General features: G+C 38.7%; 1 protein-coding gene across 2 annotated transcripts; it reads right to left on the bottom strand.

The window, feature by feature from the left end:
• Nucleotides 1–45,187: 45,187 nt before the first annotated feature.
• Nucleotides 45,188–139,497, bottom strand: LOC110470685 (TLE family member 4, transcriptional corepressor). 2 transcript variants are annotated; one of them, XM_021530538.3, is made up of 20 exons: nucleotides 139,346–139,497; nucleotides 138,820–138,917; nucleotides 137,639–137,702; nucleotides 136,205–136,249; nucleotides 112,125–112,187; nucleotides 103,476–103,550; nucleotides 88,311–88,515; nucleotides 87,854–87,870; nucleotides 59,096–59,215; nucleotides 58,492–58,545; nucleotides 57,321–57,473; nucleotides 55,995–56,127; nucleotides 55,532–55,725; nucleotides 55,266–55,342; nucleotides 51,963–52,212; nucleotides 50,640–50,887; nucleotides 49,610–49,757; nucleotides 48,825–48,975; nucleotides 48,425–48,501; nucleotides 45,188–46,918 (listed from the first exon to the last, which is right to left on the bottom strand). In XM_021530538.3, exons 1-20 carry the CDS (start codon nucleotides 139,388–139,390, stop codon nucleotides 46,811–46,813), a joined length of 2,325 nt encoding a protein of 774 aa, XP_021386213.1. In that variant the 5' UTR covers nucleotides 139,391–139,497; the 3' UTR covers nucleotides 45,188–46,810. The 2 variants fall into 2 exon arrangements, with proteins under 2 accessions (XP_021386213.1, XP_021386214.1); XM_021530539.3 differs by having other exon boundaries at nucleotides 88,311–88,512.
• Between the last annotated feature and the right edge of the window lie 4,682 nt (nucleotides 139,498–144,179).

Here is a 144,179-nt window from a genome sequence, read left to right as displayed (position 1 = left end):
GTACATTATACAAGCATGCAAGTCTCTAGTGTGAAAATGTAAAATTAGTGCAAAGGTAAAGTAACATAAGAAAACATTTTAAGTCCTGCAGCTTCAGTCCTTACAAGAGCATTAATTTAGCCATCTTGCACAGACTGGGATCTGTATTTTCAGTGCATGTACAATACTTGCCAATCTTTATCACAAGACAGAGAGCGTACAGTATGATCAAAATAATATTGTCAAGAAGAACCTCAGTCACATAATTTCTTAACTTTTATTTCACCCGTGTAAGTTGCTATGCACATAAAAGTGCAGCATCAGTGTGGCAGTTGGTATATGGCTGAGAAAATAGGGTCAAGTGGAGAAAAAAAAAGATGTTTCTGGGTAATTTCTGAGAACTGTCCCTTCTTCCATGTAAACATCTCTTAGCTGTAAGAGATAGAGGTGGTTTAGCTGAGCATAGGGGGTCAGACTATCCTTTCACATTAGGGGCAGCTCTGTTCCAACACATCAAATTCAGGACAGCAACATGGGATTTCACACACTCACACAGGTGTCACTTTCTAGAGACTATTCCCAAATAGTGGGACAAATGTCAGAAGAATGAGAAGCAGAGAATAAAAGTGAAGATGTAACAGCTGAACAGAGGGCAGTTATATACAGGTTGGGTGTCAAAGAAGATTGACCTTGAGCTCTCTAAGTGGAGTGATGTTGGCTATCACCTCCTAAAAAGAATAAAAAATATGAGAAACTGGTACCTATGCGCAGATACAGCTGCACCAAGTATCCAGCACTCATATCAAACAAGTATCTCATCAGGTTAAGTTTTGCCTTTCCACCTGCATGTGTCCAGGAGCAGTCTTATGCACTCTACTGCAGGCTCCCTGGAGTCATAAGCTACACAGAAACTATTTTTTGTCTTTGAAGTGACCATTTCACAACTTTTCAGACTTTACAAGAATTGAGCAAATCCTGCCAGGAGACGCACAGAAAGTTTCAGAAGATTCCTTAATAGCTTTCTACCAGAAGAAGGATACATTTGTTGCAGATTTTTTCATCTGTGAAGGTGAGTCACAGTGTGTTTCAGCCTTCAGTCAGATACTCTATTGATCTTTCCCATCCAGCCAGAGTTAAGTATTTAGCAGTAAATTCGAGTTTTAAGGCAGGGAACAGTAATTGGACACATATGTCATGATCTTTGGAGAATGAGATAAAATGGAGAGGTCTTTTAATGAACTTGGAGAAGGAAAGGGGAATTCAGAGAAAATAAGGGTATTATTACAGTTAAAGTGTAAACCCTATTCATGCTCAGAATCCTAATAAAATCTGCATGACATTTATCCAAAAGCAAGACAAAGAAACACATAAGCTGTGGAAAGAGAAAAGCCAAACCAACAAAACAGTTTCTAGCCTTCTATGTACATTTATCCATAAGTCAGCATTCAAAAACTAGCACAGAAGAAAAGTCAGGAAATTCTCTCATTCCGAGATGGGAAATTCTAAGAGAATATTCTCATGAAATTATATTTGAGAAAAAGTGGAAATTCTGCCTAGTATTAGTGTACTTAGAACTACCAGGAAGTCTTACGTAGTAATCTGCTTTGATATATGCATTTGTGTGCATATATGTTTGTCTATATTCACATAAATATAAGCATATACACATGCATTTAACTTGCCAGGCAGAATTTTTATTAATTTTGAATTATACCTAAATCTAATAATTTTATTTTTTTTTTTACATGGGGCAATTTCTGATGCCTGTTAAATCTTGAAATTATATAATTACTTTCCCCTTTCTGGAAGTTGTGACTAGGATATTGTTTGGCCTGCATTCCTTGAATTACAATCATTAACAGACAGGAGTTTTATGCAAAGCTACATCTATTTTTTTTCAGGAACAATTAATAAAGAAAGATCCTTGAGTAATGCAAGACAGACCCTCCTAAAGAAGCTTAAACAAGGGTCAGTGGAAAATTACTTTATTTAGCATTGAAAGCATGTTTCAGTGCAACCAACACATATTGTATTTTCCTGCTTTATGGCTAACTAATTCCATAAATAATGAATTTAAATTAAACAATCAATTAACAAGGTCAAGGATTTAATGTGAGATCAATAACAACCTTTCCTCTGTAATGTTTTAGGTTAGGATCCTCAAATAAACATTCAATATAAATTTTCATAAGGGATTTATTGTGTATATTCCAAATTATTAAATGCTTTTACAAAACAAGAGATAAGCTATATAATAGGTGAAACACTTGATAAGAGATCCTAATTCTACTACCATTTCAAGGTACTATACTTGTTTTACATGAGTTGTACTAATATATTTTAGTTTGTATGTAATTTTAAAAATTTTTAGTTTTAATATGCATTGTGGATCAACAGAAATGTTTTTCTGGATTTCTTCCCCTTTTGCTGAAGCATCTGTTACCCACTGTCCAATGTAAAATACAGAGTAGAATGGAGACAATATTCTTGTTACATATGGGCATTTTTTCTCTGCTAATTGAAATTATCTTTTTAATTAAAATTCTTTTCAATCCTTTACCCCTGTCTGCACACAAATTTTTCTCAGCTTTACTGAAAACCTTGGTAAATGCTAGTATTAGATATAGAAATCTTTGTAGCATTTTGGGTAAAAGAAATTACAAATATGAGTATTTCTAACAATCTAGACTGTTAGATAATTGTATGGTAGGGAAATGTATCTCATTCTTAATGTAAGAATGCATTAATTCTTAAAGGATTTTTGTGACATAAAATCTTGATCTAGCTGAATGTAGTGTATTTCACCACTTACTTCATCACAAGATAAATTTAAAATTTACTCAGGGAAAACAAACATGTCCTTAGGACACAATAGTAAGGCCATGATGGACACACAAATGGTGCACAGTCATACAAAATTCTAGTGCAATGCCTGAATGGCAGGGATGTATTCACTAGGGCAGTTGCTCCCTGGCTCTGGGTGAAGTCCTTGTGCTCTAGGTTTTCTCTTCTTTAACCTGAATCATCAGGATGCACCTACCTCTCAAAAGCTTGATGGATTTAATTAATGGATGTTCATAAAACACTTCAAATCTTTGAAGGAAGATATTGGATTAGTGTGAAGAATACTGTTTTGCACATGTATTGTGGATGAATCAAAATGCTTTTGTAGAAAGTTACATTTTCACACACATACTGAAAAAAAACTTAGACAACCCAATTTCATCGTATTAAATATTTAGCAGGGATTCCCTTTCACACCTCATGGAAATTCAGTAGACACATGAAAATATCAGCTTCTACAGAATCATTTCTATTGATTTCTGACAGATGTTTAAATCATAATATAATAATAAAAGACAATGGAAAGGGTCCAAGTTCAATAAAAAAATCTTTCTCTAAGGTGAGTTCATCTCTAGGATGAGCTCTGTTATCTACAATATTCTAATACTAAAAGGAGTTCCAATATTTGGTGAGGCTCATGAGTTCATCTCTGTGTTACATACTGACAGGGTTTTATGAAAATCATGTATCAAATCTAAATTTAGCCACCCAAATTCTATGGGAATAAGGACTTGCAATTGTTGCAACTTCAAACCTGTTTATATCTGTTTTCCAGTATAACAATAAAGGCATATAAATGGTCTATAAGTTACCTCATAATATGCATGTACTCTCAAGACCTTTGTCTGTACTGAGATATATTTTTACTGGTTTTTTATGAGAAATTCTCTCTTCGCCTATGGTTAGGGTTCCCTATATTTAAAATTTTACTTAAGTAAAAAGTAACTGGGAAAGATAATTTGTTTGTACATTTTCCTTCCCTGTAAGGTTTTACTTTTTGTCAATGTTCTTTGTCAGATATAGAGTATATACTCTGAAGACATCTAAAAGCTATAAGCTGGCACAAATTCTACACTGTAGGTTGTGGGTGTTTCTTTTTCCTGTTCAGGGAGCAGTGCATTTTAAGTTGTCTTCAGCTTTAGCATGTTTTGAGGGTTTTACTTTGGGGATACATCTGTATCATGAGATTACCTAAGGTAAATCCCACAATATTAAAATATATTTTACAAAATACGGAGTAGGTAAAAAATACAGGTTAAAATCCCTTATCCCCCATCAAATTTACATGCCCAAAATAACATACATTGAAAGGGCAGTAGGCATCAGAAATATCCCTGGTGACATGGCTCCTTTTGCATCAAATTCAAGATGGGGAGCAGAAATATTTGTGACTCAGTGGATGCTTGCTTTCTTCAGGCATCCGGATGTTTGAGTTGCTGTGGATATACCATATTTTAGATGAAGGTACATAAGCCAAATTAGATCATCCAGACCAACAAGTTAAAAATTGAGTTAGGGCAGTGTCTTGGGAAAAGGTAGATAGCCAAAATATGTTCTTCTTGTTGGCTCAGAAGTTGCTGTCATTTTTTCTTTCTTATTTAAATGTCCAACTTAATCTGTTTGCTAATAATCAGGGGACATTTAAGCCACCTTCATTTTTCTTTCCACTTGGCATATATAAAAAAGGGCTCTGCTAACTTTGTCATACCTACAGAGCCCTTCCTTATCTATCCTCACAGTGGTTATCAAGTGTGGCTGAGAAGTTAGATATAATTGTAAAGGATCTGACACCCAAAAAGAGACATGAATAGGTGATTGTGGGCCGCCAAGAAAATAAACCACCATTACAGCTTTCTATACTTCTGTATTCTATGGTACTTTTACTGACTGCCTTGACAAGCTGGCATGTAAAAAGTAAGATATATAAATTTATTTCTGAAATTGCATAGAAATTGCATTCACCTAACATTTTCTTATCCAGAATGTTTTGAAACTTCTCTTTTCAAGAAAGTGAAGCTCCCCAGGCTGAGCTAGGGTAAAACATATTGCTGTGGCTTATCCAGAACACCTCCATTTTTGTATGTGGAGAAAGATAACTTGACATAAAAAAAGAAAATCAGTAAAATGTATGAAGCTTTAGAAAGTATATTTGTGCAGAAGAGGAATAAGAAAGTTGATACCAAGAAATGAAGACATGTAAATTTTTTAACATGATGGGACAGATGTGGAGATGGGGAAAAGGTGCATGGAAGAGAATTCAAGCTTTTCTCACATGGTCACTTTAAAAATATTTAAGGTACTTTAAAATATTTTAATAGAGGACCCAAGAGGTCACACAATGAAGACAAGATCTCAGGAGAAGTTTAAGAATAATTTTTAAAAATTCTAAGAAACGTCCATGGTATTTTAAACCATTAGATTCACCACAGGTAAGAGTCTGAAATCTTTAATCCAGACAAATTACAAAAGCCACCAAATGAACCCATAATGTCCAGCAAAGATGAATAAAGCAAAAGTAAAGTTCTACTCACTATATGTAAGGAAAATAATTTGAAAGATACACTGTATTCCTATTATATTATTTTCTCTCATCAAAATACTTCAACCCTCATTATGGCTCTTTTCATGCTAAAATAATAACAATAAACAAAAAGCATGATCAGCTACAGTGGCATTTCACAGCATCCATCACTTACAGAGCTTGAAACAGGAAGCACCATTTTCCAAATTGAAAATGTTTGAATGGGCTGTCAAAAAGCCTCTCTGTAAATGTGTTCCATCCAACAGAAACAAGCCCTCTGCAAACAAATCAAGTGGTGCAGAAATCCTTTGCACAAGATGATAGGCGAGGCCTCCGTGCTGACACTCTATGCAAGCCAAGTTTTCATGTACTTTGATGGCTGACCTCCAACTCCTGACATATTCATTATATTCCAGCATGTTGGGCACAGATTGCATTGAAGTGATGACAGCTACAAGACAGCCAACAAGGAATATGGGCATTCTGGCAACAGGTGGCCTTTCATTTGTACTGGGAAAGTTAATCTAGTTTATCATCAAAGTATATTATGTTCAAGGAGTGTCATGTTTTGAGAAATATAGTGACAGATTAAACAGAGGAAGCAGTCTTCCATAGACTGTGACATTTTTTGTAGACCAAACCTTTCAAGCTTCTCTATTGTTTATGCTTGATTTAGGTTAGTTAAAAATAATTCCATTGTCTCAGGGTTTACACTGCTGGCTCCAAATTATAGTTTCTGCCCTATGTCAAAGTCTGATGGAGGTATGCCAGGAAGTTTGCAGCCCTGGGACAACCATCAGCCACATGCTGGGGAATACTTGATTACCTTGAAAAAAGGTGAATTTAGAAAGATGATACTTCTTAAGGAAAAATACCAGATAGAAATACTTCTGGGAATGTGCGTGCTTTTAGCTCTGAAAACCACATTAGCTGCAAATTCAGTCCTGAAAATTCTTACTCTCTTGCCCACTTTGCTTATCTTTTTCAACAGACTGAGGAAAAATTGTGTAAAACTGAAATCATGTCAGAGTCTCATAACTCAAGCGGTTGATGTGAACTCTTGGTTTAATTTCACTCCAGCTTTTGAAGATAGGACAGATAAATACTGTGCCACATGTAAAGTAAACCATTGATTTTTACATGTGAGAATGTAGTCACAGAGCAAAGACACCAAAGTTTTTGTTGAAACTGTTTTGTGATAACTATTTTTTTAACTAAATAGATCTTTTAAAATAAATCCTCTTGCTGTGGAAATTACAAATAAATATACTCAAGACATATAAATGAGCAGAAAATACCCAAACCTAAAATACTAAAACTGGAAATGGACATCTGGAAATCCTAATGTAGTCAACAAATATTGCAGCTTTAATAACATAAATCATTTTTTCTTCTTTATTGACCACTCTCTGAAACACACAGACTTAGCTGATGATGTTGGAAATAAAACTAGACACTTCAAGAAAAATTTGATCTAACCAGGGAAATTAAGTCACCAACAAAACCAGCAGAATAGCAGGGCTCATACTACAGGCTGTATAGGATACCATGATAACATCTCCAAATCAAAATATCAGGAGTTCAGATTACATACATTTTTATTAATTTCTATCAAAAATAGATAAATGGAAAATGTATACAAGTGGCTTCACTTCATAAAATAAAACTTGCCAGATAAAGGGGAAAACAACCCCCCATCTTTTTCTAGCATTTGTTACTTATGATATAGTTAATACTAAACTTTTACTGAATGAGAAGCCAAATATATTTTGAGAGAAGAGCGGTCTGAAAACCCTGAATATGTACATCAATATAGTTTTTGTAGAGGTAAATATTGATAAGGAATATTTTGCTTTTGTATCAATTGAACCTATAATTTTTAAAATGTTGAGCTATACAGATGCACTGATACTTTAGCAAGTGAAGAATGCATTTCCTGAAATCATCACCACCTCTTGCACCATGTCATTCATCATAGAGTTGCCTTTGAGCACACAAACCAAGTTAATTCAAGATGCAAGATAATGAAAAAAATGTCTTCCAGAAGAACACAAATCAATTACATTCTTTAGTTCTTGCAACCAGACCAGATTTAATCCAAAGATATTTGCAAACAGTTTCTAGCTTTCCAACCAAAGCATTTACTCCTTTTTTTTGTTTGTTTGTTTTTTGTTTTTTTTTATTGAAAGATGTTATGGAGGTAATTTCTCAGGTAACAGTACATTTAGACATCTCAGAAACCTCTAGAAACTGTGGCATAAGTATATAATGTTTCTGGCATGACCAGTAAAAAATCTGAATCATCTTCTCATGCAGCCTTCATACATGTATTTGTTAAGAAGGTTAAATATCTTAGGATGAGAACATTTTGGAGTTTGATGAACGGAGTCCTCTTTCAATTTGTGAAAAGCGGAAACACAACATCATGAAAAATGAAGCAAGATAGGATATAAAATGGAGTGAGGAAAAAAAGTTGCACAAGTTTTCAAAATGTGACAGATGAAACAGAGCTCTCAGCATTGTCTAATAAGGAAAAGAAGATGAGAAACAACAAGTGTGCTGCTTTGCATGGATGAACACACCCATATCACCACCTCTCACTGCGACAAAGGCCATTGACTCCTGTTAATTGACAGCTGTGAGTACCTTCACTTCTCTAGGTCCTTTCCTGAAGAGTTGTTCCTGGTTCATCAGTTGTTTGCCCTAACATGTCCAGTGAATTTATAGCTTCTGATTATGATCTTCCTTACAATGTTGTGCAGTTAATTAAGATATATGTGCATTCTACTTCTTGTGTGATGGAGAGTAAAATTATACCCACAGGCTCTTATTTCTTTCACATGTTTCTATTGTTTTTCAGCAGAGATGCCTATGTTTGCCTCATGTTCTCTGTCTATTTCTTATGTTGGCCTAACTGCCTACAACTGATTTTACAAATGTCTTTTAATTAAAAATTATATTATGCAGTACCTTACAATGTGCTCTTATCTTTCTCCTATGATCTTAGCTGTCAGAGGCAGAATGTTTTGGAGTTTTAATTTAATTTTACTGCAAAGTTCTTCCCAATGTTGTCCTTAATTCCTTCAGCCTTAATTCCTTGAGTAGCTGGAAGCTGAAAAATGCGTTATTTGGATAAACAGGAAATTTTGCAAGTTTTCTGCAAAAAAAGTTCTGCAGTAGAATTATGCCATGTAGTGTTGACCAAGATAGAAGTTAAATAATAACCATTTGAAATAATTTTTACCTGCTGCTTTATGAAGAAACTTTCTCTTTTCTGCTTTTAGGGTGTTGCAGTTAGCCTGTGAAATCATATCTATGAAAGATAGGTTTTGCAATGGCATCCTCACTCCAGGAAAGGGGAAAAGAGTGGGCTCAGCTAGCAACATTTAATGTCTCAAGCCAAGAGTGACACTTTTCTGCTCAAGGAAAAAGATAGAAATAAACTTAATTTGAATCATTCCTTCAGATGAAATGGACATTTGAGTCTTGACCCAAAGTATTTTAACAAAAAACTTAAATGCCACATTTCCTTGTTTCCTCATAGCCCCTATTCATCTGAATCTATGTATGCTATATGCAAGGTAAGAAAAAATTACACCAAGAAATTTTAAAGCCTTATAAAAACTAGGAGCAGTGCTGCATGGCTTTCAGTGTTGCATACAAGCATGTTAGCTTCCTGTGCACACCTTAGCTCTGCAGAATACTTATTTCTGCAGGGTGTTCCACAAGCAGAAACAAGGCTGATAAGAGTATATTTTTTATATGCATCACACGATTTTTTGATTTCTAATGCTTTTATACGTGGTCTATCAGTACAGGGTTCTGACCCACAGAGGAAGTTTGTTGACATTATTCTAATAAAACTGATAAGCAATAGCATTAAAAGGCAGATAGACAAAATAATTGTGAGAAGAGAGAGCCAGTATTGTTAATGTTTCTGGCACATTTGAGTGAAAACCTCTGATTCTCACCCTAGTTTAGGCTTAGCTTAGTTCATCATTAAAATCTTTTTTTCCTTAATTATAATATCTAATAATAATGGTTAAACATGCAATAGATCAGTGCTGCTCACTCAGAATGCCTAGAGACTTAGATATCCTTGTTAACAGGACAGAGAGGTGTCATGGTCTTTATTATGGCAAGTTACACTTAGACATGGATTTCTAGTAAAACCTCTGCTGGAAATTAGAACTTGGAATTAGGTTTTGCAGTGCTTTTTTTTATTTCTTTATTTTAACAACAATTCTTGCATTTGTTTAAAAATCACTTTTGCAGCAAACATTTCAACAAGAAAATTCTTCAGAGAGAGAATTTGCAGAAGAAAACACTAAGTAAACACTAAGGCTTTCTCTGTACTGACTAAAAGCTATTGTTTTTCTCCAACAAGGTTTTAAAAACCCACAGTATCATTTATTTTGCTCAAAAATCCTAGCAGCAGACAAAGTATGTTCACTGTTTCCTGTGAAGTATCCAGGTAAGGTCAAATGTGTACCATACCCCTGTAACTGACTTGACTTGATTGACCTTGTGCTAACTCTGGAAGTGCTCTGTTTATACTATAGTTTTGCCTCAGTTATCAGCATGTAAAACACTTCCTTGCCATGTAAGAAAAACAGAGAAAAAAGAACTTATACAACTCTTCCACTTATGGGTGCTATCAGATTGCTCTAAAAGCAAATACTGTTAGACAATTCTACTTGTCTGTCCCATTTTGCTGTTGCCATACAGAAGGTGTCAACAGAAATGTAACTATTGTTGCAAGATTGTACACTGGCACAAGTAAATGCAAACGTCTCTGACTACACTGTGGGGAAAGAGTCCAAACTTAATTGTCTTTCCCAGTCACCCAGAGAAGCAGAATGTGAATTATGAAAAAATGCTACCTTTCCCCTGCAGAAATTTGTGACATTTGGCTGACAGCCCCACTGATTTACATACTCATACTGCTAAACTTCCTGTCCTCCATTTGGCCTGGTAGATATTCATTCTGTAGAACTGTGTTTCATACCTTTTTGTATCTGTAGCACACATCCTGAAAACTTACATGGCAGACTTCTGCTGATAATCATCACCCATTGAAATAGTCAAGATGTTGAAGACATTAACAAAAGATAACCCAGAAGATTAAGTAATTAAAGTGCATTATCAATATTGTATTTTGTAGAAAAAATGGTTCAGAAAAAGATGACCAATGCATTTTCACCCCTAGGTCTATGTAGATACTGTTTATAAAAGCAATGAATGTATCAAAATGCATGCTAATATGTCAAACATCTGCAGTAATTTCATGGCATGAGCTTCCAGTGACCTTCTGAGACATTGCCACTAATTTTTCTTATTAAGAAAAATTATTTCCACATTCCATCACGCCAGTTTCTGGAGGTATGCAAGGAACTAGTGTACAGTAACTCAAATTAGATACAGCATGTCTCTGCTTAATTTGCTTCATGCTGGTAATTATCCATCTACAGAGATTTTAATGACACCACATTTAATAACCCAGATCTGTCTATGTATATGTTTAAACTGAGTGGAATTTATTTTATTTTGGTGTACGGCTGGCAACCTGGAAATATATATAAAAGGATGTTGAGTAAGATGGTTTTTACTAGTCCTCCTGACAATTACAGGTTGATAGTCTAGAAGGCTTCCCTAAAAGGCAATTTTTCCTGATGAGACACTTCTGTGGAGAGCAAAGTAATTTAATCCCTCCCTCCTTTTTGTTTGCATTCAAAACAAAGGACCCAGCCACATACTGGGTCATAGATCTAATATGTATTCTGCAAAGAGCTGTGCTGAGGAGGCAAATCCTCCAATTTTCTCATAGCCCACCCTTGACTGTAGCAGTCATAGTTGTCCTTTCCTGGAAAATAATATTGATTGATCAGAATAAAATGTACCTCCTAGCAAAGAAGTACTTCTAAATTACAAGGTGTTTGGCTGTGGTCTGAATCTCCTCTCTAAACACCAGAGCTGAGATAGGGCAGATGCTAACATTCTTAAATTTCATTTTGATGGGAATGCAATTATAAGCTCCTTTGAATTAAGTTAAATACATACTCTGGTACTTGCTGAATTTGAGAAATGAGCCTAAACTGTCTATAAGCTATCTCATAAGTTCCCATTTTTGAAAATTCAATTCATTTTTTATTACATTTACCTCTGGTGTTCTATTGCCAATAATATGGTTGCAACAAGGATTCCTGCTTCAGTCTATGCTCTCCATGCCCAAGTACTGTAGCCCATGGCCTGTGGCACTCCATAATTGTCCTGTAAAGCAGGGACACTTGGTTAAGTAATCATTCCTGCTTCTTTCTGTCAAATTGCAAAATTTCAGCTTTTAGGGCTATTTTTAAAAAATAAAGTCATACATTTAAAAAGAGATAAACTATATTTAAATTAAGAAAATATGCACTTGTGCTTTTAGAGGTTTAGCCTAACCAAGGCAGAAAACTTGACTTCTGTTAGAACATATCTCATAAGTTATAAAGATGAAGTTGAAGATTATGCAGAGAGTAGTATTTTAACTACTGTATGAGGAAATGTGCTTAGTTTTTTATTTAAATGTAAATAAGCAAGAAGTATGCAGTAAATAAACAAGTTTGCAAATGATTTTACAAATTTCACAAATAATTAATACTATTAATTTATCCCATTTCCCTCTTATAATAACCTTTACTTCTTTTGAATGTTTTGAAACTCATAAGGTTAATGAAGTGCTTAAGAAGGAAAAAAGGAAAATAAAAGGTTAGAATTTTAATCTGAAATGATGTCAATATAAAAGAAGGTTGTGCAAAATACCAAGAAATCATTGACATTTTTATCCAGAGTACTGACATTGTAAACTTCTCATAGTACAAAACACATGCTTTTATTGGAACTTACTTTCAAGCTCTTATTAATCTTTATAATCTGACCACAGAAATGATGTGTCAAAAGTAACCCAACCATTTGCTTAATAATGCCTCACAATACTTGAAATATAGGATCACAATCTTCCAAGTCATATGATCAATTAGGTTTCTCCAATCCTTTACATATATACTAAGGAAAACTGCTCCTAATGTATTATTAAGTAATATTCAACAGCTTTGATTTCTATTTCTAAGGTAACAATTTTACTTACATCAGTTTTGATGCTTTCAATTTTTCCTTTTACATGACTCCTTTCCAGTTATTCTAACTTTTTTGTCACATGACTGTCTTCATGTTTCTTATCTATGAACACTCTAACATTTTTTAGCAACTTTTCTCAGTCTCACATGCACCATCTTGCACTATGCAATAGTCTATTGCTTTGCTCTTGACCTTGCCTACTGAAATGTCCCTCAAAGGTGCAAATGCTTAAAGGTGCTGTTCTGTCTTTCTTTTTTTTTTTTTTTTTCATTTAGGTTTAAATTTGGTACTCATTCCAGGACCCCTTCAGTCAGCACTTTCACAAATTCTGCTTTTTTCTTTGTTAAATTGAATTTGATCAATAAAGAGAAGTTCTCTTATATATTCTACTACTCATAGTCAAGTGGTCTTCTGGAGGTTAGTCATTGTCTCTCACTGGTGTTCAAATGATCTTTTTTTTTTTTGAAAACCAAACCTAGACAAAAAGCCCAAACCACTATTTAGGAAATTATGTGACAATTTTTAGACTTGGAAAAGATTAAACTGTGGGTCTGGATATTTTGGCTTTTGCAGAGTAATGATAGAAAGTGAAGTTCTTGGAATGACTGAAATACACCCAAACATTTCCATAATTTAATTTAACAAACAAAAGATGTTAAATTGTGTTTCTAATCCTTGCAGTAGCTTGCTGCTATGATTTCTTCATAAGTTCAAAGATAGAACTCAGGGATATTACAGAGTTGTAAAAATAGTGAACAGATCAAAAGTTTATTGACACGACAGAGATGGATTCATCACTTCTCTTAAATTCATCACATTTCATTATACAACCAGAACCACTTTTGTACCATTATTACAGCTGAGAAACTTACTCCAGACTCTCTTTCTCTGATAAACAGTTCAGATGGAGCAATCAGGAAGGGAGGGATATTTGGTTAAAATATTTCTTCAGGAGTATCTTACAGATTATTATTTTCAATATTTTTAAGCACAGCTTAGTCAAAGCTTCCTTTAAACTAGGTATGGGCATATTTTCACATAAAAGGACCACCTAGCAAAAATCCTAATTCTTGCAGTTGTTTGTTTTATGTGCAGACTACACTTATCTAATGGGAGCAGGCTTTCACTATGTCTCTGAAATTGTCAGATTTTTAATCTCTAATACTTCACCATGCAAAGGACTTGATTTGACCAAGGTATAAATGTTCTAGACATCATGCAAAAAAAACGTTTAAAGAGTCTCTGTCAGAAAGAACTTAGCCTTACACTTTGTATATGCAACTTTGTATATTCTGGGATTTGTACAACCTTCAGCTAAACATTTCTGATTCTGTTTGGATTACAGTCCCAAGGAATTGAAGATGTCTTTGTTAAGATGTCAGGAAATTATTAACTTCGATAAATGCAGAAATGTTTTCTTTATAAGTCTTCAAGGCTATACCACCATCTGGACATTTGCCTTTAATCCAATATAAATGAAGATACTTGTTCTGAGGAGTAGCATAATTTTATTATTAATTCTATTCTTCCTCTTCCCCACTAAAGGACAGTTAACAAAATATGGGATTAAAAATGCATTAAATAAAATATGTCTTTTTGAAAAAGGGCTTACTTATTTTGAATATAGCAAAACATTGTTCATGGTTCTTCTGAAATCATTCAGCCTATGAGAGAGAGGCTGTTGAGAATGAGAACCACATCAGTAAAAATGGATAGAGTACCCTGAATGATGGGAGATTCTTGACATCTGGCAGTTTCAGGACATATAGGAAACGCTTCAGAAAAGTATCTGTGCCTAATGAAGTTGTTTGTCACAGCAGGAGGTAGAAAGGTGAACTAGTTCCAGCTGTCAGAATATGAGAAAGATCACTTCCACTTTCCTGTACCTCCTTTCACATTCTGTTCAGCTGGCAGATACCACTGAATTGAGTGGTACCAATATAAAGACTAACAAAGTACAAAGACCAATATTTTCTAAACTGTAAGTGCTTAAGAGTGAAGTTTTCTGCTTCCTCATGTAACACCTTCTATTGCATGAATCAGGGTTAGAATCCAAGTCCAAGAGTCATCAAACAACAATTTCATCACAAGAAAACTTCCCTGTACAGAAATTTCTCTTCTAGGTGTTTGTAGCATCTTTCTGCCAATATAGTGAGAGATTTTGACCTACTTGGTTTCTTTAACCCTTACAAAACAAAAAATCTCCCACAAAAACAAAGGTGCATTATCAGAAGATGGAACTTTTCTGTTTCTGTTTCTTACCATGCCAGGTGGGGGTGAAGTTGAGTGTGAAGAACAGTATACAAAAAGAAGCTTAAAAAGACTGGTTCAAAGCACACAGAAAAAAAAATTACTGGATTTACAGCTTATTGCAAGCTCCCCAGTTGTTTTATAAACAAGAGCATCTAAGCTGACCCATCATTTCATGCTGACATCATAGAGGTATAACAGCTTTCAGTGAATGAGAGAACAGATAAAATGCAGCACTGGCAGATCTAGCATTCAACACTGAAAAATCAAAGACAATGTTTGCACCAATTTTTGGGTCACAAAGCTTCTGACTTATGCCCAGTCTGATTTAAAGTCCATTACTTCTTTCATGTCAACCCCACTTACAGCTTTGATTCACCACTGCTGTCACACAGAATATGCCATTCACACATCTTTCCTTTACAGTCAGATATTTGAAACAGCATGCAAAATGGATTTTGAAAATTGATGTTATCTCTCAGTTCCAGCAGCAATCTCAGGCCAGGTCACTGGTTTTTACAAAATAAACAAACAAAACCCAATCAGCTTTCTGGTAGTAGTTGGGAATGGACATCTCAATTGCATAAGTAAAGCAGGCTGAACTGTTTGGGAGAACATAAAGAAGGATGCTTTCCTCCCTGACTTCAAGATCACCTACCCCATTGTGTTGCTTTCATATAGCCTGATTTTTGGTGAGGATGGAAGAGGCCAGCCATGAAAGTTATTTTCTGTGAGGAGCTGCTAGCAGCTTTCTCTGTCCCTGGTAAAATCAATCACTGGTTGGCTCTGAGAATAGGCTTAGCATGCTGCCAAGCCAATTAGAGACGTTGGTAATGCCTCTATGATTACATACTTCAGAACAAAAAAACCCATGAGAAGCTCTCTTTCATTCTGCTCTCTGAGTGGTGTGGGGAGATGATGCCAGGGCCATCCCGGCGCTGCGAGCAGCCGCACGGCCAGGACCATGCAGCCTGTGCTAGTGCCAGGAGTGCTCATGCAGCCAGGAGCAGCCTCATGGCCGAGGCTGGCATGGCTGGGGCAGTGCCACGCAGCTGTTGCTATCTCGGCATGGCCCATAATGGACTTTATTTGTTTAGCTGCTTTTAGCCAGCCATGCTGCGAACAGAAGGACAGGAGCGGCAGCAGCAGTTGCTCCTTTTCAGCACCCCTCGTCAGCGAGGCGCTGAGTGAAACCAGCGTCTGCTGTGGCATGCACAGCGACAGCTGGGACCACATGACCAGCAGCAAGAGGCATGGCAAGAAATTCACCAACACAGAGCTCAGACAGAGTCAACTTCTCAGTGCTGCAGAACTCTATAAAAACTTTTCAGTAGATATAACTTGAAAGCAAACAAACATATGATTATCAATTCTCTCCCGAGTCAGAGGAAAAGGGAAAGGTGAAGACGTGAAGAGAGCATGCTGACACTAAGGTCTGTACAAATAAGGGAGGGGAAGGAGGAGGTGCTCCGAGCATCAGAGCTGAGATTCTTCTGCAAGTCATGGTGAGGACTATAATGCAACAAACTAATTCCCTGTAACTGATGAAGTGTGTGGGAGAATGCAGAATGCATCTGCAGCCTGTGAAAAAATGGTGTTCACACTTGAGCGTGTGGATGCTGAGAAGCCATGGTCTGGTAAGAGGCTTGAACAAGGAGAGCAAGAACCCTTGCTTCCAGAGATAGAGGAAGAAGACCCTTCTTCTACCAGCTGTTTCTACCAGAACAGCTCATCTTTTACCCCATGAACTAATGGCCCATGAAAAAGCAGTTGTGTGAAGACTGTTTTTCCTTTGGAAGGGACTCATGTTGTAGAAGGTTTGGGTAGGAGTGCTGCATTGAAGACTGAAGCAAAAATGTTGTTGAGTACCTCAGCCTTTTCCTCATCCATATTTGCAAGTTTTCCAGTTTATCAAAGTGGTACAATTTCTTTGACCTTCCTCTTCTGGTTAGAAGCCTGTAGAAGCCCTTCCTCTTATTCTTTGCATTGTTAGACTGACTTCAGTTTGAAACACTCTTTCTTATGATGAATTTATAGACTTCTTAAACACTTAGGAATGATAACAAATAGGTTGTAATTTCTTTTAAGTGCTCTTTAATACAATTTCTTGAATTATTTTCTGCAGTTACAAAAGGGTCATGTTTATCAAAAATCAACTGAATGTTTTGTTACTCCCAATATACACTGGAAAAAAACTCTATTGTTAATTTTTTTGGTCAAGCACATATTGTTAAACCTTTATTTCGGTATAGTATTTAAAGAGCAATGTATTTAAGATATTTGTCATTCTTGCCCTTTTATTTATCACTTCTTTTAAATGCTTTGAAAAAAAAGGATATATGATTTTTGCAGACAGACACTTAACCGATGTCCTTAGGTCTAAAACTATCATAAATTTAGAATAGGGAATTTTATGCAATTGCAAATCAAATCAGCAGTTTGATGAATGGGTAGGATTGTGTGATTTAAATTAACATCCCGCTCTGGAATCTCTAAAAATCATGCTGCATCAATATGCAGTGTAAAGAAATTCAACCCCTCACTCACCATATTTAATTATAAGGAATAACTGTTTTTCTGCAATATGTTGGAAGATCTTGTAATGAAATGTGACCTTGCTCTCAATTCAGTCATCTATTCCTTTGTATTTTGGATCACTCTCTTTAACTCTACACCCTTGGAAGCAGAATTTTCTGAAACAAAATGAAGGATGTTGTTTCCTTGCATCATGGGAGAGGTTCTTCACAGCTGTGATTTGACAGATTTTTTTTTCCTTGATGAATTCTTAGACCTGGCGGTAAGTGTTAAGACTGAATATTACCATTTCTATCTGCTCTGATGCCTTCTATGTCAAGACATGGACCTGCTGCAGTAATATCAGAGAAGGGCCACAAAGATGACCAGAGGGATGAGGAACCTTTCCTTTGAGGATAGGCTGAGGACTGGGACTGATCAGCCTAGAGAAGGGAAGGCTTTGGCATGACCTAATTGCAGCCTTCCAGTACCTGAAGGGAGCCTCCAAGAGAGATGGAAGAAAACAATTTATAAGAGCATGTGCTGACAGGACAAGGGGGGATGGCTTCCAACTGAAAGGGAGAAAATTTAGGTTGGATGCTGTAAGAGGCCATCGGAAGTCCCTCACTCATTTGCCTGCTGATTGCCATGAGCAGGAACTCCCTTCCCCCTCTGCAGTTCCAGCTTGGAGAAGGCAACAGTGCAGGCGCAGCCGCTGCACCGTTACGTTGCTGCTCCCAACGAGGCCCGGCAAGAACTTGGCAAGGAGTTGGCAAGGACTTGGCGAAGACACAGCGTGGACCCAGCACGGAGCGGCCTGCTGCAGTTCCTGTTTCAGTCTCCACCTTTAAGCTGAATGAACTGTTGGGGTGACTCTGGTGGTCCCTCACTGCAGACCCCTCATCTGCCTCGCTACCACCGTGACAGACGGAGATCAAGAACCCTCTCCTCAAGGACTGAGACTGAGACCCCTACCACAAAGAGTGGGGGCGGGAGAATGACCTGACCTGTTCTTCTCCAGTAACTTCAATTGACTTATTCTTCACTGTGTTTGTTCAGCCTGGATGATTTTCTGTAGATACACCTGTTCCCCCCATAGCAATTTCAATAGACTCTCATTGTTCTGCCTGTTCCCCCCTTTTCCCTCTGTGGACTATAACTGGACCCCTGGGTTAGGTAGGACTTTGGAGACTCTCCCCAACACAACAAGATGGATCCCCATCGTCTGGACCAGTGAGGACCCCGCCTGTGTTGGTAGCTATTCCCATCCCCCCTTCTCTCTCTCTCTCTCTCTCTATCCTTTTTATTTCTTTTCTGACCACACTTTTGCATTTATTGTTTTGGCCCCTAATAAAGGTGCATTTGTTGTGATTAAACTTAATAGTCCTCTGTTTGTCTTTTGCACTTTGGGATCGGCTAACGAACCATCACGACACCCCGCTACAAGCGGATCGTGACAGATGCCAGGAAAAATTCTATGGTATGAGGGTGCTGAGGCAATGGGGCAAGTTGCCCGGAGAAGCTGTGGATGCCCTGCCCCTGGAGGTTCTTTAGGCCAGCCTGCATGGAGCTCTGAACAGCCTGGTCTAGTGAAAGATGTTGTTGCCCACAACAGGTGGGTTGGAACTACATGATCTTTAAGGTTCCTTTCAACCTAAATCATTCTATGATTCTATGATTCTGTGACTCTGAAACATTTTAAATTAATGTCTGATAATATACAATCTTCATTATTGTTAATGTTTTCCTTTATTTTATGTATGTAACATAAAAATATTTTTTATTTATAGGTGTATATTACAAACATGCACACTGATGTTTCAAGATGGTTTTACACTTTTCAGTAACAAATATTTACCTCCTAAAATGAAATGGCACTTTTCAGTATCAATTAATAAAAAGGAAATTATTTTTTTAATTGGAAAGTATTATTCCAATCAGGAAAACTAGATCTTATTCTCATTTTCCTGGAAATATGGTTTTTATTTTATTTTGTGGGAAGCAATTATAATATATATTTTTTTCTAAATTGATAGATGAATACAATGTTTTCCCTGTATAGTATTACTATTTACAGCAAAATTACACAAGCCTGTCTTTTTTATTTTATCTACTTACAGCATGGAAGAGATTATCTGAAAGCTTAGAAATAAAATAACTTCCTCACAAACACATAGAAATGTTAATGAAAGTCTAGGAGGCATATACAAGTAGTTTATTCAAAACTGAATTAAACCTGAATTAATATTTTGATCTGATGTATAGTAATAAACCAATTTACTAAAAGATCCTAAGTTTTTGCTACAGAAATGGCAAATGCAACCTTTGGAAGTCATGCAGGAGGTGGATAATATTGCCTGTTTGAGAGCTTTGGGGGATGTATCAACAGTAGTGGAATAAGAAAGGAGGAACAGCAAAAAGGGTTCCTCCCCTTTTTGCAGAGTGTACTGCTCCAGGCACACGGTGGCATCCTCAGCTGGCTCCATTAGCTGTGCTCATCTCTGGTGCCTCTTTCTTGCCCACTTCCATGCAGCCCTGATGGGATCAGTGCCTTTGGACAGCAGAGTCATGTCCACATCTGGATGGATAGAAATGGTTGGATAGAAATGGAGAGACCACGGTCAGCCCCAGGCAGTGCACAGCTAGCTCTCTTTGCAGTCACAGACTGTAGCTCTGACCTGATTCTACAGCAACTCCTAACCTACCTCCAGTGCACAGGACCAGAAAGGGGACTTGGTTCATATACCCTATGGAGTCTGTTCAATACTACTTTTAGGAGGGACTCTAAGGATTTGTGTGTAATGAGAATTTCTGCACAAATAGTACCATATAGATGAAATATTGCATATTCCCATGGCTGATAGAGTATTGACAAACTGACAGAAAATTGTATACATGGGTGTTATTTATTCCTGTTTAAAATTAGGATTTTTAATTCCAAAACAGATTAATATTTATCTTGCAGCAGTTTGCCTATTGAGTACAAAGTCATGCAAACTGTTGTGATGTTTATAATTATGATTTATCTTTTGCTTCAGGATCATTTTTATACCAAATTTATTTATAAAGTCAGCTTTTACTGGATATAAGTTAAAATGAAAAGATTGAAAATCTGGCAACTAACATTGCAAATGCTCAAAAATCTGCTGAGACAGAAACCAAATTCTTATAATTACAAAGTCATAGTATGAGAAAAGGCTCTAACCTTCCTTAAACAGAGGGGAAAACACAGGTGTCTAATAGAAGGATCCAAAATGAAGGAGGCTTGGTGAGCTACAGAAATGGGAAACATATATTAAAAAGATTATTCATTAAATAAATGTAGTCATGGGTGTGTATCATGAACCAGATTCAATAAACACTAGGGCATATGTTCAAATTTAAGCACTGACTGCAAAGTGTGGATGCTTAGGTGCTATGCTGAACAGAGATTTTGCAAGAAAAATTATGTTTGTCTGCTTCACTGACATAAACCTGCCATGTTTTCTGTAAAGAACGTCTTACTAATGGTTTACACTGAAATAGCTTTCCCATTGAAGTAATTCCTTTTAACAGTAAAAATGAATTATTATAAAGAAAACATTCTTGAGATATTTATAATACTGGGCCCATGCATTCCTTAAAATCATCCTGTCATGCTGTTTGGAAAAAAAAAAATGGTGACGGCAAGAGTAGCCCTTTACAGCTCTTCAATGATTAACAAGGCTAAAAGGATTAATATTGAATATTTATTTTATGATGGACACAATGGTATTTTGAAAGATCACACAGAGAAATCACTTGCAAAAAATCTGGATTTTTATGAATTAAGATTTCTGTTAGAACTGTTTGTAATTGCAGAACATATGGCTGCTGGCAACCATAGAAAAATGACATCATCTTTGACCCCAGAAATACAAGTGATAAGAGGATTATAAACCTTTTTCCATAGTGCTTTAATGCTACTTCCTAGCATGTCAGAAATTATTGCCTTAGAAGTAATGTAGTTAATATTTAAAAAGTCTTCATTGTTGGCAGATTTGGCTTGTTAACTGTGAAGGCAACATTAGTATAAATAACTTCTAAATAGTACCATTATCTCTCTCTGGCTGTTCATAGGACCAGAGCAGAGTTGAACCCACCACTGTCAAAGGGCTTGCTACATCTTTTGGAAACAACTTCTGTTCTCTGGCCACGGCTTACCCTTTTCTTTTCTAGGATTCCATTCCCAGCCTGCGTGTACCAAGTTCCACAGCTGTGATGCAGTCATGCTGCATGGCAACAAGCAGAGGCTCCCTTTCCTTGGCGGGCCATGCCCTGCCCCTGCAGGCAGGACTCGTCACAGAGCTGCCCCTTGCACCATCAGCTTGCTGATGCACAGGGTTTTAACTCCACAGTCAACAAGTGTTAAGGAATGCTGCATATCTCCATGGTCTGTGTCAGAGCATTTTAAGGGGGTAGATGTTGAGCTTTATACACTGTCCAGAATTACTTTTTGTCCATTTCCTACAAGAGAGAAAACACCGAGAGCACTGGAAGACAGCAGTTGCCTTTCACAGTTTGATTTATAAGTGTATGGCAATAATATCATCACATGAACGATTCTGCCAAACTATCTGCCAGATAGAAACACCAAAACCATGATTAAAAAAGCAGATCACTTAACAATAGATTTTATATAATATATTTCTCATATATATATATATATATACATTATATATGTATAAAGTACATATGTATAAGTAAAGTGTATATATATAGGTATAAAATTAATATTAATAATATACAATTTTAATTATATTAAATAATATAATTAACTATTGATAATATACAATTAATAAATAATAATATTTATTAGTTGTAACCATTAATAGTATTAATAACAATATACAATTTTGTAATTTTCTTTTTCATAGAGAAGTAGAACTAAATTCAGAGATACTTTAGAAATTTAGCAGCAGGGTATTTACATTCAGGCACATTTTCTGCTGGAGAAAAGGAAAAATATTCTAATACTTTATTTTTCTCCTGTGTAAACCGACTTGTTTATCTATTATTATATCTTGTTTATTTTACATATCTGATAAAGAAAGCTAGTTTCTGGTATCACAGAGTGTTGAGAACTTAAAATTTCAAGTACACAACATTTTGTGCTGCAGTCCTACATGTAATAGAAGGGCTGTAGAATGAAACCTTGGGCTTCCTTACTGTGCTTGGCTACTGTATATTTCATGAGATATGTGGCTGCACTTAGACAGAGATAGGGAATTTGACTGAAACAAGGTTATCTGTTACACACTCCAAGTATGGAGACAGGAAAATAGTTTTACAAGGAGCCCTTACTCATTTTTAAGGGGGCTTATAACAAAGATGAAGACAAACATTTTAAAAGCAGGGCCTGTTGCAATAGGAAAAGGAATATTGGTTTTCAACAGAAGGAGGGCCAATTTAAATTAGATGTAGGAAGAACTCATTCAGCAATGAGGATGGTGAATTACTGGCACAGGTTGTCTCAAGGGATGGTGGAAGCGCCTTGAAAGATTGCAGGTCAGGTTGGATGAGGCTCTGAACAACCTGGTCTAGTTGAAATTGTCATTGCCCATTGTAGAGTGGCTGGTCACGATAGTTTTTAAAGGACCTTCTAACCCAAACTATTTTGTGATTCTATAATGTTCTGATTTGGAGCTTGTAAAGAGCCCTAAGACACTGCACTTCTCATATGAAAGTCAAAACAGGATCAAGCTTCATATTAGATGTGCACCTGCTCAGGCAAGCGCACAGTGCCCCTCAATTCAAAACCAATATATGACGTATAAAACCGCTTTGTATAGCTGGAGTTGCATACAGTGAACTCTTTACAAACTAGAAACCTCTCTACTGTGTCTGTTCCTGTTTAAAAATAACTTGCAGAAGTTAAGTTTGCACAAGGCTGAAGAGTTAAAAATCCAGGAAAAATAGTACTTACCTGCACTCTGCAAGAGAAGTTGAGGACCAATGGCTAATACCTGCACTCCTACTAAAAACTTACTAGCAGTAAAGGCAACTTGCCTCTACAAAGATTATTTTAAAATAGAAAACATACTGCTCAAAATTCAATTTAAGGTGAATGCAATTTGAAAGAATTAATTTTCTTCCATTTCCTGTTTGAAATTGATAAGGTATTGCAGTTTTTCAGACTTACGTTAAATAGCTGATGATTGTTTACTATCATCAGCTTACCCTTTGATGTTTGTCATATTATTTCTCTTTTAGAAAGCACTTATAGCTGCACAGTAGGATTATTTCTTCATCAGTCAACTGATGTATCATAGATTATCGTTCCAATCATTCTTGAGATATTACAGAGCTCCAATCCTGATTTTACCAGATGAACAGGAAATATCACATTAAATTTAATAACATCATGATGGATATTTTCATCTTTTTTCAACATCCAGCTACAAAGCATCCCCATATCTACATGTGCACAGCTCTGGAAAATCAAACACTGCATTCTGGCTTGTACAATTAAAAATATGTCCTTCTGCATGTTAAAGGGAAGACAACTCTCACAGGGAGGAAATCACCATTGATATTATATTATTTATACCTATAGCAAAATAGGTATAAATAATATACCTATAATATACCTACCTTTTCTAACAATATGGGAGACTAGAAGTCCCCCAGATAGAGGGTAAAGGAAGATGCCAGCCTAAGTGCAGGCAGAAGGACTCTGTGTCTCTTACTCTTAGAACTGCTTATAAAGGCCTCACATTTGTTCTTATCTGTATTTCATTCTTATTGCACAATATGCACAATTTCTCAGAGAAATAAAATTCCTTTTTTTTTTTTATTTGGAGTAACCATTTCTATAAATAATAAATATAGTAAAACAATAAAGTAAATTATAACTATTTTGTTTAAAGGATCTGAAAAAAATATGTGGGGTAAAAATAACTTGCAATAGTACCTTTCAAGTTAGTTAATGATCAAGAAAATATATACAGATACAATCCTTTAGATAAGTGAAAATGATTCATTACTATTGATTTGATTAATTGAACTGGAGCAGATCCACCTCCAGATCTGTCTGTGATGTACACAGTTCAAGACTGCACACTTGAGTACGTCTGCATCTCCATGATCAGCCGCTGTGATATGGAGAGACTGCTCTAGAGTAGATGGGAACCAGCCAGATGGAGAGAAATAGCTAAGAGACCTGAAATTTGTATGTTGTACTTCACATAAAGGTTTGGAACCTTCACAGAGAACAACAAATGATGCAAAATAATACACACTGTTGAAGAAAAGTGTTCCTTCAAAGTTAAAAAAGGCAGTGTGCAAGTTTGTACATCATTCTTGGGTCTAAAGAAAGCAAAAAATTTTGAAAGACAGTAAGATACTAGCAAGATCAATTGACAAAATAATCTAAGCAAAACTCTAAACAGCAAAGAGCATATCAAGATAAGTGAGAAAGATCTGATGCAGCTGCCTGACCTAAACCGAAAAGCTTAACTGAAAATGCACAGCAGCAATTGCCTTGTCAACATTAAAACAAAATATGGAGTAAAATTAAAGACTTTCAATACCTGTTGCCTAAAGTTGGTTTTAAGTTGTCAATACCAAAAATGCTATGTTGATAGCCAACCAGGCCTATGTATAGATCACCATCTGGAATGCTAAGGCTGGTGGAAAACTAGAGAGCAGATGACTAAGCTCAGACCTTGCATAGCAACTTTATAAGCAGGAAGCAAGAACATTATGGACTTTGTCTATTATAAGCAATTCTCAAAGCAGTTCCTGCAAAGGTTCCTTTGAGATGAGGAGGTCTGCCTCAGAGGAGACAGAATGAATGAAAGAAGCCAAGAGCATCATATTTGTTGCCCACACCTTCTAGAAATCTATCACTTTGTTAAATTTCCTGTTTCACAGGCTAATGATGCAAGAATGTAAATTGAGATCTGCATGAAAAAGAAATCCTAAATATTAGCATAACTAAACAAGAACTGTTTTTATATTTGTGTCCCACATGCTGCATTCAGTTTTCTTGACTTTTGCAAATGTAATCATGCAACCTTATACTGCTCCCAAATATTTTTTCAGTATTAATTACATATTTTAAATTGTAAAATAGACATTTACTAAGACTGAAAATGCAGTACTCTGATTTGGAAAACAGTTTGGCAGCTTCAGTGGTGAAAATAAAATTGTACCATTTCTGACTTTTTGGGGGTTTCTGTTTGTTTTGATTGACTGACAAATAAATTTTTATTACTTTTAAGCAGAAAACTATATGTATGCATTTGAGCCACAAAAGATTCTTGTAAATGTTCAAAAATGGCAGGCATTCAACTCTGCTGAAATCTCAGTTGTCCAAGTATAATGTGTACCTTAAACAAATAAACAAACAAACCTCATCTAAATGTAAGAGGTAAATAAAAATTTCATAAATACAAAAAAAAAAAAAAAGTAATACTGGTTCACTCACCTAATGACAGATCAAGGATTAGAAAAGAAAGCATGACAGACTTTCTTGTAGTTGTACTATTTGCAGATCTCTTTACAAAGAACTGCACTTTGTGTGCCAAGAAATCTCAGGGAGAAGTCACGACTGCTAGAGAGCTGGTTATGAGAGTTGAGAGCTTGAACCAATTCACCTGGCAGAAATGAGCTACAAAGATGATGTATTTCTACAGAAAAAAAAAACCAAAAACTTATTTTGAAAGTTGACAATGCAAGTGCACAATGTACAAAGAGAGGGACCCAAAAGGGTTGGCATTTTTCCTCAGTTTTTTAGATGAGAAGTTAAGTAGCAGTAGAATTTTTCTCTATTCTATGAAACACGTCTTGCAATCAGTGGGACATAAATCTGTGCTCCAATCTTTTGCCAAAATGTGACCTGAAAAATCTGGTTGAGGTCATTCCTGGCATCAATAAGAGTAGATGCTGTGTCCCAAATTTCAGACAAGAGTCTTACTAGAAACACAGATTTCTTCTCACCAAAGTAGCAGGTGAGCATGATGCAAAATGTATCTTAATTTGACTATACATATTCAAACTCCTCTTACCTACTAACAAGTCCAATACTGAACTTCATAATTCTTTAGAAATGTTGACATCCTTTAGACATACTTTTAACTGATCTGCACATGGGAAAAACTAGAGGTCAATTTATTTTGGGAAAAGCAGCACAGTATTTATTGCAAGATACCTCTCTCACTGACGTTCCCCACCTCGCACAGCCCCCTGAATATCAGGCTAGCCCAGAGGTCCGAGGCTGTGAGGGGAGGAATATCAGGAGATGGCAAAGATTTCCAAAAGAGGCTCCTACCCCGATATACATTGGTTCAGCTCTCTTTATTCTGTGGTGTCCATGTGGAGAGCGGGGCAAAAGAGGACAAACAGGAGATGTCAGGGGTCTATATAGACTTTGGACAGGGAGGGCTTCCCTGGCTCTCCACCAACCCCGTTGGGGCAGGAAAGAGGGGTCCAGGGTTATCTGATCAGAGTCACAGAGTCCTGGGGAAGGGGGCACAGAGTGCCCATGAGCTCACTGTAACACCTCCACTCTTCCTCAGCACTGAGTTCTGGAATGTCAAAGGTTTATTTATCCTTATTCTGGAAATACTACCATTTTCACAAAACCGTGATATACTGTCCAGAGGGAGAACTGTTTTCCAAAAGCTACTCTACTATTCAGTATTTTGAGGGCATGTTAACTGACAAGGAATATGACTATCTGAATCTGTACTAAAAATTGCAAAGTTCATTTATTCATCTATATATTTAAAAGTATTTCATCAAGATTCAATCCACAACTCTCCATTCAGAAATATTACATTATGTATGGGAATGAGGTAGAGGTATATACTCAGTTCTTCGTCTGGTAGGTTAAAGTGATACCTGCTTCATGCCCAGATTTTTTATTCTTGTTTTAACTGTTGTGAACTCTTATGAAACTGAAAATGAACAGAACTGCACTTCCAATAAATTAAGATTTCTGATTGCTGAAAACTGCACTTAGAATTATTCACCAAATCAGATGAGAATTGGTTTTGTTCACAGAATGTCACACTCTGTACAAGCATATACAAAGTTTTCAGCAGTTGTGCTCATTCAGTTCCTTTTGAAATTTTCAGTCTCAAAAAATACCAGTGATGACAAGCATTCGGGACCACAAAGTTTAATCACCTCAGCTATCTGTGCTCCATAAATACTCCAAAAAATGTTGAAAACCAAGAAGTCTTCATAGTAAGAAAACCAGCAATAGTAATTTGATGATATCTTGAGAGTAGAGCACCTTTGGGAAATTAATCAACTCCTGAATACATCTTTACTTCATACTCAGACTGTGGAATATCATAAATTAATACATTTCCAAATACAAAAGAATCTAATAAAAACTTATTTTTTTAGTTTCAGGGAATTATTTATATCTCATGTTCTCCCACTCTGAAAAAGAAATTCTGTAAATATTTACATGGAGTATGCATGTATGTCCTAGGCTGTAAGATATCTGTGTATTCTATTTCCCATCTGTTATAGGTGGGGCAGTTATCTTCTGTTAATTGGGCAGTTTTCTTTATCTCTTCCACAACCACTCCTCCCTCTGGGGAGACATTTGCTGTTAATGGGCCACTGAGTCTATCTGCATGACTGAAAAAATTACGCAATTCCATTGTGAGATGCTCTGCCCAGGGGGAGTAGCCAAGCATTCCTACCTGGATATAACCTGAGACTTGGAACAGCAGAGCAGCCTTTTCCCACTGGATTCCCAGAGGAACACCAGGCCTATCTACACCACCACTGAACCTTCAGAGGAAAGTTCCACCCTTCTACAAGATCACTGCTCCAACAGAGCCACATCTGTCACTCCAAAAGGACTGCAGCCACCATTGACTAAGAGGGCATCGGGCTGTATTCTCATTCTGTCAGTGTTGTTTGTTTGTTTGTACTATTGCATTTGTATATTAATTTTCCTAGTAAAGAACTGTTATTGCTATTCCCATATCCTTGCCTGAGAGCATCTTAGTTTCAAAATCATAATAATTCAGAGGGAGGGGGTTAAACATTTTCCATTTCGCAGGAGGCTCCTGCCTTCCTTAACAGACACCTGTCTTTTCAAACCAAGACAAAGTACTAAAAGACACTAACAAGGAACAAATATAAATGCCAGGCAAATAAAGTGTTACATAAAAGTATGTGTTCTATAGACAATATAAAACCATTCTTCTCATATAAGTAGAGATTTTTCCTGGACAGAAAAAAAAAATAAAAAGAAAAAACAAAAAAGATAAATTGAAAAGAAAAAATTTAAAAAGAAAAATAAAAAAAAAAAGAGAGACAGACTCTCTCCTATTAAAACAGATAAAACTCTAAAATTTTTCAATGTAAATAAATTTCCTCTGCCCTTTATTCAAGACAATATAAAAGTTATGATACTTGAAAATTCTCTTTAAGATCAGACTTTTGTTTTAAGAGCTGTAATCACTTCTGACTCACCCTTAAGTGCCACTGTATTTCAGAATTTAATATATCTAAGAAACAATGCTTTGAAATAGGTGGTGCAGGAAAAGTGCACCAGAGAATCAGGCAAAAGTCCTAGGAAGTCTACAACTGTTTAAAGACACAAACAAATACACAGGCATGCATGCACAAGGGCAAACACACAATTTCACTCAACAACACCATAGCTAAACTGCCTCATACAAATAATATCAAGGAAAACAATAGTAACATGAAAACAGAAAGCAATAAATTTTCCTGAATAAAACTGATATAGACAAGATATCAGCCAGTCTAGAATGCATTTTGTAGTGGACCATTTTCAGCAGCTAAAGGTTGCCTGTGGTAGTTAGATTGGAAACTGCAGTCTGAGTGAGAGAGACAAATAGAAATACATCCCAGATCCATCTCCACCTCCACAAGGCTCCAGCTTACCTGCTATAGTAAAGACTAACCTAAGTTTCCAACTTGAATCAGACTTCTTCTAATATAGTGCTTACAAAATAAATCTACCATCATAATTCCTATTTCTATCTAATTAACCAATTGGAATATGAGATGTTCTGAGGCATTAAAAACATTCATCAAGAAGTCAGGAGTAATCTGAAGTTATTTCACTGATTAATCAGACTCATAAAATGATTTGGGTTGAAAGAAACCTTAAAGATCATGTAGTTCCAACCCACCTGTTGTGGGCAACAACATCTTTCACTAGACCAGGTTGTTCAGAGCTCCATGCAGTCTGGCCTTAAGAACGTCCAGAGGCAGGGCATCCACAGCTTCTCTGGGCAACTTGTCCCATTGCCTATCATACCATAGATTTTTGTCTAGCATCTATCTAAACCTGCTCTCTTTTGGTTTGAAGCCATTGCATCTTGTCTTGTCACTGCTGTTCTCTTGAAAATTGCTCCTTCTATCCCTCTGGATAGCATCCTGCCCTTCTGGTGTGGCAACTGCATCACTCAGCTTGGTGTCATCAGCAAATTCAATGAAGGAGCACTTGGTTCCTTTACCTATGTCATTAATGAAGATATTAATAACACTGGTTTGAATGCAGACCCCTGAGCATCACAATTTGTCACTGATGTCCTTCAGGACTCAGCCATTGACCACTGTCCTCTGGATGTGACTGTCTAAACATTTCCTTATGCATTTAAGTGTTCCACCCATCAGTTCTGTCATTTTCCAATCTAAAGAGAAGGATCTTCTAGGGGACTGTTTTAAAGACTTTACAGAAGTCCAGATATACCCTACTCAGCCATGCCTTCCTTCCTTCTCTTGCCTTCCTTGCATGATTTCTTGCTTCTGGGTATTGATAGCTCTTTTCCAATCTGTCAGGTCTATTCCACTCTCTTGACCTTCAGGGCAGTCTGGCAGGGGATCCCACTGACTATCTCCCTGAAGAGCTGAAAGCTTGCTTTTCAAAAGTTCAGGGGCCTAATTTTAGGCCCTTCTTACTTGACCCATATCCCTCAGGAGTGCGAACTGCAGGGTCACTGCAGCCTGGGCTGCCTCAAATATTTATGTCTCCAATGAGCTCACCAGTGTTGATGACCAACACATACAGTAGCAAATTACTCTGATAGGCCTGTCTATTACCTGGATCATGAATCATCAAACCATAGAATCTTCAAGGTTGGAAGAGACCTTCAAGATCATTTAATCCTACCATCCACCCAGCATTACCACAACAACCCCTTAACCAGTAAACTACATTACCTAGCAACAGATCCAGACTTCTTGTGGACAGCTCCAAGGATGGTGACTCCACCAACTCCTTGGGCAACTGATTCAATGTCTGACCATCCTATCAATAAAATATATTTTCTAATACCTAATCTGAATCTCCCCTGCCTCATTTTAAGGCCATTTCCTCTCATCCTCTCACTGCTGGGACAGTAGAGGAGACTGACCCCCACCTCACTACACCCTACATTGTGGAGAGCAATAAGGTCCCCCCTGCACTTCCTCCAACCTTTTCCTCTTATCCCAGAGCTTGCCAGGGACAAACTTGATATTGTCCCTTTTCCTCACCACATCTAATTTAGCTCTGCTAGTGAGCTTTGCTAGTTCCCAAGCACACTCTCCTCCTTTGATGAGAAAGTTGGGTCCCATCTAATGCCAGCACATCTAGTGCTCTGTAGGCCTTTCCCTTGTGAAAACACCACAGATTCTGGCAGTGACACTAGCCACAGAGCCTGGAAGTTTCAGAAGATTCAAAGGAGAAATGAGATGGAGGGAGATAAATTGACGATTGTTTCACAAACATAGTATATGACTTGAATGGTCTAGAGAACTCTCAAGGCAACAGAAGTATACCAATTGCATACATAAGCTGGATGAACAAGATCAAGGTGGTAGACATGACTCTTATCATCAAATTCGTATCTTAGAAAACTTTTGATGACTTTTACAAGTGGACAAAAAAACTACAAAATAGCCAATAGAAAGACTATGAGAAAAACATATATAAAATATAGAAAAACAGATGTAATCTGAAAGAAAAAAAAAAATCAAATTCTTTTACTCAATTACAGCAGATTGGGGACATGCCTGGAATAAAGTACCCCCAAAACACCCTCATACTTCCATGGTGTGAGAAGTCCATGCTATCTAAACTGGAGCATCACAGCCATCAAGAATAGAAGACAGCTATATTACCTACATACAGCCCATATCTGTAATACATTCACTTTTACAGCCCTGCTAAATATTTAAAAACACTTAAATACTTTCAATGAAAACATATTTTCAGATTACATAATTGGACTAGTGCAGTTCAGCTTTCCAAAGAAAGGTCTATGTCTCTCAACTTTATGCAGATGTCTAATAATTCTCTTCTAGACTGCAGGAAAATTTCAACAATGTGAAACAGCAATGCAGCAGTGAAGCATGCAGCTCTGGGAAAAACAAACAAACCCCTCCAAACAACCACCAAAACAAACCCCAACCATACTAAATACAAAAATCTATTCCTTCAAAGAAATGAACCCCTTAAGGCAAAATGGAAGTCTGTCCAGTCAAGGTTGTTTCAGTTCTTTAAGTCCCAAAAAGTCTGAAATGTTCAAGCTGAGCCATCCACTCTTTCACTTTTACTCTGGTATGGAAAAGGAGCAAAACAGAGAATCTCACAGTATAATTTAGCAAGCTAAAATCTAGCTGCCAAATTTTCCATTTTAAGCAGATGGAAGGTCTGAGTGCCTTTGAAAGTATCCCCTATAATTTTTTTCTTTTGATTTAATCTTATAGTGAGTAATCCATTTTATATCTTATAAATTATTACTACTCATCATTAAACTCCATATTATCTTAGCTCAGGTAAAGGCCTGCTTTCTTTATTTCACTTCCAGAGAATTTTGTAAATAATTTTACACAATGTGAAGTGCATAAAATAGTATGCAACATACACTAAGTCTGAAGTCTCATTCTTTCATACCAGCAAAAATAAAGTTTCTACACTTTGAAATGCTGTCAATGTAATCCATGCAAATAAAATAAAATAAAATAAAATAAAATAGTAAAAGGATTCAATGACTGTATTCAATTGGTTTTCCACAAACCAGGATATATTTTCAGAGGCAAGTATTTATTGTGGTAACAGACTTTCTTTTGTGGATCCTTTTCCAGAGCTACCAAAAGTATTTGCCCCTTGGCAGGCAGCCAAATGATTTTAAGCCCATAGCAGGAGCTATTCTCTAACATGGTTGCTTTCACTGAGAGGAGCTTTCTCAGCGTTATTCTGGTGGTTTCTGCAACAGTCAGCGCATTCTTGGAAACATGCTCTAGCTCTAAATTAGGGATGAAATGCAGTAATACATTGCTCTAAATTTTGCACACCTGTCAGCAGCAGTGTTTGAAGCTTGAAAGTGCTGCAAGATGATCCTCCTTCTCCAATGCCTCACCACAATTCAAGGTCTCCTTGAAATCAGCAGCAAATGGCATGAGTTTTAAGTACTGACTCACCCAGTCCATCTTCTTGGTGGAATGCCTCTTTCTGCTCTCGTATTGCATTTTCCCTAAAAGTCTCTACAGGCAGGAATACTGGGAGAGATTTTCACAACCACATGAAGAAACAGACTTCAGTTTTTAATTATTTTTTTTGTGGAGAAAAACATGTGAGGGAGTAGCAGTTGAGCTGGTAGAAGATTTTTTTTGCTGGTAATTAAAACCAAATTGGTGTAAAAAATACATTTTGTTCATTTTTATTGCTCTTACAATGGGCAGATTACTGCCACGACACATAATCCAGTGCTTGGTAGAGAGATCCAGTGCTTGTGAGAGTCACATACTCATAACTCTTGAGGTTTTGAGAAGAGAGGATTACCAGGTAACCAGGATTCCAATATGATATCTTAAGTATATCTCCATCTTTTGGAAAGACTTCTCAGGATGACCTCTAATGCTCATCTAATCACACATCCCAAATGATCACTAGGTCTTTGTTATGTCAATACATGGAAAAGACAATAAATTTTACAAAATACAATTGGTTAATTAGTGTAGCAGCAGCCAAATTCAATTCCCTTAAGTTCTATACACTTGTACAACAGTTGTGGTTTTGCATGGCTTAGCTCTTAATCTTCTACTGTTTCTGCGAGTTACTTGATTTGAGCTAAAAGCATTTCAAGTTCCCCAGTAAGTGCACAAAACACTTTATTATAATCAATAAGTAGATGTTGGAACACTAAGAAAAATATCAAATTACTCTCTTTAAGGCTTTTGGCAGGAATTTTCAGGGAACAAAACCAGATAAGTGGCATTTATCAATTCTTCTGTTGAAGAAAATAACAAATCTGCAAAACCTGCTAGAGAAGAGTTGTTCATGTTTCCCTTTTTCTTCCTCTACTTCCATAATCATAAAAAACCCTCAACATTAAAATATCCTACTAAAAATATGTTTATAATACTGCAAGAAGAAACAATGGAATGAGGCCTTCATTTACTTACGTTCATCTGTAATACTTATTTTTAAAAAATGAATGTTTAACAAAGGAGTGCAATTTCAAATCCACATCCATCTGACAGTTTTCTTTGGACATTAGAAAGAGAAGAGCTGATAAACAGAATAATCCTATTCCATTCTTGCTTGGCTTAAAGAAAGAGCTCCATCTTTAGCTGTAAGTGTCCCTCTGTGGCCTGTATTTCAGGTACTTCATGGCAAGCTGTCATACACAGTGAACTACCTTTAAGATTCTTTGTTGCCTTACAAATTGCTCAATTATAATAACAATTACTTGTAAAATTACAGATCTATCCTTCTTTTTGACTGCAACTAAACATTCACCAACTTCTGGAGAGTGGAGACTTAAATTTTTGCATACAGGTATTATCTTCAAGTTTGCATCTTTGGATATCCAGATGTATATTTGCATAATGTATAGCTTGTATTTTTCAGTACTCCTTTCAGCAATGTATTTATAAGAGAAAAAGAATTTTTTGTTATCAACTTTCTCACAGGAGCTGTACATCACATTTGCCCTGTTTCTAATCAAACCAAAGCTGATAGTCAGCTGTCGACCACTTTTTTTTTTTTCTGGGAAGATTAAAACATGTCAGGCTATGTGTTTATTTTGTTTAGTTTAGGTTTTTTTTTACCAAAGCTGATAGTCAGCTTTCTACCATTTTTTCTTCTTGGAAGATTAAAACATGTTGGGCTACATATTTATTTTGTTTAGTTTGGGTTTTTTGATGGTTCACATTGGAATTCAAGGAAGGCACTTTTCAAAAGCATTCTCCTACCTGAGGTATTAGTTGCAAAGACATATAAACAAAGTTTTTAAAAGGTGCAATGAAAAAGCCTCACTGTATACCCTACTCTTAGCTCTAAACATGAGGCTTTTTCCCAATGAAAATCTACATAGAAGTAAAAGGTGATTTTCCCTAGTGAGATTAGATGAAAATCAAAGGACTGTCCCTTCAAGAAAAGTATATCATCCCTTATCACTCAGAATATTTGTATTACATCTGCTGCTTTTTTGCTTCAGTTGAGCTAGTTAAGACATTAAACAGAATTGTACATCACAATAGGATATCAAATGAATTTTATCATGAGTGAACACATCTTCTGTATTGTTATATATAGACACCTTTTTTATGTTATATAAAAGAATCCAACTTGAGAGATACAGTTCATTTTTAATTTCAAAAGTGTTTTGTAGAGAACAGTTATAGTGTCAGTTACTTTAGTATTAAATATCAGATTTTTTGAAAACTGAGAGGAAGGCCAAGTACTTATAAATACATCACCAGTCACTAGGGCAGCACTGATCTTACTGTACAGCAATGAAAAGCAGCAAGAACAAATTTCAACCCCATTTTGCTATTCAGCAGCATAACTGCTCTGCTTGGGATAAATCCTAGGTACATGGTGTGACTCTTGGGGATGGTGCTGTGCAGGGCCAAGAGCTGGACTCAATGATCCTTATGGGTCCCTTCTAAGTCAGCTTATTCTGTGATTCTGTGATTCTGTAAAATGAGAGTGCAGTGTCAGGACTCTGACAGGCTACACAGAGGGCGTACCTGTTTCTTGGGCAGACCTTCACAGTTATGCTCAGCATCTTATTTTACAGGTATCTGGCTACACTGCTGTGTGATTTTATTCAGTAAAACTGATGCCCTGTGGAAAATTAAGAAAAGCAAAGTGGAACAAAAATATTCCTTTCCAGGAGGAAATACCATTCCCAGAAGTAGATTGCAAAAATAATGTTCCCTGCAGCAAAGAGAAAGGCAGGTTAAAATTTATTGCATCTTTAAAAAGGTATGACAATTTCAGGGTTTTATTGCTTCTTCTCAGAACAAATGCGCATGAGCTCTTTGGCTGTTGGACACATGCTCAAGCTAATGACTAAGCTACCCATATATATATTCTTGTACCAGCTTGAGTCCAAAATTTGATATTTATCAAAATTTAAAGATGCTTATATAGAAGAAAACATTTTACATTATTTGCTTGAATGGTTATGTCTTATGACCTAATGATGCTTCAGTTATTTAAAAAAAAATAATTTAAAAAATCAGAAAAATATAACAAAAAATGGGACCTGCATACTATATGTGATGTCTTGAAGTGAAACTGATAGCCCTTTTCTTGCTTTAGATAAAATATTTGGCTTATGCATACCCTTCTCTTGTAGCTTTCTTGCATGCAACCAAAAGGACCACTGGATAAGTGAAACACTTAAACAGACTAACCACTTTTATACAGCATATAGTGGTTTAGCAACTGCAAGAAATATAGTTCTCTTCAGAGGAATAATATTTTATCTACTGAGAGCTAAATACATTCTTTAAAAAACTATAAATATTTCTTTAATTTTACCATAATGAAGAGGTTTACTGCAAACATTAACATACTTACTCACCACACATTATTTATAACAGAGGAAAAGTTTGAAATGCTTTTATGTAAACAATCTCAGATTTACCCTGATGACACCATTTTTGTCTCAAATCCTTGTATAAACAATGTCTGTAATAAAAGCAAATATATTTTTATCAGCAAATATATTTTTATCATATAAAGAAGGTCTGGAAATAAAAATGCAAAGATACTGGTGTACAGTAATGGAAGCATCTTATCAAATACCTTCAACAATCTCTACTCACATAAAGTTCCACATTTCTCATAACTTACAGAACAAAAAATACACAGAATTCCACATAGTAAACAACCGGCCTCCCATAACTACTACCACCTGTTGCTATAACTGATGAGCAAGGATACACTCAAAAGACAGAGACAGTTACACAATTCCTCCCTGCCCCGTATTTACATAACAATGTCTAGAGAAGGCTTTCAACTGCAATGCAGTCTTTGGTCAAAGTTTGCCCATCCAGAACCTGGGTTCATAAAAGGAGAAATGAGACTTCAGTTGTGATGATCTATTCATTAGCAAGATGTTTACAGGGTCAGAGTAAGCTTACTATTTTAAAATTCTTGTCTGTCTGGGAAAATACTACAAATCCCCCTACATAACATAAAGTCCTCGTGAAGGACTCATGTGTCCAAGACCTACATCACCAAGCTCAGCAAATACCAACTGTCAGTCATTACAATATCCCACAGTAGGTACCTCATTTTATACATCATTCTGCATAATGAGGCACAACATGCAAGCATTCTGGGCTTTGGAATATCTACAGGTGTGTCAGGTTTTCACACTAGGCTGTGTTTTGATCTCAAATTTCCTGAAGCAGCATGCTAAAAATTTGTTTCTGTCCTCTAAGTAATCTTTCATGGAATAAATATTAAGTAGGTTATAAATTAATTCCTAAGTAAAACATTCTAGTTACACTCCCACTTCTAATCCACAGATATCAAAATATCTCCCAGAGAAGCATGCTTATCAACTATGTTTTAACAAATAATAAAAGCTAAGCTAGAGCAGCATCATACAATAATTTCCATAGATATCAATGGAGTACATTATCAAAATATTGGACTAGGAGCCACTGTGGAAAAACAGATCTGCTATTCATTACAGAAAAGAAGAAATATGATTCACATCTGAGTCTAATATCCAGTATTCAAAATGAAGTCAGTGTTGCAGGCATACATAATGTAGCAGAAAACAACAAACAGGCCCTTAAAATCTTCTATCTTAGTCAGAATATAATTTTAGGAATTGATATTATACCTCCTAACCCCAAAGACAGCAAAAAAGAATCCCAGACTCACAATGAATTGATGTTTATTAAAAATATTGACTGTAAAACAGATTGAAAATTGGCAATTTGTTCAGAGGAACCTTTGGGCCCACAGTTCAGTCTATATCTCTAGAACCAGCAGCAAGGACACAACTTTGTGTTCCAGAAGAGCACAAATATCTCAGAGAGGGTCAGTCACTGTACGCATGGAAAAGGAGGCAATTCTGTATCCAAATAGGCTGCAACCAAGGAAACAAGATAGGACACACAGATATACAGCTGTGTACCCAATGGCTAGGGGGACAGCCGGCAATGTTGGCAACAGCCAACACACAAACATTTGCTCTGAGTCCAGAAGAGCAGCAGACTGAACATGAGCTGCCCACTTCACCTGTAGCTATGCTTAGGGTGTTGCCATGAAGTAAAGGAGCTCATAATTTAACAGAATCAGAGTTCTGAGTCATGAGAGAGCTTCCAGATAAAAAAGTAATCTCAAATGTAAATCTCAATTTGAAAAGTTAATTAGTATCAATTATCTTAGATTTTCCATAAAAGAAATATTTTTGATGAAATTTTGGGCTGTTTGGAGGCTTTCTTTTTTTATTTGACTCTTCTATTTTTTTTTTTTAATTTCATTTTTTTTTTTTTTTAGATTTTTAACTGCCTGTAATTAATAATCAAAGAATCTCATGGGTTGGAAGGGGCCCATGAGGTTCTTCAAGTTCAGCTCTTGACTGTTAAATCTTATATCTACGAGTGTTGTCCAAAAACTTCATGCAAACTCACAGGACTGGGGCCATGGCAACTTCCCTGGGGAACTTGCTGTCAGTGCTCATCCACTCTCTCAGTGAAAAACTGTTTCCTAATATCCAGTCTGAATTTCCCTTGATAAAATTTAAGCCATCCCCTTGCATCTTGTCATCAAACAACAGGGAGGAGATCAGTCCCTACCATTCTACTTCCCAAGCAGAAGGAGAAGTTGTGAGAGCATTGAGGTGATTCTTCTAGGATCCTCAGCTACTCCTCCTAAGTCATGCCCTTTCACCCTCTTTGATACAATCTTTTGCACACAAAACCTTCTATTAATCAAAGAAGTGGTGCAAAATGAAGCAAAAGACCAATAACAGAAAAACAATGATTCATCCAGTGAGGCTAGTAAATAGGACTGCGCAGCATACACACTGGGACTGAGCAACTCAAACAGCTAATCTAGAACACTAACACTTTTTTTTTTTTTTTTTTCACAAGAAATATCTTGCCACAACACCAATCACCAAGCAGAGACGCTGGGTAAAAGGCAGACATATTAAATATTTTCCTTAAGCTTCAAACCTGTATTTTTAGAAAAAATTCAGTAACATTCTTAAGGAAATTAACTGTCTTATATTTTGTTGTTCAATTATGTCACAGAACGAAAAAGCAATAATGAAGGATTTCTACTTTTTGCTGAGCTGCAACTACAGGACAACCAGAAACTGCCAATCTGCTAATTTGAACGCAATGGAGAGCTGTCCTAAGAAGATGAAAGGCCTATATCACACATTTTCGTGATTTTTAATAGAAGAAAGATTGTCAAGAAGCACTATAAAAGACAAGATTATTTTCTGAAAGATTCATTGAGACTGAGTCATTGACTCATAAAATCATAGAAAGCTTTGATTTGGAATAGATCTCCCGTTCAAACCCCTTTTCCTGCATACCTTTCCCTAGATACCTTCCCCTAGAGTTGCTCCATCCAGCTTGGGCTGAGACTGAAATGTTAATGACTCAAAAAAACAGCCATTTGCAAAAGCAGCAGGTGCTCTGTTGAGGCCACGTTTGCATCCCCAGCTGAAGGGGAGAAGGAGTTTCTGGGTGTGTGGTGGTGAAATCTCTGGAAATCTCTGGAAACAAAACAGCAGCAGTGCAGAGAGGTGCAGAGAGGTGCACACCCACCAACAGAGGATGAGCAACACAAACTGACCTATGTTTAACAAGCTGGGTTTTGAACCAGATAGGGAGGAAAGTCAGCAGCAAGCAAATCCTGCAAGGTGTGACAATACTTTTTTTATCATGTTAATTTCTTTCTTTACATAATTGCCTCAGGTGTAAAAATCCCCAAGGTGTTGGGTCATTCACATTCACATGCAGGCCTGAGGGTATTCATTCCTTCTGAGGGGCACAACTGACTCAACTATGAGGCAAAGGCAGCAATCATATCTTAGGAGGGGGTCATAGGCCGTCAAAGACCCCAGAAGCATTCCCAGAGTAATTTCTGGGGCCTTTGACCAGAGGACTGCTCATGATGTACAGTGTAGCATCAGAGAGTGTACCTGTCTCCCCCGAGGCATGTTTGACAGCCCTTCTCTCCCATTCTTTTCACCCACCAAACTTCTTTCCAAAATAAACACCCCTTCATTCAGTTATGATAATACTTTTTTTTTATATGTAGATCAAGCATGTAAGAAGGACTGGGAGAGACCCATGAGCTATGGATGCCAATATCCTGCAACCACACACATATCTTCATAAACTGATCATTCTCTGTCTTAAAAAGCAGACTGCTTTTTCCTGGCCACCTCTGTATTGGAAAGCCATTGCAGGGTGGCCCACTCTTAACAAACCATCTTTTAATTCCAGGTTACACTGTTTCCTTTACTTGGTTTTATGTTTGTTTGTTTGTTTGGGGGTTTTTTGGTGCTAGATTTGTCTTTCAGCTGTAATACCATCACCCTTGATGAATAGACATTAGATGTATTTTTATATGCCATTTGTATCTGCTCTTGGTCTGCCAGCCTGAAAGATTAAAAGGACATAGGCTTTCCTTACATGACACATTTTCCATCCTCTTGTTTTTCCAGTCTGCCTGGTAGGGTACACTCTTTTCCCTATCAGTTCCATTTTCAATTAAGATTTTTGAACATGGGTGACCAAGTTTGTACTCACTATTCTAGGCAAGGTCTCACCAATGCCTTGTATAATGGCAGCAATACTTCCCTATTTCTGCATCAAATGCCTCTCAAGACACATCCTATATCACATTTGTCCTTTTCATGGCTGTCTCCCACTGGCACGTTGAGCCTACCTAGAACTCCTAGCTGCTTCTCCTCCTCAGTCATTTCCAGATGATGAGGACCTGTGAAGCTTGGTAAAGCAGAAGGGTCAGCTGCACAGAGGACTGCTCCTACTGCATCTCTTTATTTAAGACTGCTCAGAGAAAGGAGGAGGCATAAGTGAGTCTGTAACAGCTGTCACAGCAGTTGTTACAGCCAGCAAAAATCCTGTGAATGCTTCCCATTCCCATTCACTGAGCAACCCCTGAGAGCAAGACCAAACCACAAGCAAGAGCATCTTTGGAGCACTGAACACGAGCATCAGGAAGGTTCTCAGCGTGGGAGGAAAAAGTGAGAAAATATCATTGGAGTCATACACAACCTGCAAGAAACTCTAAAACTGATATGACATAGAGAAGCTATTCTAATTATTTCTAAAAGCTTGGATGAAAAAAGCAAATTTGCAGTGGAGGTGGGAATTTTTTTATTCAGGCAAAAGACGTGTGCATAGGTAAATGGGAGGATAACATTAACATTTCTTTAGAAAAAATATTTTCATTGAAATATTAACATTGCTGCTCATAGAAGGCTATAAAATTAGCAGATTTTTTTTTAAATATTTCTTTATGTTTTGGAGACGAGAAAGCCTGGTAACTATCCTCATTCTTTCAGCTGCTATTTTTTTTTGTTAGGTGGCCAGACACACCATCATTAAAAAAAACCCACAAGTATTAAAACACATTAATACCACCAGTATTAGGTATCATTTTATTTATTCTAAAATGAGTGAAAATCAGACTTCATACCTAATACATTAAAGCAATGCTGAAACACAAGACAGTCTATTATCTTTGTATCATATATTTTTTCTTTCCACTTTAGCAGAAGACTGACAGTTTATAACACAGCAGTGTGACTGCCTCATTTGCACATTTGCAGTGCTTGATAAAGAGTTGAAATGCTTGATTCCCCAGAGATTCTCCTTATTCTTTTCTCAACAGAAAATGCCTCCCTATATTTCAATACAGCTGTGACAAAATTTTCAAAATAATGGATAGCTAGCCTTTAGATAATGCCTTTCATGAGGAAGAACATAAAAACATTTTACACGGGGTTCATGCAAATCATTTCACCAAGGTGTCAGGCAGCACAGAGCACAGGCGGGAATCAGAAGCAGAGTAATCCATTTCACATTCCACATCTTGCCCATGGTCCTGGGACCAGAGTTGTCCTTAATTACCGTTTTTTTCATCAAACATACCCTAAATTACAGAAAAAAGAAAATATCAAAACAATTGCTGAAACCCCTTGAAGATGAACCCCTAAGTCATACTGGATAGACAGTGGATTAAAACATGCAGCTAAAATTCCATATTGCTTTTGCTCAGGAAATGAGGTAACACCTTTGACCACCAAATCAAACTGTATTCCCCCAATGTTAATAGCATTCTCTAAACCCTAGCTTTTAATAGCAGCTCTATCACCTATTCTCATTTATGGCATTACTGTAGATTGTGCTACAGCACATTTGTTATAAAATTCTTCAAGTATAATGACAATAACCCAAGAAAAGTACTTCTTGAAGCACTAGAATTGGGGTATTTTTTAAAGACAGATTTGATTGAAAGTTAAAGATTAGCTTAAAATTCCTCCACCTCTTTCTTCATTTGAATATGAAAAGAGAGTGTAATACAGATGCTTACCTTGATATGACTTTAAAAGACAGTTTGGGTCAATATAATTACTGTAGAACAGCAGAATTGTTTTTTAAATCCTTAAATATTTGTACTTACTGATTTTACCCTTCAATGCATTTTAACATTCTGGGGTAATCAGCTAAATCCAAACCATAGATGCAGAAGTAACCACTAGACAGTCCTTCCCCTAAATTTGTACACTGTGCATATGACATCACAGGTTAATCTCTCCCAAAAGAAGAAAAGATTTATTTCTGCAGTGTTTTAGAACATAACCACGTGAGTCAAAGTGACCCCACAGAAGAGCTTCTTTGCACTCCATGGCAAGTTTATGGACATGTTGTAAATGTCAGACTACACCATTTTTAATAATAAAAAAAAATACACTGTAACACTGTTTCCTTGTAACTGGGACAGAAAATCATTTGGTAAGAGTAAGAACATTTATTGGTTTTGACATAAAAATTTCTTGCTGTGCAGTGGAAACACTGTAGTCCAAATACTGGAAGAAACATGAAATCTCAAGGGCTATGTTCAGTAACTCTTGGTTCAAAAGCAGACGTGGCAGGTGAATTATTTAAGAGCTTGTCAGAGATGATCTTCTACAGCACACCACTCCAGGATTAATCTCCTGCTACGTCTGGGATGGGGATTCTCATGTAAATATATGGCAGAACTGGCTAGCTGCACATCAAGCCCAAACTGCTAAACCCTCTTCAACACCACTGTGGTAACTTCAAAACGTTAGCATCAGAAAAGCTCTCCAGTACTAAAGGCAACTACACTCCTACATACCATGTGAGAGCAGCTCTTTGGATGAGCTGTTCAGAGTGCATTTGCTTTGAAAAATCCGAAGTGGCATTCTTCCCAGTAGCCATACTTGATGTTCTAAAGTGTTCTTGTATTGCTGTATGCAGTGTTAATTTGGTGCCATAAAGATGTAGTATATTCATCATGAGAAAGTGCAGACTAAGTTTTTTTAATTTTCTTTCACAACACAAAACATTGAGAAGCTTGTCACATCAGGATTTCAGTTGGAATGATCAGAAATAAATAGGGCAGTAACAGGAGAAGCATTTAATTGTGCAATAACCTAGCATATTTTTGTAGATTATTGTCCAGGCATATGTAGACCTGCATAGATATCTTCCTGTTTCTCCCACACACCTATCAACACTTCAGGAAGAAGGAATTTTATATGTGCTTCAGGTGCCAGAATTCAATGCAATACACAAAATCCAATATGAACTATTCCAGCATGGATTTAAAATTCCACATACATGAAAAACATGGCTGGTAATTTTTTTTTTTTTTTTTTTTTTTTTAATGTAAAGGAGAAATAGGAGAGAGAAATCTCTTTTGGCTAAAAACAGAGAAATGTAATTTAAAACTGCATATCTTTAAAAAAGACTGGTTTGATAGGAAGTGTTCCCTCTAAGTGTACCTATACTGGCCAATCAGAAAAGATATAAAAATTAAAAAGAAATATCTTTCTTAATCAATCAATCACCATATTAAGTAAGGTTTAAGAAGGGAAGAATACAGAGAAAGAGATGGTTGTACCTTGGGAGTGTGTTTGCTACAAGTTTGTGGTATGAAACACATGTGCATCAAATCACTTTACACAAAATTGCTGTGCAGTTGCAAACAAAACAAAAGGAAAGTGACCCTACGTATGCATAACAGAAAACCAGAAAGTAGCTGTGTAACACCTCTCACTTGTGCTCAGCCCTAAAAGGGAAAAAAATTAGGATGACTACACATTTAACTGCAGTAATCCTGGATTAACGTATTTGATTCCTACACTGTTTACAAGCCATCAATGCAAACATTAATAAGCAGATATATAGCAGGTTGCTTCAAAAGTATAGTACTTTGCTGTCAAAACTTACAAATTCAGGTGTATGCAATGTTTCATTCTTTTTAAAAGAATACTTTATCTTAGATGTTTTAAGTAATCTCGTCCCTGAACTACTACATAAAAATACTACAACCTCTCCAAACATTATGCAGGTGGCTTCTCTTTTTTTAGTAAACACTGTACACCCTAGCCTTTTATATTTTTGAATTGCTTTGAAAAGACAAGGTGTCTCCAATATGCTTACAAGCAGTAAATTCTATTTCTTCAGACAAGAGTAAATATTAACAGAAGGTATCTGTACCATGTTTATTTTTATGGAGCATTATTGTATTAAGTAGCACAGAACCTTATTATAAGTAAAACCTTACATTTTTCTGGGGGAAACCTGAAAAACTCTTCACCATTAACTGTAAGGACCTGATAGCTCTCAGAGAAAACTCTACACTCTCCTCCATCAACAAGTATTATCTAATCAACTCACAGTACAAATAAATGACTTTGTCAACTTACGTCTTGTTTTGACATTTCACGAAAACCAAAATATTTCTATGCTTGGGTTCATGTGCCAGCAGTCACCACAGGCTGGCATGACAGGCTTGCATGCTTTGGGATGTCTACCATGCACAGCATAATTTCAGAAATGATGCTAGAACAACAAAAAAACCAGATGACAGAACAGCAAAATTCAAATTTTCCTCTGGCTTTTTTTCCTGTTACAGACAGTATAACTCCTCCCTCTGTTACCCTTCCCAGCAGTGCATTGATTAATTTGCCCTAGCTCACTTTAACTTGTGTTCATTAACTTCATGGAAGCTGGGCTAAATCCGTGATCTAAAGCCAAATGTCAGAAGTCTGTCTGTGAGCACGAACAAACTTTAGGTACGGATGAGGAAACCCTGGTGCGATGCTGCAGTGCAACTCCCCTCCCAAATCCTACTGAACTCCACAGACTCACTGGGCATGTGAGCAGTAATGGTGCACAATTTCACTCTCTCCCAAGGTATGGGACAGATTCGTCAGATAGGAAACTGGGATTAGGCAAACTCTTAGGTGACAGGCAAAGTCTGATGCCTCTAAGTGTTCAAAATCAGTACAGTCAGGTAACGTGAGAAACTGTAAATTCATAAACTCTACACTGTGTTTCAGCGGCAAAACCACGAGTATCTGTAGTGGTATGTCCGTGAACGGCTGCATGTGTGACTGAGATTATCACAAACATGACAATGAGAGAGGAGAGAAAAAAAAAAAAGAAAAATGCATCTTAGAAGTTACTTATGTTTAATGCTTAAAAGTCTGAATGCACAAACAATAATCTACCATTATAGAAGTACTGGTGGTCAATACAATGCATTAGAACTATGTACAATGACACAGTTTAGTATCAAAATCTTTCTACAATGTAGAGTATTACGAAACTGTTAATGACATCAAACACTAAGCACTTAAGACACCATTTTTTGCTACCACATTTGGAACTTCAATAAACAGTCCATTTTAACTTGCAGCATCAATCCATTTCTAGTAAGAAATTAAGTAATTTTCTACTTATACAATAAGATTTATCTACACGGGTCTCTTGATTTTGATCCATAGCAGCAAAGGCACTGTACATCAGCAGATCCACAGACTTAAAGATTTTTTTTTTAAAGCATTCAAAAAAAAAAAAAAAAAGAAAGAAAGTCACAGATCATAGTTTAACAGCAACAACAACAACATAAAAAGATAACACGTTGTCTCTGGCACAATGGCTCAGTCTGCGTCCGTCTTAGGGACACCCAATCAAGACTTGGATTGAACTGCTGGCGAACAAAGCAAGTCCTTATCCCAATGAGAATCCATTCCGTTTTAGGATGTCGGAATGAGAATTCTTGTAAAACCTACCTCAGAGGTCATTGCTTTTGTAGTTTGTATATTGGTAGGCATCCATTCTTATTTCAGTGCAGTTTCCAAAGAACATATCAAATATTTTTCATAATCTCTTGTAATTGAAAAATTGCCCAAAGACACATATCCCCATTTTCAAGGAAACATTGCAAAAGTTTCCAGAAGTAACAAAGGTGACTCTTTGAGGCAACTTATTGTACTCTCTACAATATAACAAAGAGAGGTGTTTATATTAAAAAACCTAGCTTGACACCAAAATGCTTTATGTTTATCAACAGAAAAGCATTGAGAACAAATCTGTACACAAGATGCTATATTAACATTGTAAATATATAAATTAGCACATTCTTACTTAAAAGGAATTTAATTTAGATGTGAACTGAATTTGCCATTCATCACAGGCATGTAGATCACTGGCTACAGTTTGCAATTTCCTAAGTTTCCAAGACTGTCTAAAATAGTTAAGATACAGCATCTTCCCACCAAATAATTATACTGTAATAACACTTAGAGGTCTCATCCAAGAACAGGACTAAAAAATATAACAAAGTTTATTTTTTAAATAGAAACTACGAGTCTATTTAGTGTATTTTTAACTATCTCCTGAACATCCTTCTCCAAGATCCCCAATTTATTCACCTGCAAAAACACAAGTATATGATGCATCTTTCAAACTAAAGCCGGGCCAGACAGCTTTATTTAGTCAGTACATTGTTAGAAAGCCTTCTTTAAACAAAATAAATACATTACAGCTATAATACATAATTAAAGAGTCAAGGTCACTGTTATGTATGCTTATTTCATCTTCTTCCAAGTAGATATCTGACAATTTGGTATCACAAGTTCTTAATGAACATTCATAAATCAATAGCAAGTTAAGAAGGTAAAAATAAATTCTACAACTGTGATGAGCATTTAAGTTTTCAGTTTAGAAAGGAAAAAAAAAAAAGGAATATACAGCAAAGTGCTAGGAGAAGGAGTTCAGCATTCAGATTTGTCTCTAATAAATAACTTCATAGACTGTAGCTTTCTTGTCCCCAGAGCCAGTGACAATGTATTTGTCATCCACAGAGATATCACAGCTAAGCACAGATGAGGATTCTTTGGACTACAAGAAAAAAGAAAAGTAAAATTACATCTTTCCAATACTTCAATCCTGAAGAATTTATAGATAGAGAATACATAAAAAGCTCATTAAAGTACCAGTATCATAGTGGCAAAATTTTAAAAAAACTTTTATTCCACAGAAATATCTGTTTTAAAATAAAGCAGTGGTAGAAAGGGATGTGAATATTATGGACCTACAGGTAATCTATCAATCAAACAAACAGAAGTAGTCCTTTCTACACACTTTACAAGGAATGAGCATTTATTAATATTTTATGCATTCTATTTGCATAAAAGTGAATGAATGAAAACCCATCTTCTTCCCATTTCTTTTGTTGTAAACAAGACATTCATACAGAGAAACACTTCAAAGCCCTAGCTATCCACAGGTATGAAACAAAGAGACTCCACAGAAATAGCTGTATCTCCTCTCACTGCCTCCCCAACACAAGAAGACAAAAGCTTTGCACAAAGGAATTTACATTATAACAGAGGACACAAGTAGGAAAAGACACTGTGGTGGAACAGGATACACAACAAGCGTGTAGGAGCTGGATGGCACACAGGATACAGCAGGTTGCACCAGCTCTGTCTCTTCCAGTTTTGCTGTTTGTTCTAAGATGAAGTGCATGCATTGCCACATTCACCTTGCTGTTTCAGTGCATGTTTTCTTTGCATAATATATGTCCACATAATTTTCTGCCTGTTACCACAAGAGCTAATCACTTTTAAGGTGCTCTTGTTAGGATGATTTGGGCTGTCTGTGGGGATTGATTCTAGAAATTAATAGCCTCTAATATGAAAACATAGACCCTACCTTTCTCATGTCAAGTTAAACTGCACTGTCTCCAAAAGTGGAGATATGGCAGCATCAGTACACATGGGAGTAGTCACTTTAACTAGAGCCAGTTAGCAGTTAAATTTAATAAAAATATCCCCAACCTAGAGGTGCCTGCAGGTGAGAGAATGGAAAGACACACCAAAAATCCCACTTTTCTATAGTGGCACTGGAATGCCATTAAAACTGGGCACCGAGGGACTATAGATAGGCTACAGCTTCCAGTTACACGTCAGTGGGCCCCTCTATATCACCTCAGTTTTCAGCTCAGGAGTCTGCTGATCCAATCCATAAACACATCTCATCCAAGAAAAATATACATGTCGAATATGACTTCAACTGGTTTAGCTGCATTTTGGACCTTCAGTGCCTGTTCACCTAACAACATGACTTGGGTATTTTAGTCCACCAATATGGAGAAGATGATGAGAAAGAAGGGTATTAAGAACAATTTTAGATTAAAGGGCTATTTTACTGTAAGAGCTAAATTAATGGAATAGTAGAAAAGACAAAAGCATTTCTTTCCCTAATTACAGACAAACTCTTTAAAGACTACAGCAATTAGCTGCATTTCCACCTGAAAACTCCTTAGGCTACTGACACACCCTAAGATGTGCAGCTCTACTGCACTGTAATGTCTGTGGAAAATAGCTTCAAGGAGATTATTACCTGGAATATACTGGCTCCATAAGGTGTTCTCCAAGCATTAAGAAGATTATCTTTTCCAGTGCTTACAAACCATTTGCCTGCAACAGATTGTTTAAATGTTATTGCTGCATTTTGTTTTCAAGGAATACACCTCCAGAAAGAAGATGATCATAACAAAGTATTCACACATATTCAAAGAACAGTAACATTTTCATCTGGTTGCACTATGATGTTCCATCACTAAATAAGCAGTACATAGAAAAAAGCAGTCAGAGTTTTTTAAATAAACTTAACACTTAAGTTTAATACCTAATTTTAAACTATACTCTCTAGTTTAATAACTATATTGCACTTTCATTTAAAGGTAATCTTTAATGAATTTTTCATGAAGGAAAACACTGATTCAGAATGATTTGCTTACCACAGTGAGCAAACTTGAGTGACAACACACAGCTCTCATGAAGATGCAGCTGATATTTGTCCGGCTTAGTAACATGCAGCACCTCGACATTGCTGTTCTCCATTCCTACTGCCAACCACTCACCAGTTGGACAATAGCCCAGTGAGAAGATCTGTAATTAGCACAGCACATGCTTCAATCAGTAAAGGAATGAGCTTGAGCTATTCAAAACTGACCCTTGCTACACTGCTAGCACTATGCAAACTCACATTTTTGTTCTACTGCAGTTTTAAAAACATGATAATCCAATTACTGCAGTAATCAAGATAAATTAGTTCATGCAAACACAGCTGCAAAACTATGCTATTAAACGTTATTAAAACTGCAATAGTGAAGTACTGAATCAAACTATAAAATTTAATGTCCAAGCTTATCTGACAGCATTTAAAAATATTTTCATAAAACATTTTTGAACTTGAATCTACATCAATGGGAACAGATTGCAGAAAGGAACATTTTAATCTGGCACTTGTTCTATAAAACTCAATTTCTGTTACTCCCATGGGAGTGGTACTAATCCATCAAACACTCATAATCCAGATATACATTTAGCTGCCACAAGAGAAAAAAACCCACAAAACTAAAAAAGAGAGTATGGACTACAAGACTAACTAAAAAATTCTTTGAAATTATCTTTAAGACTGCTTATTTTACTTATAAAGAAGGAAAAAAAAATTAAAGTGCTTGCTTGTTTTAAAAAACCATGAGAAAATTTTGTTAACATGCCAAAGGATCTGAGACTGAACCTGTGATGTGAAGTCATGTTGCTGTAGCTGTCTTCCTTCTCTGAGATCCCAGGATCTCACAGTATTGTCCAGACCTCCTGTCCACAATTTGGTACCATCATTAGAAATGTCAATACAGCTTGCTCCATCTGTGTGGCCCTGAAATTGCCTGAAAATATTAAAATAAGATCAGCATATTCTGAGCAAAAATACAAACACCTTCTTTCAGTCCCTGAGTTGTAATTTAGATTCCAGTAGCAATCCCAGATGAATGTAAACTCTGGGACAATCATGTGAGTTTTGTGATGAATTGATGATGCAATCAGGCCAGACAGCTAATGTGATTTCAAAAAGAACACTTTAAGAGTCAGGTACTCTGGAAATCTCTGCTGCTGGTTGTGTGATACCCACTACTCATCTTAAAATAGTAATTCCCTCTAGCATGATCAGCAAAATTACCTTAGTTTAAGAAAAATGTGCAGGTCACTGAAGTTAAAAAAAAAAGAGCAGTCTAAATGGTAACATCAGGTAATAAAAGCTTGACTTGCATGCAATGCTGATATTATATGTACAACATATACACAGTGCAGTGCACAGAGAAGCTCTGTGTACCCAGCTCTTAACATACTGTCTATCAGTGCTGAGCACCAATCCTTACTCCTGAAGGGCTAAGTCTGCAATGAAGTAATTTACACATATCTTTACCCAAGACATATTCACTGGATCTCAGATTAAAGGAATTAGAATGAGAGCAGCATATTGCATGGAAACAAGAAAAAAATCATCTGTTCAAGGAATCTACAGCAGTACTGAGATCAGCTGATATTTAGGGAATTATAGTCATGGGCTGATCAAAAGCCTGGGACTATGTAACTCTCAAAACCTACAAATAATCATATGGACTTTTGTCAAGGTATTACCATAGCTATGCTGAACAACAAAATACTGAAGCATCTATGCAGGCAGAAAATAGAATACATATGCAAAAGCACATTTATGGCTGTGCCTAAATAATTCTCCACAACTTGATGATCCAGTTTGGTCGACCTACCTTACTAAAGTCTGGTTATGCAGATCCCACACTGCAATGTTGCCATCGCTACAGCAAGAGAAGCAGACCTTAGAATCAGGGCTGATAGCTAGGGCATAGCAAGCTGGAGCAGAGGATGTCAGCTCTGCTTTGATGCGAGGAGTTGGTGCTGCCAGGTCCCAAATGGATAACGTGCTGGCTTCCCCACCAACAATCAGGGTGCGGCCGTCAGGGAGCAACCTGCAGGAACGGATGTAGTTGTCTCTGTTCTGTGGAGACAGAAGCCATCAAGAGATTACTCATGAGGAAAGAAAACAGCATTAACATGAGAGCAGAAATCCATAAAAGTATTGTATTCCCTCCTGGTTTTAATGAGCCATTTATACTTATGACAATGATAAAGTGTATTAATGCCAGAAAATTACATGACATTAGGGAAGTACTTCAACTTGATCTACAGAATTCAGTAGTGAGAGATATTTAATCTTAATTAGCATCAAAATGCAAAGACCTGAACCCAGAAACAATTCAGGATAGCTGAATTTGACAGCTGGTGTAGAAAGTTGTATTTTCATACTCTGTTTATTTCAGCACATTAACCTCTCAGCATGGGGGAGTACCAAATTCCCTGCACACTTTCCCCCTTCCCATTCCAGTGAGACTTGCTGCCACCATCTAGGAGATGTCAGAGGAAAATATTTGGACAATTTTATTCACTTGTGTAGCAACTTGTGTAGCAATTCATTGTAAGTCTACACGCACTGCACAGTTTTCATTTTACTGTAACAAACAGCAACATCTTAGCAAGAACTGGTAAATAACAAGAGAAAAGCTGCTAGCAATAGTTATCTTGTTAGCACATTTAAATATTTTGTGAATAGCATTCAGGGCTATTTTTAATTGCCACATTAAGACAGGACAATGCATTTGTACATATATACAGATACAAAATATGTGACACAATCCCCAAATATTCTCAGAGAATACAAACTGTAAGACAGCAATTTTTAGCATGATTGGGTATCAACAAGCTGTAAGATTGCCAGCAAATGCCAAAGTTTATAAACAATATTTGTTGTGCTGTCTTTGATCTTTCCTCCTACCACAATTTTAGGATATTAAACATGTTTTGATTCTTTGCAGAGGAAAAAACCCACAGGTATGGTGAGGAACATACTTCAACCTCAGTTCTAATGGAAACAACAAAATTACAAATGCAATACCAAGCTGTGATACCATGACGGATATCAAATACCCACTTGCACTTTACACCTTAGTGGTATCACTGTAATCTTAACACAACGTCCTATCTTCTTTCAGTGCTGTATGCTGCTGTTCACCTACCAGGCAGTCCAGCTGGGAGACAGGGCTCTTGTTGCCAGGGTGGCTGATGTCCCAAACTTTGACACAGCCCTTCCCACCCGTGTACACGTGTCTCGTGGGGTTGCTGATGGTAACTGCACACACAACTTCCCCGTGGTTCAGGGTGTTGATCTGACGGGCATGGCGAGGGATTCCTGGACCGATGAGGGCATCAGGAGGGAAAGGAACTGGCTGCATCTGACCATCTGCACTTACATGAAATGAGTATGCTCTGAGGGAAAAAAAATTAAGGGGATGATTTAAGGAGTTTTACTTCAAGGCTGTTTAGGAAAACAGAATCAAAGATGTGCTTCCCCTGGCAGGCATTCAGGCTGTGCCCTCAGCTCAGTTTTTCACAGGTATTTCACAGAATATTCTGAGCTGGAAGGGACCCTCAAGGATCACTGAATCTGACCCTGAAGTGAATGGTGGTATGGGGACTGAGCACATGACCTTGGTGTTATTAGCACGATGTTTTACTCAACTGGGCCATTATATAATGTATTTTAATCACATAAGAAAAACCATTTGTTCATCTGAAGACTGGCCCTCCAAGCACAAACATAGGAGTTCAGTTTTTAATGTGGAAAGTCAAGCACCAATCAAATGAACTTTAACAACTCACATTATGATAATTTCTGGCATGAGTGAGACTATATGACACCCCTCTTAACTTTGGATGGGGATATCACAGCATGCAAAGAAGGTCAGGGCCCTCTGGAAGACAGAAATAGCTGGCTGGTTGCTGCCAGAGCATGGTGGGTAGCTGCCTGCCAGGGGATATTTGGCTGCTTGCTTTACTGACTCTTATGTGGCAGCTTCAGCTGGACTGCTGCCAATCTGTCCCAAATGTACTGTGGGCTCCAGGCCCCCTGAGCAAAACTGCTCAGCACTGTACCTAAGGGTGTAGTGAAACTTCCACCAGCCCTGAGGAGTTAAGTCTTCAAGGCATGGTTGCTGACAGCTGACATGACAGGCCAGTTAAAATGCACTGCAATGGAATTTTTTGTTTTGTGGGTTGTTTTGGGTTTGGGCTTTTTTGTTTTTTAGGGTTTTTTTTGTGTGGACTCGACACAACTGCTACAGCTCCCAATTTCTCTTGCCAAAATCAGACCTCTCACTGAGAAAGAATCTGTTCTGTGATTGACACTTATGCCACCTGTGAATAACCTATTAACAGCTTTATCTCAAAGCATTTTCCAGGGAGAACAGTTAGATTGTGAAATTGCCTTGTTCTGAGATGCTACCTGATACATCACATCTATTACAGGAGCAAGATATGCTTACTGGAAGGCTTTAATTTTCTTAGACCTAAAACATCATGATAATGCTCATGAAAAATCCACTGTCACAATGGTGGGATGAGAATATCTCACACAGAAATTGTTTTATGAGACTACTTTGTAAGTTCACTTCCTCAATTGAAACTTCAAAGTGACTAAAGAAGGCAGTATTCACAATTAAACTACTGGATTTGTCATTTAAGATGCAGAATGCACTAGATCAATAATGTTCAGTGGGACAAAATGCATTAGCTATCTTTCCTATTTATATACTATCTTTCAGCATTTGTATACTGTACAGTACTCAGGAGCTGATACAATACCAAACTGAAAAGGGAGTTATTAGGGGCCAGATCCCAAATGCTGCCCACTTCATTTCAGGACACTCAACACTGCAGAGAACTTACATGAATTTCCCCCTAAGGTAAAAATGGAGTAGATGAGAAAATAATAATCCTGGAAGATGTGACAACTACCACGCTCAAGACAGAGAAAAGTCAATACAATCATGCTGAAAGAACCACAGATTTTAAAAGTTTCAAGCCCTCTGGTAGACAAATGACAGTTATATTTAAATGTTTAAGATAGACATCAACAGAGCAACAACATTTAAAAATATTGTAGATAAACCAGAATTGAAGTGATTTGATTTCAGTTTGCCTCATGTTTTATTCCTCTCAATATTAACACAAGAAAGATGTGAGCAGGGGTGTCCCTGAAACCCTGAAATTGCCATTTCTCTCACCACAGCAAGCGAAGTCTAGTACATCCAGAGACACTTCTTTCCAGGTGACTGACTCCATCAGGGATGAGCTTAAGTCCAGTGAGCATTTGAACTTTACATCAATACATTTCTTAGTGCCCACTGTATGTAATGGATTAAGATCTGTGCCCCACAGAATTTTTAATACAAGCAGTTGGTCTGCAAGCTGCTGTACATCAATTTCCATACCTGCCTTATGCAGTCACCTAAGAGAGTGGCTCAAGTAACAGAAAAGTACATGAAGAAAGTGGTTGCCAGTGTGAGATGCCTGAGAGATCTGGACCTGGATCATGATTTGTGTGACGTGTACACAAGAAGTTACAGGCACTAGGCCTGATCACTTGTCACTGTATGTTGTTAATCCTGTGCGTCTGCAGGCTCACTGGCAGGTAAGCATATGCATTTACTCACACAAATCCAGGTGTATGACTAACCCAACCACTCCTGTGCAAAAGCATTCACTCATAAAAGAGCTTGAGAACGACTGGTACCAACAGCCCTTGGCCATCAAACGTTCCAGTATGAACCGGTCACAGTCTCCCAAAAGTGTGACAAGGAAGAGGAACTGGATGAACCTTAAAGAAAATCTGGATCAATATGATCCCAGTTTGTACAGCTGCTTTAGTTTTTCTCCTCTCTGCCTCAAGAGGAATGTGAGCAGAGAGTTCTTTCTCTCCGTAATTTTTCTTCCAAGGCTCACAACATGAAAAGCCTGGTAAAGCAGGTCACACTATACAGGTCAGTTCCATCAAGGATGAATCTGAATATTATAATAAAATAATTATTTCCAGTATTTTGAATCTAACAAAACATTCCAGTATTCCTTTTCTCTGCACACAGCTGCAAAGCTTGCAAGTAATTGCAAGGCTTTTGTGAACAAAAAAATATTTTTTTTAAACTCAGAAGCAGAGTGCAGTAGAGATGGAAAGCTGAGATTCCATTCCAGCTTCCATTTCCATAAACAACCAACCAGGCAAATTTCAAGTTCATCTCCTTTTTCCATTTATTTCTGTCTCCTTTACTTTGTATCACCCAGTCCATGTCAACTGCTATTAGTCTTCAAAACAAATTCACAAATGCAACTTTAAGATTGCACAATGATTCTCCTGCTCTTGCTGAATAGCTATACTTATTACTATTCACACAATAGTTTGCAGTAGCTAAGGGGAATTCCAACCAGCAAGGGAACACGACTTCCAAGATATGATTGACTTTTAAAGTTGAATGCTTGATACTCACGGTTTTCCTCCTGGGATGCCTGTGAGATTAGGAGGGATGCCTGGGACTCGCATATGATGATGTGGATCAAAACCAACCTGTAGTTTCCCCAAGCAAAACAAAAAGGTGTATTAAAGTAAGAGTTAGGCAAAGGAAGACTATTTAATTCATGTTCTCCATAGCATACTCCCCAAACCACAAAATGAGTGAACTAGAGTTAACCCCACAGATCCTATATTTAATACAAACAGCTCTCAAAACTAAATGCACTAATGGCAAGCACTTACGACTGGAGATCGCCCATAAGCTGCCGCTGCTGCTGCTGCTGCAGCTGCTGCACTCATTTGAGGGGAAATATTGTGTAGACCAGCATAGGCAGCTCCAGGGCTGGTCAGCTCCCCGTTCATACCAGCATGTGGCACGATGCCAAACGGAGTAGGGTAAGGACACGGTACTGCCATCGGTGTCCTTAAACCTGAAGCTAAAAGAAGAGGGGGGAAAGTGAGAAGTCACAGAGGCATTCTAGAGCCATTACATGAAACATGAGTTTGGAAAACTCCAAAAACCCCACAAATAACCCAAACCAACCAGCCAGCCAGCCAAGGGAAGCCACATAACACTGTATGACAGTGCTGAAAAACCAGCTTAGCATCCAGTTTAAGCATCCCTACCATACTAACTTGTTATTACAGGTTTAAAGGGAGTCTGACAAGGGACAAATGGTCACCACTGGAATATATAGACACTAACCTATTGGGTCCACACCTGGAGGTTTGCCAGGCACTGGCCTCAGTCCGGGAGTGGAGTTGCTGCCTGGAGTTGGGGCATCAGTCCTTGGAGTAGGGGTATTTGATTTAGACACAGGAGTGGTAGATTTCTCATTCTAATCACCAAGAAGGAAAAAGGAAGAGAGTTTGTAAACTATTTTATCTTTATAGATAATGATTAGTGATATTAGTGGCATTTAGCTTCTGGGTTTGGGTTTCAACAGTCCCGGCAATGAAGAGAAGATGCAAAGACACTGAAAAAGACAAAATGGCTTTGGAAATGAACTACAGCCTTCACTGCTTTTCTCATCAGGAGAATCTGTATGATTCAGAATGAGGAAAATGACTGAAAATCATTTCCCTCTGACAATTGGCAGCATATGTGAAGTCAGTCAGTGGTCTCACTATGCTCATGGACCTGCTCCCATTGTAATTTTCTGTGAGGAATGGACAAGAAGAGGAGGAAAAAAAAACCCGAAACTGACCAACTACTCATGCCCAAGTGTGGTGCGAAACACAGGATGAAGACAGTGACAGGTATAAAGTCAGGAACTGTGCAGTACTGCTCTTGCAACAGGCTCATTCATCAGACACACCACTGATTCCCAGGCCTGAACCTGTGATTCCATCACCGTTCCTGAGCACTATATTCAGTTTAAGCCTTCTTTTTATTTATTTTATTTCTTTAAGTAATTTCATATCCTGCCCTGTGAAGAATCAAGAGGGGAATTACTGTGCAGCTCAGGTAGGTGATTAACTGTGGCCACAAACAGGAAAGGAAAGAACACCCCTTGCAGGCAGCTCTTTTCTTTTGCATTTTGATTTGTGATGCAAGTCAAGGAAGGCTCTTGTAAATGACAGATTACTTTTTAGATAGAAAATAAAAATTATTGTTGTTGTATATAGCCTGGTAATTCAAACAAAGCTAACAACCAAATCACATCCAAGCAGGGAACTGAATTTGCTATAAACCACAGCATAGGAAAACAGCTCAAGAAACCCCTGTGTACTTTTATTTATTCTCAGAATAACAGTTCTTCATATGAGGGTGGAGAAAAATATCTCTCAGAACACCACATCTATCATCTACTCACACCACCAGTGAAAATAACCTCTTCCTATCCCAAAAAAGACTGTGTGGACTTTCTTTTAGACTCCCTTGAAAAGATAAATTAAACTAATACTAAATTGATGCTTCAAAGTGCTTTATTGACAGCTGTGGGAATACAAATTGTGTCCAGACAGAAATCTGGTAAGCATGCATTTCAGCCTACAACTGGGGGTCATAGAAGCATTTTGTAGCACTTACAAGGCTAAGTTCTTTGGATTTGGAGGAAGGAGTACTGCTAGAGGATGCAATAGATGCCGGACTAATTGGTGCATCTTTTTTCAGCAGTCGAGTCTTGTCCAAGCCATTTTCCCGTGGAGAGTGTGCTGGGCTTCCACGGGGAGAAGAAGGATCCTAAGTATCAGGAATACGGGTTAGCATAATAACTTCATGCTAGCTACTAGTCCTTGTCTTGAGCAGTCCTCTGATGTCTTAAGTTTATTTTCATATTTTCCAGATTCTGCACTGCATTAGTATATAACTCTGAACCTTATATAAAGTGTTAGCAAGCTCTCCTCACAGTTTAGGTAGACAAAACAATATCTTTCCAGCCTGAGACCAAGGACACAGTTACAGCCTCAGGACAAAAATGTATAAACAACAGCGAACTGAGGAGAGCAGTCTGGAGGATGGGACTTCAAAATTTGAAGCTGTAATTGAACAATTAAACCCAATATGTAAATGGACCAAAACTTACAAAAGTGTGAAAACTCATGACCAGGAGTCCATCTTGGGCCTGTCTTGGAGCCATGGCTGGGCTCTTGTACTGCCCAAGATGTATCCTTTAAAAGCTTTTTAATAAACACCTAATTTATTCCCTTAACTCTGTCTAGCCTCTATTCTAGGTAGCCTCCCAAGGCATCACCTCAATTTGGAATGAAGATCTGTCATAAAAAGTGACATATTCCTTCCATTCTTAATTGATTTAGCTGATACAATTGTAAAATTGAGAGGGATAATGAAGGACAATTTGTTGTTTTTTTTTTAAAAACTCCTAAAATTTGATACCATTAAACCACTAAAGATAATGCCAAAAATCTATGGATATTGAAATAGGCAAGTAAATCTGATATTTCAAGTGATAAGATTTGATGCATTTGGCAGACCTGATAAGGTTCACATATGAAGTCATGGCCAAAGTGAAAGAAAAGACAGACACTCTTACAAGTTTTGTAGAAGTACTTACAACTTTGTAGAAGTATATAACTTCAGATCTGATTTGTATCCTAAAGAAAGAGGATATGACTGGATTCTGTCAGGCATTTCAAGTTCAAATGCCATAATCCTATTCATAAAACCAATATGCACAGAAACCACTGAAGATACCCTCATCACCATATATGTAAAGTAAAAAAAATATCATTATGTATACCTCATTTGAAACATCAACTACCAAGTTGTCATCACTCTTTTCACCATCGCTGTCCTGCAATGACAAATCACAATATGTTAAAAAAAAAATTATTTTGTATCGTATCCCAATGTTTTTAACAATTACAAAAACAAAGGAAGGTTGCTCATAAATCTGCAGTGTACCATTCAATTTTACCAAACTTTGTGTGGTAAAACGATTAAAGTCTTTCAGTCATCTACAGGGCTTCTGCTTAGCAAGCTGCCGCAACTAGAGCAGTTTGGCCAGTTTTCACATTGGTGAAGAAGGATATGGGATGAAAATCTTCATCCAAATTGGCGCTGTACTATAAAGCTGAGTCAAGATAGACTTCATTAACAAGTCCCAGCCTAACTAAAGCTCAGCACTATTGTCACGCAACTTCCAGGTGCTTTGCATTTATATTGTTAAAAACAGTATCAATTATACGCACTGAAGTGTTTAATCCAGCACAGACACTAGAGGTTGGCAGCAAAAACCACTTAAAATTTGACCCTCATTTTAAAATTAGTTATGCAGCAGAAATCAGGTGAAATTACAGAGGAACACTGAAGTTCAACACTGCACAATGTAGACAATTACTCACATAACGAGCTGCTATTTCCTTCTCTTCTGTTTTCTGTTTTTTACTATCTGAAGAATAATCTGTTGAATTTCTGTGCTTTTCTGCTGTTCTGAAACTGGCTGAGGGAGATACAGAAGAGCTCTGTAGTCCGAAAAGAGAAGAAAGCATAATCAGGCCCTCATTCACAACAGTGGTTCATTTGTCACCACCTCTCAATACAGCTTACACTGATAGTATGATCTGGAGCTGTTCTCACAGACAGCACATTGGGTTTTAACCAGTGACAGCTACCCAGCATATGTCTTGTATTAAAAACTGCACTATGTATTGGTGATCAACTGACAAATCATGGTGGTTATCTGCACCACCAATGGGATGGATTTTATGAATACTGTGCACTGGTCTTGTTTTGGTTTGTTTCCTCTACAAATACGCAGGGTTAAGTCAACAGTCCCAGAAGAGGCGTGTGTGTTTGCACATGTGTGTGTGTTTGCCTGTGTAAATCTAAAAGAACAAAGAGGCTCAAGGCAAGTCACACTTCAGCAAACATTTGAATGAAGATTTCTACCAAAGAAAGAAGCAAGCTTTTGAACAGTTTTGGAGGAGGCAAGAATAGGGGAAAACACCTTAACTAATTTTATTTTGCTGCCTTTTACAATTACAGGTTATGCCTGCAGCAGACAGAAACAAACACAGACTGACTCAGTGATTCTCCTGCTATTGTACAGTGCTCACCTAGTAATGATTGCTAAAGAGCACACATATGGACAGGAGAGAAAGGAAGATAATCTGTACTTTATGCACTATCATCTACAACTCCACTCTATTCCGTTAAACAAGGCAGGCAACATTTATCAAAATCTGCAGTATTTCCAGGGCTCTGTGGAGCCTGTATCTTCGTATACAAAAAAGGAAGCAATGAAAGATGCAACATTCCCTCTGGGACTGATTTTAGTAGCAGCAGCAGTTTTGGCCCTAGTTCAAGAAAGCATTTAAGCATGCACTAAACTTTATCTCACTCTGAAGTCAGTGGTTGAACGCACATAAGTAAGGATGTGTTCAGGCTTTTTGCAGAATGGGAAATGACAGCAATGGAGATGAAAATAATTGTCAGTTGAAATCCTGCTGACTGTTTCCATGTCTGTCCTTTTTTACTGGGGTGGTGAGAAACAACCAAAGAAGTCCTGACTGATGGATTTTAGATCCTCCCATTCATCCAGAAACACTTGTTTGTTTTTTTTTCCCTCCATGCATGATGGACAGCTGTTTTTCTACATAAAACTGCACTACATAGCAATTTCATTTTGGGGTTTTCAGTGCAGTTATTAACATGAATACAAACTAAGAAATTAGAATTTACATTGAGTAACTTCTGTTCCGTCACTATTACAAAACTTCTTTTCCTTATTATTTCACAAGCTTCTGGTAAGGATTAGGAAAACTTAACCACAAGAAATTAAGCTGTGGTCATTGCCCAAGTCACACAAGAGAATGTTACTACCTACTGGGATACAGGTCCTCCTCTCCATTTTACTGAAATTTCCAGCTCTTGAGAACATCATCTTAAGTTAATGAATGGTAGAATTTGCAAAAATCTTCCATATTTTTGACTGGTAATTGTAAATTACCCTCTAAGACCATTGAGATGAAATAAAAAAATTAGAACAAAACTAGTGTTGAAAGCACAGCCTGTGTCTTTCCCATACTGTGCAAATACATCTTAAAATCCTAATTTAGTTTTAAAGCAGATCATTAATCAATGATTACAGCAAATAACACAAACTAACAAAGTTATTTTTTGCTCTGAAGTGACAACACATGTTAAGACATTTGGAAACAGCAGTGCCAGGGTACAGAAGCCCTTATAATAAAGGCCAAGTAGAAACACAACATTAAATGAACTGATGACTTGAAAAATGTATTTGTTCCTGCAATGATATAGCATAGCCTTTTGCAAAAGATTTTTATACTAAGCTCCTATTACATTTATATTTATTTAGAATTTGGAAGGCAGTAGCTTGTAATGTGAATTCAATTCATTATTTCTCAACTTCACCCTACAGAAAGCAATTTGCTTTAAAATGAAGGAAAATAATCACCAATAGACTACAAATTAAAGTGGTGTCTAAAGAATTAAACTACTGCACTTATTTAAATAGAAATATTTATTTTCATAAATCTGAAACCATACAGTTCCATTTTTCACAATCTGGTTAGCTATGTGCTATAGATACCATTTTAATCTTTGATATCACTACTTAATAAAGTAATAAATTTAAGGTCCCTACTAGAAAGATGAAATAGCAAATTATCAGTAGCATATTAAAGGATGAGCACCGCATTGGGCACTGGGGCAATGCACACTGCTTAATGGTTTTACTGCTAGATGGATCTGACCTTATACCAATATGGAAGGATCCTCCTGCAGTATTCTCACCTGACATTAGCAGAAAAAACAGAGACAGCAGGCAGAACCTCTTTCACCAATCTGAAATTACGCCAGTGTACTAGGACTGACAGTATTTTGCCTCACGAGTCAATTACTACAGACCAAATCTAAACACTCCCACTTTTAACTTTCATGTCCCTTTTCTTGCACCAATACCCTTGCAGAACTGCCTTCTTTTCCCTTCAGCATGAAATGCACCTGCCACACTAAGATCAGCAATTTCATGGAATGGATCTCTGGTACTTTTGCTGACAGATCTAAATTTATCTCTTATGCTAAGTAATGTAAGTATGTCACATACAGAGACAATGAGCTATGGTCTAGATCTTTCTATGGACGTAATGCCTACTGTGTTCACTGTGTGAGAGACAACAGTATTACTCATATTGAGCTCCCTCTATTGTTTGTAACAGCTTTTCAGTCTATAAGCACTGATAAGGACCTACCTTCATTGAGAAATACTGAAAGTAACAATGTCCTCATGGTTTCCACTGACATCAGATTCCTGCAAATAATCCTGTACCCACCCACACCTTGGCTCCTAAGTGTGCCAGCCCACAAACTCCAAGAGAGGTCCTTACAACTGCAGATGGTGAAAGAAAACCCCATCAAAACACACTGTTCAGCTGATAGACTCTGCCCTATTCCATGATTAAACATCAGTGCTCTCCTAACAGCTGCCTTTAAGAAGCTGGAATAGGATAGTTACTTAGAGAAAGTGATTCAGCACTGGGACTTGGCAGGCTGTAACTTAATGGGCCAGAGTCCTTGTTTTAGTAACTATTAAAATTTATAGAGAAATGAAGTCTTTTTACACTGCTATTTTCTTCAATAAAATGCTTTAATCTACTAGAAGAGTAGCATTTTCCTAATAAGCAATGCTGAGTTTGCTCACATGTAATAATTATATCACACATAAGAAAAAATACTTTTTGGTGAAAGTAGGTTGCACTTAGTTTGTGTTTGAGCAAAACATACCACTTTTTCATTTTCTGATTCAGTAGAACATTTTTATTCATGGTAAATACATCACAAAATGCTGACAAAAAAACAATGAACATACACATTTGTAGAAAGGCTGAGCACATTACTATGTTCATATAATTTACTTAAGAAGTAGAATAGTGTCTTTCTAGTGCTGGACCCACAGTATTTTTCACACTATAGAGCATAGCATGCTATGATTCAGCCTCTGTTTTGGGCAGTGCTGGGCACAGTACTAACTGAAGGACCATGCTGTTTTCTCCCCAACACCACCAAGATGCTGCTCCTGGTGGAGTATCAGTGCCATACAGGTGCAAATGAAACCAGTATCCAGAGAGCCATAGCCACATAAGCCTCTTATGCAGCCATAAAATTCTTACCAGCATATTCAGTGTCTGATTGGGATAATTGCTGGGGGGGGAGGGGGGGGGAAATCACGGTTTTATCCACACCTTTTACTGGAATTTAGCTGAATCAACATACGTAGCTCACACTGTAATGTGGCAGCAATCAGTGTGGAAACCATAAATCAAATTGTACAGCCACCCAGCTGCAAACCTCAACTCCCCATATGCCGACTTCTCCAGATAAGACCTGGCCTCAGCCCACTAAGTGATAATTAAATGAAATCAGTGTTAAAAGTAATGACTAGAGATGACAGGATGAAAAGCCTTCCTCCATGTTAAAGCTGGTAACTCTTTAAAGCATTCATGAGTATGACCATTCCCCAGTGTACCCTTACTACTATGCCAAAATGATGTATTTGGAGTGGAATAATTAAAACAATAATTCCCAACAAAGTGGGAATTACAAGATAATTGACCATACTGAAGTATTAAGCAAACTGCAGTAAAAGCTAAGGATGCTCAACACTAAGGTCAATTACAGTATAATTATCTGAATGACATTATTGCAGTTATAAAGACTGTTGAAAGTATAAAAGAAACTATAAAAATGGATACAATATGCATCACAGTGAAATGACCAGGCAGTAATGCTGCTTAGTGTTGGCTGATGCCAATGTTGTAGATGGAAGTACCAGCACTGGAACTCATACTCAGGCTGCCCTGAGTTTGGACTTGAAGCACTAATACTGCCTAATACTGTAAGCTTGTATCACAGGTGGAAAAAAAAAAAAAAAAAAGGAAAGTAAGAAATTAGGGTTAAGACTTCTGGCACACTAAGGGTGAGATGAAGACTGCTCTGGCATGAGGTGGGAGATGTCCCACCAGATAGGTGATGCCAGGGTCGAAGAAAAAAAAGGCAGTATAAATACAGCCCAGAGACCATGTGCTCAGGGGGAAAACTGCAGCCAAAGGTTCCCACAAAGCAAGCCTAAGGGCTCTAACATAACATCAATCTATTTATTTAAAAAATGAAGTCATTCAGATACATCTATATGCACAGAAGCACTACTTTGATTAAACACAGGAAGATGGTGTGAACTGCTGTGGGTTGATCTACAAATACCATAATGGAGCATTTGCATGCAACTCTGTCCCTGAAGTCACTCACAACTTACACAGCCTTTTGTTGCCAGCATTGTTATTATTGTTATTATTACTATTATTAAATTACTGGTATTGTTATTACTACATCCCAGTATCTGCACGGATGGATATTTTGTCCTCTTTCCTTTATTTTTTCAACATGCACTCTTTGCAGCCCTTATGCAAGCAGATTTTACCACGTCCTTACCTTAAGGTTTGCTTAGTGGGCATGATCAGGCTGACGCAGTCAGGCAGTACAACCAGGACCACAGCACTACCAAAATGGTTCATCAGAGGATGCTGGTAGGCAAGTGTTGATTCCACATGTGTCACTCACTGGTCATGGTGGACTTCTTCAATATTTTTATATCTCCCTTTTCCAAACTTGTCCTTCTGCTTGCCCAAACTAAAACCTAACTTCCACTCAGCCATACCATAAGCAATTTTTTTTTTTTGGTCTTACTCACTGCCTTTTCTCTATGGCTGCATTTTCAGATACCAAAAAAGGCCTCAGAAACTGTCAGTGAAAAATGCAACTATCTAGCTAGGAAAGATAAAGAACAAAGCTGGTTTTAATATCACATAACCTTGTCTGAGCCAACTGCATCAAGTTTTGTAATCAAGCGTGTGGTAATTATTTTTAATACAAACTATGATTAAAACGCAAACTTTGAAGTTTTATATAGCATTTTTAACCACTAATTAACTTCAATAATTGCAAAATTAATGAAGTTAATTAGAGGATAAGAGTGCCATAAAAAAACATCAAAGTCTGGATGTGCAGTGCTGCCTGCAAGAGCAATGAGAAGACCATAAAAAAGTCGAGAATAAAGAGACTATGCAGGGTCAGCAGTCTTCAAAATCTAAGTGTTCTCATAAGTGTTACATCAAGAGAAATATAGATACATGTGTTTATTATGTATATGTGTGTGTAACTTAATAAAAAATGACCATGTAACTATTTACACTAGTGATCTGCTTGCCATTGGTGGTGCCAATGGAGTACTTAATCTGAGCTAATTAAAAGCATCGAAGTCTAGATGCTATGAAATGGGTGATAAAACTAAGCAATAAACTACTATGGTTGCATACATAAATTCCAGTTGTATTTCAATATATTCTTATCAATTTGCTGGAAAAGCTCAGAGGGCCACACAGCAATAGTTGAAGATACCTAACAATTGTGATGTATAATCCTATCAGCGTGTGATGATGCTTCTCTGGCTCCTCTTGATCTACAGGTTCATATCGGTGACAAGAAAGTAGATGTTTAAAGCAATGGTCAGGTCTGCTGGCTAGTCTTTTGCAGATGGATTTTTGCAATAAATCCTTTAAAATACAGTTTCTCCACTAATCACTGTCTGAAGGACATAACATGCACAAGGCCTAATCACTACTTGACACAGTGAGGGTCAAAGGATGGAGATAACTAATGAGGCTTTAAAACAAGCAAGGAAGCAGTAGAAGAACACAGATGAAAGTGGAAAAAGAAAGTGAAAAAAGGTTTAGGTTAAAGCATATCCTAGCAAAGACACATGAAGATAAAAATCAAATGTGCCAAGAGTAACAAGCACCCTTTGGTAAAGCAGAACAGTTTGAACACAGGACTTGGTTTCAGAAGGGAACAAAAGAAAAAGAAACAGATGGCAGGAAAAAGAGTTAAACATTTCTGATAGGTTTACAGAAGCCTCAAAGTTCAAAATATTACATTTACTAGGAAGTCTGTTCTCACCCACATTTTGCCACTCGTTAACATTGAATTTAATTGACAGTAAGACAACTTGGGCACTGTCAAACATCCTTTCCTACTCAATCTACAGAGCAATTCACCACCCTGTGATTCTATCTCCTCCCTTGACCAGACCCTAAAATAAGAATACATGCTTCATAACATAGCAGAGTAGGTAATTTGGATGGGGTGAAAAGATTTGTAAGAAGGTGTTATGGTACAAATTGAAACTGCTACAGACAATAGCATAGGTGAGCCCCAGGGCATATGCAGTCTGCAAGGGAATATCAACCCTAATGATTCCAGAAAGAAGTGTTCCACCACCACAAGCCTGGGGATGCTACCAGAAAAAAATGTCCTGCTGGCATTTTAGAAAGTAAGTGAAAATCTAAGACACTGTTGCATGTTGGTCATCAAAGACCGCAAGCCTCTAAATGCTACTGTAATCAAAAGCAGGGTTAAAGGAAAGGGTCAAAGGTCATCAACTTACAGAAATTCAGGGCAAATATCTTTGGAAACCTGAGGAATTGAGCAGTGCCAAGAAAATGTGAAACTATAGTCCTCCTCTCCTCAAATATTTATTTGGGGTTCCAATTACTGATCTTTCATGCTATTTCCTTTAGCAGAGACCTGAAACAATTTGAACAGTTCTAACAAAACAGAAACACAAACAGAGAATAGAGACTATGGGCAGTTGACTAGGGAGAAAGAGCAAGGGAAAGCATGCAATCACTGAGTAAGAGAAAATGCTCAACTAGCTGAAGCATTCAATACAGAAATTTAATTGTGGGCTCACCATCATGAAAGAGAGAGAGAATAGCCACCAGTCTGTATTTTGAGTATTTTGAGTCACTGACATGCAAGGAAAAGCAGCAGCACTCCATTAGTCTTCCTCAAAAGCCAATAATGGACATGCATAAAAATTCCCAACACCAAATTATCTCCAGAATATCAACACTAATTATATTTTCACAGCAACTGCATTCAAACAGAATACACAAGGATACTTGATTAGTTTTCAGAATTCTAAAAAACACTACATAGGGAATGTTTTATGATAACCATTAAAGGCTTGTGTTAGTATGCTTTACACTCTTTTCCTGCAAGAATCAAGAAATCCCTCTGAAGAACAACTGGGTTTCACTCAGAGTCCTCTTTTCAGACCAAGCACCATAGAAGAACTGTTATCCTTCCACTTGCAAAGTGATTAAAATGGATTGTAAGGCACAGAGCCAAGTTGAATGCAAGCACTTTCCTGCAGCATCTCAAGGCACAACGGTTATAAAAATCCCTTCAGTACTGGCAACAAAAGTTAGGAGGTAAAAAATACACACATCTACACCCCCTAAATTTTCCATGTTCAAGCAGCAAAATGATCAAGCTTTAAGTGTTGCCCTCTCCAGAGATATTTTAGTAGATTCAGTTTTCATATGACAGGTCCTAACAACTTTCTCCTGGGACTTGCATTCCCTATCTATTCTCCATTTTGACCAGAAGGATCTAACCTACTGCTAATGAGCGTTTTTTTGTTGGTTTTTTTTTGTTTGTTTTTTTTTGTTTGTTTTTCTCGTTGCTTTAAAGCCACAGAGATCACATCTGAGGACAGTCCTACAAGACACTCCATTTAGCTTCCCTCCATCAGGTACTGTACCCCAGTATTCTACATTTTCAGTTTTGATTATATCTAACAAAGTCTATATTCATGGCAAAGACATCACTTCTGAGTTTTCACATTTCTGCTCCCTCCCAATCTATCCATATGTACCAGCCCTCCAGGGAAAAAACACTTTCATTTTCTTCCCTTCTGTTTCTTTGTCTCTAAAGGATTTTATAGTTGTTTTGCTGCAGAGGTGGCCTAGGAGATGATAAGACAAAGCAAACATTGTTTTAACTGTATAATTCACAAAGAGAACTGATGATCTCTTTTTACATGTTCTGACTAGTTATCTCCTTTATCCCTATTCTTAATCCTATTTGTTCTTGACTTGATCAGTAGAAAAGTGATGGGAAAAAAAGCAGCCTTCAAAATGCTACCATGATCACAAAAAGCCCCCTAAATTTCAATAGAAACACTCACTCCATATCCGGACTGCTTCTGTTAGCAGAAACATATTCATATGTTTTTCTCCAGTATTAAGCAACAGATTAGCAATTTGGTCCTCTCTTCTCCATTAGATTTTGTGTGGCTTCTGAAGACCTGATTTATTTTCTGGTTTTTTAGTACCTGACATGATTTAGGAAGCCACAGACACTAATAAGTGTCCACTGAAAACAGAATTTCTTATCCAACCAAACTCTTAACTGGGTGGGTGAATAAATCATAACTGGCTGCTATTAAATGTTTGTAGATTCCATGTCATGTTGATTCTGAAACAAAACTTTCTCTTAACAATCTATTAAAAATATCCTCCATAAAAAAAAAAAAAAAACAACTTTGAGTGCTACTATTCTCCTCTCTGCCCAAATAATATTCTAGGCCATTATATCTGCCTCACTTCATCTACCCTCACTTACTCGTGTTCCCAAGACCCTTGTTCAGGAAATTATCCCATTTCCTATTCAGGAAAGCACTTGAGCAGATGCCAGATTTGAGACACACACTTTGATCTTACGGAAGTCACAAAGCAGAAAAAGAAATCAGTGGAATGTACATATGTGCTGAACTTTAGATGCCTACTGTGAACTACTCTGAATCTGGACCTCAGCCTGCTGCAAAAATAATAGTCCTCAGTTTCATTCTTCAAACCAGAACTCTGCTAAGTGGAATGGATGGGGGACTGGTGGGAACACAGATTCCACAGTAAACCTTAAAGCAGTTATATCAGTATATAATAGCATATCATAAGTATAACACCTACTTTTCATGACTGAAAAAATAAAATATGGTCCCTTCTGCGAGAATTTTAGATGCATTACAACTCCTGAACATTGTAGAGCTTTGCCAAGAGAAGCAGCAGTAGCTTTTATTTCTCTGGGCCTTCCATTATTTATATTAGATAGGTCACACTGTTAATGTTTTAAATGTTAAAAGCACAATCAAATACTGACTTCAGGCTAGCTGGAAATGTTTTGATGTTAGCAATGAGTAGCCAATACATTTTTAATTCAGGTTAGAGAAGAGGAAAAGCAAAAATCTCCCTCTTGTACTCCCCCTGCACTCTGCCAAGTAGTTAAATGTGATTAACTTGGCATGCACGCACATGACCTTCTATTCTGTTCAAATTAGTTATTTTAGGTAATTTCTGAAGACTCTTGTCTCTCATTTAAGTGTTTCATAATAGAATTCATCTTTCCACTCTCTTTTAAGGGAAGACTACAGTAATATCCCTAAAACAGCATTCTGGCAAATGCTCCTGAATTATGTAATTCACTAGGTTCAACTCTACTGTTAAAATAATTTTCAAGATGGATATAATACATTATTATTACAGCTGCACAATCCTGGATTGAATTTTCCTTTGCTGAATTGCTAACACTCTAATACTGAAATTGATCTGTTTTAAAAACCTCATGTGAAAGGTTTTTAAAATACCATACATGCTCAGGCTCTTTATTTTAAAATAGTTTGGAAATGAGCTGGTGGAAACAGGGGACTAAAAAAAAGTCTTATGTTCTCTAATCTAGCATTAAGTACATGTTATGTTAAAGAACACCAAGCATGTTTCTAAGCAATACCTATGGTGTGGATTTAGATCTGCAAAGACTTGATATTTCATCAAGGTTCCAGGAAACCATTTAAAAAATTCATTTATAAAACAAAATGAAAGATGTTTATTTCCATGTGGGATGCCTCTAGAGAAGCTGGCAAGTAACAAGTTTATTAAAATGACAAGTTCAAGGTACTTTTCTTGTTGACTGTAAATAATCTCCCTGTGAGCCAATTAAGAGTGTGGAGATCAAAGGCCTAAGAAGCACTATAAAACCTGGAATTACAGGGTTAAGGGAGAGCCCCCACAGGCTCCTTCAATACATATAATTTCCTCTAGGCACCCACTGACTGGGTGAAACAGTGCAGACAAGCATTTTTTTACTTGCTTTGGAGTAGAGCAAAAACCAACACCCACACTTTAAAGGACACCTAAATAGGCAGCTTGATCTTATGCACAGTCAAGAATGAATTTAGTTGTAAACACTGATCCAGGTGAGAAGGTTAAAAGGGAGCTGAGATGAATGCACAGAGTGACTTATAAAATGGGCTTCTCTGTTGGGAAGTTATTAAATCTCAAATTACAACAGTTTGTCAGTGCCTTTCTTCTCCATAACAGCTTGCCAAGATCATTCCTTTTCAAGGCACTAGTCAGAATACATAGCAAGGTGTTTCCTAATGCAAGGCTTGACTACAATGATGATCTTTGCACACATCATCTTCAAATTTGAAGAGTGAGTGTGGCTTTACTTTGAGTACACAGAGCACTGCCTGCATGTCTTTAGCCAGAACTTAAGATGCTGAGCTGGAAGTCACACCACTGTTTGCTGAGCAACACCAGGACTGCTTGAGTTTCCTTGCACTGCTACCTTGCTTATTCTCAGTAATGGTCTAAATTCTGTTTTAAGATAGAAAACCTTGAATCTCAAAGTGGGTCTTCACTGCTGTCTCCTGCTAACATGGGGACAGATTCTGAACCTATCTAGTCTGTCCCCCTTCATTTCACTGCCTTTCCTTGCCCCTTTCATATTACAGAGTTCAAGTGCAGGACAAGCTTTCATTATTTGTTGTGACAGAAAATACCATCAGAATGCTCACTGTGCATAGACTTTAGTTCTGACAGAAAAAGCAAATTTTCATTTAAAGACACCTAGAGCACCAGATGGAGCCTTTACAGTAAGAAAGTGTAACAAACTCTTTCACAGCAGGCACAACTGTATCCAGCCCACAAATGGAAATCCTTCTTCCCTGCCTGTACGCTCTCCCCACAGGGCACTTTCACTACTGACAAAAAACACATTCCCACATCCACCTCTAGGGCTGCCTCCCTCCAGCAGCCTTGCAGGAAGTCTTGAAGAGTCTTCCAGCTGTGCAGCAGCCCTTGCTGGGCACCTTGCTAACAGTTAGTGGAGCACTATGCCCAAAATCCTTATCTGCAGCTGAACAGTCTCGCTCCATGCACAGAAAGTGACAGAACCTCGCCTGTGTGGCCCTAGGCTGGAAGTAACACAATGAGGAAGAGGTCAGGCATAGTGCTGGCATGTCCAGAGCCATTGCTGCTGGTGGGTGCTGTGGCCTTAAGAGGGGCTAACAATAACCCTGGGGCTTCAGCACTGTGCTTTGTTGCATAGTGTATATATGCTGTGTGACAGCTGGTTAGCCCAGGGTGAGCAACACAATCAAACACAATCTCCCCTTGCCAGGAACCTCCCAGCAGTGCTGTGGCTTCTGCTGATTCAGCTACATATCAGAGAATCACAGAATATGGTGAGCTGGAAGGCACCACAAGGATCATCGGGTCCAACTGCTGACCCTGCACAGTACCACCCCCAAGGGTCCCAGAGAGCACACTCTAAATGCTTCTTGAACTCTGTCAGCTTTGGTGCTGTGACCATTTTCCTGGTGAACTGTTCCAGCACCCAACCACCCACTGCAAGAAGAACCTCTTCCTAACAGGCAACATAAACCTCCCCTGTCACTTCAGGCCATTCCCTTGGGTCCTGTCACTGGTCACCACAGAGAAGAGATCAATGCCTTCCCCTCCCCTTCCTCTCATGAGGAAGTTGCAACTGCAGTGAGGTCTCCCCTCAGTCTCCTTTTTCTCCAGGCTGAACAGACCAAGTGACCTCAGCCACTCCTCATACACCTTCACCTCAAAGGCCCTTCACCATCCTCACTGGCCTCCTTTAAATGCTCTTTAACAGTTTAATGTCTGTCTCATATTCTGTGGCCCAAACTGCCCCCAGCACTCAAGGTGAGGCTGCCCCAGCTCAGAGCAGAGCAGTTCAATCCCCTCCCTTGCCTGGCTGGTGAAGCTGTGCCTGATGCCCCCCAGGACAGGGTTGGCCCTCCTGGCTGCCAGGGCACTGCTGGCCCATGTTCAGCTTGCCAGGTTTGTTTCCATGGCCCTGCTTACAGCATCTCATTCCCAGTCTGCCCATACATCCAGGGTTGCCCCATCCCAGATTCAGGATCCGGCACTTTCCCCTGTTGAACTTCATGTGGTTGGTGCTTGCCCAGTCCTCTGGTTTGCTGAGGTCTCTCTGCAGGGCCTCCCTCCTCTCGAGGGAGTCAACAGCTCCTCCCAGTTTTGTATCATCTGAAAACTTGCTCAGTATCCCTTTCAGTCCTGTGTCCAACAACCTGGTGTGGAAGGAGCCACAGAAACACATGAGCAATGTAATCAAGCTTGAAGAAAGGATGAAAAATTAAACCAAAGCTTGTCTTCTGCAAAAACATGCAGAAATTAGACAGTCAAATGAAATTGGAAGTAGCTCAAAAGGACTAAGTGGTCAAACCAGAAGTATGCAAGTACTTGCCAAGAATAGGACTCAAAACCACTGCGAGGTTTCAAAAGAAGAATTAGGTACAGACGGATCACAAAGTAACATTGATGCTTGAGCTAAAACTTAAAAGTGGGGAGGTTGGAAAACTGTATTTTGGAAATGTACGTTTAGTAGTCTGCTCTTTTGTCTGATCACATGAATTCAATTAAGCCTCTTCATGCCTCAAAAAGCAGGATAATTTCAGAAGTCTAGAGAATGTTTCTTTCCTGTACAAAGTTGTTGTGAGGATTCACGGATTGAAGATTTAGAGGTACACTGATATCACCAAAATGGATCTATTACATATGCTAGACTGAAATTTAAAAATGAGAAAGGAATAATCAGTATCCCTTGTATCAGTAAAAACACAACTAGAAGATTAGAGCAATCCAATTTGCTGTAACAGTACCTGCACTAAACTCCAGAAACTATACATAGAACTTTAGCCAATTCTTAGTTTGCATAAACCTGCATGACACACACATGAGAAACGTAAAAGAGGAAGCATTTCTCCACTGAATTTAAAACTCATCAGCCAAACTGTGAGAACCCAAAGCCACTACTTCAGAATGCATAAGACTTCTCAAAGACAGCCAGATGTCAGATGAACCTCCCTGATTTCTGCAGAAATGCAGAGCCAGTCCTTCCATCATCATTTAGTTTACTATAATGCACCAGGTATAGTATATGGCTTTTTGCTATGCAATGTTTTCACTTAAAGCATTACATAAGTATGAAAAACAAACACTCTCTGTGCTTTTCTGATTAAAATCCAATATCAATTATATTCAAAATAGTGCAGCCCACTGGTTCATGGCAGGCTGCCAGTAAAGATCTTCTGTGGCTGAAGGATATGCACCACTGATTTAGGGCTCCATCTATCTCCTATACTGTTATTTCCATCTTACTTAAGTGTTTCCTATTACTGGATGTTCTTTCCTGTATCCACTCTTATTCCTAACTGGCCAGCTTAGAACTCCAGTTGCATACTATTTCACACCAGACAGTGCAAAAAAATGCTGCTCCACAATGCATAATCACTTTGAGACTTAAGTCCAGTTCAGTCTCAGCCTATGTAGTGTACCAGTTCTTTCCCTCCTTGCTTCACTCAAAATTACTGTTACTTCAATGCAAATTCATTCCAGAAGCACCTTCCTGTTTCCTGGTCTAAACTCTGTGAAACTCCAAGTAAAACAAAACTTGGGGCAAAACTTCTTGCAGATCAGCAGGCAAATCAGATTACCCTAATGAGCTATCTCTGTGTAACTAAATACAGCGAAAAGTACATATCACATGAAAACACAAAAGTATCCAAGCCTGTCTAAAAAGTAAGGCAATGCCACAGAACATTCACAAGTTAGTTTTTGTGAATTCTCACACAATTTAGGTGATCCAAAACTGTGTTTCCCAAATGCTTTTCAAGCATGGTTATGGAATATATTTGTTTTGATTGGGCTTTAAGTCCCTGCATTTCAAAAAGTCCTCATTTTACCTTCAATCAAGGTTGAAATTTGCTATCATAATACCTTTAGCTCCCTTTAGAACTGTTATGTGTATTTCCCAAAGAGAAAAGAACTGGGGATTCATCATGCACAAACTGATATGTACAGTAACACAACTCCTAATAGGTTTGCTAGAAATAGCTTGGCATTTCTACCCTTTGTTTTGATATTTGTAGGATTAACAACAAATTCAGGCCTGATCTCACAGTATTTAACATCTGGTCAAAACCCTTCTTGCTGACAACAAACATCCTGCATGTTACAAGAAACTTTAGCAGTGACAGTAGTAAAAGGCAATTTCTTCCTTATCTCTTTTTGTGCTTCCCTTCTTTTCTTATGATGAGAGCAGGAAAACCGTAACATAGGTGAATAATGAAAACACAGAAGATTACTCAAAATGGGTCCATAAATACCATTATTACCTGGGTACTATGGTGTTTGATTTTAGGACAACTTGAAGATCCATGAAGGCAGGCAACGAAAAATACCAGCAGGTGCACACTGTTGGTACTCCAAAACCCTAGGCTACCTCAGATACCAGCAGGTGCACATGTTACAGCAGAGGCAAGAAATACCTGTGTATGCCTTCAGACAGCACTACTGAACAGCGCCTTCTTCTTCCATGGTAGTGGTGTCTTCACCCCTGTGAACTTGACTTGACACTTTAAGCTTACATGCACAACACCCTGAAGTTGATCACTACAAGAAAACTACAGTCAAAATAATAAACACAAAGCATCTCTCCTGCCAAGTGGCAAGACCTCCAGATCATATGCTAACTTGCTCCACAACCAGCCAGCATAACCATATTTCACAACACATTAGATGCATTATGGGTCCCAAGCAAACAATACCCAGGCACAAAACTCAAGTGCCAGCAATGGCTAAAGTAAACCTGGAGCTCTTGCAGGGCCAAAACTACCTTTTCAGCAAAGATATCCTAATGTGATGATATTCTTCTGCATCTATTCTCTGCCATCCCTCAAGTCAGACTTGAAAAGAAGGACAGACAGGAAATTATGAGTCAGACAGAGGTAAAGAGGTTAGTCTCTAGGACCCAGAAACCACAAGGATAGGGATCTCAGATATGGTTTTTTAAATGCTTTCTTTCTGTCTCCTTCTTTTTTTCTTGAATAAATGTAAAATGAAATCGTCTTGCAGAAGGACAGCTGCTTCCCCCCTGTGCTCAATCATTCCAGTCACACTATGTTGTCCAGTAACCTGCATTGATAATTCCTCATGAATAAAATGCCAACATTATCATCCACAGCTATGTTGTTGACATGCGTTTGCTATTTCACTAAAAATACCATTAATTTTCTGGCTTCACAACAGCTGAGCTACTACCCATTTGAATATACAAAAGAGCATTTTGTTTAAACCAAATTAAAAGCGTTCCAGTAAATGACTTCAATTTTGCTGGCTATACTACTTAGTGTATACTGTTCTATTTAAGCCTCTCTTTCCTCGTCTCTAGCCCTTCTACACCCCCATCCTTTTCCTTCTGGTTTTTTTTTTTTTTTTCCTCCCCTTCCCTTTATATACTTAATCCTTTCATTTCGGGAACTGGATTTTCCCAGCAAGACATCCACAGTCAGAGAAAGCCTCAACTACGTAGTGCCAAGGAGTTAAGGCAATGGTGAAATTGCCTCTGCTCTGTTTTTATTCACCCGATTGCCAAAAACTATTTAGCAGTAAGGAAAGAGGGAAAGGGGAGGGAAAAGCACATAAATGCTGAATACACCTTCCTTTACCCATCCAGACAAGTGCCGACATTCACCATTTAAGTTGGAATGAAAACCAGCATTTCTGCCAAGCCCTCCTGGCATCTCACCACTTTATTTGTTCCCATTTGTATCTAATGCTTTTGTCAACAGTTCAACAAAAGTCAAAGCAAACAACCTACTACAAACACTGAGGGTAACAGCAACAAGCATGAATCCTTCACAATTATCCAGCCCAGCTGCTCAGTGCCTGTCCAGACTGCTTTCATTTACAACAGTGTCAACAAAAGGCTGAAACCCAATAACTAGGTGGGTCAATACTACCACTGTAAAGCCTCCAGAGAAGAAAATGCTGTTCTGCTGCTTAACTGCTTCAGCAAACATGCAGAATAATTCAGTTAGATAGACAAGTGCTTGCCTAATCATTTGTTGTGTGAATTATTCAAGGATTTCCCTTCAAACTGCTAAACAATGGCTCTTCAAATATTTCCATGGAACCACCAGATGTCCTACAGGAGAAAAGGGAACATAAGGCACATTCTGACGTAAGAAAGGGCAATGGTAACCTGTGATCTTGAAAAGCATTCATGTTTAGAGGATTAATGCCTTCTAGCACCTTGCTTCTGATATAAAGAACACACAGCTTTGAACATACAAGTGTTAGGCATGCATCAATTTACTAGCTGCTTGATCTCTGTACAGCACAATCAAGGTTGTGAACAATTTTCCTTCCTTTTTTAATGCAAATTGTAAAAGAGTTTTCTCCAGAGAGTATGTAAAGTGTAGGTAAAAATATGCACAGTAGCTAGTCATGTGGATGTAGAGAGGAAACACGGATTTATTTGCACGTATCTCTCTTCCTCCACTGCCCCCCATGTTCAGTTGACACAATCCAAATGCTCACTCACCTCCTTCCAGGCATTTCACATAGGTTCATGTTTAAGTTTCAAAGAGCAGGTCAAAGTAGTCTTACTGCATAGAACCCAGTGCTAAGCATTACATGTTTCACTTTAATTGCCATTTAAGTATGGAAACAGCCCCCTTCAGATGTGAGCTTCCCTGATTTTACTGGCTTTTGTCACAATTGCTCCACTACATTAATGTATTATTTTTAAACTTTTAGCAAACTTTAAGAAAAAGGGCAAATTAGGTAACAAATGGTGATTGTTCTGATTTAATCTCTTTGCTGGCAAGAACAACCCTGGATATGAACAAATGTTTTTCCTACGAGCAGTTTACATATACATCACAGTGCAGTGTTGGACAGATATGTATCTTGAGCCAGAATACAATATCAAATACACTTATGAATATTTTATTTTTGACATCTACAGTAACAGTTGAGCACACTGAGCAACTAGTACTCCAGAGAGGATTCCTGGCAGTTTTAAGACTTAGAAAAAGAGTAAGAGAAATTCTCTCTGTATGTCAAATTAAAGAACATATTTTTGTTTTTATAATTAGAATCTGCAACATATTTTGTTTGCAAAACATGCGGCTTTGCAGTGATTGCACTGTAGCAATCTGGTGTTGTGTGTTGTCAACATGAGAGACTTCTTCTATCAAATAAAGTTTTCTTCCTCTTTCTGTCCAAAACAATCATGAAACATTTGCCTACTAAATAGCAGCAGCTCCATCATGCTGTGATCATCACAGCTGTTAGTACCCACTACAGTCCTACACTACTTGGTGGCAAACTTCTGTTAGTTTTATTATTAAAAATCAGGTTATTGCTATTTGCAACACTAAGTCTGTTTATTATTATGTTTTACAGTCATTTGCAGGATTTGTAAAATTGTTTAATGTCCACGGAAAGCAAAGACACAACAGAGAAGTACTGTACAACAGAAAACACCTCATATCAAAAAGTTGTGACTTATGCAGGTTAAATGGGATAAACCTCTGATGCTAGATACACTAGAAATAGTTTGATGCTAGATACTCTAGAAAGACTAGGAAAGAGAGACAACATCACAATTTTTGATGGTGTCTCCTGTTCCTCATCCAGCAGAACCAGAAGAAGTGTTGAAAAATGGCATCCCCAGCCTTTGCCAGAGCTGAATGTAACACTGCTAACCAGAAAACGTTCATAAAAGCCCACCAGAGTCCTACAGGTCTGTAAAATAACTTTACTATTTTCAAACTCCTGCAGTGTGATACAAAGCTTTTAGGCTACCCTAGATCGTGAGCACACACTACTTTTTCTAAGGGCAATAAATAGATCATGGACAGATGCCTTTATGCTTAAGGTGGGGTCCCTTTGCTACTCTTATGTCAATTATATATACTGACATGGCACTCAGAAAAATACAGCACTGCAAGGGAATGGCAGAAGAAGGTTTTTCTAACCTCACAAGGCTTACTGTAGTTGATTTTAAAGAGATTACTTTTAAATTATTCAGACACTAAATTTTTCTCATAAACTGCAGTATTGGACAGTAAGGCCCATTGCAAAATAGTAGTTGGAGGTCATGGCTCAAAACTTTCTTCAAAGCAGGGAAGAAAAGCAAAACATTAATTTCTTCCAAGGCTAAAATAAACTGCTGTTTGATATTTTTAAAAGAAATGGAGAGGTGAGACAAAAGTATTGCATCTACAGATACGGCTTCAACTAATATATCAGGGAGAAAGGAGAAATATAAACACACAGGTACAATTACTACAAGCCAGACACAATGATTTCCTAAAGCCTGGTATTGGAACAAGGCAAAGCTCTATGTTATTTAGGTCAGCACTGGCTTTTCAACTCAATTTAACTAGTGATTTCTATACAGTCAGTTCACTTTGTTAATATAATAAAAAAAGAGAAAAAAGACTCAGAAATACGCTGCCATAGCTGAAGAGTTTTATGTTGTGTGTGGTCTGTGTTGAACACAAACCACAGACAACTGCAGAAAACCCTTTTGGGGGTCGCTGTAATTGGGAGACACCTCTCCTGGCCTTTTTACCATATTCCTGCACTTCAGCTCTGCAGAATATGCCAGTCTGACAAAGCAGGACCCTCCCAGCAAAACCAGTGTTATTGTTCATTTTGATCTGTTGAGATTAATAGAGCAAAGAAAATACTGTATGCTCTCTTTCAAACAATATAGTGGCTTGAAACACGCCAGCTTCTCTGTATGGTGAATCTGTGACAGACAGCTCACCCAGTTAATGGAAAAAAGGAACAACCCATGTTGAATCTTTTCCTTCTCCTACCCCTCCACCCCACTTACTCATAAGTATGCATTAAGAACACTCCCACAGCTGTATTCACTGCCTCTTGAGCAGCAGAAAAACAGAGGTGCAGCTGTGCCTAATAATATTCGTATGCAAACAAGTAGCACTGGACTGGCTGCTATATCTACTTAAAAGCTCCTTGGTACTCTTTGTTAAGTTTGCAGATCAAAAAGAAGAGTAATCTGCTGTCCTTTTAATGCAATTAGCAGATTAAAGTGGCATTTCACTTCCAATACTTCATTAAAACACTGATTGCATCCTGCAATTGCTGATGATAGAACATTTACAGTGTTCTCCCTACAGTCCTCCCTGAGAGATGGTGGAAAGTTGGGGCAAGCCCTGAGCTGGCAGCCAGCAGTCAGTCAGCAGCCAGCACAGCTTCTGGAACCAGACGTGAAACCTGTACCCTGGCGCACCACAGCAGGGGTGAGGGTGGCAGAAGGCAAGGGAAGAGAACACCAGGCACCTAACAGGGAACTGACAGGAAGTCAATAACCCCTGCACCAGTGGTCTACATAATTCCTTCAGGAGGCAATGGAAAATACCATCCTCAGGATTTGAATCTCTTAAGCATGATTGTGACTGGGCTTCTTGCCAGGTCAGCTGCCACATTGCTGACTTTTGCTACACATCTCCATTTTACAATTTCTGTGAGACTTTCTACCCCTCAAGTTCTGTTTCTTCTACAGTCTTGTGACAGTGAAGCACACAAGTGGTAAAGTCCAGTAAAAATGTTGCATGGACACAAGAGTTTACTTCAATTTTCCTCTTGGGTTATTTCTTCATGTAAGACTAACAAGCCAAACAATATCTCAGTTTAGAAAAAAATACTTTTTAAATTTCTTCCCCTCATGCACCCAAATGCAAGTTAACATCATCTCAGAAAAAAAGTGACATCATGCTGAATTCCTTCAATCCCTTCATTGTGGGAAACACTGCTGGGAAAGGACCTGGCTCTATACCCCTTCTGCCAGGAGCTTGGGGCATCCCTGGGGTACCCTCCAGCTCTGGCCCTGTTGCTACCAGCCAGCAAAGCTCCACTGGTGCCAAGGAAAGAACAAACTAAAAAAGATTAATTCGCAGATGTTCATGCATTTCACACACTGGGTGCCCTGTGGTCCGTTGCCAGGGCAACGGGAGACCACCAGCGCGCGCTTTATTGGCTTTATGAAGTGCGTCTCGGGGGCTATAGTCCGAGAAATGCTGCATGATAATCTTCAGGCTTTTCAGAAGCCTTGTTTTGTGTTTATCCACATTTAACCCTCTGAGTGTTATTAAGAGCACCACTATGTCTGGCATGACAAGGAATGCAGAGACAGGATGTGAGGAGGCAGATACATTATCTCAGTTTCCAGCTTAAGACCCTGGAAAGCATGTCCTCAGCACCTGCTCCCACCTGCCCTGCGCTGAAGTTTTCACTCACAGCCCACAGGTAAGCTGGCAGGTAAGCTGTTGTAGAGCAAACCTCAGTACAGCCATGTCTAGGGACAAAACTGACATCAGAAAGTGCAAATACAACAAAAATATCACACTAGACTAACAGATAAGTTATGGCAAGCACTTTTTCTAAGTAACTTCAAAAGAAGATTAAAATTAATCAAGACCATTTCACCAACTTTCTAGACACATGACACAAGAAAAACCACACTTTTATTTGAAACCCCAGTACATGACACCAGAAAACCACCCATGCCAAAAACCTTTACCACAATTTATAAATTCACATAGAGAACTTCCCTTCCTCTCAGTGTCAGGCATCTCCCCCAGCTGCCCTTTCACCAGTCAAGGCAGGGCTGCAGATGGGAGGGGCAGGAGAGAACAGGGGTTAAAATCACAAATGACACAACACCCCAAGCAGCAGCAGCCGCCACTGACATCAAGCACTAATCCAGCAGAAGAGAGGCAGAAAGAGAGGGTGGCAGAAGGGATCAGTAGAAGAAATGGCTTGCATTCAGACTTGCAGGAGAAAGAGCATGCAGAGACAATAATTTCCTGGGAAAAGCTAAAGCCTAACGAGAATTTACTCTGCCTCCTTTATTCAGACAACCAACCCCTTTGTGGCAGGGGTTTCCTGACTGACAGGAACCCAGGGCTCTTTAATAGGATTTCCATATTATTTCCAACACCTGCCTATAAGTTATTTGTTTACATTGGAGAATGCAAGATTCTCAAATCAGGCATCTGCTTCTGGTTCAGGCATATTTTAGGAAACCATGTAGAAAGAAGCTTTGTTGCTATGGAGACAATTTTATTTTCTTCCCTTAGTTGGATGAAAAACATTAGCATTTCCAATTTTTTGTTCTTCAAAAGGCCAAATGTCACTTAAGAAAAGACAGAACTTTTCAAATTGCTATGCAGAATAGGCTAATCGAGCTTTAGATATTTAATTAACTATTCGACTCAATTAGAGCTGTATCAAAGAGAGGCAGGAAACAGTGCAATTTTCCTGCAAACTTCCCTCAATGGCCAATTCCTGCTGGCCGGTCTAATTGCTTTTTCCCTCAAAGCACAGCTAAAACTTTGTAGTTCATGTTGCACTCAACAATGTTGCATAACAACTTGCATATCAGTCAGACTACCCACTTCCCTAAACTTATTCTAAAATCAACCTAATCATCTTGGACTAGGAATGTGCTCCTTTACCAGTGCCAGAAAAGAGATAAGAGAAATACAAATATACTATTAGCATTCAGTGATTTCACCCATATGACAGAAACTTGCAATGCATGTCATACATGTCACTGAATCCAGAAGGTGCACTCCTTCCCTCCCTTTAGCAGATAATCTGCATGCCCAAGGAATCTGTTGATTCATGTAAAAATCAGGGATGTTTCAAGTTACTTTGAACCTAAGGATTTTAAATACAAAATCAAAATGTTACATGCTCAAAAAGCAAAAAAAAAAAGAGAAAAATTCACAGTGCCAACAGAAATCTCTAAGTCAAAAACCTAGCCTGTGTCCCACTTTTGACAAAAATTGATATGTGTTGGTTATTTTCTCCCATTACATTGACAAACATCTATGTAACTTGACCTGCAAATGTGTTCCTCATTCCAACTCATCCACCATATGTAAACTAGTGTAAGACATGAATTCCAGCATGTAAAGTATGATTTTAATTGCATGCTTACAATGAGGAAAACTTGAAGAGATAGAATAAACAAATTAATTTCCTTCCTTTACTTCTCCTAGCTATTATATTGTCAAAGCCTTTGCGCTGGAGACCTTTCCACCCACCTCCTCATTTCAGCAAACTTCCTCTTCCTACTCTATGATGTGAAATCATAATCCTGTGTTATCAACATCACAGTCTGTTGCCATGGAAATAATTAGACATGACTGCTCAGGTTAGAAATTACAGCCCATGTATGTATTTGCCTTCTGGGTTAAGAGAGCATCTGGAGAGAAAATATTTGAGTTACCCTAAATCACCAAGTTGCAATATAAAACTTTGACAGTGGGATGCACTATGGGAATTTGACCAAATGTGGGCACACCACAGAGTAAAAATCACCCTGTGGTAACATACAGAAAGGTGTAAGATAAGAGGCAGTGTGCCATTAATAGACAGAAGTAGGTAGAAAGCTATTGGGTAAAAGAGGTGAAGCCATCAAAACTAGCAGAAGCAGCTACTTCTTTGATGCCAGAGTATATGCTGTCACTTTCATATGAATATGAGTACTCTACACTAAATTAAACTTCCCAGATGACCTCCTGAAAAAGACTGAAGATGTGATTCTGCACAAATGAAAGAAAATAACAACTCGGGGTGGGGAGGGGAGGAAAGAAGACAAAAACACAACAGACAAAAACAACAACCTGAGGTTTAGTTTCATTTCCTTTTAACAACCACAAGGCTTGAATGACATACTACAAGTCTAGCCATGAAAAGATTATCAAGAAAAAAAAGCAGTGCCAGAAAATCAGCTCCATAAGATAGAGTGAGACAACAAACAGGACCTAGCTAATTAATATTTGTTCTGCTTCAGCAGACAGTTACTGGACGAGACTGCAACAAACAAGCATGTCTCACCCAATCACATCATTAATCCACTCACGTTCACCACCTGAGGACCAGCTATGCCCCACAGATATTTATTCATCTGTTCCACAAACAAACAATTACAACACATTTTCTGGAATTAGGGCACCTGTTACATTCGGCACAGCTTACACACCCAGAGGCAGATATCAATTAATACTGCAAAAATTACTGTATCAGAAGCCAACAGAAGTTACTCATTATTATTTGGTAATAGTATCCCCAAAACACCCACAAACATCAAAAACACACCTGTTGCAGAGCAGTGTAGCTCAAATCCACTCTGTTTAAAACTACCGCTTCATCATAAGAGAGAGAAAATACATGCAGTGCTTCATTCCTGAATGGCAAAAGGTACAAACAAAATCCATGATGTGAGTCTGAAATGTCTGAATTTTAACAAGCCTGTGAAGTGCTTTTTAGCTGAATGGTGATTAATTGGCCAAATAACAAAATGATCAGGAAATAAATTTTGCAAATTTCTTTAAATTTGTAATAGGCAACCACATTTTTTTTTGGCTTGTTTAATAGACACTGAATGCAGAGACATTTGGCAGGACACTCACACCTCTAGAGGAAGTCCCATTTAAAAGAAACCTGACAATTAGGGCAAAGGCCATAGAATATATAACAGTATCTTATGTGTTGTTCCTCTATCAGCAGAAGAACAAAGTCTGCAACATAGTTACATTTGGTAATATCCAGAAGTCTTATATTATATGTTGGGGCATTTTTATTTTAAAGTATTTTGTACTTTCCAGAAGTGCATTCATACAACTCCTCCAAGCATCAGGTTACTCACAGATTCAGTAGTAAGCAGCCTACTCACAACTAAATGAAAAGAGGTCTAAACACTTAATAGTGGCTAACAGCTTGAGAAGTACTGGAGCACCTGCTACCACAAATGTAAATGAAATGTGGGAATTGCATCCATTCATATTCCCTGCTTCGCCCACATGTGTAATTATTAGCTTTCACACAGATTAAGGCAAAAGTAATTTTATTTCTAAATTCACCTCAATTTGCCCTGACAGACTTCTCCCAATTCACCAGTATGTTGGCCAGAAATCCACCCCAAAGCTCCATTTGATGCATTATTTCAGATCTTTCTTCTAAAATTCTTTTTTTTTCCCCAGAGGAATCTCACACTAGCTGTTTTATTCCTGTCACAAGACTGCAATTTTCAATTATTGGCACTTGTTACTCCTGAAACAGATCAAAATGAAAAAAGATTTCATCGCCTTGGCAAGTCTTACTATATGCACAGTCTCTGCCCCAAATAATTTAAAAATCAGATTAATAAAACAACCCAACAACCAAAAAAAAAAAAACCCAAAGAAACAAACCAACCAACCCCAAAAGAAATGTATAGCAGGCAAATAAATAACAAGAGATCTACACTAGAAGTGATAAAAAGTTACATGTTGGATCCTGTGTGTGAATTCACACGTTTCAGGAGACTCGGGTTCTTGAACAATCTGCTCAAGGACATCCAAGCTATCTCTGGCAGGCACACAGCCCGGCCGGCATCTGGGAGCTCCCTGATACTCTTTGTTAAGTTTGCAGATCAAAAAGAAGAATAATTTGCTGTTCTGAGAGTTACAGAAAGAGAGTGTCAGCACTGCACTACTTTCTGTCTGGTGGAGCTTTTTTACACAAGATGTTTCCATAGCTTCTCCCAGGGGAATGTATTAGAAAGGGAAATTTGTGAAGCACCAGAGAAACTTTTGCCACATTAGTCCCAGACATGATACCAGGGCTGGAAAGAAGGCCATGCCTCCTACACCAAGAGTTCTCACAGGAGGTGGGAAAAAAACTAGTACAAATGCAATTTGCAAGAAAAAATCCACTTAAAATAAGAATCCTTTTCCATTTTTTTCCTCTTTAAAAAAAAGAAGTTTAATGGCTTTGAAAAGGAGACACACCAAGTCCTCCATGAAAAGCTGTTTGGTTAACTGCAGAGCTGTTTTTTAAATGTCTGTCTAAACACATTATATTCCCTCAGAGCCCTTAAGCCAGGGCTGCACTTTGAGCACAGCCCTGGCACATGCCACCCTTCCCTTCCTTTTGCCTGCTCCACAGCCTTGCCACTGCACCAAGAGCACTCCCATGACCCAGTTCACTGCATTTAGAATTTTCCCATACCTCAAACTTCGCAAAGAATTTGGAGGACTGGATCCAAGAAGAAATCAAAAAGTTCCCAAAGCCACCTTTTTCCACAAAGCTTGCTGTGTCAATGCTGATTTGTTATTTAGGAACAGCTCCTGGACAATCTAATGTCACCCGAAGGTGACTACTCAGTTTCAGCAGTGAACTACTCAGGCAGGGAAGATGCTGGGCAGGATCAGGCATAACCTGTCATGTCTGCTAGAGTGATGTGAACTGTCTTTTCCCTGGCATGAACTAAGAGTAGAGTCAGGACCAGCACAGCTAGAGACAGCAAGTTTCAGTAAGAAAACTGCCCAGCAAATCCAAAGCACTATCAGCAGTGGCAAGAAATGGGTCATTTCAGCCAAACTCCTTTCTTTGTAGTAATGGGTACTGTACCTTTGTTATCTGAATTGCACACTAAAGCGTAAATTTACACTTCATGAGCTACTTTAAAATCCACTCTGCTTAATAATCTATATCAGCAAGAAAACACTTTAAAGTGTCTCTCACAATTAAACCCAGGCACAACCTTATATAAATCAAAATTTTGCTACCATATCAAAACGTTACACTGGGGCTGTATAACATTGCCCATATCCTCATTACATGCTACACTAATTACTACCAGCAGATTCAGAATTTTCTGCACATTAGAGGCTTTTAGAGGAGCTGTAAAAAATTTCAGGCATCATTAATTTAAATTTGTATTGAAATTTCCTTTTGACAGATGGCCAAAAATTACTTACTATTTAGAGTACCAGAGCCTGCCTGTTTGCACATTGGAAGAGGAAAGGGAAAAATTAAAAGGAAGAAGGAAATTTGTGTCACGTTCATCACCTGTTAAATGTTAAGGAGCATTATCCTGCATGAATAAATTATTTCATATAAGCACACAGACTCCAGCTGGTTCTGGCTGACAAAAACTGTCTCAAGTCACACAGCAGACAATCATAAAAAGCCTCTCTTAACCGGGAACCACTTAAGGGAGAAGGGATCGATTGAACAAGCAACTAACTGCTACTCTGGGCATCGCTGAAAACATTTAGGAAATTAGCAAACTATTTTACCTTGCAAAGCTGGCAGTAAGCCCCATGATGCTGACACACAAGCCAATTCACAACCTGAGCACCGTGCAAGGCAAACATCTACTTATCATTTCAAAGTAAACGGCACGAAGTAGATGCCCTTCATTCCTTCTAGAAGCTGTATGAGTAACAGCACTTTTGAATCAATCCCAGACAAAATCAGCCTTTTCAGTACAAATGCTCACCCTAACATCCATGCCAGCAAAAAAATCCCAACATCTCACAAGTGTTACAGAAACACGACTAGCATACATTGTTTAGAAACAGTGAGTGGCATATATTCACAGTTCTCAGCCACTTTCTTGAATGAAATCATCATAGTTTCAACTATATAGGTAAGCAAAGTCAAGAAACCACATGGTTATGTGCGCTCACAGTTAGGTATCCACCCCACTTGCATTTGTTATTTTGAGTGCAGGAAAAAGGAAAATGGACTAAACTTATCTGTTCACAGTGAAGACTGGGTTTTCTAGGGAGATCATCATTAATGTGTGGTCCCTCCTCATCACATTAAGCAGTATTAGCAGTTTCCAGCCCTCATGACAAAGAGGCTGAAGTGAAATTCAACACGCTGCAGTCTTATGTCAGCAGATAGACAGCTTCGGTGCCTTTACTGCTCACAGTGAAAACTGACAGTTCTTGTCAGCTCCTGGTTGTTATGCAGAGCCATGTGTGTAACAGCAAAACTGACAACTATTGGCTCAGTTGCGCTTGGCTGGGACATGTCAGGAGTGCCAGTGGCAGAATGGGTGTGCTGGGATAGGCTGTGAGACATGTCCCCACCTGTAGTTGCCAAAGAACCAAGGTGTCAGCTCTTGTGTCAGGTATGGACAGGTATCTAGTAGAGGCAAAGCCTGAGCCCAGAACCATGCTTCTCACAACAGCATAAAGGGAACACTAGTAATATCTGCCTGACAAGATCCTGCTAATCTAATGGACACTAGACTCATGCTGTGAACGTCTCTTCCATCACTTCCCCAACTCCAAGAACATATTATATCTTCCTAAAAAAAGCACCACTAGAAACTTGACAAACTGTTTCTAAGTGCTCCATAAGGTTAGTACAGGTCTTGCCATTTCTAAGTGTATCTTTTCACACTCAGCAGCACCTAATAAGTCTTGATCTTGTGTTTCTGAAAACCGTGCAAACTAGGAGAGCAGACCCATCAAGGAAGAGGACAGGGCTAACACATACCTCTCCATTTGCAGCATTAAAACCCCAGGAGACCCTGAGAAACTCTGATGGCTATCAGTATGGAAAGGCATCATATGTCACTGAACCATACTTGTATCTATTACCGAACACTCAAAATTATACAAGTTGTAAGGTATGTTATTACATCTACTTATGAACATCACCTTATACAGGATACAGGTATGCTGCAGAGTCACTCAGAACCTGAAAATTAATTTTTGGTAAAGGAAGGCAGAATCCTCAGTGCATGTTTCAGTACCACATTCATCAGGGTAAAGGGAAGGGCAGCTCACTCCTCTCCAACTACAGGACAGCAGGCAGCACCCCGCATCTCCCCCTGTAAGCAACAGAACTCTCCTTCCTCAACTGCATTATAAGGAAATATCAGAATTACAATACACAGCATCCAAATGACTTAAGACTACTGGCTTATTCTTTCTGTCTCAAAAGCTTGGACACAAACCCTGGGCAGACCTTTCTTTCCACCCAAGAACAGCCTCAGTGCTGTTCCAGTAAACTCACTGGTCAGCATGTTGCTTGCAATCCTAGCTGCCCCACTACCAGCATTTGCCTAAATGTGACACACTAGGCTACGCAGGATGCTGCCAATCAACACAAGCATTACAACCCATTTCCAGTTTGTGACTTTTTCCAGCACTCTGGGCCACACTACAGAAAAATGCAGTGTTCATGCAGCTCTGTCGAGCTACCCTTTACACCTACGAAATGGAATCCTACCTTGATGGAGTCTCTGTCTGCATGCAGAGCAGCCCCCATGCATAAGGAGAGGGAGATATGGTGGCAGGGGATGAGCATATGGGGGAAGAAAGAAAGAGAAAAATACTAGTTAGTTTACATAAAATTATACATTTATCATACTCCGAAGAAAGAATCCTGATGTCTGTTAAATAATAAATTGCACAGATGTTAACTTTTCTGTACAGTTAATTATTAATGGTGTATAGCCAGATTTATAAAACTGGATTTCTAGCATTTGAATACAATTTCTGGCTATTGCTAGATAATAAACACTAAAGTAATTAGCTACAAACTCTTCTGAAAATTGCTCCTCCCTCTTCCTCCTTTGTTTGCTTTAAACAGAGGATTTTAAAAAAAAAAAAAAAAAAAAAAAAAAAAAAAAAAAAAAAAAAAAAAGAAGGAAACAAAAGCCACACACTCCTTTGGCAGCACCTACCTCTTTGGTGATCATTATCATGGTGCTTCTTCTCGTCTTTAATTGGGAGGTGGGACTGCCCCCCCAGTGCACTGGAGAGTGCCAGGAGACCAGCACTGCTGCCAATGGGTGGGATGGCTGGAGGCTGCAAGCCTGAAGGGTGCGGAGTGAGCGGCACAGGAAGACCATGTCCATGTGACAAGTGTTGGGCCTGGAGTTGTTGCTGCTGTGAACAACAAAACACAGATATTGAATTTGTTCGGAGAACGGGGGATTGTCTAACTGATCACCTACATCAACTGCGACTGATCAGATCAATCAATGCATCTGATCAATCAAAGGTATCAATCCTCACAAACATCCTGGTGCCTTAAAAATGTCCAGATGTCTGGACACAACATATTTGGTAAAACTCAGACTGAACTGGAAAACAACAACAACAAAAATTTAAAAATGAAAAAAGAAAGCAAATGAATGTTACCATTTTCGTGAACTTTTTATTTTTTTAACATCGGTATTATGCTTTTCTCTTTCTAGTAGAAACGCACCATGTACACATCTAATCAAAACATATGTAACTGTAAAAGCAGTTACATAATGAAAGAAAAAAAAGCTGAAAATTGAGAAAATTAGTGTTAAACAGTTCTCCTAGCGCTACTGCACAGCATGCAGTGAAAGTTAATTTGAAAGAGAAAACCTGAATTAACAATCCAGAAAAGGAAACTGGTTGCAGCCACCGTTTTAAGCCCTTTAAGTGTCCTCAGCGGTACTTGAGCAAATTACTAAAGAAAATCTAATGTAGCAAGGCTTGGGTCCTCCTGTAGGCTTGCTCAATAATGCTGAAATAATTGGGCACTCTGTGCACGTTTAGTGATGCTCGAATGAAAAGCTAGAGGCCTGCCCTTGTACTCTTCTCTAGCTGCTGACTCTGTGTTGTGACAGGTTTATTTGAGTGGGACTGTGATGCATGCACCAGTAACTGCACTGACAAGAGTTTAAAGTCATTTTTACCAGTACACTGGCAACACATAGAGAAAGCCCTTGAGAGGTTCAAATTGGAGTTCTTGACCTCAACCAGGGCTGCATCAAGCTCTGTGCTATATACTAAACACTGTGGTAGATAGAATGTTGCTATTTGCTGGAAAGGCAGTGGAAAAAAACCCTGACAAATCAACAACAAAAAAAAAATCAAACAGGTGAAAAAGTTTAGTTAAATACATCCAAGAGGGATCTGTTCAGGTTTAATACTTATACACTATCCAACTAATTTCTGTTCATAGAAAAAACACATTACCCCTGAAATTTTCATTTTCAAGAAGTTATTGCTCAGAGTAAGTCAAATCCTAAATCCTCTAGGATTATTATCTCCAACTTGCATGTCTGTACACAGGACTTCAGAAGAAATAAAAACTTAATTTGCCTTGCATAAAGCCATTCCACTTTAAACTTCCAAGACTTACTTACATAAAGGTGAACTGAAAGTAAAAGGCTGCAAGTCACAGCACACTAGATAACCCTTGCAAGCACACTTTACACAGAGCTCCCTTGACATCCCAGCCTGAAAAGTACAGATCCTTCTCTTCTGCATGGAATTAAACCTCACGCAATGGAATCAAACTGGCAGCAGCATGCACACATCATCTAATCCAGACCAGTACCAGAGAAAATAGGGCAATGATCTACAAGAATCAATGGGAATAAAAATACAGAAGAGCATAGGAGGCAAACACCAAATTGAAAACCAAGCAAACAAAAACCCAGAAAGAACATTCTTCCAAGTGGAAGAAGGAGGCAAAGGTAAATCTTTTTCCTGCTTGCAAACCCATGTCATTCCAGCAGGTGTTCCTTCTTGTAGAATGTATCAAACTCATTTTGCTTGCTTGATGTTCTTATGGCAGTATGCTTCATTCTTCAGAATATTAAATTAACTACAATGAAACTAAGTCAGAGAAAATAGCGTATTGTTTAGCTTCAGGGTTTGAACGGGGCTGCCTTACAACAATCTGGCATGTCTGACTTGGGGAGGGGGGAGAACAAGCAAAAGAAAAGGGATGAACGGAATAATCTGTGTTCTGCTACCTGGTTTTGAACAAGGAATTTCCTATTCCTATTTGAGAATGTGCTATAAACCAGTGCATGAAGATCTTTGTCTGAATCTGCCAGTGGCTTTAGAGTAAAGACTTTAAGAAGAGCCTGAGAATATCAACAGTGAGCTTTCCCCTTGTTAACTATTATACTGTCAACTGAAGAGGAACACTCATTACACACTATTGTGCAATCCATACAGGTCTGCCTACTGACCTTCTCAATTTGCATTATATGATCTCCTCTATTGACATAGAATGGTTTCCAAAGAGCTGGAAGAAAACCACACTGTGAAGGTAATACTCTTTTTTACTTCTCTTTGTTAAGAATCTCTCTCACTCAGCAAGACAATAGCACAGACTGAAGCTTGGATGTACTGAATATCATTAATGACTCCCAGACTTAATATCGTCTTTAAATGTATTAGCCTAGCAGCTTGAGATCACCCAGAACAGGTGGGCTGCCCCAGTCCCTCTTGCCTAAGAATCAAACTGTTTTCACTGCAAGTTGAATTGCAGAGAGCTATGAAAATAACTGCAGAAAGTGGTGAATTAGAAAACCAAATCCAGAGCCTTCCTGCCATAGAGAACTTTTCTGAAGAGATCAAGTTCTTCCATTAGAAGTAATGGAAAAGTGAAATCTGGTAAGAATATGGCCTCAGAAGTGACAAAGCATCATTCACTGATACAGCAGAATTTTAGTGTCATTAAGTCACTTTCTAACAGCAGAAAGAAAATGCTTTGGTATGAAAACTAGACTGTGAAATAAGTCTAAGCTAAATTTCAGCATAGCACCACATCTTGTTCCACACGAGGATAATATTGTTGCATACTGTTAGGGGGTGGGAGTAAAACAACAACAGTTGGAAGATCATGGACTATGACTGGATTGGTATGGAAAAAGACTATGACCTCCTCCAATACAAGGAGCAATACCAAAAATGAGGCAGTGGTCCAAATCCAGAAAGGAAGCAAATTCAAGTGAAACACTGAGTAGGTTTTTGCTCTCAAAATATATAAGCGGAAAAGGAAATAAAGTTATATAATCACATAATTAATAATGCTGTTTGCTAATAGGCTTAGTCAATAAGGTAAAGATGAAATGACATCTCTGTCATTTCCTATTACTGTATTCAATTACTTACACAATAACAGCTTGACTTTGTTTTTCCACTGCTTATGGACATCACTGGTGAGCATCAGGCGGCCTACATGCAGCTATTTCTTTAAATGGAAAGTTACAGAAAAATGGGAAATTCCTTAGCCCACTGGGCATGAGATTAATGCTACCAAGTGGTAAAAAAGGGTTTTGATGAGTAGCTCCTCTAGTCATCCAAAAGCCAAAGTTATGGAGGAATAAGTATGGAGATAGTTACTCTCCACACAAAGAAATATTCACTATGGAAGAAAGTCCAAACTTGTTTCTGCCTGTAGCATGAATTTAGATCATAAAACCTGACACAATTTAAAAACTTGCAAGGGAAGCCTGAAAATGAGCCAACTGAACAACTACATAATTTTTTTGAAGTTGCTGTAATGCCTTCTCTTCTCCTTCTCCATCTTCTCTTTAATTTGTTATCTTTGGTGGCTTATTTATGAACTTTTAGCATGTGTAGCATGTGATTAACTTCAGACAATCCCATCACAGTTGACTACAGTATGTGTAAAGTCAAGCATACATCTTCAGCATTAATGCACAATAGGTGAAAACTTGGAAAGACAGATTTTATGATGCTGTAAATTTTCCAGAATTATGTGAAAATAAAAATATCAACAGTTACTAGCAAAAAATACACCCTATGGAATTACAAAATAGATTGCACTGTTTTTAAGGTGCATTCAACATTCACAAAATATAAGAGCACAGGGTAAACAAGCAATCAGAAAGAAGCCAAAAGAGAAGACTGCGTTCTTTTTAGTAATAAGTTTAGAAAGATGATAATTTACATCAGCTGAGTAGTAAAAACTGAAGTAAAGCTTTCAAAACACATTAACACACATCAAATAAAGATAACACCTGGCTGCTACTAATGGTATTTTCTTTTCTGTATATTTTTCTTGGCTGTTTAGAGTAAGGAATAAAAAAACTCCGAAGTCACATGTACACAAATAGGTAAAAAAGATTTGCTGAAGATTTTTATCTGAGTAACAGTAATTTTTAGAACCACCAATCTAAATGTTGATGCTTAGCTTAATTCTTTTCCCAATACATCTTAAGAGATCAACTTTTAAGTAAAATGTGATAACAAACCCACTAACAAATTAGCTTTGAATGCTCTCTTGTTATAGTCAGCACATTCAAAGCCTATTTTCCTGGAAGAGGTTCAAGTTTTTACTGGATACTTTCCAAGCAGCTCTGTGTTGCAGTAATCTACCTCCTTCCCTCTTACAGACCCTGAGAAGTCACAGCCATTACTCAAACAACCTGAACATACTACTCTATCCTGAAGACATTTCTAATGTTAGCAAACTAGTGTCTCAAAAACATATTTTCTCTTTTATATTTTTAAACATGTTCACTACTCGTACCTGCAATACTGCTGGGAGAGGACCTCAAAAAATCTGAATCAAATAGTTCCACTGTTTGTTTGAAATGAGTTAAGTGATGTGGTTGGTTGCTCAGAGTGAATCATTAGTAAAATAGCATACAGACAAAACAGAACACAAGATGATGAGAAAACAAAAACATAAAAACAATGGCTCAAGAGTACACCATATCAATGTCAGTGGTTTGAAAACCAGCAAAGGCAATTCTTTGGCATACAGTTATGAGTGTAATTAAGATGATATGAACTTTTAACTATTGTGCCTGTTCACATTCTTGATGTGATCTGCACTGTTTGTACTTCCTTTGTACTGTTCTCTCTCTGTTGGCAGATATTTAAAAAACAAAAAAAAGTTTTTCTGATGTTATGATACAAGACACCAAAACAGTCCACAAAGACAGTCATATAGCAGTTCCTCCAGTGGAATGGTTCTGGAGCTATATGGACATATTCCAAATAATGGGTTTGCATAAAGAAACAATGGTACTGATGCAGAGTAGAACAAATTACTACCTGTACTCTTTAAAAGGAGAGTGAACATTTTGAAAATTATTACAGTGCCCAGACTAAAAGGAAATATCCTGGTGGGAATCCTACTACAGATCACTAACATGAAGATGCAGACAAAATATTCTATAAGCAGCTAGCAGAATTCTCAGAATCATAGGCCCTTCTTCTGATAAGGGATGTCAACTTATAAGATATCTGCTGAAAATACAACAGAACAGAAAGGAAACAGTCCAGGAGGGTCCTGGAGGACTATTTCCTGACACAATAGGGATGAGGGGGGCAACAAGGGCTGATGCCCCACTGGACCTGCTGTTGTGAACAAACAAGGATTTGTGAGAGAGGTGCTGGTCAGAGGCCATCTTGGCCCAGCGAGCATGGGTTTATGAAAGGCACATCTTCCACATCCTGTGGATGTTGTCTACATGAACTTTAGTAAAGCTTTTAACACCTTTTCTCATAGCATTCTCTTGGAGAAACTGGCTCCTCATGCTGTGGATGAGTGCACTCTTTGCAGGGTATAAACTGACTGGATGGTTGGGGCCACAGTGCTGATGAGCAGTTACACCAGCTGGCAGCTGTCAACAGTTGTCAGTAAGGATGTTCAGCAGAAACTATCTTCAACACTGAGCTCAGTGTTGAAGATAGGCTCTGCTGAATATCCTTACTGACAATCTGGACAAGGGGATTGAGTGTCCCTTCATTCAGCTGGCATATGACACCACGTTGGGCAGGAAGGCTCTTCTGAGGGTTCTTGACTGGATCAATGAGCCAAGGCTAATGGAATAAGGTTCAATAAGACCAAGTCATGACAGCCCCATGCACTGCTACGGGCTGGAGGCAGGGTGGCTGGAGACGTAACTGGTGGGAAAAGACCTGTGGGTGCTGGTTGACAGCAGCTGAACATGAGCCAGCTGTGCCATTGGAAGGCCAATGGCATCCTGGCCTTAATCAGCAATAGTGTAGACAGCAGGACCAGGGACGGGATCATTGCCCTGTACTCCCACTCGCAACTCCACACCTGGAGTTTCTGTGTCCAGTTCTGGGCCCCTCAATTCAGGAAGGACATTGAGGTGCTGGAGTGTGCCCACAGAAGGGCAACAGAACAAGTGAAAGGGTCCAGAACACAAGTCCAGACCTGAGTCTGGAGAGGCTAAGGCAGCTGGGGCTGTCTGAACTGCAGAAAAAGAGGCTCAGGAGACATTATCACTCTCTACAATAGCCTGAGAGGAGGTTCTAGTGCAGCAGAAGTCAGTTTCTTTTACCAGGCAACTAGCTATTGCATGAGAAGAAATGGCCTCAAGTTGTGCCAGGGGAGGTTTAGGTTGGATATTAGGAAAAACCTCGTCACTGAAAACACAGTCATGCATTGGAACATGCATATCCATGCCCAGAGTGGTGGTGGAACCACCATACCTGGGGAAGCACTCAGAAAAACTTCTGGATATGGCATCTGGGAAAATGGTTTAATCGTGAACACAGCGGTGTTGATCTGATGGTTGGATTCAATGATCTTAGAAGTCTTTCCCAACATAAAAAAATTCTGTGATTCTATGCAATGTATCAGAAATTAGTGGAAACTAAGTGCTCGGATGCAACTGATCTACTAGAAGGTTTGGATGGGTCTGTTCACAAAGGGGAATGAATACAGACCTTAAAAATCCAGAAATAGGAATGAAAAATTAAGAAAAAGGAGACATAATAAGGAGAGACTAGTAATAATAATAATAAGGACAATAATAATGTTTTTTTCTTTTTTTTTTTTTAAGAATCAAATGCCGTGCTACTTGCTCTCTAAGATTCAGCAATTTATGTCTCTGAGGATGCTGATTCCACAGAAGGAAAGCAAGCTCTACTGACAAAACTAAGGGGAGAAGGAAAAAAATCAATAGCTGTCATTAATCAGAAGAGGAGTATTTAGAGCTCCTACATAAATAACAAAGAAATCATCAGAATCATATCTCTACAAATTGCTTCAAAGATCTTTTAAGTGATCTAGGAACAAAAAGTCATCTCCCAAATCATATTGTGGGATGAAAGGCAATATATGCAGAGCACATTTCCGTTCTTAATCATATATATGGGAACATCTGTCAGGGTACATGTTTCATCATTTGTCCTCCCTTCCACTCTAATGACTATTTTTCACCCAGCGAAACAGCATAGATAGAGAACAAAAAATTAATACAACCTACTAACAAATAAAAGATTCATGGCCAAAAATTGGACATAATCTTATAAAGGGAAAACCCTAGTCCTCTGCAAAAGACTAAGTTCACCTTCCCATGGTATTAGAGTTCCTTCTTCTAATTGCAGGACTTCACCTGAATTTCACACTGGAGGTGGAGGGAGGAAGAATTAAACTCTTCAAAATCACTTTCTATTATCATTTAATAAAGGGTAGAAAATCCCACATAAATCACAGAACTTAAAACTCTCTTCTTCCTTCTCCCCCATCAATTTCTATTTAAAGTAAAGAAAATCCACATCTGCCAGAGAAGGCAGAAAGCAGAAATTGTAAGCTAAAGGCCTTGCCATGAGGTGTGCCAGTGGTGTGACACATGCCTTGACACACCAAACCTCTGCTTCAAAATCTTTTCACACAGACCAATGCAAAAAATAACAAGCCAACAAATCTGTGCTTTCTTCTATGTATAAACAGATGGCAAAATTAATCTCAGGCTAAGTAGGTGCACAGTGGTCAGGTACCTTATTTACCAAATGCTCCACTAATATCCTATCCACAGACACTGGGAAGAGATTTTTTTTCTCCTCTGGACTAACAGTAAAAAGACAACATCTCTGTTGGGACTTTGTAAATTTTGGTCCTTTCGTTTAGAAATGAGAGTAACATCTGTGCTTTTCCCAGCAGACTTCTAAATAATCTTCTCGGGTCACCACAGTAAATAGTTTCTGAAACTGTGGCCTAAAAAGTGAAAAAGTTACCATCTGAGATGTATCACAAATCAAACAATAAAAGCTAGAATTAAAGCAATGACACTGGTCACAGAGACGTTCAAGTGGCTAAATCTATACGCAATTCTATTATCAGAGCTTTTGAAAGTGGCAACTATAATTCACTTCTAAGATTCCTCACAAGGTATGGTTTTTGAGCCATGTAATACCAAATCTCACAGATATATTTCTCTAATGCATCTTATCAAGTTAATCCTTACTAAGTTAAATTTCTACAAAGCAATTACTGAGAAACAGAGATTCCTTAACTCTAAGTGCTCACACCATGTTTCTTCATGCTTACAGCACACAAGTACACACAGTGTTGGATTTCAGCAAGTTGGATTTCCTTGAGATAAAAACCTGGGTTGCACAGACTGATCCATTCTTTCCAACCCATTCTGTGCCTTTCTGGTGCAGCTGTGGTCCTATGCAAAGGACTGTAATGCCTGCTCTTCTTGGAGGTGAACAGCCTCTTCCCACAAGTGTTGGGACATAACCTCTCTCCAAGCAGACTTCACTGCACAATGTTGTGTTTTGCCTCTTTAATGTAGTGCCCATTAGCCAGGTAACTGAAACTTAATTATTTTGCTTTAATGCAACTTCCTAGTTACAGTGGCATTGATAAAGGAAGGCCTTGACAAGGATCAAAATCACCTGTTTAAATTGCAGCCCTAAGACTGTGGAAGGGCCACTTGATCTTTTTGCCTTAGCCTCTTTACAAAGTACAACAGGGAAAGCAGTAGACCCCTGCTCCACAAACATTCCTTGAGTTAGTTCATCAGTGTTTGTGATGCATTCATATACCCAAGGACATGACTGTGAAGAATTCACCAAGCAATAAGCAAGTAAAAGCCTTGCTTATAAAAAATCAAACATTCTGAAATATCACACAATGTAAGAATTCAAGACCTCCTAAATTCCTTCTTCATTGATGGACTTAACATGTTGAAATACTCTACTTATGCAGTATTTAGTGTCCATCCCAGTTAAGCACTAGAGCCCTTGCCCTGGTCCTACATTTAAGACTGAAGGCATGAAAAGTACTATCCACCCACCTGAAGCAAACATTTAACTGACCCCACTCTACAATGCAGTCCTGGTCCTCATTCATTGCTGTAGGCAGCAGCCAACAGAGTGTGGTTGCGAAGAAGTCTAGGTGGCAAACATATGACCTTGTTTAGGAGTGGTATCAGAGCTCCTGTAGTATGAAACCTTGATATAATAGCACTTTTCTTTAGGTCATACTGTACAGTAAGAGTACTTATTTACATACACAGCATTATCAATGAGTACATAAACATTACTGATTTTGCAGTCAAGTGGTATCGGAAAATCCCTGTCTTCACAATACTTCGAAACGCAAAAGATAGACATTTTTTTTCCAGAAAACTGGTATAAAGCCATAGCTGATTGCAATACATAGCATATAATAAACCAAGATGGAGCACAACACATCTGTATATGGTTGACAACAGCTTCCACTTACTGAAGTACAGACCCCACTGGCAACAATATTGTTTGCTTTCTACAGCATGTAAAGCGAAAGCATACAAATATAAGTCATATATAAAATATTGCATATGTTCATTTTACGGAACATCACAAAAATTCTCCACAAGACACTTCATATCTGCACTGATTAACCCTAATTTAAAAAACAAGATATAGTGGTCACACAACTTTGATACCAGCATTTGTAAAACCCTGAGAAATGTGGAGACCCACATCAGGTCTTCTGCCTGATGAGATCGAGTGTGGGAGCCACAACACTCGTGTCGTACATGTTTAGTTAAGCAGAACGAGCAAAGCCTCTGGCACCAGCATACTGGCAGTGAGACAGTGCATGTGGTCAGCACTTCATACTGCAATGCCTGTCTATAGTGATAGACAAATATAAAATCAACTAACTACCACAGCTACTGAAAATAGGACAAAAAGCACAAGACGGTATAGCAACAGTATTTAAAATCCATTCTCGGCAATACAGAACTTTAGTTCCCTCAAAAATCCTAAAAAGATCATTTTCAGTTCCTTTAAATGAAGATGCTGCATATGGAAGAGATTTATTTAAATTAGACCTCACCTTCAAGGCTCTCTCTGAGGCTGGCACATGGGAACAAAGAAACAAGATAATAAATTCCTCAAAAACACCTCTTTGTAACCAAAAAACAGGGTGTCTTTAACTTAGCTGGACTTCAGGTCAGTAATTCAAAACCAAAAACGCTCACCCAAAAGCCTTCTACAAATCAATTTCAGTCTAGGCAGAATCAAAATATTTGCAGGACCATATCACTACTCAATAAAAAATCAGCGAATGAGGGTAATTAAATGGGGAGCAATGGATTTCAACATTTCTTTAGGATACATAAATAAGCGTAACTTGAAGCATATAGCCATTAAGTCAATCTCTACTGTCCCATTTCAACAACCTGCATACAACATACAGCAGACCACCAACTTGTTTTACAGAAATTAAGCTTCAGCCACTGCTTATCACACCTTGAATGAGCAGCAAAGAAGGGCTGGAGAAAGAAGTGACTGTTGTCCCCATGCTACAACACATTCATTCTAACTGCCCTTGCTCATCCTCTTTGACACCACCACTTCTGAATGCACACACCTGGGGCAGGAACAACTTTTCCATACAAACTGTGTACTGGTTCAAGTAGAAAATCCTCACTCCCTCCTCACAGCACCTTCAAACACATGAGCCAGAAACAAGCCACCATCTGAGAGGAGAAGGAGATGCCTCTGCATGTTAAGCAGCATTTGGCATCTGCAACCCTAGACACGGAGTCATGGCAATCATGGTAGGCACTGAGGCCAACCCTTCATTTCAAGTTGTGTGTACTTATCTGCACCACACTGCTTTCAAAGGCTTCCGTGCCTATTTTCTAAACAGCTGCTGTTCTCCAGAGCTGTAAGACAATCACTCTCTTGAAAGCAAACAAAAATTACAGACCTTTTGAGATGGGTCAAACAAGCATCTTGGCCTCAAACACAGGGTAGAAATTGTGACAAACAGTGCATTTAAGAAGAAATGTTTTAACATAGTAATTATATGTGACAAGACAGGAGGAGTCCTTTCTTTCAGTAACTGCAATTTGCTTATTTTTTAAGAAGATAATAAAAGTGGCATGATAAAACAAAATGCTTAAAAACTAAACCAAAGCCATTCTTTTTTCACCCAGATGCATAGAATGGTAAAGAAAAAGAATTATTTCGATCATTTCCTTAGTAATACACGTAATATTTAAATAGATTTAATAGTGCTGCTCCAAACCAATGAATTATGAGTTTAAAACCTATTAAAATGTAATGTTTTTTTCCTGAGCTGAGGGGAGAGAGATTTAAATTCACTGAATTTTAATATTTCAGCTTGAGCTGCAGGAGGTAGAGAAAGTCCAAATGAACTATTCCATCAGCACCATTCAAGCATGAACATTTTAATCAGTTTTACTTCCTTGGAGTTCTCCAACACAGTTTACGCTGTCATTCTGAAAGCACTTAACACAGAGGGTGTGAAAAACCACCAAGGCTTGTTATTGCCTTCACAATTGATGGCAAATAATTTTGCAGACTTCCTATCATTAAAATGTCACTGCTAAAAATTGAGGTTCAGCATTTCTTGTGCTAAACTGCATTTTCTTTGAACACCATCACACACCTGTTCTTAAGTTTTTGGTATATTTATCTCTCTCCATGTGATAAGCAGGCACAGAAGCCTTCATTTCTGCCTTACTACCCAACTGCAATTGAAAAATGACTGTTTTAAACAGAAAATTCCTAAAAAGTTATGAGTTAATTCCCTGGTTCCCTTATTAAAATGTAACCACACTCACATAACATGTTCCAATTGTATAGTATAATGGATTAAAGAAAACAAACCCCAACATTTTAAGAAAGTTAGATGACTCAATTTATTAATACAGGAAAAAGTAGCTCTGGATGTGCACTACAGACTGCCCTGAGCAAGAATGCTACAACACACTGCCCATGGCAAACACCAGAGGTAGACCCTGGATGCTTGCAGATTTACAATCCTCCTGAAGCATGCTTATGACACACACCCAGTTTTGGTTTGGCTTTTCTCACTGCATCTCTCCAGAAGATGATAGATGATATTTAACTTGTTTGAGCCCATCAATAGTTTTAAACTGAACATGACCTGTGAAAGAAGTCATTATAACTCTGTTTCATTCCATTAAACATAACTAGTTTATTGTCAGGAGAACAGGCAGTCTCTCTGGGTTCCGGGCTCACTTCAGTATTTTGCATTTAAACTGCATGGATCAGTGATTTGGTTCATTTACCAATGAAGATAGAATAATATTGCAAAGTTAAAAGGTGCTTCATCAGATTCCATTAAATCAGAGCACATTCATACAAAAATATGCACATGTGAAACACAAAGCGAGATATGATCTGTGCACCTTCAATTCTTTCCTTGTGCCACACTCCATTTTGGTAGCATGCATTTTTAACTCAAGGCCAGAGTTGCTCTGTTTGAACCAAGAGTGTTTAGCATGAGTGAGGTGAACCAAACAGGATGCCCGCAAAATAAAGAGAGACCTAAGCTAGTGTCTTATTTCAAAAATTCCAAATACTGTTTCTGTTTTTGTCTGATACACAGTTCAATAGGTTGAACAAACTGGCAGTTTTTAAGGTACCACAGTGTTAAAAGAACACAAACCCTGCCAGGCTTATTAAACAGAAAAAATAACATAAGACAACATAATCAGATACATAAAAAACCCCCATGATTTCCAATTATTTTCTTTGTTTTATTTTTATTGGTATTCACTTTGCAAAGTATGACAAGCCTTTTCTAGCCCCATGCTACATTTTCAGACTTTAAATCTCTCTAAGTGCAGACATAACACTGTTGTGGGATTCTTGCAACATGATCATAAGCTTATTAGATAACTTGTACTCCTGCTTATTCTATTTTTAAAAAAAGAATCACTAAATGACTGCATGAGATTACTTATCTATAAACCTAATGAGTACTCAATTTCATTCTGTATTGTTCCTGTTTTTCTAAAATTAAAGAGGAACACACAGTATTTCCTATGGCAGCATAGAACAGCTGAGTGAACAAAGGCAGGTAAAAATCAGGCTTGTGAGGGAGACAAGGGATGGCTGACTTTAATGCACAAACCCAAAGTCTGAAAGTTTAGAGAAGTTTGAGACAATAGAATTTCAGTTGACATGAAAAGATAAATTCAGACAGGAAGAGAAAAGAAAATTTACTTCTCTCTTTACTTCTCTCTTCTCTCTTGTGGGGAAGAGCAAGAGAATCATGGCCAGGCTCCCAGACAAGTGTCTCATCTGTTTATTTTTATTCTGTGTAGTTTAGTGATCCAACAAAGGAGGACAAATTTAAATAACTAGTGTGACGGCCAGTATTTGTAACATCGCACACTTTACACTTGCTTCCTTTACTAGAAATCAAGTTTAGTTTTGCAGTCTCTCTCTAATGCAAACAGAAGTGAATGGCAAAAACGTGCACAGGTAGACTGTAAAGTATGAGTGTGCACAGACACACAAAACCACACATGCACATATACACACGCGCCACAAATGCACATGCAGCACACACGTATAAAAACTTTAACCAAAAAGCCAACCTTTAGCTACTTACTTTATGCAAAGAATGTTAATAAAAGGCAATACTTTTGGTTAGGTAATGAAAACTAATTGGGAAATTATTCATTTCCCACTCTCCCCACTGGAGCATAATAGACATACAACAAATGTTATTCATGATTCTACACGATGTGCTCTGATTCACTCCCTTCTTTCTAACGGGCACTTCAGAGGAAATAAGGGTTACTCTTTTCCATTTATAATTTCTAATTGACTAGCAGTGCTTTCTTGTGGTCAGAGGTATACAAAATACAGTTAGAAATAGCGTATTAAAAACAAGCTACAATCAGGCTGCTGCTCTAAACTACTGTCAGCAATGATCAGAAAGTCCTGATTTCCTTGTTAAAATACAGAGGTATAATTGAAGGCATATCTTCACTTCAGATTGATTATTCGGCGACCCTTATCCACATCTTCATTCAGCAATTTGAATTTTAATGAAAGTAAATGGAATAATTAGCATTTCAAAGTTTGTGTGATACACTGAATAAAAAAAGAAAAATACTTTTATGTATAATCTATACACAAAAGAAAAAGCATTTGGGAGGATGCCAAAGATACAAAGTAGAGTTGTAGTGTCTTCATTAGAATAACTGAAACAACTGCTTGCTTCAGCAGTATAATTATACAAGACAATAATGTGTTATTAAGCTATGACTTCTCACCTTTGTTTTATGTAGTGTGAACAGCCACAGTTTTCATTGCTATGTCTCTTCTCCAGTTGTAAAATATAAACACTGTGGCTGCCCACACCTATAAAATTTCTGTACTGGGCTAATACCACTGCCAGCAAAGGTTTTACAAGAGGGGCTCCATGTACCTGTATTTATAGATGACTAAGAGCAGGACACCTATAAGCACAATGGGGATGGGTTCTTCTGCTAATGGTCTTGGTTGTATGTTTGGGTATTTTGGTTTTGGTGGGCGTGTTTTAGTTAGTTAGTTTGGTGTGTGGGTGCTTTTTTTGTTTTTTTTTAAAGTAACAGCTATTTTTTGATGTAAAAATAAAAACTGTGGTTAATACTGAGTCTTAACTGATACTCCTGAACCAACATGCAGAAAAAGATGTGGGCAGTTAAGGATGAAGAAAAAAAGTCTATTATATCAAGGGTACCTGTTACCATGGCTGCAGAAGCAGACTAGCAGGTGGTATGCAAAGGAAACAATGTTACTTAAATAAAACAATTAACAAAAAGAAGAGGAAAAAACAAATACTGAGCCTGCTTTGGGTAATAGATACAACACAAACTTAATTATCCCATTAGTCTTCTTGGCACAGTGCAAGCAAAAGTCTTCAGGTAGTAACCAGCTTTTATGAAGCTCAAGCTACTGAACTTCACCACTGCCCACAACTTTTGCCCACCTGATGGAAATGAGTTCATGCAAGAGAAAGAAAAAGTATTTATAAACACTATCAGAGCTAAAATGGAAAGACCACATACCCCAATGATTGCGTTCAGTTCTGCCATGGTCACTTGTTTGGCACGCTCCACAGCCTGCACCACTTGTTGCTGGTGCTATAAATGAAGATCAGAAACAGAATAAAATTATTTGTTTTCTAAATTATTAAGCATATATTCTTACTTTTACTGTTTTTATTTGCTTTTCTAAGACATGCAGGATCTGAAGTAACTGTTCTCTAATAAGACAGTCATATTGTCTGTTGATAAGTAAAAATATATAGGCAAGGGGAGGATTTTTATCTTTATGCCATCACATGCTGGGAATTACACCTTTGCTTCCTGAAGAGCTCTTTCACAACCTGGCAAAATGGGAAGCTCTCTTCCTTTTGTTCATCAACACAGTTTTTGAATTTAAATGCCATCTTCAAATGTAAGTCTCTTTCCTTACAGGCATGGAAACTTTATGAATAAACCCCACCCAGTTTTCTGAAAAATAAGGTGTGTCTTTTCAACAAGCACATGGCAACCACATCACTGAAAAATATACAGATTCTCCTTCTACGTACATTTCAAAGCAGCTCAACTGTAAGAAGAAAATTTAAAATAACATTCACAAATCTGTCAAACATGTGAAAGAGACCAAATTATTTCAATCCCCAACATGTAAATTTTAATATCTTTAAAAAAATCAATCAAAAACACATGGTCTAATTAACAACACGGTTTACAAACTCCAGTTTGAGTGATACTGTATTCCTGCACTAAATTTGACGTGGCTGTGTGTTGAAAGCCAACTGGTATTTATTTGAAAATAGTAACTACAAACAAAATAATGTTCTCATCTTGTAACCAGATCCATGCCTGCTCAGACCTCCACCAGTGGCAAATTAATCTTCACAGGCAGCCTTGAAGAATCAGGATGACACAGAACAAATAGGTGCAAGGAGGGGTCATGAAGAACTGCAAGTAGGTTGTGAAGGGTTGCACTAAGAGTGCGACGTTGATTTACAGCCACAGGTTGAACAGAAAAAGGAGGGAGGTCCTGACAATCTGGAGGGGTGCAAAAACTGTAAAAATGAAACATGAGCTTTGCATCAAAACCAACATCCAGATGTTTGCTGGCACAAAGTTTAAGGGAAAGGTTGAGAAGATCCCTTTAAAGATTCAAGTTTGCCCTCTCATGGCTGTGTATATGGACAGAACAGAGCCAAGGTACAGACCATCCTCCTGAGCATCCTCAGCAGAAGCAAGAAGTTGCATAAAATAAAACAAGGACCCAAATTCTCAAGGCCATCTCCAACACAAGAACTAGGTGAAGAGAATCAGGACTCCCCAGGGAGCACTCTAAGATCAGTGAAGGAGGGGTTTAAAAGGGAGATGCTGTAAAAAAGGATGCTGCTCCTTCAGGGGCTGGCAGGCCCAGATTTCACAATTCTCAGTGCAACAAACAAAAATGGCATTTTCACTTACAAGCCCTCTTGCATAAAAGTTCTCAAGGCAAGGAAAAACAAACCTAAAACCCACCCATAACTTATGTCCTGGTTTTGGCCTGTATACAGAGTTATTTTTACGCAGCAGCCATGAGGTTTGGGTGTGTCTGGGCTGTTCTATACCATCGCACCTTATTGCTTCAGGGCAGAAATAAGGGACTCTTGGGCTTCCAGAAGAAATGGCTTTTGGTTCAGGAAAGCATGGCACTGGAAGGTCTGTCTTTCATTGGATTTTGGTCCTGGGCTTGGTGAGCAATTTTGCTTGTACATCAGCCTCTTTCGGTAAATTTTTGCTTTTAGCATTGTTGCTATTACTGTCTGTTTTCTTATCTCATGGCTGTTTCTAGTAATTTGTTCTTATCTCAACTTGTTTCTCACATGGAGGAAGGTGCTGGGGGAAGTGGCTATATGGTTTTTTCTTCTTAGTGGGAACACTAAACTGGGGCATGCCATTCCTAACCAACGACACCAAAAAATTCTGATCCCAACTAAGAAAAACAGATAAATGCAAGCAATGAAGGTTGTAATTTACAAACACTCCTGGAAGGAAGAAAATGGTTTTAGGGTTTGTTTGTTTTTAAAGGAATGAAGGAAATGACTGGTGACCACATAGAATACTGCTACTTTTTAGGTGTTAACAGAATCACAGAAGTTCTGTTCAGTTTTGTAAAACTACACTGCCAATATAAACCAAATCTGCCTGATCTGTCTTATGAGAAGACAATGTGAATGTAGAGTTGTGTTTGCACCATATATCCCCTCATAATGCTTTGTCCCTCCATATCCCCTCTTTGTACCTGTTTGGTTCATCCCAGCTTTCCCATCAGTATGTCCATCAAACCCCAACCCACCCCCCTGTCTCCTCCCAGGTGATGTGTCCGTCACCTGGTGACCCTTCCCCTTTGTCCAGATCCTTCTGGCAGGGTCACCAGGTAACTGGACCCTGGCTGGGACTCCTCCCCACCTCCTCCTCAGTGGTCACTCTGAGGCCTTGTCCCCAGAGAGCTGCTCCCCTGTCCTGCCCCCATTGCCTGCTCAGGTTTCCCCGCCCCCCTATATCTGACTGCTCTGGACTCCCTTCGAGATCAGATGTGGCCTGGGATCTCTCCAGGCCCCCATTAAACTTCGGAATTAATCCAGAGGAGAAGCGCCTCTTTCCTTTGCTTGTGGGACCAGCTCGTCTTTGGACTCACGAGGGAGCTTCTCCAAGCCCCCCGGGATCCAAGGAGAAGTTCCTTTTCTCTGCCCGACTTGCCCCACTGCCCAGCTGGCCGGGGTCCACAGGGAATCTGTTCCCGTGGATTCGAGGGGGAGACGCAGTATGTGAAGACTAAAAAGCAGGCTGAACATTAGCAACCATGTTCTTGGTATTCAAGAAAAAGGATTTAAAAATTAAAAATCCGGTGTACCCCTGCCACAGATACCAGAAAAAAAGGAAATCATGATATTCAAACACCAGTGTGTTATCAAGCTGCATGTGTAATCAGCTCCAGGTTATCACTTGCTAAGGATAGGTACAGCTTTCATCGATTATATAGCTGCAAGGCTGGTGACCCATGACTCTATATGTCAACAGGGTGATTATAAAAATTACACCACTATTTTCTGGTAGAAGTCATTCACACCATGGAATTTTTCATGAATTCATTGAAAAACAAAAAACAAAACAAAAAAAACCCGAAAGAACAAAGCAGAGGTTTTAAAATATTTACTTTTTTAAATAAAAGCATTTACTGAGAAGTTCATGGTCATCTTCTCCTTCCTACCACAGGCAATGCTTTTTGCACTGAGGTAAGAAAGCTCTTGTATATACGAGTGTTCTATTCCAACATCAATTTACTTAAATCCTGTTCTCAGGAGAAGGAAAAACTTCTAAGGCATCTACAAAAGCCAGCCTAAACTTATCAAAATTACTGCAGAAATTACTTCATTTTGCATCCAGGATTTGGAAAATAAGTCATCTCCACAAGAGTTAGAGTGTTTTCTGTACTCTTACAGCAAACACATAAAGAATACCTCTCAGAAGAATTTGGGAAAAATGTTATTTCATTCTTAGGTCAGAGGAAGAGAAGGTGAAGGTATGGACTATCCAAACACCACTTTCAGATTTCTGCCAGAGCAGTCACACAGTCCATCTTGCATTGATTTTAATAGGTTTGGGATCAAGACTTCCAAGAGAGGAGAAAACCCAAGGGCCTAGTAACACTGAACCTGAATTAGGTACAGTAGAGACAAAACTCTCTTATTGCTAGCTGCTTTAACATTGATTTAATCTTCAGTGGCTTAATATTCAAAAGACTCAAAATAGATGCTCTGTAATTAGCCTTACCATCACTTCAGTTCATTGCAGCAACAGAGGAGGCACTTCCTCAGCTCCCAGAAACAACCAGGGTTGAGTGACTCTCGCACTACTTCAAGTTACAGACAAAAACCACACACTTGAGTGAAAAAAGGTACAGGAAAGCCCAAATAAGTGTTTTGAAGTGTGAGCTGTCTGCTCACAGCCTTTCTGAAACCAGGGTGGGCTGGGGGCTCCATGTCACCAGCCATATAGATAGAAATAGGTGGGGATCTCCACACCTAAAGAAGGAGCCCAGCTGCATCCAAGGACCCACTGCAACCCAAAACCAAGGTGAGAGGCAAGGAGCCCAGGGGCCTACTGAGCAGGATGGCAGCTGGCTGGCCCAGGCTGAATTGGTATCCACAGGTGGATGGTTCCAACACCTACCACATGTAGATGAACACCCTCCTGAGCCAGCACACCAGCAACAAGCAGCATTAAAACCAAGCAGTACATATCCACCTGTCCATCATGTAGAAATTCACAGCCCAGTAAAAACAGCAACAACAAAAAAGGGTTACTTTTCCTCCAACCAAATACAGACATGGGGTTGCAACTTTCACACACATTTAATGCTAGCCTTCATCTGTGCACACAAGCAAATGACAGATCTGTGGTTTTTTCAGTTGTGGGAAAACAGTGTTTTGCACTGCATTTAACATGCCAGAGGAATGAGCTCAATACCCTGCCCCACCTGTCATGCAGACTAGTACTGTTTCTCCTTTCTAGCTTAGTCTCTTGTTTCTTCTCCCCTTTTTGCATTCTATAATGAGCAGTGTGCCTGTACTTGCCTCATTTTGGAAAATCACTTATTTTAAGTCTCACAGTATGTAGCAACAACTACAGAGACCACAGGAAGAATCTAGGTTTTTTTCACCATCACATTGTCTCACCACACACTTGTCACCTAGCCCTGGCTTATTCACAGGTGGAAAATTCCTGGCCTTCTTATACCATGTCAGAGCTCTCCACAAGTGCCAGTGACAGGGGAGCTGTGCTGACAGCAAGTGAGTAGCCAAAATTCCCACTGGCATGAACACAATTATAGTGGTGTTAAAAACTTCTAATTACAGCTTGTCTTCAGAATCACCACCAATATCCAAAGCAAAACTCACTGAAAAATTTGCTTTGAAGAAGCAAGCAGCCTCTGTTATTCCTTACTTGTATTATTTTGTTGTTATATGATATGTTTGGAGGTAGTACAGGTTTTGCTTAGGGCTTGCAGCACTGCCCTTCTTGGAAGCCCTATCCAGAGACTGCACAATGAGACAAGGCTGTGCCAAAAATGCTAGTGAGAATTGGAAAGCAAATACACATTTACCATGGAGTACAGCACACTGTAAAAGCTACAAAGGACAAGTTGGGTCACTGCATTCAGGCACCACAACTCAGACAAGATATAATAACTACTACTAGAAAAATGTGAGAGTATTATTAACAATATATGCATAAATTGCTAGTGAGATGCATTCCTTGGCAGAAGGATTACAGATCTCTCTCACAGTTTCCTTGCATTTACTGTTTAGCTCTAATCTGGGGCAAGTCTGTGATGAAGGCAAATAATTTTGTCGTCTCAATCTCACGTCTCAGACCAAAAGCTATTTCCTCTTGATCAGTACACAAGAACTCCCACCCTCCTTCTACATAATGGATTTCATACTCCTCATTCAAATTTACAGGACTTTAGAACACCTCTAGGGCAAGTATGTACAAAGAAAAGCAAGCATATTATGGGCTACATCAACCTCTTAAAAGAAAAACCATCAACTAATATCAAATGTTTGAAAAGAGAAAACTCCAAGCAGATGTTGATGTTTACATGTTTGCATGACAGTGCTTTGCATTTTATTATACTAGAAGATATATCTGTCCACCTTAATATGCACAGGGAATTGAAGATGCCTGTTATAAAACAATCCATCTAGCTTGTTATTAGCTAGTTCACTGGCAGCTGGAAAGGAAAGTGAACCTTCCAAAAAAGTTTATTACAGCCCCCTTCAGCCTTCCAAAATGTTTACATTGAGGCATGTGAGCTGGCAGGGATCACCAATACTTCTCAAGCAGCTTTTTCAAGTAGTGCTGAGCTCCAAGTTGCCACAACTACAGCCTTTGCTGTACATCAGCCAGCTTGCATGTGTTTCATGAATATAAACACAGACGGTATTTACTCAAAAGAAGGTGACTGATATGTATCTCCAAACATACTGAAGAAATGCCACTATCCAACACCTGAGGTCATTCAGCACTTAGCCCACAATAATAGCCAAAGGTTGCAACCAGCCATGCATACCACCTTGAGCTGACAGGAACCAACCCCAACTTGAAAGCCACAGGGTTGTGAAAGTGTCATACTCTGCTGAAGCTGGTAAATTCAGTTGAGAAGTGTCAATTAGCAGATGCACTGTCTTATGGCTATGGACATAAAATTAATTGCACTGTAGTGGTTAGATCATTCAAGCATGGGAACACTGAACTATCTACCAACTGCAGCAGGTAAAACTAAATTAACTGAATGACCACAACCTACACCCATGCAGGCACTCCTTTCATTTTATGCAACAGGAACTACTTTGAGCACACTGGTATCTCACAGTATCACACAGAGGTAGAAAATGACTGTTGCAGCACAGGAAGCCCAAAACCACAGCAGAAATTGAACACACATTGCCCCTGAGGTTCATCTCACATTTTTGATCACAGAATCACTCTTTCCTACAAAAATGGGAAGCTTATATTTCTTGGTGCTGTTTTTTTACAGTCTGCTTAAACTGGAATAAACATAAAAAGAAGATACCAGTTGACTGTGTGTTTAGGCAGATTAGAAACTTTGTTTTAAATATATGCTTCAATGATGTACAGCACAATAAAACTGACTGAGACCTGGAAAATTTACTGAACACTTTATTGGACTGCCCCCAGAAACAAAGCAAACAGTAGTACACAGTAGGGTGATATATTACAAATGTATCCTTTTCACAAGATCTCTAGTGATTTTGCCCACAATTTCTTTCTTCTAAGTGAGTTATCACAAGCCATTGATTCCTTACAAAGTTAACAAGCAATAAGACAAGTTAACCTGGTGCTATTATGAGGCAATAATGTTGCCATCAGTGCATGCAACCACTGTATTTTGTTCATTTTTCCCTCAGGCACAATATAAAGAAGCCTGATCACATTTTTCAGCCACTATTCCACAATTAGACTGCATGGAAAATGCATAAACAGCAAAAGCATGCTGCAATTCAATTCTCTATTAATCTGGATGATGAAATAAAGATACTTCCATTAAGACATTAACTTCTTAAAGACACAAATTAGAGAGAAACCAAGACTATCTGTATACTTAATCCTGAAGCTCAGTTCTCTTTCAACGCATCAGTTATGCCAATATAAACTGATTGAAATATGTATTCTAACTAGAAAAGGTCAAACAATCATCAAGATTTTCCTAAACCCGTTACAAAAAGAAGTCACTGGCATTTGCACTATCAAGACACGTGAAAAGGCTTTGTATGCTTCCCCTCTCAATCCTTCCCTGCTGTCTACATATGGTGTGCTATTTCTGAACGGCAAATAAAACCATGTAACTACACCTATAAAGACTCTGAAGCAGTCAAAATACAAAACAGCTATTTGTTTTAGATCTGTGAAGGACTTGAATTCTGGTCCTCCAGCAATGGAGCAAGAACATTACACATTGTTTAGTTTCTACAAATCCATCTCGATAAGCAGAGGGTGCAGTGACACTCACAAACACTGTCAGTTTCTAGTTTTGATGGCATAATTCTTGTTTCAAAGACACACAGATACACACACGTGTGGCACACACAGAGCTCATTAGCTGAACAGCTCTCTTGAAAAGCACCAGCATTTTATGTAACAACTGAAAAGCAGGAGAAAGTCATATTATGTTCTCAGGCACGATGTTTTACAGATGCAATACATCAAAATACACCTTCCAATTCTGTCTTTGGAGCTACATATTGTATTGAAATGAAACCATGTGCTAAACTGATGCACACTAACCTGCACCAAAAGATCCCAGCATCCAGTCCATTTCCCTCAGAGGATTGGATAAGGGAGGCCATTATGCACCAAAGGTTTCCTTTCATGAACCACACTTCCTATTTACTTCACAAACACCAGTTGCTCAGAACCTTCCTCATTAGTTCCCATCAACTCCCCTAAATTTCAGTACCTTTTAAATTACCTACAATGCACTCACAATAATACTAGCAAATCATAATTTGGAGAAAATTAATGGTTAGAGAAATTAGCTCATAGTGAGTTTCAATTTTCTGTTTATATTCCTCAGACATACAAAAAACATAAAAGGATTTAAGGTAGGAAGTAATCAGGGATACAGAAAGAAAACAGTCAACATAAAAACTGTGTTTCTATACCTGCTGTGTTGGACATCACTATTCATGTACCAAAAAGAAGTTTCTGCCAAACTTTAATGTTCATTGCCAAGGATGGAGCACAAATTATGCCTTTCTAGAATTTTTGCAAGCTATCTTTGATTTCAGACCCACAAAATCATAACTGCAAGAGAATGTATGTTAAAGAAAAATATTTAAACTAAAATTGTGTTTTGACATGACAACACATTCCATTTCATACATAAATTTAAACGATATTATAATAGGCTTGAAGATAATACCGATTAAGTGATAACAGCACAATGAAAGTCATCTGTAAGTGCCAAGAGATCCATAATGAAACAGTATCAACAAAATAGAGATCGTGTAATAGATACAACGATACAATAATTGATACAATAGATACAATGGTGCAATCTTTGTAATACATACAAGGATGCAATTGTTTAGATCAGGAGTGCAAATGACTACCTACCTCTTGGGACAGGAAGGGAATGACTTGTGCACATATAGCATTCAGCCTCTTGACAATTTCTGCCTGCAAGTCACAAAAAAGAAGTTCAATTACATAAATTCTCAAATGCAACTGAACCTTAAAGAGACATTTGTTTTCTTTCAATTCTGGCCATTCTCTGAGATGTTCTCAAAATAACAAAAGTTTGCACATGGATCCAAATGTACTTAGGAAGCTTGTAATTTCTAGCTAAAATATTTTCTTTAAAAACCACTATTTTAAAGTAATACAAAGTGATACAAAGAGTAGTTAATTTTGATTACACAATCAGAGGAATTTAAAGAACAGAATCTTCAGAAGATGTAACAGAAAATATAAACAAAATTCTGTGTATCAAACTGAACTCTCTCCTGTGACGCAAAAGGAAGGGTCACTTCAAATAAGAGCAGTGCCATTGTAAGTAAAGGGAACAAATATACCATTTATTTGTAACAGTGCATATCATGAGAACATTAGCATTAATATACAATCTTACTGATAATCATTCTACCTTATATTTCAGAAAGGATACTGCAGTCTTGTAACACACTTCTGCTGTTACCTATTCTCCTGGTTAGTAGTGGTTACTTTCATGTGGCAACTGTAACTACAAATTAATAATACACAATGTTTTATTTTCATACCAGACGTCAATTCTTTGTATTTAATTTGAAAATCTCAATAGAGACAGAGGAGATCTGTTTAAATAGCACAAGAATTACAGCTCCAGAAGCAGAATATTCAAAGTCACACAGATTTTCCTACCATAAATCACAATTTTCTTACAATAAATTCTAACCGGGATCAGTTCCTCATTTTCCAATCAGACAATGTTTTTCGTCTTGCAAAGTCATGAATCAGGGGATGAAGACACACTAACATGCAATTTAGCATTCCTTCTTCGAACAGCAAACCTTCCAGCCCTTTTGCTATGTTATCTTTTAAATGGCAAACACTTGGAAAAGAATCAGAAAGGCTCACAAGTAGCAGTAAAGTCAGAAGTTCATACAAAATTAGTCTGGGTTCAAGGAATATTACTGTTAGAGAGCTATGTAACGAGCAGGCATGGTTTGCAAGAGGTAAGAGCACATGTGGAACTAACTCTGCCCCCTTGTGCATACTGTGTGATCCACACAACTCAATACATGTTATTCTGGTCTACAACTTCTCTCTTTCTCTGAAATCCACCTAGATTTCTATATGCTATTTATATAGCAATTTCTATGTTAAACTGTCCTTGTATCTCCCCACTGGTATTCACTGTTTATGCAAGTCCTCATATCATTAAATTTACGCATTTTAATTTTTTTTTTTTTGTATTTGTTTACATATTTTTTATTTATTCTGCAGCATAGGTACCTTATAGGATACTTTATAATATATTCTGTTTAGCAAAAATCTAAATTATCTACAAATTGCAAATACATGTATAATATCAGACATCCCACAAGGCAAAACTTAAATATGCCTTTAAACAGACAGCATTCACTACGCTAGTTGACAAGGAAATTTATTAACTACTTGTTACACAGAGCAGCACAGGGAGTGACAAGTTGTGTGCACCTAAGCTTCAGCCAGAAAGGCTGCACATTCCAGTACAGCATTACTTGGATACCAGTACTTGATTAAGGAAATGCAGACTGTAATACAACACACAGCTGTAAAGTACCTGTTCTTAGTGGTTCAAGCACCATTAGTGTACTCATTTCCAAATTTTGGGTTTCAGCCGCACTGCTATTTTTTTTGAGAAATATCCTGAGTGCCCTAAAGCCAGAGAGAAAATTACACATTCTATTCTTCAAGGCTTTTCCACATGAGTAGAAAATTCCCCAGTGCACCTGTCCTGGTGTAAGCTGAAGCCACCCTGACCTACTGTTTAACATACACATGTGCCTTTGTTAAAAAAAAGGCACAACATGCTTTCTTCTGCTGCAAAACAACAACTCCTCATCTTTAAAATGCCTGTCACAACCTTGTCCTGCCCAGCTCCATGGGAGTAGCCTTTGGAAAACCCCTTTTCTACCACAGCTACCTCAGGTGGATACCTTTACTGCACTGCTAAGGAACTGAGAATAAAACCAGCTTGAAGTGCTAGGCAAGAGCTCAGCATCTAATTTTAAAAAGCTTGTAGATTCATAGATTTTAAGGCCAGAAGGGACTGTTACAATTGTCTTATTTGACCTCCTGGGTAACACAGGCTGTAAAACTTCACTGGCTTCCCCATCAAACCCGTAAATTACCATTCAGCTAGAATATAGCTTAGTCAACAAAAATAATTTTATTCAATTCACTTTGAGGCATTTCTTCTCAAGTAAGGTACTCAACCATAGATATTTCAAGTTATTTCAGTTATGATGTTTTTCTTTTGATCACTTCCCTCCCTCCTCCCCAAGAGAAGTATGTCTCTCTTCAACTGCTCTTCTGGCCAAAATGTGGCTGAAATGTATTTGCTCAGTATTTATATTAAAAAATCACCTCTGGCATATTCTGAACCTGGGAAATGTTCAACTAAAAAGAGTTTTCTAAAAAGCTGTAACTGAAAACAGGTGGCTGAATATGCACAGTTACACAACAGCAATAAATCTCCTGATATCAATCCCACTGGAGTGCAGAACCAGTCCTTTCATGCTGTATGCAGGGAAGTGAGCTGATAGAGACAGCACCCAGCTCAGCCTATAGAGAAGAAAAACAGCTAAAACAGCTTCAAGTGATGTCAAAACATTCCTCAGTAGCATTTCTCTGCTCAGCCAATCAGAACAAAGCCTAAAAGCCATTGCTATGCTGAAGTGTTTGCATTTTTTCATTATTAAAACAGTCTTCACTTTCCCTAACAAAAATCATCCCCAGTTGCATGGTTGTGCATACAGTTATCATCCTCCAAACTCAGGTAGCAGGGAAACAGCCCAGCTGAGCAGCAGCAGACTGCAGAGACACAGCATGACTGAGATACAGACTGCCTACCTTAGGAGACCACATGCAGTCTGAAGGCATAAAGGAAAACACTGTGTACATGAACAAATGGTAGGAAGGTACACATTGTGTACCAAGAAAAGTCTCACACCAGGCATTTTCACACAGTAAATATGAAGTACACTCTGTCTCAATACTTCAACTGTTTCAACAATTAACTGCAGGAGATAATGCCACAGCAACAGGCTTGATTGTCTGCCACAAAACATACAGAAAAAAAGGTGTTAGCTGCCAGAAGCTAGTTGGGTAAGTTTCTTGAGATGCTGCCCTGAAGCTTGAAGGTGTAGATTCTGATTGACATAGATTAGCATCTCAGTAGACCTATCCCTAGTATCCTGGAAGAAGCCTGGAAACTCCTCCTTTGCCTAAGGTACAAACTCTGACACAAGGTAAAGCACAAATTCACATTTGTATTCACACACATCTTTACAACCCTACATTTGAACAACAGTTCAGATTTTTTTTTTTTTTTCTGTTAGGCATCAGGTCAATGGGTTTTTCATGATCAGTCTAACTGCCAGGAGGAGAAAGTATGATTTCATAAAACCAGGCATCCAAATTCCTCACATGGAAAGTCAAAGTTGCCTCGGAAACACGGAAAACACGGCTGCTTCCACAGTCATCTAATTTTACCTCTTTTGTCCCACAGGACCAGGCTTTAGAGAGGCTTCATTTATTTACAGGCCCTTCCACTGGGCTTCAGTTATCAGCCAGCAATGTTGTGGACACACACACTTCTAATGGCCTGTTTTGAAACCAAGTCTAATCTGATGGCACAGCGCCCAAACTCCTTTTCCAGCACAGCCATTAAAGGATGTAGGTTATTGCTGTTGTCACCATTGATATTTGTCATTGTAATGTAATTAGGGCCCTAAAATGATGCATTACAGCCCTTGGCACAGCTTCTATTAAAATCTTTTCTTCTGCTCACTGAACTGCGACCTGCTTTCTGATGAATAACAGACAGACAGCTTTAGGGTGAGGAACAGATTCATCAAAATAGTATTTTCCAGATCTGAAAATAAAATAAATAAATAAATGAGCACAAGGGCAACCTTGTGCAAAAACACAAGCAGGGGTGAGGAGAAAGGAAAGCAAACAGCATACTTGAATTTCATCTGACCACTTGAAAGTCTGATTGCATCTAATGAATCTTTCTTAGGACAATATATTCCCAGCCTGTGAATCACATGGTTAATCAGGGCTCTAATCTGCTATCCATCAGCCTATGCCAGCACTGTAAATTCCAATTACATTTATAGGTTATGTGGGTCATGCATTCCCAAACAACTATATTCACAAATATCCCATGTAAACTGGCACATTTTCTGAAATGCTGTTGTTAGTGTTTCTGAATGTTATAATACTATTCAAAGCTTTATGAAAGGTCCTGATAAACAACTGCTAAATTATTGCCTGTGGATATAGAGGAATGCTCTGAAACAGCATTAATGGCCCAATAAAAGGGTGACTGTTCATGCCAAAATATAAAAAAGATAGCTTTGGCTGCCACAGTTTGTCAAATCTGTTAACAAACACCGACACTTCTATTACTCCATTCCCCGAACATAAAAGATGCCTGGTTTTGCATAAAGACACACCAGCATGGAACCAGAAAAGATGAAGGAAAAGCAGAAAGGAAAGGCTTGAGCTTCAATTGCCTTTTTGCTTATGTAATACAAGCTTGTATTGTTTGCATCCTTTAAGAGACACCTACAAGACACTGTATTCAAAATTTTGATCTCTTTTCATTGACACTTACGTGGCATCATTTTAAAAAGATATTAAATATTTATTAACTACAATGCAAACATTTTTCTTTTTTTCTGCATATAAGGAGATGATAATAAAATCACTGTGCCAGAATCTGATCCCAGTAAGGTTACGAAGATCTATATCAGTTAACAGTCCCCTCAGCATTGTTGCAGGGATGCACACAAGAGCAAAAGCTTAAGTTTCTGATTCAGACAGCAAAATCTTTCTGACCTGACAGTTAAATGGTACTTTATTTCCTAAATATACCCAAAAACCTGGCACCTTAAGTTCACAAGTGCCTATAAAGTGTTCTGAAAAATGTTCAAAGGTAAGTCTGTAAACCAGACTATACCTTAGGCCACATGAGGTGACCCAGTCTGTGAAGGGGGCTCATCAAAGCTTGTCCTTGCAGTACAACCATGGCTCCATAGCTATCAGCTGTAGGAAAAGAGGAGCATGTGATGGACCATTAGAATCCTAAATCCCTTTCAGGATGGCAGCACAGTGGTTTAATTCCATTTACCCTTGCCACACACAGCTAAAATAGGACATAATCACTTGGTTAAATATGTTCATGTGTCTTAATTAGCATTTTAGCATATGCCCCAATTCTTGGCATTGATGGATATTAAAAAAAAAAAAAACAAGAATCATATAAACTCCAGATATTAAAGTATTCAGAAATGTTCTAATAGATAGGGAGTTCAGAATAAATTTGTTGCTGAAAAATATCTATTTGCACTCCCTTTTTCCTGGGAAAAAAAACCATAAATGATTCTGCGGAAAAAGAAAATTGTGATTTTATTTATAGCACATAAACTTTGGGAAAATATTTCCACTATATTTCACAAAGTTCCATGGTTATTACAATTATAAAAAATTGCTGGTAAAGAATTACCACTGGAGGCTCTAGGTTTGTCAGTGGAATAGAAACAAAACTACTATATATGTATTGTTGAAATAAACCAGAATAATAAAACATTATTGGGAAACCCATTTCAGCAGCCAGTAGGAAGAAGAATATATGCAATTACGCTTTCAGAAAAATAATCTGCAACAACTGTTATTTCAGGTTTAATTTGTTCTACACAATGCAGCCTTTGCCAAAAAGATCAATCTAGTTTATTAAGTGCTTACCAAGAACACATGCACACACCCTAAACAAGCATTTCACAAATTAGTGAGAACAAAAAAACATTATTATACTGTATGAAACATATCATGATTCTGAATAAAGCAAGCAAAAAAGCTAATCTTAGTATTTCACAGAAAATTAACTCTTCATTCATAAAGAAGAATGTGTTTTGTTTTAATCACAGACTTTTGTCTGGAAATGCTTACTCCAGTTCTACAGAATAGGAAGAAGTATTACAAGCCTTGAATATGAAATTTCTTTTCAGCCCTAAAGGAATAGTGTTTGGAAACTAAGACACAAAGAACCTACCCTTGTAGTCAAATCAAGTGGAGGGAAAAGACCTTTTTACCTTATGTGGTAAGAAGGACACTAAACAAAAAGGATTTTCTTCACCAAACCAATTGCTGATGTTTAGGAGAAGTAATTTTAGCAAGTACCATCATACAAGTAACCATCACCACCACTGGACTGCCACATAACCACAAGTAGCATTCTCCACCTCACTTTCCTACCAGTTTTTTAACAAACAGCCCAGCTAAGCTCATAAAGTGATGTAACTTTTCCTCTGCAAGTTAATTTAGTGTTTTGTAAGTTAATTTATTTGCCTCTTTTGCAAAAAATACTATAAACAGCAACATAAGCAATAAACTGGAGTGGCAGACTTCTCAAAATCAATTTTCTAATGTACATACTGCTCTGTGGGCTGCTGAAGTGAATTGATAAGACAGCTTTTATTTAATGTCTCAAGAATCATATGGAGCTGAACTGAGCAAAAAAGGATACATCCTGAATCATTCATGATTAAGACAATAAAAAGCAAGTCAAGTAGGGTGATATATAAACATGCATCAAGCCTGTCACCTGATGAAGTTGATGGCATTTTGTTAATATCAACTTGCATCAGCAAGTAGGAAAACAGAAATGCACAGCCTGGAGATTACCGAAGTTCTTCAGTTGCTCAGGCAGCCATGAAGCTGCATCCTGCCCTGCCCTATGTACCTGCAGAGCATCCAAAAAAAGGCTGCAAGTGGAACTTGAAATGACAAAGACTGGCTTCAATTTCCCTTCCTCAAAGGCTGCAGGAAACACTTGCTGAAAAATCAGACAAAAATGAATAAAAGGACACTTCCACAGGAAATGCTGTTTCCGTCAGTAGAACTTTGAAGTCCTTTTTAAGGTACTGTACCTACAAGCAATCCTCAGCATTTCACAGCAATACTTTTTTTGTAAAATATGTCCTCATTACATAGGGATGAGCACTTTCCACCACTCTCTACCAATTTTTAAACTTTGACTTCACAGTTAAATAAAATACAGGAAAAAAAAGCTTTAAATTTTTAGACCTATGGCACCACACAAAGGCAGCTTCAGCTCTAAGTTCAGTATTTTGCATCTGTTCCCTAGCTGGAATTAGTTCAGAATTTCCCACTTTAATCTTTCCCTTTACTGCTGAAAGACAAGAGCATGTGTACAATCTCTTACTACTCAATTTCTGCCCTCACACACTCTACCAAAGAGTCTGACCACAATTCTGCACCTGCTGGAAATGGCACAAGCCAGTCTGAGCCTGTCCGTGCAGCTATATGCATACATTGGTTTTAGACTCCAGTTTTAATTTAGTTGGGAAAAGAAAAGTCTCCTATGTTTATTTATATCATAAGTTTTTTACACTTTGTTTTACAGGGGCGACAGGAAAACTAGTAGGACAGAAACACTGCAGATCATCAGTTTTAATGCTATATTACGAAAAATCAAAGACAAGATGTTTGAGAGAGCAAAAACCTGCTCTCTCTAGGCCTGTGTTTGAGGTGGAGGCCTTAACTGCTCTAAAAAAATATTAAGGGGGTAAGATTTCATGGAAAAGGTGAAAATACCTAGCATTTTAATCTAAAAAAACCCCATGCCTTTAGAATTTACATATATTGTGCTTACAAAAGAGGATTCTGATTTTTAAAGTAATGTTACCGTAAACACTACAATGATTTTCCCACTATAAAACAGAACCGTCAATGTCCACTTCTAACCCTTGCCAGAAATTCACTTTTGTCTGCAAATACATATAAAGGAAGACTCAGAAGTGGCTATAGGTACTTATTATCTTGCATCCACTCTCTATATTATGGCTACACTACTTACTCTGGAGCAGCATGCTTCAAATGTTAATCACTTAGAAGCTGACATGCTACCAGAGTTGAGAACTGCAAAGATTGTGACAGATTTCCGGTTACAACTAAAAAACTTACACTTTACAGTCCTGACACTTCCAAAAAGTACTGCAACCAGTGGCAACATACAACAGTGTGCAAAGAAAGAAAATTAAGTTCCTCCAGCACGTATTGTACTTTTACATGTTTTAATGAACTACATAAAAACAATCAATAAACTGATAAAAGCAGCAATCAGAAGTCATCCATAAAAACAAAAAATACAATGTGACTGCTGAACTCAAGTTTATTTCCTTCCAAAGCCAGGAAACAGCCCTTCTGCATCAGGAGCAAGATTATTATTTCTCTTCCATCTTTGGTTTCCTTTGCCTGCCTCAGCCCTGCAGGTCAGGAAAGGTGGAGCCCATAGTTTGTCTGATTCATTGATAGTCGCACTTGGCTGTGTTTGCTTCCAGAAAAGAAAATACTAAGAATAAACACTGATCTATTTGGTTGATTTGTTAATTCAGTTTACAGAGTGCTTGGAAACATTGCTGTGCATTACCTTCAATTATTCATTTCTTCTTCCTACCCGGCAATTTCTCAATACATCACAAACAGCAGTCAATTAGCTCAAAAAATGAAAAGATAGAAGGTATTTATTTAAAGGAAACAACATTTTAACTCATTTTCCATTACCATGAAAATGAGCAATACTCAGATGCAATTTCTTCAGATTAACACAACAGATTTTAGTATTTGAATCAATAGACAAAAATATTGCCCCTTTTAAGCCAATACAAAACAGCAAAATTTTAACATCCCTGAAAGAGTTGAAAAATCAATGCAGTGGATTCTGTGGCAATGGTATTTTCAAGCTTTGATTTTGAATCCTTATAAAGACAGAAAGTCAAATAAGGTGTTACTCTCCCACATTTTAAACCAACTGAAGTATGATAGCTGGTAATTCTTTCTCAATATAGAGAAATTATTCAAACTGTAAAATCCCAGATGCTGGAATAGAGTATTCAACTGAGAAGCAGAGTACATTTAAGACACCTGTCTCCCTTCCTGATCTAAATAGCTTTTTGTCTGTTAATTCAACATACTACAAGTGAAAGTGTACTAAAATACTATGAATGTATACATAGTACACATTTTCTTCTACTCCAAATTTAAATGCAAGTTTCATCTTCAGGTGTTGGCTCATAATTTCCTCGTGTTTGAGATGGCAGTGCCACAGACCTACAGAAGCACCAGCTGAAAACTTCCAGTACCCTGCAGGTCACAGCAGCTTGTCACTAGGAGCTTATACCATGGGTGACACAGCCAGTGAGGATCCCAATTTCCTTTCTCTGGAGCATGTTGCCCTGAGGCAACACGGGACAGTGCCATAGAGCTGGGGAGCTGAGCAGAATAGCCAACAAGTAAAGACTGGACATTACACATGACACATCTCAGTATCATCTCACACTCAGATGATACTGATTCTTATTTGCATTTTTAAGTAAAAGACTTGCTGCAGTAACCAGCTCAACAAGAGGGGATTCCTGATGCAACTGAATACTGCTTTCTGAAGAGGAACAACAAAAAAAGGACTACAGTTCCAAATTCTATTAAGAAGAAAATATTTATATGAATTTTCATTGCTCATAATTTGAATAATTGTTAATCATAACTACCTCTGCTGAAAATAACCATTCCAATTTCAGCATTTCTGAATTAGAATTTTTTGCTATTTTTCCTCCTAAGTGAAGGACAATGAAAATTAGGTAATATAAGCCTTTAACATCTGAATACCTAACAAGTGGTAGTTTCATTAGGGAAATACTTCTAAAATAATCAGGTAGTTTACAATTTTCAACCTTCCTAAGAAGACATATTTGCAAAGCAAATGCTAAGACATTTGTAAGACATGCATGCTTAATATGTTCACAAAAATTCCCTTGTCCAAGACAGCTGGATACACTAAGTACATCTTGATGTTCAAGTCATTTGAATGGCATTTCCCCTCAGTTAAGACCATGCAGCAGCATTTCTGTCACGCTGCTCATTTTATTAGAGATATCAATAGTTCTCTGGGCAAGATAAGGCACCCTGTTTCACTTCCTCCACTACACTGTCACCAAGTCATATTGATATCAATCATATAATAAACATTTCACTTCTTAGGTTAGTATCATGATTGGTTTAGCCTGAAGTTTCAACTAGCCTTTAGAGCTACCTGTTAGATATCTGGCAAATCAAATCACCAATATCCAACTTCACAGTGAATTCAAAACAATAAATAAATATAAACTCGTGCAAATTAGCTGCAGACATACCAAGTCACTACTGATCAAATGAAGACATTAAATACTGTGGTCAAAACTGTAGAGAAAAACTCACACTCACAGAACAATGTATGTTTTTTTCAGTTATAGAAGACAGAATGAGAGACAGCAAAGCCACATTTCTATGCCCTGTTTGTAGTGGATTTAATGGATTTCTGGCTTTTTGACGTGGAATAATTTTATGGTTTACCAAAATGCAATCTCTGGGCTTGTTAATTTCAGATTTAGCTTGCTAGGTCTGTAATCTTGCCACTCTGTTAATCAAAAAGGTTTCAGGTGAGTATTTACATGAAAAATAATCATTCAAATCCTAACATTTTACCCACAAAAATACATAGAGGTTGGATATATTCTGGTTTATGAAAACATGCTTTGCACAAACTATCATAATTATTCCTTTTTGTAATAGCAGGTTCCCATAACAATTGGAGACTTGGTTGTGCTGTTCTGTTTGCATTAGAAATTTGCCAGAAATACAAGAAAGGAAACCTTAAAACTACTGAACTACCTACCAACAGTTTGCAAACCTGCTTGTGTAAAATCATTATCTGTTTTTCACAAAAGAAGCAGAAAATGCTGAGAGGAGTAGGATGGAAAATAGTTTTGATGACAAGCAGATAGCTCAGACTGTGCTTCATTTGTGTGAACTTCAGTGAAGATGTGAGAATAAGTTGGAAAACAGTACACTTCAATATAAAGTGAAATCAGTTTAAATTTACTTATTTATTTATTGAAATAAGTCAATTTTCACTACTATAACACACCAAGTGTGGGTGAAAACAAGGAAAGAAGTGAGAAAAAACATTTCTTTTTTATGTCCCCAGCAAGGGATACAATTACTTTTACCATCACAAGTAAAATTTCTGTTCCTGAACACAAAACCAAAGTTGCTTTAAACTAGCTACAGAATAACCCAAGGAGCTGGATAAATAATCAGCACAGTAAAAATTTGTCAGCTCCTCAGATATTAGGACCTGAGCAAGTCTGTTCAAGCACACCTGTGTGTACTTCAGTCATACTCTTAAATACCATCCACATGCACCAAACACCACTTTATTTTAACTCTGTGCCTGTAAACAAAGTATTTAAAATAGATGCTATCTTTCTGCAGTCTAAAGCAATACAGAATTACCCTCAATATCCACTTCAGAACCTGTGTTATGGTTGTAAATCAGACTTTCTCCAGCTCTACTGACTAACCTACACTGTACACTGAGAGATTTTATAGTTTTGTTAAATTCATAGCTGTTCTGCATCCAAAGTTGACTCCCTTCTGAGAGAGGGTAATCACAATAGGTGGACGAAAACTGATGTGCGAATACAGAAAGTGACCTGCCTTACCACCTAAATTCCACTGCTTCACCAAAGTGGAAAAACAGAGCAGTGTTGAAGCAGAGAGAACAAAATATCAAACCTTTCTTTTATAGCATATTGAAGAGAGTCCTTAGTCTAGTACTTCTTTTCAAAAGTTCAACTTGCATGTATGCTCAAATTACATTTACAGCTTCTCTCGTGTAGGGTATTCATATACTGAAGAGTGATGATTCAGTCAAAGCTGTGATCCTCACTACTGAATGTGAAGCTGGTTTGCCTAATCTTTTGACATCTTTCATTGTCATTACCTTCCTTCCTTCAACATCTGCAACAAATAAATCAAGAAAGAGCCTTGAGGAATTCATTGTCTAGTGGGCAGGCAAAAATACAATCGTGGTCAAAAAGAGATTGGAAAACTATCTATTAGGGAGCTGCACCAAGATTGTGCCTCAGACTAATTCTGCATAATTCCACACAGAAACACCCAGCACAGAAAAGTGTATCAAACTCCCCATTATCCCTAACTTTACAATGTAAGTGCTTCTACCAGAGAACCGAGATCCCCTGGTGCTGCAACCACTCACACAAAGCTACACATGTATTGTAAAAGTCTGGGCACACAGATCACATGAATACCCATCCTGGTAAAAAAGCATTATTACCACATTGTCCAAATGGAGGACAGAGGCTGAGAAGATGAACTACCACAGGCAAACTTCCTCAATACAAACCAAAGCATTGACTGTACTACCACTGAAAGGTACGCTACTGGAACCTGTTAATTGCAGCTGGGACAGAAGATAGCAGGATTCACATGGGAAACAAAAGAAGGACAAAACTGTCTTGAGAAAGCCCCAAGCATACCACCCTATTAGATAAATACAGCCACTTCTAAGTGACTCACATGTAATAGCATCTAACCTCCCATTTCTTAACACACTGCTCTCCAAACAATCCCCTGTGGTAAGGGCAGTGCTTCAGGAAACAATATTACTTGCACTTCCCAGAAAGAGATCTGAAGCAATGAAAACCACAGGTGAAGTCTCCAGTAGATATGTAATGGAATTTTAAAAAATGTCTTAACAGACTAGACACGTAATTCTGCAGAAGGTTAGCAACAGACAAATACTCAAGAGGATCTTCTAGAATACCTTGGCACTTAGAGGCTTCTACCCTTACTTATAGCTACGTAACTGTAGCTTTGAATCCTACAAAAAAAAAAAAAAAAAAAAAAAAAAAAAAAAAAAACCACAAAAAAACACATTACCAGAAAAATCCCAAACTAGTCTTCAGCCCCTAGTCTCCCCACTCAGGAATGACCCAGTGATGAAGTCACCAAAAGCACATACAGTTTCCATCTTCAGCACTGAAGCTAGCCACTAAACCTGCTGAGTCTTTGGCTTAAAAATTACCATATTCTTTGTCACACAGCTCACAACTCAGCCCTGCAAAAACCTTGTCCCTGCAACTCCCGCAAGTCGGTGCTTCTCCGCAACTTGGTGTTCCCCAGACAGCTGAGAATCTCTGCTAGCATTTTATTCAGACATAAAATACAGCAGCAACACACAAAAAAAAAAAAAATAGTGGAGATCAGACAGACTTCTGTGTAACAGCTTAGTGGTTAAAGAGCTTAGTTGTACCAATTTATACATATATTCTTTCTTTACTTCTCTTTCCCTGTCTAATAGATTTCTGTGAAAAGTGGAAATATACTCAATGCTTCCCCTGGAGAAGGAAAGTCTCTTTTCCAGTTCCTGCTTAGAAGCAATGTACATGAAAAAACACCACAGACTAAACCATGTAAATAGGTTTTGGGCAGCAACTGTAACCCAGTACAAGTCTGAGCAGTCTTTCCAGGGAGGACAACACAGAATGCACCTCTCCTTTTTCAGTTTCAGTGGACCATGAGGAATCTCACACAAACCAGAGTGGTTTTTGCTAGGTGTATCAGTCATTTTCCTGGTACAGAAGAGACATGGGTTTTGCTAGTAGACAAAAAAACAGTTGAACTAAAATGAATCAAGAGTCCTGTGTCCTGCAGCTTGTTTTAGAAAAATCCATACTATGATTCTACTTTGATATAGACATTAGGTGCCACTCTTTGAAAAGTGATTCTGAAACTACTAAGCCCAGGCAACATGTTCTGACTGCACCTACTTTGGTGACTTCAAGCAATGAGATTTGAGACACTCCTGCAACTTCAACATTCCCCTATGAATGCCTATTCTGCCATGTGTGCTAGATTTCTTTGGTACTGTTTCACTTACATCACACACATCAAGCACATGTCTGCCCTCATTCTGCAATCCAGCGGTGCAAAAGCACCCACACCATTGCTCCTGTCTTGCTGGAGAGAGCAGTCAAAGCAGCTTATCCAAGGTCTCACAGGAATCCCTTGACGGCATAGTCCAGAAACTTACACTAGTTTCTCTCCAAACCTCAGATCCTGACAGCTGCATCTGATCCACCTGAGAGCTTTCTGCCTTGCTTTGTATTAATACAGAGAGGTATTTTCTGTGTCTACAGATTTTCAGGCCCTCTAGGTCTGTCACAGGCTTGAAAAAAACCCTCTTGACCCTTAATGCAGTGCATACTTACAGCTGCATTTTTCTTTCAAAACGTGTAAACTAAGATTACCCCAGGATTTTTTCACCTACACAAAGAGATGTTAAAAAATCAAGGCTTCAGATGAAATACACACCTGAGTTCCAAGCACAAAATAGAGCTAACAGCAACTAAACAAAGGACAAAAGATAATTCCTATATTCATAAGACCTCTATGTCCATTTGACTGAAAGAATATTTGAAAAAAAAATGTTGCATATGCAAAGAATCTAGATATTTGTATCTGCAAAGAAAACTCTCTCATGTCTTTCCATGGACGAGGGTTCTTTAGGTGTATAATAGCAAGGCTGCTAATGTTCATTTTAAAAGCATCTTGTATACATGCTTGAAAACTCATCCTCAAACAGAAACCTACAACCTCAGAAAGAAAAAAGCAACCACATGTATGCTCATGGGGGCCCTCTTCTTGTACAGTCTTGTGGTGGTGTTGCTTTTTACATCTCTATATACATAATCAAACCTAAGAACAAGAACAATTTGCATCTTTGGTAGATTGTGGGTTTAGAAAAAATGTCAGAAAGTAACCATGCCCCAGAAGTTTCTAGGATGCCATAAGCACACAGTTTTAAGATGTTTTCTTATGCCACCGACAACTGAAAGAGGATACATTTTTTGGTGTCACTAGTCTATAGAGATAAACCAGAGAACTTTGTGGGGGTAGTAAAAACTAACTGCCTTGCAGATGGAAAATGTTCTATTTATGTTCTTCACATTCAAGACACATTATTAGCTTTGTTTTCCACTTCTAGAAAAAACTTAAAGCAGAGAGGCAAAGGAAGCAGGGTCTTGCTCTTGAAGTAATTAAACCACGAATACATAAAAAGTAGCTCTGACATAAAAAGTCCCTTGACATTTGGATGAAGTTGCTGAAGATATTTAATAAAGCAAATAAGCAGGAAAGCCTCATCAGTCCTTGATTTTGCTGTTGTTTTAGATATTGTTTAGGATGAGACAGAAAGGAAACATATATCTTGCCAGAAGAAATTAGCAAGTACTCAGAAAAACTGTAAATAAGCCACATGTTCAGTCTGCAACTGCCTTCTGCAATCAGGACAGAAAGTCTGCTGGTCAAATTGAGTATAAGAATAGACAGTCTAACCTTTGTTAACACACTGAGACAAGCATACAGGGAGTGTTTTATGCCCAAAGTCTTTCAAACCTTGTGTTATTCAAGACTGTTGATGTGTATCTCAAGATGAGGTACCTACTTTGTATCTAGTTACATGCTCTACAAAATTACAGAAACCTGACATCAGTGGTGCTGCAGCTGACTCTCTTTTACACATCAGCACAGTGCCATCTTTCAAAGAGTGCACTAAGAAAGTGGATGGTTCTCATCCAGAGTGAATGGCAATGCAGGGAAGTAGGAGATGTAAGAAGACAACCAGTTTAACAGCTTCTTCCAAACATTGCCTTTTCTTTGCCTTCACCCTCAAATGGAAAAGTCTAAGTGTTTTGGCCAGGTTTGGTCTTACGCTCTTTTCTTTCCTTCTCCAAAATGTTATCACAGACTTGACTCCGCAATTTCCAACTTCAATCTCCAAATACAATTAACAGAATAGCACACAGGAGGACAGCTCAATATCTGTGGTGTTACATCTCCTAGTAACCCCTGGAGCATAAGGACAAAGGAGACTCCAAAGCTGGACTTGTTACAAAGTGAACATGGGTTTGGAAGGAGTCCTCTTCCACAGCAAACACATATTCATTCAATATTCAGTGATTGTCTAGAATCTCTTATCTAATAATGGATGTTAACTAGATCTTAGATCATGCCCCATCACATACCTATCACTACCATTTCAGTCAGAGACAGAAATGTCACAAGACTTTAGCAAAGGACTGCAGAGCTCACAAACTCACAGTTGGAAAAACCCCAGCCACCCCATTTTCACATACCCTAAATTAAAAATGGCCTCTTCCCTGGATCTGAGGCAAGCAAGCTCCTGTATAAGCATCAGCAGGTATCTAAAGCATAAAACAGAACAAACAGCAACACTGACTTTTCTCTGCAGATCCATGCTTCATGAAAGATGAGTACTGAAATTTTGCCTCCTGCAGCCACCACAGAACTCCGGCGGAGACTCAAATGCATCTTAGCCAAAACCACAACACAGTTTGGCTCAGCTGCTGGACTCAAATGCCCACATGGAGTCCATGCTGCCACTGGTTTCTTGGCTGTCAAGCAGCAAGATGGTGGCTAATCCACTTCCAACACAGGATCTCTCAATGCAGACAGGTGAAAATACAGCACTAGTTATTTTGTCCCCCTTGCACTTATTAATAGGAAAGCTGTGACACCACAGTGTTCAATACCGGGGCTAAGACGATTTTTATGTCAAAATCCTACCCACACAGGCAAGAAATCACTGTTTAGAATTCTATTTATTATTTGTTACATTTTTCAGTTGTATTTTAAAACTATTATTTAAACAAAAGGAATATGGACACATTATGCCCAAAACCATTTCTGCTACACTGAACTACAGTTTGTGCCACCACTAATACTAATAGTAACAGGAGGAAAAATTCAGAGAAGTGCTAGAAGTAGAAACACAGAATAGAGTGGGTTAGAAGAGACCTTAAAGTTCATTTAGTCCCTGCCATAGGCAGAGGATCTTCCACTAGGTACCACTGAAACTATAAAACTATCACCTTGAACCAAGACAAAACTTGTAAGAAAGCAGATAAACAGAAAGACAACTAGGTATTCTTAAAACCAATTCATATTTTTGCATTTTAAAACAAAGATTTATTTTTAACTTGAATGTCAATTTTTGACATAGAACAGCATTTCTTGACTATAGATAAGTGCGGCTTCCAGATACACTTTTGTCACCTACTAGCTAATGAAAGCAACAGTTTATATAGCCCACGTTTCACATTATCATCTTTGTTCTGCTCCCACTGCAGCTTACACCTGAACAGGTTTTCTCAAAGTCAGTGACAAGATGTACACAATCTGAAGACCACAAAGGTAACTTTTTTGACAATTGCACTGTTCACAAACGGACCCACATTTTTGATCAGCCCAATTCTCTATTACATCCATAAACAGTACACTACAATTATCCATAAAAGAAAGAAAAAAATAATAAGACCAAATTGATAATTCTGAATTCTCTATGTTTGAGAGCCTCAATGTTGAAATTTTTTCACCAGTTTTAATTCACCAAGTCTATGGTATTCAATGTGACTGGTGTAAGCAGACCCTTCACATTTTGTAACATAAATCAAAATCAGAATCTTAAGGAGCTTACAATGGCAATTATTTCACATGCCTGAATCCTTATGTTTGAAGTTATTTCCTTAACTGAGACAAGCAGCCAAACACTTTTAAACCAGCTTTACAATCAGCTCTGCAGTCTTAATTCTACTTTCCTAATGTCTATTTTGTGCAATGAAAGTGCTCCTCTAGGAAAACTGGTAATGAGATCAGCAAGTATATAACTAAAACCTGCACCATAATGCACACACACAATAGGGCAGGATCAAGTTTACACAAATGCTGTAAAGCCTGGGCATCCCAGCAAAGCAATACTTCACTCTGAAACCTATCTGCTAATTAATGTTTTTTTCCTGTGCTGAATGACCTCAGCACTTCTTTTTTGCCCCTAGAAGGACAGCAAATCTCACTGCACAAAATGGTGCGTGCAAAAGCTATATACAAAATGGTAACACAGCTTGTCTTGCGTGGTGAATAGTAAGTCCTGATTGTTCAGAAGGAGCCTTATGCCTGTGTTGTATTTCCAGCCAAACTCGACAACCCAAAGAGCAGTGGTGGCAGGCAGGAGGGGAGCTTCTCACTGCAAAGGTACACATCACCTTTCTCCCTCCCTCTGCTTTCTCTCTCCTCTACCACTGCCCCAAAGGGGCTGAGGGTTCTCACTGGAACACTCTTCCTTACAGCAGTTCCTTTCATTAAAAAAAAAAAGAAAAATTAAAAATGCAAGGATTTGTAATAAGGGGAACTGTTAGGTGACCACAACCACAGGGTCAACACTGGCCTCCTCCGTAATTGCAAGTTAGCCATAAACTAACACAGTCAGTGAGGCAGCATCATAGCAATTAGTATCTTTCAAAGACAGAAAAATGCTTTTATGTTTGAGCACTGTAGAGCAGAGCCTTTTGCCAGTAAAAACAGAGCATATGTCTTAATTTAAACATTTGCTCAGCATGTTTTGTGCTACTTCCTGTGTCTTAAGCATCTGTCTGAATTTGCCTAAACAAGTGGGAGAAAGCAACACTTTCCTTTGCTGATGAACAGCAAAAACTGGATTGTATGGAAGTTCTTGTTGTCACACATGCTATTCTGCAGTTGCAAGGGGAAAGGTTATTTCAACAATAACTCATGGAGTAGTAGCAACAACAAACTTCTCAGTAATTACCAGGACCTCTCCACAGAACAGCTGCCTAACAGCTGTGAGGAAAAGAAAGCACAGAACCTTGTTACAGAATTTAGCAGCTATTACCAAGTAAAAGGTTTCTGGTTTAACTCCAGAATAATAGATTTTCCAACTTTTCATAAGCTTCTAAGCTTTTCTGCTGGCTTCAGAGGCTAAATAACCTAAAACTGGGACAAACAAGCCTCAGCTGTCAAACTGATTTGACAGCCTATTTTTTACATTTTGTGACTTTAATCAAAACGCCACTTGTTTTTCTCTTCCTCCTTAACAGTACTGTGTGAGCTGCAGTCTTCAAAATTTCACTTCTAATCTTTCTCATTTTGAAGTTTTTCCGTTTAGTTCTGACTACCCACTGCCTGTATCTCTATTAAATCTTTCCTACTGTTTACAATAGAGAACAAATTCAGTCAGTATAATTTTAGTTGGCTTTCCAGCTATTTTTCAAATGCAAGACAACATACACTCAGCTACTCAATGTGTCAAAAATAGAGTCCACACATGCACACACATGTATTCATGCCAAGCCCAGGTTTTTGCCAAAAAATAAAGAGAAGAAAGAGAAGTGTATTTTTCTGTTGCACAGGTAGAGCATACAATAATCATTTCTCTGTAATGTATGTGTTTTATCACCACGAAGATGAAAAACAGTCAAAATTCTTCCCTAAATTAAACAAATTGATTCCCATTTTTAGCCCCATAGGGAAATAATTTACTAAGTCTTAAGAAGCAAGCAGAATAAAGGCTGGGATGTCATAGAGCCCATATATTAACTCAGTCAGCAATAAATATCCCCTTACTCTCCATACTACTGTCTTAAATAGCTCACTATAAAGCCCTAACCTAATTAAAAACAGCTTTCTCGGCAACAGTGGCCTTGATTTCACTTATTTACACATTAACTGCAGCCTCCGTTTGGCCAATCCAGTCTATTCCCTGTACCACACAGGGCCTTTTATCTGCCCTGGACAGCATTTTCTCCAGCAGATGAAGTAGATGCCGATTGATTTGCTGTCGAGCATGGTAAATTAATAGCAACAAATTGCTGAGGGCCCCATCACACTGCTCCACCATGCTTCGGCAGTTTTGCTTTATTTGCTCCATGATGGGCAGCAGTCAGGCCTCTTCAAGTCAATTTCTTCTTAACAACCTGCAATACTTTTCAATGGTGAAAATAGAGCTATTCCTTGTAAGACAGAAATCAATATCCTATTGCCCTTAGAAAATGCTAAACAAGCAGTATTGGCAATCCACTTGGTACTAGAGGGTATCAGATATAATGCAAATCCATACTGCTTCCCTCCTCGTAGTTATTACAGCTTGCTAAAAGGTTCCTAATGCCATTTATCATCATTTACCATCGACTACTGCAGCTATGATTATGATATCCTATCAGCTAGCAGAACCCTTTCATTTCTATCCAATTAATATTTTAGCAGCACTCAAATGGTTGCTACCCAAGTCTTGTAATAAAATTTACATGGATTGGACTGATTTTTTTTTTCCCTGTGATCTTAAAAAGCCACTTCATTTATTTTTTAATACCCAACTTCTTAAAAGACCTAAATTTTCCTTCCAAAAATGCTGAAATTCAACATTCTAGTATATTAATTAGTTCAAAGATGACGGTCTAGGCAAAAAGTGCAAAAAAGAATTTATGAATTGACATCTCCAAGAAACAAAGTAAAAAACAGATGCCGTATCTTATTTATACTTTCCATTAGTCCCATTCATAAATATCTCTTGTCTATAGCCAAATACAGATACTTATTTTACAATTACAATTCTCAATTAAACATTCAGCAAGGGTGTTTGATTACAGCAATTTAAACAAATTGTTTACCATAACATTAAAACACTCTAATTTCAAAAATTAAACCAATTGACCACCTCCAAGTACCAACACTATGTTAGAAACACAAATCAGTCAATTAACTATTCATTCATAAACTATCAACTGAGGCTCTTAAAAATGTTTAAAAAGGCAACTTAGTAACAAATGGTCATCTTTAGACCACACTCAAGCATTATGCTAATATTAAAATTTCTAATAGTAGGGACATATATGCTTATACTGCAACCCAAAATTCCTAATCCAGTATTTTTTTCTCCAGAATGTGTCTATTTTGAAGCTGTATTGATTCTAATAAAGAATATCAAAAATCAGCTTAGTATATTAGGCTATAACATCACATGTGACAACATACCCTACATTTGTCTTTTAAAAAATTACAAATGCCTAATTCTACCAGTCTAATGCTATTTACTCAGTTACCAAAATTTAAATTAATTATGTTCTCAAACATAATTGTTAAAAATTGGCAACATTATGCAGGCTTAATTAAGATTAAATCCAATTTACTAAATGTACTTTAATTGGTACTAATTACATTAGCTTTCCTTTCAGAATGACAAATTCCCCATAGGTTTCACTTTAATAGTCTTCTATCAAAATCAACACAGGATGACTGATGATGAGCATCACACAAGGGGTGGGAAAAGAGATGCTCTTCCCCCGCCCCCCCTCCCCCATCTCTGCCCCCAGCCACACAGGCACACTCACTGCTGCTGCTTTCTGCACGTTTATCCTTTTATCAATTTGCTAAGTCACAGAGTCATGACTCTATCACACATCATTTTCTGTTCCAGTGAAAAATTTCTCTAAAAATAAATACTCTGTGGCTGGAAGCAGCCAAGAAGAACAGAAGCTTTAACAGAAAAATACACAAAGGTTTCAAATATCAGGGCCACCAATTACTAGGGTACTTCCAAGGACTCCAGGGAGTCCTGCTCTTGAACCCTTTGAGACGCAAATCTAATAAGTGAATAAGCCTAACCTGATCTTGAGAACTAGGCCCAATTACGCCGAAGGGCAACTTCACCGCATTATTGCCTGCTTTCCATTACAAGGGCATCCATTGAGTACATCTGGAAAAGAACCTGAGAGGAACCAAGGCTGTCTGCCCAGAAAAACAAATAAAGACAGATATGCCTCTGTGCTAAAGTGAAAAAAAAGAAAGAAAATATAATAAGTAGGTGGTTTGCCGGGCTGTCTGTATTTCATAATGTGATAAACTGCCCTCAGGATTTTCTATATGATTGAATTTAGAAAGTTGGGGGGGCAAGGGAGAAGGAAAATAAAAAAGGGTGAATCGCTCAATTTCAGCCGAGTGAAATTCAAAGAAGGGAGAGGAGGAAAAGGGAATTTAAGGTGGTAGACTAAAAAAGCTTTGCACACATTGAATGAAGCAATCAATGCCATCTATACAAAGACCAAACTGGATGGCAATACTGTGATCATAATGGAATATGATAATATTTTGCATTTGCTGAGGCAAGAGGAGAAAGGAAAAATACAACACTGTGTCAATAGAAAGGGAGATATGAAAGACAGGAAATTGCTATCAGATTTAAGAATGAAAGTGAACAAGTTTCTTAGCCGCAACTAATTTGATTCATCGTCTGACAAAATATTTCAGAGTTTTGCATGAGAGTACAATACTTAAAACTTGAATAAAATTAATGGTGATGGAAAAAGGTGTTCAATTAAAACCCAGTCCTTTGTAATCTCCACACTTAGTTGCCACTAAGTATTTATTTCTGCAGAGTATCACTGATGTCTCCATCACCATAAATGTATAAAATTTCTGAAGTAAAGTGTTTAGAAATTAAGTCTTTTGCTGTGGGCTTTTTTACTCTTGCTTAATACCATTTCATTACACATTGCACTTGCAAGCTGATATTTTTGCAAAGAATTTTGTGCTGTCAGTGTAGTCTAAAGCACCACTGTAAAAATGGGGTATCTAGAAATACAAACAAATGTGACTGCAATGCTTGCTTTCAAAGACCTGTAAGAATTTGCTTCATAGGTAGCCTGTCTTTGTGAATTGTTTCCATATCTATAGCTTTACTGATTGAGGATTTGTTTGAATTTGTTGTTTTGTTTTACTCTAATGGGACTGAAACAATCTGGATATTCATTTGAGAACAGACCCAACACCTCTTAGAGTCAGTGACTAATCTTTCCACCATGACAAGGATCAGGTCCAGAGAGTCAGCATGTGCATACAATCTGATCTGCTGTGAGATCAGACTGTGAGAAGGACCCACAGAATTCAAAAGATCTATGTATGTCTGTAAAATAACTTGTATGTACAAGGCTCCATACAACCAGAGAAACTGCAAATCTCTAACTTTGAACAAAAGTGCATACAAACCAATTTTCGGGCGATCTTCTCCCATCCAATAATTTCTTTATTTCTGCAGTTTACACTCCCCAGCAACGCTGGCAAATTGCTCAACCATTTGCTAAAATGAGTTGTGAGTATTAAACTCCACTACATAAGAAGTTCCCTCACTGGAAAAGAGGTCAGATGTTCAACTAATTCTCCTCTAGAGAAGGTTAAAAAACACACATTATCAAATAAACTCTAATTTACACTAGCATGCTCTAAATTACTAATCTCTTGTTAATCTTGGCCTAAGTGCTAGAGTTCAAGGTACAGAACTGATAGCAGCTCTCCAGTATCTAGAGGGAGCCTACAAGCAAGCTGTAAAGGGCCTTTGACAAGAGCACGTAGTGATAGGAGAAAGGGAAATGGCCTTAAATTGAATACATGGCAGGTTTAGTTTAAATGTTATGAAAAATTCTTTACTGTGAAGATGGTGAGGCACTGGCACAGGGAGGCTGAGGATGCCCCATCCCTGGCAATGTTTAAAGCCAGGCTGGATACAGCTTTGAATAACCTGATCTAGCAGAAGGTTCCCTGCCTATGGCAGCGTGGGGTGGAACCAGATTATATTTAAGATACCCTCCAACCCAAAGCATTTTGTGATTCTATGCCTACATCCTCATAGAAAGCTCGCTTATTCCTTTGTGTTTGAGATGCTAACACACTGGTTCTGGATAGAAGTCCAAGTAAGCAGCCTGAGGGAAACATCAACAGCATTTGTAGCTCCAGCTTAAATCAGTCAAGGTTAACCAAAACAAGCATTTTTTTTCACACACGCTCCTCTTCCTAAAACACATATCCCAAAAAATAAACCCCAAATGTCTGAGACGAGATAGAAAAGAAGATACAACCCACAAAACCATCGATACTCACAGACACCCTCCCTGTCAAGTATAGGAATGCCTGCATGTGCAAACACTGCATGTGGAAAGTCAAGCAAATAATGCACAATTGGCAGACAAGACTGTAGCCTACAAAGGTTACAAAGGTTACCAAACATGAGACAGAAGATTCAGGGTCAGATGAAGAAAAAAATTTTTTGATGCACTCAAGCATGCAATTAAGGCAAATCACACAGAATACGTGTGTTTTAAGATTGATGGGAGAAATTATATAGACCATTCTTACAACAAAAATAATTCTTTACCTACCTGTTTATGCATCTCTATATTCAGCCCATAGGACATCTCATAATACTAAGAAAAAAGAAAATTACTCTATTAGACCTTGTAATTGTGAAAACTATTTTGTAATTCACTTTGACTGAAACATCATCTGTACAAAGACATACAGACCTACACACATTAATTTGCCTTGAAGAGTTTCTGGAGTTGCCAAGACCGTATTTCAGAATAAACTTTTTTTTTCTTTACCTACATTGTTTCATGTCACATTTAAAAAGAACAGCTGTAAAACAAGGCAAAAAAAATACAACAAAAAATAATGAAAGATAATCACAAGCAGAGTCAAGGATTAGAAACAGAAAATTATGAAGATTCTATTCACTAGCACACATAAAAAATGCCCAAAAAAACACCCAAAGTGCTTCAAGCAAATAAATATACAAATCAGCAACGTCTAACAGACCGATTCAATATTTTAAATTAAAAAAAAGAGAACACAAAATTCCTGTAATTAAATTGCAAGTATTAAATTTTTTTTTTAAAAATTAAAAAAAAAAAAGAGGAAAGAGCACGGAAATTCAGGGCCAGAGCAGACACACCAATCTAAGTTTGTCCTGCTGTGCCCGATTTCTGCAGGGAAGTCTGCTCAGTGTGCAATGTTAATACCAAACAATCTCCAAGACACAGGCATATCAGGCATTAAAATGATAACTGTGAGCCTTACAATTTGCTTGTGCTCTCCCTTAAGATTTTTTTAAGGTTATTTACTCTTTCTATGTATACAAGAGTATTACTTGTCATATGCATATGGAAAACGGCTAATCCTTCAGAGATGTACAAGAAAAGAGATAGCAAGAGTTCCTCTAGAGTTATCATGATCCATCACACAATTACCCATTTAGAGATGTCTTTCTATGCACCTTATTTAACCAGGCAGGCCACATCAACTGAGGAAATCCCTTTCACAGCTGAGATCCCCGACATTCTCAGTTTAATGAAACAATGATTCAGCTGCTGAGGAGCAACAGTTTTTCTAGGAAGTAGACTTTGGATTTGCACGAACTTAGGTACAATTTTGTCTTACTGCCATCATAGGAAAAAATATTACCAAGAACCATTTTACAGAGATATGACCACTGGGAAAAGTCAACAAAAGTGAAAACATCACCCCCAGGTACACTATGGAAGTTGCACACAGCTTGAAAGGGCTGACAAGTGATTTGCTAGCATTTGGAATAAACATCCTCAATTGCTTGAAAGGTTAAAAATCCAGATTCACACAGATACTGACAGCTGCAAAGAAGTTAAAAGACCCCAGAAACTCATAATGGAATCACTGATGCAACCTCAACAACAGCAGCGCTACTACAATCTTCCTGTTCCCCTCCAGCAATCTGAATGTATGTCAGTCTCGGTATACCAGGCTAATAGGCATTTGAATTTGTTATGCAGTTTGCTTACCATGACATAATGTCGCTGCATCTCTGTCTTCTCACTGGCCAGTTTTTCACATTCTAGCTTTAAACTGTTCAAGAGATAAAAAGGAAAAAGCATGGGTACTTCATAACACTATAGTGACATTCTCTTGAGCACCGGCTGCTCCCCTTTTCAAACATTTCTCCACTACCCAAATATAAATGCATATTCCAGCACTTGCTTGGGAGTTTAGGATGGGGGTTTCCACTTTTCATTTTCAAGGGATACCATGCAACATCCTCATCTCCAAAAAGAACTGCAAACATACAGGTGGTATACACAGAAAATTATTTTTCTGACAAAAAAGCTAAGCAGTGACACTGGTTCACAGAAGAAACACGCAGGGGTTCATATCTTTAACAGTTAAGCTTGAGAAGCTCCTAACAAAAACGTAATTTGGGTTTCAGAATTTTTATTTAGGTGTTTTAGAAACACTCGACCCACAGAAGGATCAAATGCACATTGCCGCATCAAGAAGAAAAACTTGCAGATTTGAATTTTTGCTCTTTTCTACAACTGGCCATAGAACTGCAAGTAGAATATGCGTGTAATTTAACGAATACCGTGGTAAATACCAACGCCTACAGTGTTTATTTTGTTTTCAGAAGCCTGCTAAACAATCCTGCCAGAAGCCACTTGTCACTTTGAGGACACAGCGTTGTTCCACCTAAGGATAATAAAACAGCTCGCCGCCTCACTTCCAGGTTATCAGCACTTGACATGTCAATGAAAGGCGCGAGGGGGCCGAGCCAAGACAAGATGCCTGTCCTGAGCGGCGTTTCGAATTAAAGCAAAGGATGAGTCCAACCAGACACATATTTTTCTATCAACACCCACCCTCCCCCACTCCGCATCCAAAAGTACACAAAAAGACCAAAAGAAAAAAAAAAGGGGGGTGGGGGAAAAAAAGCCACGAACAAAAACAGAACGCAGGGAAAACAAGAAAATCCGCTCCCACAGCTCGGCTCGGGGCCCACAGGAGCCCCTCATCCCCAGGGTCCGGAGCGGAGCGGGATATGGAGGAGCCAGCGAGGAGCGCCTGACTGGGGTGGGTCCGCCCCGCTCCCGGTTCCGCCAGGGGTCCCGCACCCGCGCCCCGCCGGCGCGGCATTGAAAACGGCGAGAGGAAAAACCGCACAGGGCTCGGACAAAGTAGGCAGTCTTACCTGTGGTACTGAGCCTGCAAAAACTGAAACTCCTCCTTAATCCGATCGCAGGATTCTGAAATGGTGAATTTAAAGGGCTGAGCTGGCTGGTGAGGAGCCTGCAAGCAAGGAACATCAGGTCTTTTAATCGCCCCCTCTCATCCGGTCACCACCTCCCGCCCGCCACCGTCCACCGCCGCGGCCCACTCACTGGGGCTCCGCCGAAGCGCAGCCCCCCAGGTCCCCGCTCCTCCGCGGGCGGAGGCGCGATGCCCCAAGCGCCCCGAGATGCTGCCCCGACGTGTCCGCCGGCGGCACGGTACAGACGCTGGAAGAGATGTCGCCCGTTCGGACCCTCCGCACCGGCGGCAGCCGCGGGACGCGGGGCTGCTGCCCGGGCCGCCACGCACCGGGCGAGGGCAACTCAAACAAGCCAACCCCGACCCCGGGAGGCGGCGGCGGCGCGGCGGACAACAATAAGAAAATGGCTACAACTCCGCGGTGCCCGCGCCTGAGCGCTGCCCGCGGAGCCGACGCCGCCACTCACCGGGTGCCGGGTCTGCGGGTACATCTTGCTCAGGTCGCGGATCATCCACGCCGCTTCGGGGGGCGCTGGCGGCCGGAGCGGCGGTGATCAGGGCTGCAGGCGCGGCGGCGGAGAGGGCGGGCAGGGACGCCCCGGCCCCGCCGCCCCGGGGCTGGCGGGGCACCGCCGGCAGCAGCGAGGCGCGACGGCGGCGGCGTCCGCGACGCTCGGGGGCCGCTGCCACATCCCCCGGGGGCGGTCAGCGGGCGACGCCGGCCGGTTCTCCCGAGCGCCGCCGCCTCTCCACGGGCTCCGGCGGGCTGCGAGCCCCGTGCGGCGGAGGGCGAGGTGGAGGAGGGCGGGGAAAGCCCCTCCGCCGGCGCCGGCGCGCGCTCCACCGGAGATTCCCCCCGCCGGCAGTTTTCTTCCCTTCCTGAAAACTTTTACTGCAGCTGCCGGCGGCTCTCCCGGCGCCGGGCGGAGCGGGGTGCGGAGCCCCGGCGGGGACGGTGGCTGCGGCGGTCGGGCGGCTGCTCCGCTGCCGCGGCGGGGGTGCGTGCGGTGCGGTGCCCTTTTGTGCGGCGGTCCGGTCTTCGCTGCTACCGCCCGCACCGCATCTCCCCCGCTCGTGCTGCTCGACCGGCTTTTGGGTTTTTTTTAATGAAAAAAAAAAAAAATTAAAGAGCAAGAAAGATTTAAAAATACGGTACGGTCTGGGCAGCTTTATTTTACGTTTTTTTTTTTTTCTCTTTTTCCCTCCGCGCCTTTCGAAACTCCGGGAAGTGGCGGTGGTGGCGGCGGCGACGCGCGGAGCGAAGCCCCGTATTCGGCTCGTCAGCGCAGCGTGGTCCGGCCCAGCCCAGCCGTGTCCTGCCCAGCCCGGTCCAGCCCGATCGCCGCTGCGCGCCGCTCCCACAGCACGCTCTGCCGAAGTGACTCCTTTGACCAAATTTAGCAGCGGCTCGTCATTAACATTCTGATACATATTCACAGCAGCCGGAAGGCCGCCGCTGAGGGGCACCCTGGGAGTCGCAGTCCTCCCGACATCACGGCTGCCTGCATGCAGCCGCTCCGGGGACTACTTCTCCCATCAAGCACCGCGATGCCGTCAGCCGCTCCCCCCGCGCCCCGCCCATGAAGGGCGGCGGCGGCGACCAATGGGCGGCGGGCAGCCATTAATCGCCTCTCGGCTCTAATGCCCGTCACTCCGCCGCTGACAAATGGGCTTGCGGGCCGGGCAGAGGGGCGGCCCCGCGCTCTCCCCCACGTGGGGTCGCGACGCGCCGCGGGCCCGCAGCCAATCAGCAGGCTCCCCGCCGCCTCCCCGCCCGCGCCCGCCCGCCGCCCGAGGCGGGGCCCGCAGATCGCCGGCGTTCCGCGGCGCCGGCGTTCGAACAGGGGAAACATTTGTTCAGCCGTCAATCAAAGTAACGTGGGGCCGGTGTCGGCTGTCGCCGCCGCCGCCGCTGCCTCCTCCTCCTCCGCGCGGGGCGGTGGCGCGGCGGGAGCGGGGGGCGGCACGGGGCTCCGCATCGCCCCCGCCCCGGACACTGCCGGGGACGGGCGCTAATGAGGGGCAACGTCGCCTGCAAAAGGCGGGTGCGGCGTCGCCGGTGCCCCCGCGGACGGGCAGGGAAATTGCCCCTGCGCCGCCCGCGAGGGCGGGGCGCTCCCGCCTGCCCTGGGCTCGCCGGGCCGAGCCGGGCCGGGCCGGGCCGGGCCTCTCCCGGCGCCCGGGAGGGGCCACGGAGGTGCCGCCGGGGCAGCCGCGCCGTCGATGGCTCCCTCAGCTCCCGCTGCCCTGCTGCAGTCGCCGAATGCGACGTGATTTAAGTTTTGTTGATTTTTTTTTTCTTTTTTCGGCTTTACTGAAGTAGCTCCGCCTTTACTCGAAGAAGAAGAAGAAGAAGAAGCGGTGTCGGGGCCAGGGTGTTCTACACTCGCCAGAGGAACAATTCAAGACCCGGTCGTTAAATGCTCTGTTGTAATGCCACGTTTGTGTTCGACGGGGCGTTTTGTCGCGGCTTCACAGGGCGGCTGCGCCCTCTGCGTACTGCACGTTTTGGAACGTACAGTAAACACACCTGGAAGCGACCTGTGGGGAGGATAGGTCAGAAACTGCGGCTTCATCTCGCTGCAGCAGCCGCGGCCGCTGCGTTTTACGGGCTGGGGAGCAGGCGTCAGGAAGTGTTTTCCCAGTCCTGAGCGTCACATGCTTTTTTCAGGACTGTCACTGAAGAGCTGGAACGTGAACACCTGATTCTACACACACTCTCCCGAAAAGAGGAATGATTTTGCACGTAGTAGTGCTGTGTCCTAAAAAAACCCCAGAACAATTTTTCTGCAGAGCCCTGCTCTAGACAGTGCTGTGCAGTGATGTATACATGAGGGAGAGGCTCATATATTATTTGGTTTCTTTTCTTCTCTGTGTCTGTCATGCTTAGATGTGCCTTCAAGCAGTTTGTATTCCTGATGAGTTGCAGTTTAAACCTGCATGCAAAATAGATATGGTTTAGTCATGTCATTTTTGATGCTTGTATACCAAATCTATAGTCTCAAAACATACACTCAGCAATTAATACCCTAATGATGGTGGCTAAATTATGGATGCTTAGAGGTTTGGTTGTAAATTCTCTTTACAGCCTACAGATCTCTTTACTGCCTACAAATCTCTGCTAAGGCCTGCAGCTACTGAGCACCTTGAAGCCTTGATAGGACATGACACCAAAGTTTTACCATTGAGGTTTTGCCTTGCAAAGTGACCTTCAAGGACTGATTCAGTGGAACAGTTGTGGTGATGATGAAGGTGGCATCCACCTTCTGCTGCTGCCTAGGACTCAGATGCAAGAGGCACACAGTAGAAAATCCACCTTTTTCTGGAGTCTGTAACCAAAATCTGTTCCTCTGTGGTGAGTGCTATGATCACTAGCATCTGGAGCAGTTTGTCACAACAGATTCTTAATCCTTTTGAAAAAAGATTTTCCAAGTGCAAATGACAAGTGCAAAATGGGCCAAAATATGTCCATCCCTTTCACCTTCTGTTTTTATGCCACCAAAAATATCTACATGTTACGTATTGCAGTACTCCGCCCCCAGTCTACTTGCATGTGCAGTTTCTGCTCTAATTTTTATATTTACCAAGGTCATAATCAGATTTCCATAGGGATTTGGACCTCTAAATATTGTTTAAAGATTTCATGATAGAACACCTGCCTAATTATGAAAATGCTGCTTCTCACATATCTAAATCTTCAAGCACTAAAAGTGCTTTTAAAGAATCAATCATGAGCACTTTTCGCTAAACAGAGGAGGACTTCCAACTCCTCTGAAATAGAGGACAATCTCCATATACCTGGACCAGGTCTTGACATTCAGAAGTATGGCTGCCAAATCTAGAAATTCTTAAGTGGCTGTCACTGACAGTGTGAAAGATGTCCAGGAACAGAACAGAAAAATTCACTCTGCAGAGTTGCAAGCATCTTTAGAAACCTGATAGGTGTTCACAGTGGATATCACTATCAAATCCACAAAGTGGAGAAGGATAAGTCCAGTTATAAAATAAATCATATATCTGAGAAAATTGAATTCTGAAAGTAACAGTAGGCTTCATTGTTCCCTGCTGCCCTGCATGAGTTTGGCACTAGGTACAGAGCTCCATACCTAAAGGCAAAAGTGTACAGCTTTTTGGTCAAAGCAATCTCTGGTCTTCTTGCACTGCTCAGTTTACCAGCAATGTTGATTGAAGCTTCACCAGTGTTTGGTCTTGCTTGCCCATTGGTCTTAAGTGAATTTGTGTAGCTAAAAGTAAAGCAGAGCTTGATTTACAAAGCTTTAACAAGACATATATATCCATATACTTAACTCTTTATGTAACTAATCAATGTCTATTTTTGTACTGTTTTGCAGCATTCTGTCAAGATCCATGAGACTCCAAAGTTTAACAGGAAGTGTGCCATAACTTGCCACTTTTAAATGATGTGAATTAAGATCAGAATGTCATTGTCATTCTGTTTTCTTATCTTTTGTCACTTCTGACACGGCTTTGATGGATCTTTAAATATGGGCTGTTTTGTATTTAAAGTTCCTTGTTTTTTCTTTCTTTTATGAAAAAAATCTTTTGTGCTAGGTTATATAACCTGTACTGTTACTTCAGAAGTGGAAAAGCTAGATTTTAAATGTTTTACACATTGTTAATGATTTCTCATAATTGAGTCGACTGCAAGAGCTATTTAGGCAGTTTTGTATGCACAGTAAGTGTGCTGAGTTTTGACTGGTGTAGAAAAACCCTTATAAAATATCTCAGAGGAGCCAGAGGCAAAATATCACTTCCATTCTTTTGTCAAGGAAGGCAACTGGTTATTTAGTCCTAATAGTTCAGAACTAGCCTGCTTTTGTTTACATTCAAAATTTAGAGTGAAGTCAACAGAACAATATGTGTTTATGTATGTACTTAATTGAATAAGTAGAAAAACACTCTTTTCCACTGAAGATTTTCTGACCCACTTTCAGACTCCTGTGATTCTTTTTTTTTTTGCTACAGTCACATCATGCCCTTAGTACAGATTTTATCAGCACCTTTAAGAAAGGGTCCAATCCTGAGGCTGTTTTATATGTAACCCCACATATTCCCTGTCTGGAACGACTGTAGCTGAAGACCAAGACCGTTGTGCCTGGCGCTGCAACTTATTACAGTTTATTTTGGGACCAAGTTACAAGATCACCATACTTTCTCAGCTGTATACTCACATACACATACACAGAAGCACTGACACTCATAGAAATAAAGTGTTAAACTGATAATCAGTTCAGAATGCCCCAGAGTATCTTATATCTCTGTACATATTTAAGTTCAACG

Source organism: Lonchura striata, chromosome Z (assembly GCF_046129695.1).
Source record: "Lonchura striata isolate bLonStr1 chromosome Z, bLonStr1.mat, whole genome shotgun sequence".
In the NCBI taxonomy this organism is placed as follows: domain Eukaryota; kingdom Metazoa; phylum Chordata; class Aves; order Passeriformes; family Estrildidae; genus Lonchura; species Lonchura striata.
This window is presented reverse-complemented; position numbering and strand designations above follow the sequence as displayed.

Coding starts and splice junctions, on each gene's coding strand:
- LOC110470685 (XM_021530538.3), bottom strand. CDS start 139,390: ATGATCCGCGACCTGAGCAAGATGTACCCGCAGACCCGGCACCCG. Junction 137,703..138,819: donor TTGCAGGCTCAGTACCACAG/GTAAGACTGCCT, acceptor TCTCTTGAACAG/TTTAAAGCTAGAATGTGAAA. Junction 112,188..136,204: donor ATATAGAGATGCATAAACAG/GTAGGTAAAGAA, acceptor TGTGACTTGCAG/GCAGAAATTGTCAAGAGGCT.